This window comes from Mobula birostris, chromosome 11 (genome assembly GCF_030028105.1).
Source record: "Mobula birostris isolate sMobBir1 chromosome 11, sMobBir1.hap1, whole genome shotgun sequence".
Classification (NCBI taxonomy): Eukaryota; Metazoa; Chordata; class Chondrichthyes; order Myliobatiformes; family Myliobatidae; genus Mobula; species Mobula birostris.
The window spans coordinates 58,045,383-58,189,561 of NC_092380.1; the positions used below are offsets into that span (position 1 = coordinate 58,045,383).

Consider the following 144,179-nt stretch of genomic DNA (forward strand, 5'->3'; position numbering starts at 1 on the left):
CATAAAAAACACAAAAAGCACAAGTAACACAGTAAAAAAAACCATAAACAAAATGCAATACGTATAAATATAGAAACAATCCTTTTACACACACACTTAAAACTCAGGGGATTTCTAAGTTACACAAGATTTATAAACTACAAAGGATTCCCAAACACAGGTACAATTCTGACAAACTAAAAGAACCTATTAAAGCTTGCAGATGAAGGGGTTATACATTTCAGAAAATGAAAGTTGCAGAATTAATTTTAGTTCTTCTTTCTATCACCCCATCTTTCTGTAGTTCTTCTCATTCCCAGCAATTCCAACTGCTTTCATTTTTAATTATACTGTTTTGCTACTAGTTGACATTATCTGTCTGTAATACAAACATAGAAGAAACATAGAAACATAGAAAACCTACAGCACAATTCAGGCCCTTCAATAGACAATAGGTGCAGGAGTAGGCCATTCGGCCGTTCGAGCCAGCACTGCCATTCACTGTGATCATGGCTGATCATCTACAATCAGTACCCCGTTCCTGCCTTCTCCCCATATCCCTTGACTCCGCTATCTTTAAGAGCTCTATCTAACTCTTTGTTGAAAGCACCCGGAGAATTGGCCTCCACTGCCCTCTGAGGCAGAGCATTCCACAGATCCACAACTCTCCTGCGAAAAAGTTTTTCCTCAACTCCGTTCTAAATGGCCTACCCCTTATTCTAAAACTGTGGCCTCTGGTCCTGGACTCCCCCAAAATCGGGAACATGTTTCCTGCCTCTAGCGTGACCAATCCCTTAATAATCTTATGTTTCAAACAGATCCCCTCTCATTCTTCTAAATTCCAGTGTATACAAGCCCAATTGCTCCAATCTTTCAACATATGACAGTCCCGTCATCCCAGGAATTAACCTCGTGAACCTATGCTGCACTTGCTTAATAGCAAGAATGTCCTTCCTCAAATTTGGAGACCAAAACTGCACACAATATTCCAGGTGTGGTCTCACCAGGGCTCTGTACAAATGCAGAAGGACTTCTTTGCTCCTATACTCAACTCTCCTTGTTATGAAGGCCAACATGCCACTAGCTTTCTTCATTGCCTGCTGTACCTGTATGCTTACTTTCAGTGAGTGATGAGCAAGGACACCAAGATCTCATTGTACTTCCCCTTTTCCTAACTTGACACCATTCAGATAGTAATCTGCCTTCCTGTTCTTGCCACCGAAGTGGATAACCTTACATTTATCCACATTAAACTGCATCTGCCCACTCACCCAACCTGACCAAGTCACCCTGCATTCTCATAACATCCTCCTCACATTTCACACTGTCACCCAGCTTTGTGTCATCTGCAAATTTGCTAATGCTACTTTTAATCCCTTCATCTAAATCATTAATGTATATTGTAAATCGTTGTGGTCCCAGCACCGAGCCTTGCGGTACTCCACTAGTCACTGCCTGCCATTCTGAAAGGACCCGTTAATCCCTACTCTTTGTTTCCTGTCTGTCAACCAATTTTCTATCCATGTCCGTACCCTACTCCCAATACCATGTGCTTTAATTTTGCCCACTAATCTCCTGTGTTAACCTTATCAAAGGCTTTCTGAAAGTCCAGGTCCACTACATCAACTGGCTCTCCCTTGTCCATTTTCATAGTTACATCCTCAAAAAATTCCAGAAGATTAGTCAAGCATGATTTCCCCTTCATAAATCCATGCTGACTCAGACCGATCCTGTTCCTGCTATCCAAATGTTCCGCTATTTTATCCTTTATAATTGACTCCAGCATCTTCCGCTCCACTGATGTCAGGCTAACTGGTTTATAATTCCCTGCTTTCTCTCTCCATCCTTTCTTAAAAAGTGAGATAACATTAGCTACCCTCCAATCGGCAGAAACTGATCCTGAATCTATAGAACATTGGAAAATGATTACCAACGCGTCTACGATTTCTAGAGCCACCTCCTTAAGTACCCTGGGATGCAGACCATCAGGCCTTGGGGAATTATCAGCCTTCAGTCCCATCAGTCTAACCAACACCACTTTCTGCCTAATGTGAATTTCCTTCAGTTCCTCCGTTACCCTAGGTATTCAAAGTACCTGTTCAACTCATCTGCCATTTCCTTGTTCTCCATAATAATTTCACCTGTTTCTGTCTCCAAGGGCCCAACTTTGGTCTTAACTAAATTTTTCCTTTTCACATACCTAAAGAAGCTTTTACTATCCACCTTTATATTTTTGGCTAGTTTACCTTTGTACCTCATCTTTTCTCCTTGTATTGCCTTTTTAGTTAACTTCTGTTGCTCTTTAAGTTTCCCAATCCTCTGGCTTCCCACTCATCTTTGCTATGTTATACTTCTTCTCTTTTATTTTTATACTGTCCTTGACTTCCCTTGTCAGCCACGGTCGCACCTTACTCCCCTTAGAATCTTTCTTCCTCTTTGGAATGAACTGATCTTGCATCTTCTGTATTATTCCCAGAAATACCTGCCATTGTTGTTCTACTGTCATCCCTGCTGGGGTATCTTTCCAGTCAATTTTGGCCAGCTCCTCCCTCATGGCCCACAAAGCTGTGCCGAACATGTACTTACTTTAGAAATTACTGAGGGTTACCCATAGCCCTTTATTTTTCCAAGTTCCATGTAGCTATCCAAGAGTCTCTTAAAAGACTCTATTGTATCAGCAAATGTCTTTCAGTTACCTTTATCAGGCCAGGTGAATGCAATGTTTCAAAGGTTTCCGAGATTTCAAACGTACATTTAATGTCAGAGAAATGTATACAATATACATCCTGAAATGCTGTTTCTTTGCAACCATCCACAAAAAACAGAGGAGTTCCCCCAAAGAATGGATGACAATTAAATGTTAGAACCCCAAAGTTTCCCCCATCTCCTCCCTCCCACACATAAACGGCCGTAAGCAATGATCCTCCCCTTCCCACACCAGCAAAAAAAGCATCGGCACCCGCCACCAAGCACTCAAGCCTGCAGCAAAGCAACAGCAAAGATACAGACTTGCAGTACCCTAAAAACTACATCTTCACTCGGTATTCAACATACCACAGTCTCTCTCTCTCTCTCCCTAATAAAGGAGAAAGAGGTGCCCCCGTTTCACAGCTAGAGGGGAAACATAACAAATAACTCACTGGGTTACAATGTTAAAAGTCCATTGCATCACTTTTTCTGAGCTCTGTGCCTAAAGATCTCAGGTCTCGGGGCACACAGCCTTAGATCTTCCATCTCCCATGACCCATCAATCTCCTGCCCAGACACCGAACTCCAACACCAGAGCCACAAAATGTTGGACCTCCGAAGGCAAGTGATGCTCTTAGGCTGCGCCCTTGGCATGCCAAATAATGGCCAGTTGTGAGACCCCGAGAGCGGGTCCCATTCCCGTAAAGAACCGTAGTCGGCGTGCAAATCCAGGTCAGGTTCTTCAAAGAAACCCTGAAAGGGAAAAATAGAGATATTAAAGATAGAAATAGAGCTGTTTCCGAAGATGCAAACAAAGGAGTCACCGCTAGGCGCCATTGATTCTCCTAAACTCCTCTAATTTAATGTTTAATTAGATTAACGTGTACCTCATCATTTCTATGGACCAAATCATGGTACGGCAAGAAAATTATTGTTCACTTGTTTATAATAAGAGGCTGAGTAAAGAATATTGGCTGGAAGTTTAACTGTCAAAACAACTCTGACCCTGGTCACGTTGCCCTGCTAGAAAGATGATGTCAGCAACACGCCTCTTGGACCGTGGAACATGAATATCCATCACAGGACTGGCTTTCATGAATATCTTGGTTAGCATCGATCAAAGGGCCTGTTTTCATGCTGTATGACTGTGACTCTATGTGCAGTATTAAAGAGCTGTAAGTTCATTTGAAACCTTGGGATACTTTGGCAATGTCAAGGCTGAGCACTTGCTTTTGGAGCGTCTCTCGGTAGTGTTGGTGACAATAGACTGCTGATGTGGTGGGTTCCTGGATATTCTGCTGTAGGGAGGCAACTTCACCATCACTGAAATCAAAGAGGTGGTTGGCAACACATATAACGTACAAAAGAACTTTACTCCAGCCGTTCCACACTCTGGCCATGCAGGACAAATGGCTGTCTGTGCTGCAGCAGCTGTCTCTGCTGCTCGAGACATCCCAGTCTTTCAATCTGACCCACGACTTCAACTGCATCATCGATGCTGCTGGGCAAACCGGTAGGGTCAATGCAACTCGAATGCCACCTCCAGATGTTAGGATGTGTGATGCCCTCAACAGCCCCGCAGATGGAACACTGCAGTAGTTCACTAGGCTGAGTCAGGAAGGCTTCGTCCAGTCCCAGAGAGCCTTCTTTTTCACTTCAAGGGCACTGACGGTCACAACAGCAGTGTTCTCCTTCAAAGTGGATGTCACATACAGGAAGACCAGAGGGCTGGCAGGACGATACAGAATCTGAACATCACACTAATGACACCAGAAAGCATCGAGGAACTAAGGAGGGTTCATGCAGGTGGGAGAGCCATAAAGTCCCTAAAACAGTAACAGAAAAGTACAGCACGGGAATGGAGCCTTAACCCACCATGTCTGCACTAACCATGACGCAAAATGAAAGTAGTCCCATCTGCCTGCATAGGGCCTGTACCCCTCCATCCTCTACCTGTACATGTGTCTGTTTTACTTACTTACATCCCATTACACCGCTGGTGTTCAGGGCAGCAATGAAGGTCCTCCATCTCTGGCGACATTCAGGGTTTCCTTCGCCATGTCAGTAGCTTCCTTTCGGTTTTCACTACTGTCAGTCACACAGGTTCCCCGTGGAGAATCAGGAATACCATCGCATACAAATGTAGAAGGAGTCTTCATTGCTGTTTCTGTAACAATTTTGTTTTTAACCAGCCAGGGTTGTTAGGCCTAAGCTGAGCCCATGAACCTGGAGGGTTGGTGGACCACTCTTAGTCTGGCCTCTATCCTTTGACCTGCTTGGCACGGGTGACACTACAACGAACCAAAGCAAAATGCCCTGACTCCAGCCAACATAGGTCTCCAGGTCGTTGAGGTACACAAGCCTCCAAACCACAGCAAGGCTGCAGTCTTCTTGGATGATGTGTCTGTCTAAACGCCTCTTAATTGTTGTGATTGCATCAGCTTCTAGACCTTCATGTAAAAAGAATGCCTTTCATACCTCCTCTGAACTTTTTATATCTTCTAATCTTTGATGTATCATCCCAAGAAAATAACTCAAACCTTTCACCCTTTTTACACTTCTCAATTTCATATACTTCTATCAAGTTGCCTCCAGAGAAAACAACCCTAAGGATCCTACTATTAATTGTATTTCTAAGTTATTGTGAAATCAAGAGGAGGAAAGAAGGGATTGTGGGGTGGGTGAGAGAAAAGAGGCTGGGGATGTACAGTTGCTGAAAAGAAAGCTTTGTATATATATAGATCCTTTCTGGATGTTCGATGGTATTCTGCAATTACAAAGTACTTCTGAATTGGTGGCTGTGAATAATATATGAAAAGCAGCAGCCAATTGTGTACCTGGAAAGGATCACAACATTGTGTTGATGTTGGCCGAGGAATTAATATTGGCCATTGGAGAATACCTCAGCATTTCTATAAAATAAGTGGTTAGATTTCTTCTCTGCAGCTGGAAGATAGGCAGACTAACAGTTTGATATTTTGCCCAGAAGTATCTCTGACAGCACAGTATCCACTTAGTACTGCACCAAAATGTCAGTCTAGGTACAGTGTTCAGGTACCTGGAGTGGAACTTGAATATACAACCTGCTGGCAAAAGTAATGATTAAGCCTGGCACCCCATTTTGTGCCATCCTGTATGTACTTATGAGCAATTTTACTGATGTTACATGTAGGTTTATGCAGATGTGAAGATGTGCATCATGTTTTTTAATGAATTTCCACACATACCAGCATTAATAATTTCAGCTGGTGGTGTAGTGGTGTCAGCACCCGACTTTAAGCTGAGTGACCCTGGGTTCAAATCCGGCCGGCTCCTTGCACGCTGTCCATCTGTGCTGGGTTGAGCTTTGAGCTAGCAACTCAGCCTCGAGAAAACAACAAACAAAATGCAAAAGAAATGGAAAGGTTGCCTCCTGATGGTCCACTAGGCACAGAGAGGAATAATATAACAGCATTAGTAAAATGGAATAACCCACACAAAATGTTGAAGGAACTCAGCAGGTCAGGCAGTGTCTATGGAAAGGAATAATCAGTTGACATTTAAACTCAATGCCCTTCTAGAAAAGGAAGGGAAAAGAAGGTAGGGGGAGGGAAAGGAGTACAAGGTAGCAGCTGATATGTGAAGCCAGATGACGGAGAAGGCAGGTGGGTGGAGGAGGGGGATGATGTGAGAAGCAGGGAGGAGAAGGTAAAGGGCTGAGGAAGAAGGAATCTGATAGGAGAGGAGGGGGGGGGACCATGGGAGAAAGGGAAGGAGGAGGGGCACCAGAAGGAAGTGTTAGGCAGGTGAGGAGAAACGAAGGAGTCAAAGGGGAGGCAGAATGAAGAATGGAAAAGAGAGAAGGGGGAGGGGAAGAAATTACTGGGTTAGAAAAATAATTTCCCCGGCCTGATCGTTCCACTTTCACAATGCATGTCCAGTCCTTTACATGTTTGCCCCTATCTGGAAGGACTTAAAGCTCTCCACTCTTTTCTGGACAACAGACCTAACCAGTTCCCAGGCACCATTACCCTCCTCACACTCAACAATTTCTCTTTCAGCTCCTGCCCTGCCATTTTCTTCAAAGCCAGGGTGTAGCCAGGGGCACTAGCATGGGCCCATTATGTCTCCCTTTTCTTTGGCTACATGGAATAACTTATGTTCCAAGCCTTCACTGGTAATGCGCCCCAACTCTTACTGTGCTGCATTGACAAATGCATTGATGCTGCTTCCTGCACACATGCTGAGCTCATCAATTTCATCTGCTTTGCCTACAATTTCCACCCAGCCCTCAAATTCATTTAGTCCATCTCTACACCTCTCTCGCCATTCTCAATCTCTCTTTCTCTATCCCTGGAGACAGGCTGTCTAGCAATATTTTTTATTAACCTCCCAGGTACCTTGGCTCTTCCTCTTCCCACCCAACCACTTGTAAAAGTGACATTCCCTTTTCTCGGTTCTATAGTTATCTACCACCCTCTAAGCCATCACACTGAGCACATTATTCTCCATAACTTCCACCATTTTTCAACAAGATTCTGCCATTAAACACATTTTTACCTTCCCCCCCACTCTCCACTTTCCACAGGGATCGCTCGCTCCGTGACTCCCCTCTGATTTCCATCCTGGAAATTATTCCTACAAGAGACACAAGTACGACACCTGCTCCTCCACCACCATTCAGGCCCCAGATGAGGTAACACATCACCTGCAAGTTTGTCAGGGGCATCTACTGTACCCAGTGCTCCTAGTGCGGCCTCTTCTGCATTGGTGAAACCTGATGTAAATTGGGGTTTGTTGAGCACGTTTTCTCATTCTGCAACAGGCAGCATACCCCAGTAGCCACCCATTTTAATTCCACTTCCCATTCCCGTTCTGACATGTCTATCCATGATGAGGCCACTCTCACTCTGGAGGAGTAACACCTCATATTCTGTCTGGATAGCCTCCAACCTGATGCGATTAACATTGATTTTGCTAACTTCCAGTAATTTCTCCTCCTCCCCATATTCTCTTTTCCCATTTCCCATTCTGGCTCCCCTCTTACCCCTTCTCTTCTCCTCATCTGCCTATCAGCCCCCCCCCCCTTTGGTGCCCTTCCTCTTTTCCTTTCTCCCATGGTCCACTCTCCTCTACTATCAGATTCCCTCTTCTTCAGCCCTTTACTTTTCCATCTATTACCTCCCAGCTTTTCATTGGGAGCTGATAGGAGGAAACGTATTATTCCCCCTCCCTCGCTCACCAACTTTCACCTATCACCTAACAGTTTGTAATCCTCCCCCTCCCCTGCTTCATTTCCAGTCTCAGTCCAAAACATTGACTGTTTATTCCTCTCCATAGATGCTGCCCGATCTGCAGAGTTCCTCCAGCATTTTGAGTCTGATACTCTGGATTTTCCAGCATCTGCAGAATTTCTCAGACATCCCACCTCTCCTGGAAGTTCCGGGAGTCTACTGCATTATGATAGCGACTCCCTGATGCCTGGAAATTATATACAATATCCCGGAAATTGATTTTTTTTGAGAGGGAGAGGGAGATCGAGCATCCTGATTGGTCTCTCTTCGTGCTAAGTAGACTTATCAGTTTTCTCTGTGGGCTGGCTTTACATTCAACCTCAAAAACAATGACAGTGTTGCTCGCTGCACTGTTTGCAACAGTGACTTTTCTATTGCCCATGGTGGGTTAAAATGTAAAAGACATGTTGAGGTGAGTTTAACAGGTGTCATTCGTTCATTAGCATAGCTAATGTTATTTAAACTAGCTGGCTAGCTGCTAAGGAGCTACTCTACTGATGTCCTACGTGATGAGGCCAAACTCTCTGTAGACTTGCTTAACGTTGTTATAGAATAAACATGATAATATAAGATATAATCATATAAGTACATATTTTGATGTCACATTTTCTGCATATACCCAACTTGGTTTACAGATGAGACAAAATCACGAAAGAGAGTATTACATTCACCCTTGGAGGTCGATGGGGGGGGGTGTAGTTGCGGGGGGCAGGGGTGCTACCTCCCTAAAATGAGTTTTTGCAGGGTAGGATGTCTGATTTCTGATGCTTATGATTTGTAAAATGGAAAATGTTGGTGTACCGTTTGCACCAGGCTCTTCCCTCTGTGTAAGCAATTTACATTAATGGTTATCTCCAACAGACACTGGCAGTGGTGGAGACCTCCTGAATCCAAATCCTGTTTTGGATAGGACACTTGTCACTATTCTGTATTCTGTCAAAGGTTTTCCACAGGTTCAAGTTCATGAGATAAACATCTAACCATGATGCCAAGTGTGGATCACTTGGCCCAGAGAACTCTTGGATCAATTTGCCATGTCCTTGAAGAGAATCTTGTAATCTACATTTAACAATGAGATGGTTTTCTGATTCCTGAAATTCTCTCTTTATTAGTGCATGAGGATGATGAATCTGACATTATGGACTGGAAGATCCTTTAGGGAGGACTCTGAGGCAAAAACAAAGACTATCGGCTCATTACATCTTGGAGTTCCTGCTCTGACTGTACCTTCATTGACTAGGGCAGGAGCAGATTCCAGGATCTGACAAACTTCCCTCTGACTCCGTCTTTGTTTCTGATTGCCTTTGAAGATGAGGAGCCTCTTGATGTTCTCCTTCATTGCTTCACACCGGTGCATAAAGAAATCAAGGGCTGACAAGAGATATTCTAAGTTTAGTCAAAAAGAAATAAAAGCTGCATATACAGCATAAGGATTTGGAAAGTGAAATCAAGCAATGTCCTTGAAGAATACAAACCAAGCAGGAAAGAACTTGAACAAAAAAAAATAATGAAAGAGTGAAAAGGGGCAATAAAATGTACCTGGGAAGTAGGATTAATGAGAATTCCAAGGCACTATATATGTATATTAGGAACAAGAGGGTAACTAGAGAAAGGGTGGGTCTACTTAAGGACAAAAAAGGGCATTTATGCGTGGAGCCAGTGCAAGTGTGTGAGGTCCTTAATGAGTACTTCAGATTGGTATTCATCAAGGAGAAGGACAAGGATGGTAGTGAGATTAAGTTCAAATTCAAGATTAATTGTTATGCAAACATACATGAATATAGCCAAACGAAACAGCGTTCCTTTGGAGCCAAGGTACAAAACACATTACCAACAGCACACAGCACACTGCACATAGGACATAAAAGATAGCTCAACTAACACATATGGCTATGATTTCAGAAAAACATGCAATTACAAAGAGAAAAGATAATAATGTAGCCCAAGTTCCTGAGAAGCATGACTGGTATGGCATGATAAGTTGTCCTGGTCCAAATTGTTCTTCCACCTCGTGAACACTAGAGGGCAGCACTGACAGGAGCAGCCAGCCACAAACCCAGAAATAGATTCCAGTTCACCCACAGCCTCTCTCACACTATCTTGGATTCTCCTCCCCTGGGTGCCTGAAACAGGCAACCTTGTGGCCTAGGACTAGTCCTCACCACAACTGCAGCAATGTAGCTCCCCTGCTGTCAGTCTTACTAATAAATCAATGAACCAGACGTTGGTCTCACCAATGAACCAGTGAACTGGACTACAGTATTCTACATTACCAATGTCTAACAGGGTCCTGTGATCACAATAAGAACATACAGGACAATCAATCACACCATAATTTGGACTGCGCAACATCCAACAATATGCTACAAGTCCAGACGACAACACAACAGTACACAATAAATCCAGCTCCATCACTGTCGAGCAACTTGCTGATGGGATAGTCCTGCAGTACTTGACATTCTTAGTGTCCAGCAATGACTTGCAATTGTAAGAAAGACATACAAGACAAACAAATACATCTTCCATTGGACCCAGAGTGGTTACTGCGATGAAGAGTGCCGCCACCTTACCACCACAAGGTTGTAGTAAGGTATGGTGATACTAATGAGGAAGAGTTGGATGTCCTGAAAAACATTAAGGTGAATAGGTCCTCAGGGCCTGATGGAATCTAACTCAGATATTGATGCCTGGAACGCACTGCCAGGACAGGTGGTAAAAGGAGATAGAACAGCAACGTTTAAGAGGGATCTAGACACATGAAGAGATAGACAGTGGAGAGATATTGACCATATGCAGACAGGTGGGCCGAGGAGCCAGCTCCTGAGCTGTACTGATTTATGTCCCATGTTCACAGGGAAACAGTCCCTGGTGTCTCACGTCCTTCAACAAGATATCTGCTTCTTCTTGTTTCTGCTTGTAGTTTCTTCTCTCTGTTCAGACATAGGAATAAGTTACACACGTTCTCTTATCAACTCTGTTAATTATGCTTTCAAACAATGTGTTACTTACAATGAGAGCTTCCAATGTATTTAAGAAGATCTCCTTCATGATAGCATGTTTTTGGCATTTAGGACCATGTTGTCCTTGAACTCTATGCTCAAAAATTACTTCGCTTTGGCAAGCAGAGCCTCGTCCTTTAGCAAATAATTAGATCTGGATCACTTTTGTTTCTGTTTGTTAAATATATCTCACTGTCTTCTATGACAATTTAAAAAGTGATAATCATAGATTCTTTGGCTGCCAACTTGTTAGTCTGTGTCCCAGGAATGTGTGGGCATCGATTTTATTCCTTGTCGTTAGTGGAATTGATCTAACCACTAACAGATTCATCAAGTTCAGTACAGGTGGTCTCCAAGTTGTCATGTGAATGTCAGCCTGACCCAAAACTTAGTTGTTGGTTCCCATTTCTCTATTTTAAACCCTGCCCTGAATTCAATTATATTACAATTTTATCATGACTCACCAAACTATTAACTAGTCTGGTTCATTATTCACCACTGACTGTAATATGATGCTCTCCTTTCTTAGACGATCTTGTTCCGGAAAATCACCCTGAACATGCTGAAATAGTTTACTACTTTCTAGGAATGAGCTTTTCCAATGAAGCAGTGGAGGCTTCCTCAGTAAATATATTTAAGACAAGGTTGGATAGATTTTTGCATAGTAGGGGAATTAGGGCTTAAGGGAAAAAGGCGGGTAGGTGGAGATGAGTCCATAGTCAGATCAGCCATGATCTTATCGAATGGTGGAGCAATCTCAAAGTTAAAATCTCTCATTAAAGCCACTTGTCTGTTCATTTGTACATTTTGTGCTTCAGAGGTGTTACAAGGCTGTGTGCTACTCCTCCTGAAGTCTTACTTCCATTTTTCCTTTTTTAACTCGGCCCTAGGGCTAAGACATTGTAGGATTGAAATGAGATGAAAACCTAATTGAGGTACAATCTGGACATCCTACTTCACTCGGCACATAATGTGATCATTTCTACATCCATGATGTATGTACACATGAAGGTTGCTGGGCTAGTCTCGATTATGTCATACATGACTTTGCTGCAATAATGTCCTGTACATACAATGAAACTTGATACTCAATCTACTGAGTCCAATTTTTGGTTCATTCCGACCAACCAGGCATTTCTTCCATGTCCCATTATTGGTGCCAGTGTCCTAAAAGTCAAGCTAGTTTTGGGAGCTGTGGTCCTTCAGCCAAGTCCTTACATCTGACCAGCAATCAGAATCCTTGAAGCCCTAGAGTTACACAGCACAGAGGAAAGGCCTTCAGTCCAATTTGTCCATGCTGATATTTCCTGTGCCTGACCCATTTACAGTTCCTGGTCTGTGATCTTTGTTTAGATTTCCAACATCTGCAGTTGTTCTTCTATTTATTTTTACTGAGAAAACAAATAATACGTGACCTCACATATCCCCACCTGTGCCCCAAATCATTAATGTCTCTGTGGAAAATCAAATTATCAATCTCAGATGCCAAGTTAACAACCAAGCAGAGGTTGCTGTAGATGTGCTTACTAAACTCTGATTTGCAAATCTTCCAACCAATGAGACTTTGCTCTAAGTTTTAACTCTGTCTTTTACTTGACCCCTATTACATCTGATAACAGCAGGAACAGGTTCTTTCCACTCATCCTATAGCTGTTCTTAACATTGTGGACCAGTGCATGATGTGGGCATAGATGACACAGCAGTGTGTTCAAATGGCTGCCATCTGCCCACTTTATGCAATGGTAGGTACCTAGGTGGAGAACAGTAAAAGGTTGGTTGATGCCTTGTAGCTAGTTGGTGGAGAAGAATTCTTATCCCAAATTCAGATCCTAGTTCTTGCTAAAAGAGGTTGATAAATTTTCCATGCACACTTTCAATATATTTCCTCTTTAATGGCTATATGACCATAAGACATTGTAGCAGGATCAGGATGTTCCATCTTGGCTGATACATTATCCCTCTCAACTCCATTAAAAAAAAACTTCTCCTATAACTTCTGATGTCCTTTCTAAGCAAGAAGCTATCAATCTCTGTTACAAAGGGATATCCTTGTATTCTGAGGTTTTGCACTCTGGCCCTAGACTCCCCCATATAGGAAACATTTTCTCCATGTCTACTCTATCTAGGTCTTTCGATATTGAATAGATTTCAAAGAGATGCCTCCTCATTTTTCTAAACTTATGTATTAACGGCATAACTCTTGTGAACCTCTTCTGGATCCTCACCAATGCCAGCACATCTTTCTTTAGATAAGGGACCCAAAACTGCTCACAATATGGTCTTCAATGTCTAATAAAGCCTCAGCATTCCATCCTTGCTCTTATATTCTAGTCTTTTCAAAATGAATGCTAATATTGTATTTGCTTTCCTTACTAATGACTCAACCTGCAAGTTAACCTTTAGAGAATCCTGCACGAGAACTCCCAAGTACCTTTGTATATCTGATTTTTGAATGCCCACCCCATTTAGGAAATAATCTATACCTTTATTCTTCCTACCAAGGGGCATTACCACACACTTCTCTGCACTGTATTCCATCTGCCACTCTTTGTCCATTATCCAAATCCGTTTCAGTTCTTCTGCACACTTCCTACTTCCTCAACCCTACCTTGCCCTTCAACTATCTTTGTATTGTCTGCAGACTTGGTCACAAAGTCATCAATTCCATCATCCAATTCATCGACATATACTTGAATAGAAGCAGTGGCAACACCGACCCCTGCTGAACATCACTTGTCAATATAGGCTCTTACCTTCTTTAGCAGCCTCTTGAGCAGCATCTCGTCAAAGGCCTTCTGAAATCCCAAGAAAACAACATCCAGCGACTCTCCTTTCTCTATCATGCCTGTTGTTTCCTCTAAGAATTAACTTAAGGAAACCATGCTGACTTCGACTTATTTTATCACGGGCCTCCAAGTACCTGGAAACCTCTTTCATAATAATGGACTCCAACATTTTATCAAGCACTGAGTCATGCTAACTTGCCTATAATTTCCTGCCTTTTCCTTCCTTCTCTTTTTAAAGAATGGAGTGAGATTTGTCATTTTCCAGTCCTCCAGAGCCATTCCAGAATCTTGTGATTCTTGAAGGATCATTACTAATGCCTCCATAATCCCTTCAGCTTTGACTTTTTGAATGCTGGGATGTAAGTCCATCTGGTCCAGGTGACTTATCTACCTCCAGATCTTTCAGCTTCCCAAACACCATCCCCTCAGTAATAACAATTACATTCACTTCTAGTATTTCTGGCATACTGCTGGTGCCTTCCACAATGATGTAAAATACTTAGTGAATTGGTCCACTGTTTCTTTGTCCTACGTTACTCCCTGCCCAGTGCCATCTTCCAGTTGTCTATTATCCACTCTCACCTCTTTTTTACCCTTTAGATATCCGGAAAAAACTGTTAATATCAGTAATTTCCTACTAACATTTTTGTTTATACAATCATTTCAACAAAGTATCTTCTACTGATTTTTGGAATCCGAATAAGGCCAGCATTTACTGTCAAGAGGTGATGGACAATCAAATCTTGACTACTGAAGTCTTCTTGAGAACATGCCTCTACATGAAGTCCTGTTCCTTAATTGAGCTCCTATCAACTGAGGATTTGCAAACAGAACCTTTTACCTCAACCTGGACCACAATGACTGAATCGTCTCTATCTCTTTCAAATATCCATCTAAGTCAGTATGAGATACTCCTTATCTTAACATCATGCAGGCAACATGCCATTGGATCTCTCATAACTTTTCCATAATTATTGAATACTCCACAACTACATATAAATCTCAGCCTGAAATGTCGACTGTTTACTCTTTTCCATAGATGCTACGTGGCCTGCTGAGTTCCTCCAGCATTGTGTGTGTATTACTATATAACTTTTTCCCATTTTCTTCTTCCCTTTCTCAGCCCAAAGCATTGACTGTTTATTCCCCTCCATAGATTCTCTAGCATTTTGCATGCACTAACGTAAGAACATAAGGCCATAAGCAATTGGAGGATGCCCCGCCATTCAATAAGATCATGGTTGACCCAACCATGGACTCATTTCCACCTACCTACCTTATCCCCATAATGCTTAATTCCCCTACTGTGCAAAAATCTATCCATCCTTGTCTTAAATATGTTTACTGACGTAGCCCCCATTGTTCTTATGTCCGAGCTTAGTCAGGTCACCATAAGCCAAGAAACTATTGGCCATACGGGGATCTCTAACACAGGGTCTTGGATGAAAGAATCTGGATACCCTTTCCCATAGTCTTGTATTAAAGTGTTTCCAAATCTCATTGCTTCTTATTAACTCTAAGCTTCAACCATCAAACACTGTGGAACTCTTTCAGTCAATCATTCATTCTCTAAAGCAAGCCTCAAAAGTTGTGAGCATGCTTCTTGATTGTGTTTTCCCTTTTTTTGGTATCTATACCACAGGCTTTTTTCCATTATTTACAAATCCTAACAAAACAAATTAAATTCATCTTATATTTGTGGCTCCGTCAATTCCACTGAATAGAGGAACAATACCAATAAGGAATAAAATGACTACTCACTCATAGCTGGTGGAGTACAAGTTGGCAGCTAAATAGCCCGGAGCTAGCATTTCAAAAATAGTCCTGCAAAGAGTGCTTTTTAAGCTCATTTATCTGGTTGATTGCTTGGTTTCATTGACAGTGGTTAAGGACAGGAAGAGAGCAGTAAGTCTTACTTACAAATGTACAATTTTCTAAATCAGAATGAGCCATATGCATTTGTTGATGGAGAGTAAATAGAGTTGTTGGAGATTTGTTCTGAGTGAATCCTGGAAACAAAATCACAGGTTTGCAGCAATTATTTTGCATTGCCATGTATTTCTACAAAATTATTCTGCTTTTATGAGAACAGTCATCTCTTTTATTCTGTTATGCTACAGTTGCCAACAACCAAAGTAAACACATGCCTCAGGCGACCAAGCTATTTAAGGTATTTTTAAAAAATTACATGTCTTAAATCTAAGAAGGATTTTTCCAATAGCTGCTTACCGCTTACTCCTTTTGAATTTAATATATTTTTTCTCAGCTTGTTAATGGAGAAGCAGAAAACTTTCATGCCTACCAGCATTACATATTAAGTAAAGAATAACACCGGCTTGATTTCCAAGGGGAGTAAAGAGAGAAAAAGGGTGAATCCCGGAAGTTAAATTCACAATACAAGCAACACAGAGGAAACAAAAATGAAGTAAATCATTTTACTTTCACGAAGAACACATGAGTTTTTATTTACATTCTCTATATCTTCTTGAAGACACTGACTCTTTCCTCAGATGCATGTATTTCTTCACTGAATCTAATGACTGTTAGAGTGTGCACTGGAGAGAAATCACAATTAAGTCAAAGCTTGGCTCCATTCAGTGCCCACTTGTGAACTTACCTAAGTGTCATTCAGGCCACTCGTAGAGGAATATGCTGGTTACTTGCTACACTATTAGATTAGATTAGATTATGAGGACACACAGTCCTCTTTTATTGTCATTTAGTAATGCATGCATTAAGAAATGATACAATATTCCTCTGGTGTGATATCACAGAAACACAGGACAGACCAAGACTGAAAAGCTAACAAAAAACACATAATTATAACATATAGTTACAACAGTGCAACAATACCATAACTTGATGAAGAACAGGCCATGGGCACAGTAAAAAAATTCAGAGTCTCTCGAGAGACCCACAGTGCACTATATTAGGGCAGTAGTGATAGGGGACTGTATAGTTAGGGGGTCAGATGGGCGATTCAGTGGACGCAGGAAAGAAACTTGGATGGTAGTTTGCCTCCCAGGTGCCAGGGTCTGGGATGTTTCAAATTGCGTCCATGATATCCTGCAGTGGGAGGGAGAACAGCCAGAGGTCGTGGTACATATAGGTACCAATGACATCGGTAGGAAAAGGGAAGAGGTCCTGAAAACAGAGTACAGGGAGTTAGGAAGGAAGATAAGAAGCAGGACTGCAAAGGTAGTAATCGTGGGATTGCTGCCTGTGCCATGTGACAGTGAGTATAGGAATAGAATGAGGTGGATAATAAATGCGTGGCTGAGGGATTGGAGCGGGTGGCAGGGATTCAGATTTCTGGATCATTCAGACCTCTTTTGGGGCACATGTGACCTGTATAAGAAGGATGGGTTGCACTTGAATCCCAGGGGGACCAACATCCTGGTGAGGAGGTTTGCTAAGTCTACTGGGGAGAGTTAAAAAAACTAGAATTGTTGGGAGGTGAGAACCAAACTGAAGAAACTGGGGAAGAGGTGGTTGGCTCACAAATAGAGAAAGCTTGCAGACAATGTGTGAGGGAGGATAGGCAGGTGATAGAGAAGGGACGCGCAGAACCCAACGGTTTGAAATGCGTCTATCTTAATGCAAGGAGTATTGTGAACAAAGCAGATGAGCTTAGAGTGTGGATCAGTACTTGGAGCTATGATGTGGTGGCCATTACAGAGATTTAGGTGGCTCAGGGACAGGAATGGATTAACTGGAGTAAGGGGAATTATGAGGCTATCAGGCAGGAACTTGGAAGCTTAAATTGGGAACAGATGTTCTCAGGGAAAGGTACGGAACATTTGTGTGCAGTTCTGCATAGGTACGTTCCAATGAGACAGGGAAGTTATGGTAGGGTACAGGAACCGTGGTGTACAAAGGCTGTAGTAAATCTAGTCAAGAAGAAAAGAAAAGCTTACAAAAGATTCAGAGAGCTAGGTAATATTAGAGATCTAGAAGATTATAAGGCTAACAGGAAGGAGCTGAAGAAGGAAATTAGGAAAGCCAGAAGGGGCCATGAGAAGGCCTTGGAGGGCAGGATTAAGGAAAACCCTAAGGCATTCTACAAGTATGTGAAGAGCAAGAGGATAAGACATGAAAGAATAGGACCTATCAAGTGTGACAGTGGGAAAGTGTGTATGGAACTGGAGGAAATAGCAGAGGTACTTAATGAATACATTTCTTCAGTATTCACTATGGAAAAGGATCTTGGTGATTGTAGTGATGACTTGCAGCGGACTGAAAAGCTTAGGCATGTAGATATTAAGAAAAAGAATGTGCTGGAGCTTTTGGAAAGCATCAGGTTGGATAAGTTTCCAGGACCGGATGAGATGTACCCCAGGCTACTGTGGGAGGCAAGAGAGAAGATTGCTGAGCCTCTGGCGATGATCTTTGCATCATCAATGGGGACAGGAGAAGTTCCAGAGGATTGGAGGGTTGCGGATGTTGTTCCCTTAATCAAGAAAGGGAGTAGAGATAGCCCAGGAAATTATAGATCAGTGAGTCTTACTTCAGTGGTTGGTAAGTTGATAGAGAAGATCCTGAGAGGCAGGGTTTATGAACATTTGGAAAGGTATGATATGATTAGAAATAGTCAGCATGGCTTTGTCAAGGGCAGGTCGTGTCTTATGAGCCTGACCGAATTTTTTGAGGATGTGACTAAACACATTGATGAAGGAAGAGCAGTAGATGTAGTGTATATGGATTTCAGCAAGGCATCTGATAAGATACTCCATGCAAGGCTTATTGAGAAAGTAAGGAGGTATGGATCCAAGGGGACATTGCTTTGTGAATCCAGAACTGGCTTGCCCACAGAAGACAAAGAGTGGCTGTAGATGGGTCATTTTCTGCATGGCGTCGGTGACCAGTGGTGTGCCTCAGGGATCTGTTCTGGGACCCTTACTCTTTGTGATTTTTATAAATGACCTGGATGAGGACATGGAGGGATGGGTTAGTAAGTTTGCTGATGACACAAAGGTTGGGGGTGTTGTGGATAGTGTGGAGGGCTGTCAGAGGTGACAGCGGGACATTGATAGGATGCAAAACTGGGCTGAGAAGTGGCAGATGGAGTTCAACCCAGATAAGTGTGAAGTGGTTCATTTTGGTAGGTCAAATACGATGGCAGACTATAGTATTAATGGTAAGACTCTTGCAGTGTGGAGGATCAGAGGGATCTTGGGGTCCGAGTCCATAGGACGCTCAAAGCAGCTGCGCAGGTTGACTCTGTGGTTAAGAAGGCATACGGTGTATTGGCCTTCATCAATTGTGAAATTGAATTTAGGAGCTGAGAGGTAATATTTCGGCTATATAGGACCCTGGTCAGACCTCACTTGGAGTATTGTGCTCGGTTCTGGTCACCTCACTACAGGAGGGACGTGGAAACCACAGAAAGACTTCAGAAGAGATTTACAAGGATGTTGCCTGGATTGATGAGCATGCCTTATGAGAATAGGTTGAGTGAACTTGGCCTTTTCTCCTTTGAGTAATGGAGGATGAGAGGTGACCTGATGGAGGTGTATAAGATGATGAGAGGCATTGATCGTGAGGATAGTCATTGGTTATCTTTTCCCAGAGCTGAAATGGCTGACACAAGAGAGAACAGGTTTAAGGTGCTGGAGAGTAAGTACAGAGGAGATGTCAGGGGTAGGTTTTTTACGCAGAGAGTGGTGAGTGCATGGAATTCACTGCTGACAACGGTGGTGGAGGTGGACACGATAGGGTCTTTTAAGAGGCTTCTGGATAGGTACATGGTGCTTAGAAAAATAGAGGGCTGTGGGTAAACCTAGTAAGTTCTAAGGTAGGGACATGTTCAGCACAACTTTGTGGGCTGCAGGGCCTGTATTGTGCTGTAGGTTTTCTATGTTTCTATTAGGGATTTAGGCATGATCTGGAATCGAGCTGTGGCAGAGATAGATATCCATTCCTTTTGTAACCTCAGACCTCATCAAACCATGTCTGGTGCTGTTGTAGGCACTTGCCTGCAGATCATAGCCATTTATTTCCCTTCCCCTTCTTTTATCCTGATTCTCTGCAGTTCCCTGTTCCTTTGTCTTTGATGGCATCACTAATGGTTTGAGGTAATTGCCCCTTATATTTTACATTTAGATTTATTTATCGCTCTACAGTGAAATGCAGCTGTTTGCGTTAACGACCAATAGAATCACAGGATGTACTCAGGGTAGCCCACAAGTGTTGCAACACATTCCGCCTCCAACATAGCATACCCACAATGTTCAGATAAACGCCACGCAGCCAACATATACCAAGCAACAACTGCAAAACAAACCATTCCCACCTCCCAACCACACACACATAGACCTCCCGTATCTCCTTCCTGATGAGAGGAGTGAGAAGGAGCATGTCCTTGGTGGTAGGGGTCCTTGATGATGGAACAGGAGGCATCCTGTCACAATGCCAGGAGCACTCTCAGATAACTGGTCAAAAGATTGTGGGGTAGAACAATCAAGGGCAGATGTTTTGTGTTTCAGACTTCAAAAATTGTAAGTTTGAAATGATAAGGTAACTACTAAGAGTACACAAATATAAAACAAATCTGTAATTTTCCACAGAGTAACGGACGGAATAGAGAAGAGTACAACACAGGATTCAAGATTCAAGTACATTAATTATCAAAGAACCCATAAATTATACAACCTTGGGACATGCTTGCTCACAGGTAGACACAAAACAGGAAACCCGAAAGAACCTAATTTAAGGGCAAAAATAAAAATAAAAATAGAAGACCAACACCCGCTGTGCAAGAGAAAAACAAGTACAAATCACGCAAACAATTGAAGCACACAACAGCATTTTGAACCACAACCGAGTCCTCAGATCTGAACTCTGGAGCAGCCTGGAGTAGATCCTGGCTTATCAGTTCATCATATTAGTGAGCATGGAACACAGCAGCCGGGGCAGTCTTCATAGTCTCAGCGCCATGGAGGTGACCGTCACGGAGAATGAGCGAAATCGGCTCTTATCTCGACCAACACCCTATCTCCTTAGTCTATGTGGGCCGGTGTTTAAACCAACCAAACAATGGAGCAGCAAAAGGTTATGGCACCCTGGTGAGAGGAGTGAAGATTGCGGAGAGCAAGCGACATTGGCTTTCGCCTTTGATGTGGGCAGCATTTAAATTGTCTAAGCAGCGAATTATACCTCGTACTAGGAACAGGAGTAGGCTCTTTAGCCATGATACCTGTGCCGAACATGACGTCAAATTAAACTAATCACATCACCCTGCATGAGATTCATGTGCTTCCATTCCAGGTGTAACTGTGGACCAATCTAAACCTTTCTGAAATGCTGCTGTCATATTTGCTCACACCGTTGTCCGTGGCAGTGCATTCTCGCCAGCTACCACTCTGTGTAAATGTACTTGCCTCTCAAACTTCCTTTACTTTCCTCTTCTCACCTTAAACCTACAACCTCTGGCATTTGACATTTTTACTTTGATAAAAAGAAAGATTCTGCCTGTTTATTTATACTCTTATAATTTTATAAACTTCTATCAGGTTGCTCCTCAGCTTCCCAATCTCCAGAGAAAGTGACAAACCTGATTTTGATTCTGACAGGTACGTCCATCCTTTCCTGATAGCTCAAACCCTCGAATCCAGGCAGCTTTCTGGTAGAGCTCTTCTGCAGCTCATTTTCCTAAAATTGAATGAAACAATTTTCAACCTAACTTACTAGGTGGGATATTGATGGACACATTGACTGTCTAGTTCATACATCTACCATAATTAGCATTCTAATAAATTTGTGGTTAAAATATCCGCATAGAATTTGCTCCTGAAAGCACCATTAAATTTTCCAAATCATTAATTCATATGAAACTTTGTCTTCTTGGCTCACAGTAAAATAGTAATCCTGATGTTATCACCTAGGCGACTTAAGCACATCTGTAATGTAAAATTGTTAAATTAGTCTTTAATTCAAATGCAAAGGAACAGAAGAAGAGATGGGTTGTAAATTTTGCTGAGAGAAGTCGGATGCCCCCTGGATCTCTATTATTGATGCTGTAGGAATTCAATTGCTTATTGTTACCAGGATCACACCCTAATTTTCCTTGAGGAGGTGTAGCAGCATTTCTTAAGGGCTGCTGACAGAATGAAGAAATAAACACTTGCATTCCCTAAACATTGATTCATGAAGATTGGAGGAGTTTGAAGCAGGACGAAATATCAAATGGAACACACAAAAATATTTAAAATGGAGCAAAAAGTAAATGTTAATGCTGGCAGCACAATACTAAGATGAGAAAAAATATTTTTACTGCAAATTCAATTTTCAGAGTCTTTTTCTTGCGTATTTCTGTGTGAGCAACACCAATGTAAATCAATACATTCTGAGCTTGCTCAGTTAATGGCATTGGTCTTATTATTGAAATTTAAGGGCCTTGAAATGGTTAGCCTGTTATTCAATTAATCAGTCATTACAGCACTGCGTGCTGCATCTGCTGTTCCCGATGTGGTTTGCCTACAGGGATAGTGGAAGTGCTTCTGATAATTACAGTCCTACGAGTGATGAATATCAGAATGAAACCCTGACATTTCCACCTTCAAATGCTTACTGCCTCTACAGCCAAACAATTTTATTTATCAGTGTTTTTGAAAAGGGATGGCAGAAGCTATCTGATTATCTGCCTATAAGTTGTGTGCGAGAGATCTGCTTCACTTAATGAGATTTGTTTAAATGTCTCCCTTTATCTCTGTTGCTCTTTCTGTTTTCAACCAACCCCTCCTCGCTCTACTTAAGGTGTTGGTTTCTGGAGAAATGTTGGTATCTGAACCACTCAGTAAGGACCAGTCTCACAGCCCCTACCCTATACATTGTGTACCATTACGTACATGGACGTGCAGTCCCAGCAGATAGGACAGGTTCAAGCGTGGGCAGCTCACCACTCCCTAGTAGTTCTAGGCTATTTAGTGACATTAGAAATTCTAGGTAGCATCAGTAAGACAAAGGAGATGGTGATGGACTTTAGGAAGACTAAGCCTGCACTGCTTCCTGTTACTATTGATGGCAAGAATGTGGATTTGGTGAGGACCTACAAGTACCTGGGGGTGCACCTGGATGACAGACTTGAGTGAAGCACCAACACAGAGACTGTGGTACAAGAAGGGCCAAAGTCACCTCTACATCATGAGGAGACTGAGGTCCTTTGGAGTATGCAGGTCTCTCCTCCACGTTTTCTACCAGTTTGTTGTCACCAGTACAATCTTCTATGCGGTGGTGTGCTGAGGCAATGGCATCAACACAGGGGATGCCAAACTGATTAGAAAGGCTGGCTCTGTTATAGGAGTAAAACTGGACACACTGGAGGCTGTGGTAGAACAAAGGACCCTACGGAAACTCCTGGGAATTCAGGACATTATTTCTCACTCTCTGCAGGCCACCTTGGCTGAACAGAGGAGCACTTTTAGTAATAGACTAAAACAATTGCGCTGCTCCAAAGAGCGCTATATGAGGTCATTCTTACCCTCAGCCATTAAGCTCTGTAATGAGTCAACTTATAGCCGGGGAAGTGATGACTCCCTCCTGTTAGACTGTTTGAGGTAACTTATTTTTTATTCTTTCTACTTCTTTTCTAATATTTATATCTGTGTACTTACATTACTACTGTGATACTGTAATTATCAATCTATCTATCTATACTATTAGAATAAACTGATTCTTTCAGCAACACTACCAGAAACCTAGTTATACACGACTTATGAGGAAAGGTTGAGTGAGCTAGGGCTTTGTTCTTCGGAGTGACGGAGGATGAAAAGTAATGTGATAGAAGTGTGTAAGATTATGGCAGGCATAGATAGAGTGAACAACCAACACCATTTTCCCAAGGTGTCAATGGCCATTACTAGAGGTCATGCTTTTTGGTGAGGGGAGGAAAGATTATGGGAGATTTCAGAGGTAGGTTTTTTTTTCACAGAGAGTGGTGGGTGCCTAGAATGTACTGCTGGAGCTGGTAGTTGTTAGGGGACATGTAGTAAGGTGCCAACTTCAGCAACTATCTTCAGATATGAATATGAAGTGTAGCTTAAATTTAAGAAGCTGCTCTGGATGATGGGTTCCGAAGAGCAGTGAACCACAGCCAACTGGAAGACCAGACAATGCTGATTTAACATTCATTTTGTGCCTGTAGTGTGGGTATGAAGAGGGGGTGTGAAAGTTACATATACGTAATTTAAAGGAAGCATTGTAGATACATTGTAAATATAGAATTGTCCTTTGGTTTCTAGCCATAAAAAATGTCACATAACGTTTGGTCGAGCAAGTCTTTTTACCTGAAAGGGTCGCAACATGATACTTGCTGTGTCTCATTTCGTTGAATAAAAGACTACTTCATATCTACCAGCTACATCTCTCCGGTGACTTAGTTCATGTGACAACATTTGGGGGCTCATCCAGGATACCATCTTGTGACCCATCATGTGGCCAGTCACCTCCCCAGTCAAAGCGGGTGAATATTTTTAAAATTAGCACCCCTATTTGAACCAGTTTGGCTTGGTCACTACGGGATCACGGGGTATCACGAAAATGGCGGAAAGCTGAAGTGGTAGGCATAAAAGTAGGGTGAGTTGTGAGTGTATGCATGTGTGTTTATGTAAGAGACTAAAGTTTCTGTGTTTATTTTCTGAACTGGGGCCACCAGATGCAAAGGGTGGTTATTGAAGGTTTGGGACGCCAGTGGTGGCATGTACACTCATTCCAGGAACTGTATTTAGACAGATGAGTTTGTGAGTGTGTGTGTACCTTGGATGTAAGGAATACTGAAGGCATCATGAGTTCATATGCTTCCTCAGTAACAGATTGCAGAGTACATACTCTGTGGTTTTAAGGCCAATCCAATAAGGACATTGAGGCTCTTAGGTAGGCATATAAATGTAAGAAAAATGGATGGTTATGGGATGTGTAGAAGGGAGGGGTTAGATGGAATGTGGAGTAGGTTTTCTTTAGAGGTCGAGCATGGAACAGGCCTTCCAGCCTAACAAGCCACATCGCCCAGCTAACCCCCTATTTAAATTAAATTAAAATTAAAGGCGTCCGTTAGTCTTGCGAGACCATGGATCTGTGCCTGGAAAGTCTTCACTCTTCAGGGCGCAGGCCTGGGTAAGGTTGTATGGAAGACCAGCAGTTACCCATGCTGCAAGTCTCCCCTCTCCACCCCACCAATGTTGTCCAAGAGAAGGGCATTAGGACCCATACAACTTGGCACTGGTGTCGTCGCAGAGGAATGTGTGGTTAAGTGCCTTGTTCAAGGACACAACATGCTACCTCGGCTGGGGCTCGAACTCACGACCTTCAGATCACTAGTCGAGTGCCTTAACCACTTGGCCACATGCCCACACTATTTAATGCTGGTCTAATCACAGGACAATTTACAATGACCAATTAACCTACTAACTGGTACGTCTTTGGACTATGTGTGGGAACCGGAGCACCCAGAGGAAACCTACGCCATTCACGGGGAGAACGTACAAACTCCTGATATACTGTAATTGTCCCGTATCAGACTGCAAAACACTCCAGCATGTGGTGAAAACTGCCCAGTGGATTATCGGCACCCAATTGCCCATCATTGAGAACATCTACCTTAAACACTGCCTGGACAGGGAGAAAAGCATTATCAAGGATGCATCTCACCCTAACCATGGACTTTTTACTCTCCTCCCATCCGATAGGCACTCCCAGCACCAGCAGGCACAGGAAGAGCTTCTTCCCTGAGGCTGTGACCTTGCTGAACCTCACATCACAGTGCTAAGCAGTATTGCATCCATATTGTACTGTCTCAGTACTTTTACATTTGTATGCTGTAGCACTTAATTTTTATTCACAGTTATTTTGTAAATAACACTATTCCTTGCATTTCTGGTCAGATGCTAACCGCATTTCATTGGCTTTGTATCTGTACTCAGCACATTGACAATAAAGATGAATCTAATCTAATCTAATCTAACTCAAATCCACATCGTGGGCTGAAGGTCTGTACTCTGCTGCACAGTTTTATGTTCCATTTTAATGTATAGGATATATATATAGTTCTGTTTAAAGCATCTATGAAGCACAATTCAAATATTTATTGTATCCAATGCAATATATAATTGCCTGATGTCATCTGATTTGTAATTTAAACCCCGAGTGAGGATCGAGGATATTACACGTTACTGCAAATGCAAAATAGAATTTAGAAATTAAAGTTAGAAAATCATTTGGAATCTAATGTTTAGAATTGAACTCAGATTGAAACTCATGAAGGTCTAAAGCTGTGCAGATCTTGGTCAGCACAAAATCGATGCTGAGGATGCCAGGTTAAGCAGGAATCACTACCCATGACACCCACTCACACTTACATTTTGTGGGTATGGGGGCCAAGCAAGCTCCCTCTCTCTACTAGCAAGGAATAGCAGAGCAACCTACAAGTCTCTGCTGGGGTATTGATGCAGGCTTAGAAATCACCACTGTTATCAGCTATGCAAATAAAAATGATCTCAATAAAAAGTGTCAGGAAATGTAGAGGAGGCTTGAACCAAACACAGAGCAGCAGAGATGATTTAGCGGTGAGTCACCACTTTAATAATAACTATAAACTAACAAGCCACGAGGGGCCACAAAACAAGAGAGAATTTTTTTTTATAGGCATCCGTTAGTCTCATGAGACCATGGATTTGCGCCTTGGAAGGTTTCCAGGGTACAAGCCTAGGCAAGGTTACATGGAAGACCAGCAGTTGCCCATGCTGCAAGTCTCCCCTCTCCACGCCACTGATGTTGTCCAAGGGAAGGGCATTAAGACCCATACAGCTTGGCACCGGTGTCGTCGCAGAGCAATGTCTGGTTAAGTGCCTTGCTCAAGGACACACACGCTGCCTCAGCCAAGGCTCGAACTAGCGACCTTCACATCACTAGATGAATGCCTTAACCACTTGGCCATGCGCCAAGAGAGAATGGACACCTAACAAATCAAAATATACAACTCTGAAATTCTCCTTCTCCAGGTAGTCACAAAAGCAAGAAAGAAAAGAATGACAGCACAATCATCAACCCCCAAATCCCTCCTCCCTGCATAAAAAAAAACAAACAAAAATGGAACAAGCTCATCGATCTCCAAATCTTGATCCCCCACACACAAAAAACAAGAAAGATTGGGCGAAAAACACAGAATATAAAAAACTATAAGACTAAAAAAAAATCTGTAGTCCATGTCCTTATCCAAAATGCAGAAAATCTGGGTATCATTCTCCAGGCACAGTGGCAGACTCTTCCCATCTGGTTGCAGAGCAGTCCCCCAGCGATCAAAAGGCAGTCTCCCACCTTCGGCAGCAGAGTGAGAAAGACAGGCTGCCAGTGCTCTCCTTCCGCAATTGCCCTGATGTTTCAATCTCCTTTGTCACTTTAATCGGCAAACAATGGAAGCTTTAATTGGCAAAATGGATTTGAACATCGTCTAGTTCCCTATCCTGTAGTCTACTTGCCATGAGGTTTGCGCATGTTGTCTCTGCCTCCTGGAGTCATCTTGGAGACGGTAGAGCACAGAAATACCCGATCTCCAAATTGCAAATCACAGGTTCCAATAGTTCCATAACCACGTTCAGGACAAAAAGCAAATGTAAAAGACGTAAAAGAAGTGAAATATATAGTTTCATGATCTATCCAGAAGATATTGAATGAAGGAACATTTTAGGCAGCTGCCATCTTGACTAATATAAATGAAAGAGTTATTAAAGAATGTATAAATTATACAACCTTGAGATTTGTTTCCTCACAGGAAGTACAAAGCAAAAAACCTGAAAGGACCCAATTAAAGAAAAAAATGAATAAAAATTAAAAAAAAGACCAACACCTGATGAGGAAGACAAAAAAAACACATATCACACAATCAATTGAAGTGAACAACAACATTCTGAACCAAAACTGAGTCCTCAGATCCAAAACCCGGGGCTGCCCAGAGTAGTCCCAAAGCCTCGCTTATCAGTTCATTATATTAGAGGGCACAGAGCACAGCAAGCGGGGCAGCCTTTGAAGCCTCAGCACCATGGAGAGAGGAGTGAATATCTTGGAGAACAAGAGCAATTAGTTCTCACCTCAGATTCTGACACCCCGTCTTTTCAGTCCATTTGGGCCAGTGTTTAAATTGACCAAACAACAGAATAGCAAAAGGCTCTGGCGCCCTGGAGAGAGGAGTGAACATTGTGGAGAATGAAGTCAGCTCTCACTTCTATTCTAGGCCGGCATTTAAATTGTCTAAACAGTGAGTCGTACCTCGCACTAGGATGGGGCAGCAGTGAAAGGATTCGGGCCTAGAACATGCTGCCCAGCGACTTGCTCTGGGCTCAGATTTCACTGCTCAGCCCAAAGGCGCTCTCATGCTCTTCACATCAGCTCGGCGCCCAGAGCAATCCAACCTCATACTCATCCAGTTGTAGGGGCATCGGAACTCCATCTGCAAAGATTCTGCAACACACCATCTCGGCCTGTCCCCGAACTTGCCTCACCATCGCTTGTCCCTTCACTATTTGCGGTGATAATTTAACACAATTTTCCTCAGAAAAGGTATGATGTGTTCAGTCAGATTTCTTAACTTTTCAACTACTGGAGAGTTGTTGCACCCATTCCGTAGCATCATCTTAACCCGAAGGGGAAACAGGCAAGTCATATCCAGTAAATCCTAAATCAGGTGAAAAATGAGAGCTTTCAAAATATCCATGAAGTTCTTCTGTTCTTCTGATGCCCACTTTACTTCATCTGGAGAGGGGTTCCCTCCTTTGACTAAAGCCAATATTGGGGCCACCAGTGATATAAATCCCGGTCTGAAGCTGTGGTAATCCCATTATCTTCCTCATCCCCCTCACATTGGCTGGATGGGGCATGGAGTTTATTGCTGTCCTTCTGTCACCAGACATGTCTTTTCTACGCCTTGTGATCTCTGTCTTGGAGGCCGATGTTAAGCTGTCTTGAAAGAGGTTGAACCTGCACAAGATGGCAGGCCCCTATGGAGTACCTGGTAAGGCTCTGAAAACTTGTGCCAGCCATCTGGCGGGAGTATTCAAGGGCATTTACAAACTCTCACTGCTATGGTCGGAAGTTCCCACTTCCTTCAAGAAGGCAACAATTACATTAGTGCCTAAGAAGAGTAGTAGTGTGAGCTGCCTTAGTGACTATGGCCCAGTAGCACTCACATCTATGATGACTAAATGCTTTGAGAGTTTGGTCGTGGCTAGATTGAACTCCTGCCTCAGCAAGGACCTGGACCCACTGCAATTTGCCTATCACCTCAATAGGTCAATGGCAAATACAATATCGACGGCCCTTCACACAGCCTGAGACCACCTGGACAAAACAAACACCTATGTCAGGATGCTGTTCATTGACTACGACTCAGTGATTAACACCATCAATCCCACAGTCCTGATTGATCAGTTATAGGACCCGTGCCTCCATACTTTCCTCTGTAATTTGATTCTCGACTTCCTAAAGAAGACCACAATCGCGTGAGTTGGAGAAAATACCTCTTCCTTGATGACAATCAACACAATATGCCAACTAGTGGTGTGGTGTCACAGCAACAACTTTAGCTCAATGTCAGTAAGACAAAAGAGCTGATTGTGGACTTCAGGAAGGGTAAGATGAGGGAACACAAACTAATCCTCTGAGAGGGATCAGAAGTGGAGAGTGAGCAATTTCAAATTCCTCGGTGTCAAGATCTCTGAGGATCTAACCTGGTCCCAACATATTGATACAGCTATAAAGAAGGCAAGATAGTGGCTATAAATATTTAGGAGTTTGAAGAGATTTGGTTTGTCAACTATGAAAACTCCTATAGATGCACCATGGAGTGCACTCTGACAGGCTGCATCTCTGTCTGCTATGGGGGTGCTACTGCACAGGACTGAAAGAAGCTACAGAAAGTTATAATAATAGTCAACTCTACCTTGGGTACTAGCCTACATAGTATCCAAGACATCTTCAGGGTGCAATGCCTCAGAAAGGTGACAACCATTATTAAGGACCTTCATCACCCAAGGCATGCCCTCTTCTCATGGTTACCATCAGGAAGGAGGTACAGAAGCCTGAAGGCACACACTCGGTGATTCAGGAAAAGATTCTTCAACTCAGCCATATGATTCTTAAATGGACATTGAACCCGTAAACACTACATCTGTTGTTGCACTGTTTTTAATCTATTGAATATACATATAAATATACTTACTGCAATTGATTAACATATTTATTTTTTCTTCTGTATCATGTATTGCATTGAACTGCTGCTGCTAAGTTAACAAATTTCACGATACATGCTGGTGATAATAAACCTGATTCTGATTAACCAACATGTGTATGTCTTTGGGTGCCTCAGGTGGATTTGATTATTTCTTTATGTTATGCCAAAAGTCTGCATTGCTACATACAACTCTAAGTGATGGCAGTTCAGCTGGAAAGCTCTGCTTTTCCCCTGGGGTGAAGGGGTTGTGGATGGTGACGCTGAGTGTGAGAGGCTGGCTAGGATCATTAGGGTTCTGAGCTCTGTTATTGCCTGGTCACTATAGGTACCATTCCAACAGGCAGTACTGGTATAACCTCTCCTGTGTGTGGCTACTTTCACACTTACCAAATCCCTGGTCCAGTGCTTCCCAATTTACCTGATCATGTTCCTCCGCAGTTATTCCCATGGCTGCTGCCCAGAAAGCACCCACCTGCTGGGCCTTATCCCATTTGCGTCTCAGTCTGCCCAGATCCCTGACTAATTCATTCTTGTATTGGTCTTATTGTTCTGCCTATTTTTCACCCTCATCTCTCTCTCTCTCTCTCTCTCTCTCTCTCTCTCTCTCTCTCCTCTCTGTAAGTGTTCTAACTGTTCCTTCAATCTGTCCTACTCTACTTGTACACTGTCTTGTGGTTCCCTGTATTCACTCCTTCCCTTCTGTAGCTATAATAATTGTACACTCTTTGATTCCTGACCCTTTGTTCCCTCTCGCAAATACACATGCTATATAACGGCTGCTACTTTATCTCCCTTCCTCTTTGACCATAAGACATAAGATATAGGAGCAGAATTAGGCCATTTGGCCCATTTAGTCGGCTCTGCCATTTCATCATGGCTGATCCAATTTTCCTCTCAGCCCCAATTTACTTCCTTCTCGCCGTATCCCTCATGCCCTGACCAATCAAGAGTCAATCAACCTCTGCTTTAAATATACGTAAAGACTTGATCTCCACAGATGCCAGTGGCAAAGAATTCCACAGAGTTACCACTCTCTGGCGAAAGAAATTCCTTCTTATCTCCGTTCTAAATGGACACTCCTCCATTTGAGGCTGTGACTGTCACAATGGTGGGGCATTGGGAGCAAGGGTGGACCCAAATGCAAGACACATCTTGTGAGGTTACTTAGATTTAGTTTATTGTTCGATACCAAGAGAGCAAGGCAGGAGCAGGAAATAGCGAACTGGACAAGGACTCAGGGCTATGACTAGGCTGGGACCAAGGGTCTGGGCTTGGACTCGGAATCGGCTCCCAGAACTAGAGGAGACATGAAGAGGCTAGGGAATGGACTCCGAGCCAGAGACTGGGCAAGGACCCAGTACCTGGGTCTTGCCTCGGGCTCGGACCCCAGAACCAGGCAAGGACATGACATGGGCTAGGGAGAGGAGGAACATGGGAACACAGAGCCTCGGTCTCAGGGAGCAGGTACATGGAACCATAGACACATACACAGAACAGAGAGCCGGGACCCCTCCTTGGGTACAGGACATAGGGCCGGGACTCATGATCCTCCGCGGGGCAACGGCAAGACGGCCTGACTTACCCCATGGAGGCGAGGACAAGACAAGACAGAACATGACTCCCCACGGAGCAATGGAAAGACGGCTTGATTTACCCCATGGAGGCGAGGACAAGACAAGACAAGACCAACAGGAATGAACACCAGATAGTACCTATCTAGCTCCGGTGATGGAACTAGACCAAAGTGCAGGCAGGGGCTGCAGATGAGGACTAGAGGCGAGAGGGGCAGAGAAGGGATTCAGACAAGGGGGTAGGACAGGAATCACAGACCGCCAGAGCCAGGACTTGACTCAGAACTGGGAAGCTGCCAGGGGCAGGATTTGATTTGGCGCTTGAATGCCGCCAGGGCCAGGGCTTGACTTGGAGCCTCTGAGTAGTGGCGAGCTCTCGACTCGGCCCGGAAACAGTAGACAGCAGTTCTTGATTCCCTCCGGCGGGTTTACTGACAGACCCACCTCGGTGAGGAAACTTTGCAGATTCGCTTTGGTGAGGTAACTGGACAGGGTTGCTCTGGTGAGGAAGGGCGAATTACCGGTACTCGCTTCAGCAGAGACTAGGCTTGCTCCGGCCAGATGACATCGGCACACCGTACCTTAGATGACTTTGCAGACGCTCCCGCGCCGAACGGCTGAAAGCCAGAGACTATAAACTACCGGTTCAGTCGAGTGTTAATTGCCTCTAATCATCAAAGTCGAGGGACACGGGAAAACAGGGAATCAATGGTCCGGATCGTAACATAAACAAGGTAAATTTAAAGGGACCCCGATCCGGACCATGACAGTGACCTCTGGTCTTAGACTCTCCCACCATGGAAACATCGTCTGCATATCCATTCTATTAAGGCCTTACACTACTCAATACGTTTCAATGAGGTCACCCCTCATTCTTCTGAATTCTAGTGAATACAGGCCCAGAATCATCAAATGCTCTTCACATGACAAGCCTTTCAATCCTGGAATCATTTTCGTGAATTTCCTTTGAACCCTCTCCAGTGTCAGCACATCCTTTCTAAGATAAGGGGCCTAAACTTGCTCACAACAGTCCAGGTGAGGCCTAACCAGTGCTTCATAAAGTTTCAATATTATATCCCTGCTTTTATATTTCAGTCCTCTTGAAATGAATGCTGATATCGCATTTTCCTTCCTCACCACTGACTCAACCTGCAAATTAACCTTTAGGGAAAACTGCACAAGGACTTCCAAGCTCCTTTGTGTCCCAGTTTTTTGTATTTTTGCTTCATTTAGAAAATAGTCAACCCTTTCATTTCTCCACCAAAGTGCATGACCATACACCTTCCCAACATTGTATTCCATCTGCCATTTCTTTGTCCATTTTCCTAATTTGTCTAAGTCCTTCTGTAGCCTCTGTACTTCATCAAAACTACCTGTTCTTCCATCTATCTTTATATTGTCTGCAAACTTTGCAACAATGCCATAATTTCCATCATCCAAATCATTGACATATAAAGTGATGTAGCATATATGGATTTCAGCAAGGCATTTGATAAAGTGCCCCATGCAAAGCTTATTGAGAAAATAAAGAGGCATGGGATCCAAGGGGACCTTGCTTTGTGGATCCAGAATTGGCTTGCCCAAAGAAGGCAAAGGGTGGTTGTAGATGGGTCATATTCTGCATGGAGGTTGGTCATTAGTGGTGTGCCTCAGGGATCTGTTCTGTGACCCCCTTCTCTTCGTGATTTTTATAAATGACCTGGATGAAGAAGTGGAGGGATGAGTTAGTAAATTTGCTGATGACAAAGTTTGGGGGTGCTGTGGATAGTATGGAGGGCTGTCAGCGGTTACAGCGGGACATTGATAGGATGCAAAACTGGGCTGAGAAGTGGCAGATGGAGTTCAACCCAGATAGGTGTGAGGTGGTTCATTTTGGTAGGTCAAATATGACGGCAGAATATAGTATTAATGGTAAGCCTCTTGGCAGTGTGGAGGATCAGAGGGATCATGGGGTCCGAGTCCATAGGACGCTCAAAGCAGCTGCGCAGATTGACGCTGTGGTTAAGAAGGTATACTGTGCATTGGCCTTCATTAGTCGTGGGATTGAGTTTAGGAGCTGAGAGGTAATGTTGCAGCTATATAGGACCCTGGTCAGACCCCACTTGGAGTACTATGCTCAGTTCTGTTCGCTTCACTACAGGAAGGATGTGGAAACCATATAAAGGGGGCAGAGAAGAGTAACAAGGATGTTGCCTGGATTGGGGAGCATGCCTTAAGAAAACAGGTTGAGTGAACTCGGCCTTTTCTCCTTGGAGTGACAGAGGATGAGAGGTGACCTGATAGAGGTGTATAAGATGATGAGAGGCATTGATCATGTGGATAGTCAGAGGCTTTTTCCCAGAGCTGAAATGGTTGCCACAAGAGGACACAGGTTTAAGGTGCTGGGGAGTAGGTATAGAGGAGATGTCAGGGGTAAGTTTTTTATGCAGAGAGTGGTGAGTGCGTGGAATGGGCTACCGGCAACGGTGGTGGAGGTGGATACGATAGGGTCTTTTAAGGGACTTCTGGATAGGTACATGGAGCTTAGAAAAATAGAGGGCTATGGGTAAGCCTAGTAATTTCTAAGGTAGGGACATGTTCGGCACAACATTGTGGGCCAAAAGGCCTGTATTGTGCTGTAGGTTTTCTATGTTTCTATGTTTAATTACTTTTTTAGTTGTCTTCTGTCCATTTTTAAAAGATCCCAATCCTATAACTTCCCACGAATTTTTTCGCTTCATTATATGTCCTCAGTTTGGCTTTGGCTTCCCTTGTTAGCTACGTCGTGTCATCTTTCCTTTAGAATACTTCTTTCCCTTTGGGATGTATGTATCCTGTGCCTTCTGAATTGCTTCCAGGAATTCCAGCCATTGCTGCTCTGGCGTCATCCCTGCCAGTGTTCTTTTCCAATCAACTCTGGCCAACTCCACTCTCATTCCTCTGTAATTCCCTTTACTCCACTGTAATACTGATACATCTGACTTTAGCTTCTCCTTCTCAAATTTCTGGGTGAATTTGATCATATTATAATCACTTTCCCCAAAGGTTCTTTTACCTTAAGCTCGCTAATCAATTCTGGTTATTGCACCACAGCCAGTCCAAAATAACTGATCCTCTAGTGGGCTCAACTATGAACTGCTGTAAAAAGCCGTCTACTTCAGAAATTCCCCTTCCTGTAATCCAGCACCAACCTGATTTTCTCAATCTACCTGCATATTGGAAGCCCTGCATGACTATTGCAGCATTGCCCCATTGTCATGCATTTTCTTTCTCCTGTTGTAATTTGTAGACCACATCCTTACTATTGTTTTTGGGTTCTGTATACAGTTCCTATCAGGATCTTTTCCCCTTGCAGTTCCTTACATCTCTCCATAATGATTCAACACCTTTGGACCTATATCACCTCTTTCTAACAATTTGATTTTGTTTTTTACCAACAGAGCAATGCCTTCCTTCCTGCCCATCCTTTTGATACAATGTGTATCCTTGGGCATTAAGCTCCCAGCTATAACCTTTCAGCCATGATTCAGTGATGCCTGCAAAATCATACCTGCCAATCTGTAACTGTGTTACAAGTTCACCTACTTTATTCCACATACTGCATGCATTGAAATACAACACCTTCAGTCCTGCATTCACCCTTTTCGATTTTGTCTGCTTTTTACGTTGCAACTCATCCTGTTGACAGAAGAATGCGGGAGGAGTGGCTTTGAGTGGCTCTTCCACCATTTGCAATGTTCCTATGAGCTCCAGGTTTTCACACATCCAGCTTTGTCCATTCCCTGTTCAACTTTCTCAAGTTTATGAATTATATGTTGAGGTTTTCCCTCGTTTTAAGTGAGGCATGATGTTGCTGTACCCCTTTTGTGTAGTAAGTTAAATATTATAAGAGCATAAGACAAGAGTCTGTTCCGCCATTCCATCATGACTGATATATTATCCCTCTCAACCCCATTCGCTTACCTTCTCCTGAAGCCTTTGATGCCCGGACTAAGTAAGAGGCTATCAGCTCCACTTTAAATATGCTAGGTGACTTGCCTTCCACAGCTGTCTGTGACAATGAGTTCCACAGATTCACCACCTTCTGGCTAAAGAAATTCCTCCTCACCTCTGTTCTGAATGGACATCCCTCTATTCTGAATCTCTGCCCTCTGGTTCTAGACTCAGCCATTATAGGAAACATCCTTTCCACATCCACAGGCCTTTCAATATTCAATAGATTTCAATGAAATGCTCTATCATTCTTCTAACCTCCAGTGAATACAGGCCTAGAACAATCAAACACTCTTCAAGCATTAACTCTTTCATTCCTGGAATCATTTTCATGAACCTCCCCTAGAATCACTCCAGTGCCAGCATATTCTTTTCTCAGGGTCCCAAAACTACTGACAAAAGCCTCAGCATCACATCCTTGCTCTTGTATTCTAGTCCTCTCGAAGTGAATCCTGACATTGCATTTGCCTTCCTTACCGCTGACTCAACCGGCACGTTAGGCTTTCGGGAATCCTGCACAAGGACTCCCAAGTCACTTTGCACAAGTGATCTTCGAATCACCCCGCCCCATTTAGAAAATAGTCTGCAACTTTATTCTTTCTACCAAAGTGCACGATGTAAGAAGACCTAGAAATGGAATTCAATTCTAAACAAGGTGGAAAATAGAAAATTAATTGGTTGAGGACTAACCAATCAGGAGGGACGGATGACAGGGGTACATATACTATCGGACTAGACATGCCTAGACATCCTCCCTGATGAAGGTGGCAGAGTTTGTCAGAGAAACATCGTTTAGAATCGATACGGGTATCCAGCTGGAAGCCCGAGAAAAGATTATTCATTCAAAGTGCATGACCATACACTTTCCTATACTTCATTCCATCTGACACTTCTTTGCACATTCATCCAATCTATCCAAGTCTTTCTGCAGATTCCCTGCATCATCAATACTACCTACCCCTCCAACTATCTTTGTATCGTCCGCAAACTTGGCCACAAACCATCAATTCCATCATACAAATCATTGACATATAACATGAAGTAAACAATCCCAACATCAGTCCCTGCAGAGCACCACTAGTTACAGGCAGCCAATCAAAAAAAGGCCAACCTTCCATCCATGCTAGTATTTTTCCTGTAATACCATGGCCTGTTATCTTGTTAAGCAGCCTCATGTGTGACACCTTGTCAAAGGCCTTCTGAAATTCTAAATAAACAACATCCACTGACTCTCCTTTGTCTATGCTGCTTGGAATTTTGTCAGAGAATTGCAACAGATTTGTCAGGCAAGATTTCCTTTAAGGAAACCATGTCTACTTCGGTCTATTTTCTCACGTGCCTCTGAGTATCCCAAAACCTCATCCATAATAACAGATGAGGATAATAACATAATAACGGATAATAACATAATATCTTCCCAACCACTGAAGTCAAACTAACTGGCTTACAATTTTCTTTCTTCTGCCTCCCTCCCTTCTTAAAAAGTAGAGTGCCATTTGCAATTTTCCAGTCCTCTGGAACCATTGTAGAATCTGGTGATTCTTGAAAGGTCATTAATAATGCCTCTGCAATCTCTTCAGCCACCTCTTTCAGAGTGCTGGGGTGTAGTCCATCTGGTCCAGATGGCTTATTTAACTTCACACCATTCAGCTTTCCAAGCACCTTCTTGTTAGGAATAACAACTACAGTCACTTCTGCTCCTTGACATTCTCAAATTACTGGCACACTGCTGGTGCCTTCCACAGTGAAGTCTGACACAAAATACCAAAATGCTTGTTAAGTTTATTCTCTATTGCAACCTCTCTGGTGTCATTTTCTCATGGTCTGATATCCACTCTCACCTCTCTTTTAATCATTGTATATATGAATAAAAATTTGGTATCCTCTTTTATATTATTGCTTAGTTTTTTTTAATTACCTTCTCTTAGTTTTTAAATGCTTCCCAATCCTCTTACTACACACTATTTTTTGCTAGATTATATGCCCTCCCTTTTGCATTTATTCTACCTTTGACTTCCCTTATCAGCTATGGTTGCCTCATCCTCACTTTAGAATACTTCTGTGGATGTATCTATCCTGCACATCTGAATTACTCACAGAAACTCCAGCCATTGCTGTTCTGCCATAATTGCTGCTAGTGTTCCCTTCCATTTCCATAGATGCTGCCTGGCCTGCTGAGTTCCTCCAGCATGTTGTGTGTATTGCTCATGTAAGAGGTTTCTTCTTTCATGTTACTTGCTAAGGCTAATAAAATGGCTTCTCTGTAGTGTTATAATAAAATGGCTTCTCTGTAATTTTAACTGATGAGGTAATGTTCTCTGTCGCAGCATGTTTGGGTTATAGTTAGTGATAACGGGACTTGTATTTGTTTGCTAACCAATTGGGATAGATGTTATTCTTTCTTGTGTATCTGAAAGCTGTTGCTTGAGTGGGATTTGGGGGAGAAGGCATGAGGAGGATGAAGAGAGAAGATGGGGCTTGAGGAGACGGTGGCCAGACCCGCTGGGCCTGGGCTTGGGGCGAGAGCCCAGGGTCGACGATGAGTGGAGGAGGATCAGCGAAAGGGAATCCGTGAGCTCCAACGTTTGTGCACTGGACATGTTTGTGAGATTATTGGCGCCTTTTATTTGTTTTCCTTTATTTTGTTTCTCTACTAACCCCATGCTTAAATATAAAATCTTAATCGTTTAACCCCATGTTGTGGACTGAATGTTATTTTGGGGTACTGGTGTTACACAGGGGACACAACACACAGCATCCACCCAAACAAGAGTGCTAAAGTTTGGCCGGGTAGGGAGTGCCACCCCCGAGATCATGTCACTAGGCAAAGTGAGTTTTACACTCAGATTTCCAGCATCAGCAGATTTTCTCTTGTTAGTATCTCCTTCCAATCAACTTTGCCAGTTTCTTTCTCATGCTTCTCTAATTCCCTTTACTGCCTTGTAACACCGATACATCTGATTTTAGCTTCTCATTCTCAAAGGGTGAATTATATTATATTATGATCACGGGCTCCTAATGGTTCCTTTATACTTAAGCTCCCTAATCATTTCTGTTTTATTACATGGCACCCAATCCAAAATTGCCTTTTTCCCAATGGGCTCAACCACAAGCTGCTCTAAAAAGCCATCTCATAGGGATTTGACAGATTCCTTCTCTTGGGATCCAGCACCAACCTGATTTTCCCAATCTACCTGCATACTGAGATCCCCCATGACTATAGTATCATTGTCCTTTTGTCATGCCTTTTTTTTTATCTCCCTTTGTAATTTGTACCCCACATCATGGCTGCTGTTTGGAGCTGCTTAAGTCCCATAAGGATCTTTTTGTCCTTGCAGTTTCTTAATTCTACCCATAAGGATCCTACATCTTCCAATCCTGTCACCTCTTTCTAGCAATTTGATTTCATTGTTTACCAACAGAGCCATCTCACTTCTGCCTACCCGTCTGTCCTTTCGATACAAATGTGTATGCTTGGATGTTAAGCTCCCAATTATGATCTTCTTTTACCCATGACTCAGTGATGCCCACAACATTATACCTGCCAATTTCTAACAGTGCTACAAGATCATCTACCTTATACCGTATACTGTTGCATTCAAATATAACACCTTCAAGCCTGTATTCATTACCCTTTTTGATTTTGCACCCATTTTAGACTTTAACTCATCCCACTGGCTGTAATTTTGCCTGATCATCTACCTGTCCTTCCTCACAGTCCTATTACATACAGCTACTACTTACAATGCCTATAAAAAGTATTCATCTCCCTTGGAAGTTTTCATGTTTTATTGTTTTCCAATATTGAATCACAATGGATTTAATTTAACTTTTTGACACTGCTCGACAAAAAAGACTCCTTTGTGTCAAAGTGAAAACAGATTTCTACAAAGTGATCTAAATTAATTAGAAATATAAAACAAAATAATTGATTGCATAAGTGTTTCACCCCCCACCCCCTTAATATGACACACCACATCGTCACTGGTGTAGCCAATTGCTTCTAAAAGACAAACAAACACTCCAAGCAACTCTGCAAAAATGTAATTGAAAAGCACGAGTCAGGAGATGGATACAAGCTAATTTCCAAGTCACTGAAAATCCTTTGGAGTACAGTTAAGAAATGGGAAGAATATGGCACAGCTTTAAATCTGCCTTGTGCATGCTATCCGCAAGAACTGAGTGCAAGAAGGGAACTAGTGAGGGATGACACCAAGAGTCCCATGGCAACTCTGGAGGAGTTACAAGCTTCAGTAGCTGTGTTGAGAGAGACTGCGCATATGACAACTGTTGTCTGGGTGCTTCACCAGTCAGAACTTTATGGGAGAGTGGCAAAGCGAAAGCCACTGTTGAAAAAAAACTCACATGAAATCTCGGCTATAATTTGCCAGGGAGGCCTGAAGTAGGTTCTATGGTCTGATGAAACCAAAATTGAGCTTTTTAGCCATCAGACTAAATGTTACGTTTGGTGTAAGCCAAACATGACCTATCATCAAAAACACACCATCCTTGTCATGAAGCATGGTGGTGTCTGCATCATGCTGTGGGGATGCTTCACTGCAGCAGGCTCTGGAAGGCTTGTGAAGGTAGAGGGTAAGACAATTGTAGCAAAATACAGGGAAATCCTGGAGGAAACCTGATGCCATCTGCAAGAGAACTGTGGCTTGGGAGAAGATTTGTTTTCCAGCAAGACAATAACCCCGAACATAAGCGAAAGCTACACAGGAATGGCTTAAAAACAACAAAGTTAATGTCCTGGAGTAGCCAAATCAGAGTCTGGACCTCAATCCAATTGAGAATTTGTGGCTGGACTTGAAAAAGGCTGTTCACTCATGATCACCATGCAATCTAACGGAGCTTGATCAGTTTTGTAAAGAAGAATGGGGAAAAATTGCAGTGTCCAAGTGTGCAAAGCTTTTACACACACATACTCAAGGCTGTAATTGCTGCCAAAGCTGCATCTACTAAATACTGACTTGAACGAGGTGAGTAATTATGCAATCAATTATTTTGTGTTTTATATTTGTAATTAATTTAGATCACTTTGCAGAGATCTGTTTTCACTTTGACAAAAAAGTCTTTTTCTGTCTTTAGTGTCGAAAAAGCCAAACTAAATCCATTGTGTTTTAATGTTGTATAATAATAAGACATGAAAACTTCCAAGGGGGTTGAATACTTTTTATAGGCACTGTATATTTCTATCACTCTGGTTCCGATCTCCCTCCAAATTAGCTTATACCCTTCTCAACAGCTCTAGGAAACCTGCTTGCAAGGATATTGGTCCCCTTTCTGTTCAAGTGTAATCTGCCTTTTTTGTGCCAGTCATACCTTCCCCAGAAGAGTTATTAATGATCCAGAAATCTGAATCTCTGCCTAGTACACAATTCCCCAGCCAAGCATCAATCTGCCAAATCATCCGATTCTTACCTTGACTGGCACGTGACACGGGCAGCACTCCAGAGATTACTATCCCTGAGGTCTTGCCTTTCAGCTTTCTACCTAACTCCCTATATTCTCTCCTCAGGACATAAACCCTTTTTCTCCCTATGTTATTGGTACCAATATGTACCATGACTTCCGGCTGCTCACCCTACCCCTTTTGATTACTGTGGGCCCAAACCGAGACATCTATGACCCTGCCAGTTGGGGAGGCAACGTACGACTCGAGTATCTATTTCGTGTCCACACAATATTCTGTAACCATGAAATCCACTATCACTACTGCTGTCCTGTTTTTCCTCTTCCTTTTTGAGCCACAGAGCCAGACTCCATTGTATGGCTTTCCCCTCATTCCCAATCCCACCAAAAGTAGTCAAAGCAGTATACTTATTATTGAGGGGAACAGCCATGGGAGTACTCTGCAGTGACTGCTTCTTCCCTTTCCTTCTCCTGACCGTCACCCAGTTCCCTGCTTCCAGCAACTTTGGGGTGACTAACTCCCTCTAGCTATGTACTAATAGACAAAGAAAGGAAGAAACTTACTAGAAACTTACCAGAATCTTAACCTCTTCTTGCCTGAACCTCTTGATTTAAAGTCTAAAGCTAACCACTCTAACATTATCCCACTCCAATGATGGCCACTCGACAATGGCAGTTCTGCTTAAATCTCATTTCTTTTTATTGGTTTTTGACAAGTGTCTAATAGACTGTGATGACAGAAGTCCACTGAAAAGGACTGCAAGGCTCCAAGCTCTTTTTAAACCTCACGCTGCCTTACCAACAAGCTACTGCTCACGATGATTGAAGCCCACCGAAATGTCCTGAAAGCCCCAAGCTCTTTATAAACCTCACGCCTCCTTACCAACAAGCAGCTGCTGGAGATGACTGAAGCCCACTGTCTCTGTTCACTGGTTCAGCAATTTAAGTGCCATGTTGCCATGCTATTTCCCACCTTGACCAAATGATGTAATTTCTTTCATAAATATTGGAAATATTTTGCTGCCAAGTTGCATTGCCTGCAGATCAACTTTGAGAACATACCAGAACATTGTCTGGAATTATTCAATACCCCAGGCAGTGTAGACTTTGGAAAACTTGGCCACCTGTTTCACAATAGAAGCAAGCACACTATATGGTCTACTGTAAACAGTATTTCTGGGGTGAAGTGAAAGTCAGGGTACATGTAATAACTTGAATAGTAGTCAATAACTGCAGCAGATGGCTCATAATGTTTATAGAAAACAAAATGCAGACAATGTCATCTGTCACAAGTGGCAGAGTAATTCCTGAAATGGTGGTCTGGCAGAGACATCCTAATGTAATCCCAGGTAACCTGAGGAGCTGTAATGAATCAAAAGACATCTCAGATTGCCTCAGGTTCAAGTGGCTCTGGGAGGCATCACCCATGTCAATACAGCAATCAAAAAAAGCACCATTTCAGTCAACAAGGAATGAAAGTATCAATTGTTAAATTAACATATAATGACTGATCCAGTTGAGAATCCTGACAATACCTATGCTTCTCTGTACATTCAATATCTTTGCCTGTGGCTTAGTTTATATGTATCAAAGATATCTGCTTGAGCTTTTTCTTAGCATGATTCATAAATCTTTTAGCTGTCAAGTATTTTCCTCTCTCATTTTTAGTAGGATCACAGTTGTTTCCCAGTTACACGTTTGAGCTGAGACAGGCACTGTAGATTCTCACCTCAGAATAATATTACCCCAGCTAATGCCCTGTGCATTGAATAATGTTTCTTTGTACTTTCCCATTTACAAACCACAAATTTAATGCCACCTTTGTTGTAGTGAAATGCAGGAGAAAATAAGAAAAACTGAAGTCATCCAATCAAGCAGAAGATATTGGACACTCTGCCTGTTGTCCAGGAACATCCTAAAATGTGTGACACAAGTAAGTCATAAACTTGACCCACGCAATTTTTAAAAGGTAGTGCAAACATTGATAATGTTTATTGAAGTGTAAAGGAAACTTTATTAGGATCGATTATATGTTGTATTTACAGGCTTTTGAATTGGTAAGAACTCTTTACTTGGAAGGAATGTCTTTTTTTTGGAACTTAGTATGTTAAATCACCTTTTGAAGTGAACCACCATTCCTTTATGAAGATGTCAACTATATTAATATAGGAGTGACATTGTAAATTTATTTTCAGAAAAGAATTATTTCTACCTTGAAGTAAGTTTTGATTCATCCACTGTAGGCTCTATCACAAAGCTGACTACATCTGAGTTATGAGATTCTGGTAACTGATTACCTTCCACTCACTATGAATATCAACTACTATTGTTGAATTCTCTTTGACTTTACCATGATGTTGAATTTCAAAACAGGTAAAAGAAATTAACAGCAAAATGAGATCAAAACATTATTCATAATTCTTTAAATCATCAATACAGTTGCTAATCCTATAGTAATGCCAGTCAATTTTGTGTAGAGGTTTGATGGTGATGCTGGCTGTTATTATTACTGTTATATTTTGTAACTCCAAATATTACAACTAATTGGAAGGAAAACAAAGGAGCTGGGAATGCATTTCTGATTTCATTTTCACTTTTAGCTCAACATGTATGTATGTCATGGTGGCATGATGACGTATGTCATTTACATACTTTTACAAATAACCCATAATGAATTGTTTAAGATCAAAGAATGCTTAATAAAACAATATATTTACAATATTACTGAAATGTTAAATGTACAGCACTCCTCCCTGCTTAGCTATAAACTCCAACTCAATATAGAATGCATCTCAATTTATATACACCCAGACATATGTAAGTGTGAATGCAAGGGACGGCCCAGGAACAGTTTAGCTGGTGAGTTATTCATTTTGGAATGTGCTGCATTGTGATATACGAGAAGGAAATGGGTGATCTTCTGATTCAGTGTCTGTGTAGCGTGTTCTTCTGACTTTGTTGGCAGTGCATAGTCTAGACTCTGAACAAAGCTTTCTGCTAAGGCATTTGTATCTGAGTGGTATGGTGCAGATGTAATATGTCTTATTCCATTCATTTTCAGGAATGACTGAAACTGTTCCACTACAAACTGTGATCCATTGTCACTGTCACACCAATCCTTGAGAAGAGGCTTTTCAACATGTCAACAGTGTGCAAGGCTGTAGCTGAGGCTGTTGCGAACACTTCTGGCCGCTTTGCAGCTGCATTCACAAGAAATTTCTGCTTATGAATGGTTCAGCAAAATCTACACAAAACATCTTCCAGGATAATGCAGGACATTCTCAGGGATGAAGAGGTGCTGCACTTGCCATCTTCTAGATGAGTTAGCATCCCAAAGAGTGCATGTCAAGCTGTTCGACCCACTGATCTTTCCCAGGCTACCAGACAAAACTTTGACATAATGCTTTCATTTGACTCTCATGCAGGGATGTGGCATGCAATTGGTGAATGAATCTCCAATTAAGTTGTAGTTGTATCAGACTTTTCTATCCACTTAGAAGCCCAATATGGCTTGTTGGTTGTTGTACCTCACTGTTACAAATGTCATTCCCACAAGAGTTAAATTCTCTGCAGTATAAATTCTTTGTTGTGTATCTGCAGGCTACTGTTCAGTGTCTTTGAAATGCCATTCAAACTCATTTTGTGGAATGACTGAAACAGCTGAGCTAGTGTCCAATTCAAGTTCAAAGAATATGCCGTTTACTTCAGGTGTAAGCCATAATGCTTATCTATGATTAGTTTTCACATTGTAAACCTTAAGGCTACTTAGTCCTGTGTCACTCTCATCATTAACAGATTTTTCATCAACAGCATACAGATTAGTGCTCTTTTTGAAACTGCAACTTGACTTTTTTTTATCATTTCCTCTTGCCTGTGAAGTCCATCTGTTTTGTCTGCCTGACATACTATTTGTATGTGTCCTAATTTGTTACATTTTCTGCATTTGGCCTTCAAATCTGCATTGATATAAGCCACTGCCACAATGGTAACACAATTTGTTTGGCTAGATTGTTTTCTGTTTAGACATAGCAATTTCATTCATACTCACTTTCATTCCTGACTGCAACTCAATTGTGTCTCTGTCTGCTGTTTCCATTGATACAGTTATTTCAAGTGCTCTCTTAAATGTAAATTGTGCTTCAGTTAGTGGCTATTTTTGAATATTTTATTGTAAAATTCCACAAACTAAATGATCTTTCAGTGCATCATTAAGCTCATCGCTAAATGTTCCTGCATTACTTTCAATATCAACAAAGCTAATTCCAGTTGGTTTGGTTGGAGCAGTCAGACATCTAAGCAAACTGTATGCCTTTAACTCCAAGGCACCCAGCAAAATTGGTGCTCATTTCTCACTGGCTATTTAATTTGCTTCAAAATACTACTCAACTTGCTCAGTATACAATATCCAGTTATCTCTTGTGCAAATCAAATGTGTCAATCTTTCCAACATAGCTAGCTATTTTTGCTTTGTTTTTATTTATGATTATCATCATCCAGTACTCATTGTTTTTGAACCCATGAATTTGTCTCTTTTCTGCCTTCTTTTAAACTTGACCATGTTTGTCCTTTCAAAAGAAGCCTGTGCTACACTGTTTTTCTTTTTGCTAGACCATTTCTTGCTGCGCCTTTATTAAACTCAAATGTCTTGCGGTGCTTCAACACATAAGTAGTCATCTCATGTTCTTTTAAAACTTCCTTATCACCAGTGTTATGTTTTATAACTCAAAAAGACAAAAACTAATTGAAAGGAAAACAAAGAAGCTAGGAATATGTGCCTAACTTTGCCTTTACTTTAAGCAAGGTATGTAATTATGTTGTGGTGACGCGATGATGTATACCTTCACGTTCCTTCACATTTAACCCATAATGAATTATTTAAACAACAACAATTTTTTAAATCAAACAATATATTTAACAATATATTTACAATATTACTCAAATATTACTGAAATATGAAATACATATCAGTTCCCATTTTAAAGCTGCAGTTGTTAAATTCTTACTCTACCCAACCCTCGCAGTATACTGCAATACACACATCAAAAAGATATAATTTTCTTTGGCTAAATATGAGAATAATTAGCATAAAATATTGAAGTCTGGCCTCTGTCTAGTTCACCAGTGTCATAGTTCTGGTGATATTCTGGACTATAAAACATGCGTTATAAAGCAAAAAAAAAATGCCAACTGTCTTGCTTTAACTTTTGATTAACTCTTCACCGCCAACTTCCTTCAACAGAAAGCTTCTAATTGACTGATAAATACCTCATTTGTGATCACCTTAGCACAGACAGAGGAGACTGGACTAAACATACAGTAGCTCGACTTCAGGAGCTAGAATTGGCATCAGTGTACCAGATACAAGACTACTTATTGACAATCACAAGCAAAATACAGAAAATTAAGAAATAATATTGGATGGCCTACTGACATATATAATGAGACATTGGCCAGATGAAATGTCAACCTGAAAGTGCTGGTTGAATGTTGCTATATTGAAATCTATATTCATTCTACATCTTTGTTGATGCAGAAGTAATATAGATTTCAATTTGGTAATGAAACTGTGTGGTTTTATACATTGCTATATGTTCAATATATCCAGATATAAAAACATACATTTTTATTACCATATCTACAAAACCATTCTGAGTATGCATTCCCCAACTAGAAACCAAGGGATTCGTAATCTGTTGGGGGATAGATCCATGGTGTTCAGGCAACCAGAGTCATATGCGAAAACCTGGTATAACCTCTGGAAGGCCATGGTATTCTGAGCTCAACTAGAATGAAGTATGGATGCTCAACAGTATTACTTTCTACAAGGAAAGATCCTTCAGATAAAGTGGCAACAGCCCATCTCTCCCTGATGAGCTCAATGCCTTTTATACACACTTCGCTAGGGAAGGCTATAATGTACCCACACAAACCCCTAGATCTCCAAATGACCCCTAGGTCTCATTCTCTGAGGCTGGCATCAGAGTATCCTTCAAGAGGGTGAACAAACAGAAAGTGTCCAGTCCAGACTCTACGCCTGGCTGCGTCTGAAAGATCTGTGTGGATCATCTGGTTGGAGCATTTATCAACATATTCAATCTCTCCTGCTGAGGTCTGAAGTTCCCACCTCATCACTCTTACATCAACCTTAATGAGCTTCTTCAAAAGGTTGGCTTTTGACACACATAAATTCCTGCCTCTGGGCTGACCTGGATGAACTACAGTTTGCCTTCCACTGCAAAAGATCAACAACAGATGTGATATTTCTGGCTCCTCTGGACCATTTAGACAACAGAAATACACACATCCGCTTACTGACCATCAACTACAGCTGGGCACTCAACATAATCATCTCATCCAGACACTTCATTAAGCTTTAAAGCCTGCCCCTCTGCAACTGGTTCCTCAACTTCCTTATCTGAAGACCACAGTGATAACATCTCCTTCTCACTGATTGTCAACACAGGTACACCTCAAGGGTGTGTGGTTAGCCCACTGCTCTACTCTCCCTACACTTAACACTGTATAAATAGGAACAGTTAAGATACCATCTATAAATTACAGATATTCTCACGAAAGAGAGGTTATATTGTAATAACATACTCTTCAAAGGCTAGTTTACTCCCCGGTTTACCCTCAATGGCAAGATTAGCTTCAACTTGCACTACTTGAGCAGCGGGTCCCCCTTTTCTACAAAAAAGGGGAAACTTCCTGCTAACAAAGTTGTTTATTTATTTTTTTCATTTATTTTTGGTGAAACATGCTTAAGTCCAAATAAGATTCTTAAAATACATTTAAAACTCACAGAGATTTTCTATTTTATAAAATATTTCCAATATGCAGACAGTTTCTAAAACACTAAGGATTTCCAAAACACAGGTATAATTCCTATAAGCTAGGAAGACATATCAATGGGTTGCAGAGGAACAAGTCGTCCACTGCAGAAGTTAAAGGAAGAGGAATGGAATCTCATTCACCCCATCTTTCTGTCATTCTTCTTGATGTTCCTTGACCATTCCTAATAAGTCTGACTGCTCTCTTATGTCTATACTGTTTTTTTTGCTACTTGTGCAAATTAACACACATGTGATATTTTTCCAGATATCTTTTTACACTGAAGGACTAAAAGTGTCTTGTGAAAGAGTTCCCAAGCATCCAAAATTAATGCTGTGAAGGTGACTCTGACTACACAAATCTTCCAACAATTAATAGATCAGGTATTAGATATGCCAATTGATAGTATCAATCTGGTCTGCAAGCTTCTTTTGAACTAAATAAATTAGCCAATGCTGACTGGTTTGATACAAGCCAATTAACTGTATTACATTATTACATCGTTTATACTGCAGCCAGTACCTGTGCTGTGGGCCAGCAGTCTGTGCTCTACAGACAGTGCTGTTTGTTTGTAAAGCTATCATTACAACTATGCTGATTATTGTTTGCCATTTAGATTAAGAACTGGAGACTGGGAATCAGAATTAATATGTTTGGCCACTGCAAAGTTCTGCTTTTGGGTGGATGGAGTGGAGGTGCTTGATGAAACAGCCCTCCCCAATTTACAAGGTCTCAACAATGTAAAAGAGGCCACATCGGGAGCATGGGACATAATAGATGATCGCAACAGATTCACAGGTGAAGTGTTGCCTCACCTGAAAGGACTGTTTGGGACGCTGAAGGGAGTTGAGGGAGGAGCTAGTTTGGCAGGAGTAGCACTTAGACCACTTGCGGGGTTAAGTACCGGGAATGAGGTTAGTGGGGAGGAATGAATGCTCAAGGTAATCATGGAGGGTGTGATCCCTGCAGAAAATGGAGAGAAGGGGAAGAAGGAAAGATACGTTTAGTGGTAGGATCCATTTGGAGATGGAGGAAATTGCGGAAGATGGTGTGTTGAATATGTAGGCTGATCGGGTGGTATGTAAGTACAAGAGGAACAAAACCTGGCTGTTCTGCTGGCATATCTTTTTTTTCAGGCTATTGATAAAATCTCATTGTAGACAAGTATTGGATTTTGATTTGCTGTTCTTGTCATTTAGGGGAGATTTCCACCAGGAATAAAACTGCTGGGAAGAATATGCATTCCTTCTGCAGGCAAAGTCAAGTGTGCACATCATTGTCTGTACTGATTTCAACAGCACAGAACCACTTTTTCTTTGGAATTGTGTAATTGTATTTCTAGTTCACAATATCCACCAATAACATTTAAGTGGATGTGGTGCTATCTCTTATGACCAACGTTATCTTTCATTCTTAAAATCAATGCCATTCCAAACTGTTTAAAATTTTCTCTGCAATCCTACTAGCAGGCTAGAATGCAATGTTTGCCTCATCATGTTAACTTCATCGTCTCTGTCTTTGCTGGCAGAGATGATGGAGTACTTTTTTTTGGTGCGCCATCGAATGCGATTTTAAAAATGAAATCACTTTATATATTGCTTTTCTCTTTTATTCGTTTCTTTATTGTGGCATGTAGCAGAAAGCTTTGGAATAATGGAACTTTAAGCATCAGTTTCTTCCAGTTCTTGAAACAAAAGCGAGTTCTGACAAGAGAGGAGACAAGTACCAATCCCAGGACATTACCATTCTGATCCATTGTAAATAATTAACACAAAAATCAGACTGAGTTCATACTTAACTGAAAGTGCAAGAAATGATCTTTTATTAGTAAAACCCTGAACAGAAAAAAAATCAAGTGATTTCAATGAATCATTTCTCCTTTTCAGCTATAATTATCTGTTTAATGAATGATGCCTGCAACTGAATAGAGAACTTATAACTCTGGGTCTGTGCTGAGCTTTAGTCAAACTTGGAATAAGTGTGCAAAGTTTGTGCTGGTTGCTCAGTGTTCTTTCCTGACCTTAGTTAATTGCCTGCAAGTTTCAGATGTCTTAAATTTTAATATTCCATTATTTGTATTATATTGAGTAGCATTTATTCCTTAATTGCATTTTTAAAACATTTTCTGCCTCTTCGATAATGAATTTTGCCAGTGTGTACTCTGTGCTATTCTTTCGGGGCACCATGATACCTCAAGGGTAATAAGCTTAAATCTGATGCTCCTCAACACTGAACTTCTGATATATATTTTTTTCATTTTGCCTTTGAATATAATCTTTAATTTTCCATCAATGAATTTAAAGACAAATTACTGTGGTAGTAGCAGATTATTAAGAGTTTATTTGACAGCATTGAAACTGCTCCCTTCCCCAAAATGGACTCAGCAGTTAATTTGATGTAATCTAACATAAGGCTCTATGCTAGTACTAATGCAAGTGGTTTGCAGTTCCTTACACCTTTAATGGTGAAAGACACAATGCCATGAGATTCTGTGTCGTCTTTTTTTTCAAGGCGACCATAGGGACATCATCAACCCCATTGTAATTACTGTATGTAAATAATGCATGTAATTGACAAAACAAAAATATCCAATCTTACTTCATTTTGAATGTTTTTTATTCTGATTCATATTCATTAATTTATCACATGTACATTGAAACATATAGTGAAATGTGCTGCTTGCATTAGCATCCAACACAACCTTAGGGCATGCTGGGGCGGACCACAAGTGTCGCTACACAATTTGGCACCAGCATAGCATACTGAAATGCTCAGCAGAACCATGCAGAACTCAACAAGTGACAAAACAATGCCCCCCCCCACACACACACACAGACATACACAGACACACACACACACTCACTCACGCACACACGCACACACACACTCACTCACGCACACACACGCACACACTCACTCTCACACACACACACAGGCACTCGCTCGCACTCGCTCACACACACACACACACACACACACACACACACACTCACATACACACACGCACACACACTCACTCTCACACACACACGCACTCGCTCACACACAGACACACAGGCACACACACACACACACACACACACACACACACACACAGACACACTCACACACACACACGCACACACACACACGCACACACACACACACACACACACACACACAGCCCTCCATGACTCCAGTCTCTGGTAGACTCAGACACAGAGACAAGAGTTCCACTGTAGGATTTTTCAAATAATTCTGTGGAAGTTTCTTATGTTTCAGAAAAGTTGTAGCAACTCATTTATCGGACAACAAAAAAAATTAACACAAAGCCCTTTACGTAATTACGTAATCATCACGTCAGACCAGCCTCTTAAAGGTTGTGAATTATGTACATTTCCACCAGCAATGTTACCCTACAAAGTCCCCAACCCCCCCCCCCCGCCACAAAAATCACTAAAACAAGGCTGTCCAGAGCTTGGGATGAGCTGCTCGGCTCAGGTTCCAGGGGTGAAGGAACAGCAGGTGCCTCTGACTCGTCCAGAGGTGTGATGACACGCTCATGGCCATGTCGCGATGGCAGGGGCATGGTAGCGGAATCCTCCAAATCCTGGTGGGCCTGTTTAAGGTGATCTACCATAATATGTTCAGGTTTACCCCTCTTAGCTATGATGATAGTCTTTTCTCCCCATTCCAAAACACGTAACGTGCAATCAGAAGGGGGCCTGAGGGGATGTGGGTGTGCATCATGGTGGACGGAAACAAACGAAGCACAATGTAGGTCAATGGGAACCCAAGAGTGCTGTAGGCCATGATGAGAGGTAGGAATGAGAGCAAGGGAATTGAATTTACTGAGCAGAGTGGAATGCTGTTGAGAGGCCGGCCAGGCAGACATGATGTCAGGAATGAAATCGCCTGGCACTTCTAAAGGCTGCCTGTATACCAACTCAGCCACGGATGACAGGTCCTCTTTTGGAGCTGTTCTGAGCACCAGCAGGTCATCACTCATCAGTCAGGAAAGCCCTCAGAGCAGCCTTTGAGGAGCAGTGAAACTGCTCACATAAGCCATTGGACTGCAGGTGAATCACCGTGGTGTGACGTAACCTAAAGCTGAGGTTCTGGGTCATCACAGCCCAGACGTTTGATATGGATTGAGGACTGCACTCAGAGATAACATCAGATGGGGTGCCAAACCGAGTAAACCAGGTGCTTATGAATGCCTTAACCATGCCTGTGGACAACGTCAATGCTAGAGAGATGATCTCTGGCCACCTGATGATATGGTCCACCATGGTAAGGAGGTGTGTGAAACTGAAGAGGTCCCACGAGGTCCACATTGACACGGTCAAACCATCGCTCAGGGAGCTCAAAAGGTGCTTATGGTGCTTGAAAATGACGGTTAATTTTTGCCAGCCGGCACTCCACACAGGCTGCAGTTCAACCACGCAAGTCCCTTCTGAGACCATGCCAGACAAATTTTAGTGCAACCAGTTTCTGTGAGGCCTTCTGGCCCAGATGCGAGAAGCCTTGCATGGAGTTGAAAACAGTCCATCTTCAGTTTGTGGGCACAATGGAGCGGAGGCCAACGGTTGAGACGTCGCACAGGAGAGATGTCCCAGCTTCCCTGAATTTAACCTCAGCCAACCACAGGCCAGTGGCTGCTGTTCAGTAAGCCTGGACCTCAGGGTCAGTAACTTGGTTGGCTGTCATGCCGGCATGGTCAACCCTTATACGTATGACCTCAATGGCTGGCTATGAGAGGCAACCAGCCACAGTATTATTTTTCCTCTTGACATGTTGTATATCAGTTGTGAACTCTGATATGTAGGCCAGATGGCATTGCTGCTGTGCAGACCAAGGGTTCAATGCCTTGGCCACCACATGCACGAAGGGTTTGTGGTCAACGAATACTGTGAAATGTCAACCCTCTGGAAGAAAGTGAAAATGGCCGACAGACAGATCGAGACCAAGAAGCTCATGGTCAAATGTGCTGTACTTCCTTCTGGGCGGTGGGGGGATGGAGCTGCTGGCTGAAGAAGGCGAGTGACTGATACTCACATCCAAGCAAGTGTCTGTGCACAGCGTCCACAGCATAGTCTGGGGAATCAGTAGTAATGGCTATAGATGCATTGGGGAACGGGTCAGCCAATAGGGTCATGTTTGAAAGAGCTCACTTAGCACATCAAATGCTCTGGTCATGTCCGCTGACCAGTCAAGCACTTGATTAGGGGTATTTCCTTTAAACGCACTATACAGGAGAAGTGTCATAAGGGGGTGGCTGGGAACGGACCCAAGTGCAAGACACAGACACTGAAGTACTAGGGGCAGGACTAGGATATAGGGCGATGGCAAGAACATGGACAGGAAAACCAGGAACCTGGAACAGGACTGGACAAGAAAGCTAGGAGCCTGGGCTTGGACTCCGAGCCAGAGACTGGACAAGGATCCAGTACCTGGGTCTTGCCTCTGGCTCAGACCCCAGAACTAGGCAAGGATGAGGCTTGGCAGGCAGGCAGGATGAGGATGGAATCTTCATCCTTGAGGCTAGAGACTACAGACTTGGCTTGGCAGGAGGCAGGAGGCTGGAGTCTTCAGGTTTGAGGCTTCAGGCTAGAGGCGAGAGACTTGGCTTGGCTTCACAAGAGGCTAGAGGCTAGAGACTTGGCTTGGCTTGGCAAGAGGCTAGAGGCTAGAGTCTGGAGTCTTCAGACTCGAGGCTAGGCAGGAGGCTGGAGACCTCAGGCTCGAGGCTAGGCAGGAGGCTGGAGTCCTCGAGGCTAGGCAGGAGGCTGGAGTCCTCAGGCTCGAGGCTAGGCAGGAGGCTGGAGTCTTCAGGCTCGAGGCTAGGCAGGAGGCTGGAGTCTTCAGGCTCGAGGCTAGGCAGGAGGCTGGAGTCCTCAGGCTCGAGGTTAGGCAGGAGACGACGCAAGGCTTGGAAGGAGGCTGGAGACTGGAGGCTTGAGACTTGAGGCGAGGCGAGGCTGGAGACTGGAGACTGGAGACTGGAGACTGGAGGCTGGAGGCTGGAGGCTGGAGGCTGGAGGCGAGGTGAGGCTGGAGGCTGGAGGCAGGAGATTTGAGGCAAGGCGAGGCTGGAGGCTGGAGGCAGGGGACTTCAGGCGAGGCGAGGTGAGGCTGGAGGCTGGAGGCAGGAGATTTGAGGCAAGGCGAGGCTGGAGGCTGGAGGCAGGGGACTTCAGGCGAGGCGAGGTGAGGCTGGAGGCAGGAGATGAGGCGAGGCGAGGCTGGAGGCTGGAGATGAGGCGAAGTGAGGCTGGAGGGTGGAGGCAAGAGACTTGAGGCGAGGTGAGGCTGGAGGCTGGAGGAAGGAGATGAGGCGAGGCGAGGCTGGAGTCTGGAGACTTGAGGTGAGGCAAGGCTGGAGGCTGGAGGCAGGAGACGAGGTGAGGTGAGGCTGGAGGCAGGAGACGAGGCGAGGCTGGAGGCTGGAGGCAGGAGACTTGAGGCAAGGTGAGGCGAGACTGGAGGCTGGAGACTTGAGGCGAGGCTTGGCAGGCTCGTCCTGGGTAGGGCGCGGATCAGCTGGGCAGGGCGCGGATCTCCTGGACAGGACGTGGATCACCACCTGACAGAGGCAAGGGACAGGAAAGGACAGAACCAACCCCAGGTAACGGCAAGATGGCCTGGCTTACCGGGGCGGAAGCAAGGGACAGGAAGAGAGCTAGGTACAGGGTGGCTCCAAGACAAGACTGCAGGCGAGACGAGGCGAGAGTTACCAGCAAGACAAGGCAAGGCAAGGCTTCTGGCAAAGCAAGGCGAGGCAAGAACTTCAGGTGAGACGAGAGTTACCTGCAAGACATGGCAGGGCTTCAGGCGAGGAAACAGAAGGCAGAGGAAGGGATACAAGGAGTAAGGACAAGAACAATCCAGCAGCCACGCCTGGGTCTCTGAAAGTATTTATGCAGCCAGCCCCAATGAGTATCAGCTGCCTCAATTAGCTCAACAAGAACAGAAATAGGGTAGATAGGAAAACCTGGAGCAAGGCTCGATGGACCGGACCGTGAACCGGAATATGGACGTCACAGACTGGACCATGACAGGAAGCATAAGTTTAGCACTCATGGAATGAAGAGGTGGTTCTTCCAGCAAGATAGTAGCATGACTGGTCATAGAGGCTTCTCCAGGATCAACAAAAGGTTCTACCATTCTACTTAAACATACATTTAATGATTGCAGGATCCTGCTAGATGTTAAGATCTCAAAGGGCTGCTGCTCTACAGCATCTGTAAGTTGATCACTGGCAGAGATAATGAAGGAACTGAGCAAAATGTTGCTGCCCAAGTCGTTGGAGGCTTACAGTCAAATGGCAGGAGGTTGTCATGGTCGCTTCTCTTGTGATCGCAAGACCCCTTTGGAGATAATTAATTTGGTATGCCACAAGTTCGATTTGCTGATTTGTTGGATGTGAGCAGGGGCAGGTGAAGGGTGTCCTAGTCCTCGGTTGTAGCGTGGACTTGGCCCGAAGCCACGGTGTTGCCTGTTTGCAGCCGCCTGGAGTGAGGGGACAAGGACACTGCACTTCACCGGGGGCGGTGCGACGTGATGACCAGAATGGAGTTGGAGCTGCCCTCCCAGGGTTTCGCTCAGTAGAAGACAAGCTCTGTTGCGGCTGATAGCAGATTTTTAGTGGCACTCGTTGGACTCAGGCCTGAAGATGCAGGGTTGATTGCTTTTCAGCCACTGAAGGTGAGGCATCCGAGTCTTCGTGTTCTGCTGGGGGTGGTATAGCGCAGCTGTGGTGACTGAAGATTTGAAATGGATATATGCATATTCACTGTTGCTGTATTTTCACTGATATTCTATGTGGGTTTCTTGACTCGTATGTATCAAGCCACAGTGTCGCGGGGTGGTGAGGTGGGCCTTATTATCTGATTGTGATCTTGTGCATGTTTACTGTGTGTGACCATTGGTAATGTGTTTTTGCACCTTGACCCCATAGTAACACTGTCTCGTTTGGCTGTATTCATGAGTGTTCATATATGATTAAATTGCAATTAAATTTGAATTGAAATTCACCATTCCTAAAAGCTCCTGTTGTTTTTTAATAGTACATGGTGGTGGGAAATCCATACTAGCGGCTACTTTTGATGGGAGAGGCATCACACCTTCTGTGAAAATGTGATTACCAAGAAAGTCAATGGTTGATAATCTAAACTCGCATTTAGCAGGGTTAATAATCAACCCATGTTGGCTGAAGCACTTGAAAAGAGTGAAGAGATAGGATAAGTGTTCGGAATTGAATGCACTGGTGACAGGTATGCCATCCAAGTAAAAAATCTTAAGTTGTTTTATACAGAGTCCATCAGCTGTTGGAAAGTCTGTGCTGCATTTTTCAGTCTAATGGGATGCACAGAAACTCAAAAAGGCAAATCGGGTTATCACAGCTGTTTTAGGAATGTCCTCCAAGCATACACACACCTGATTGTAGCCTCTAACTAAACTGACTTTGGAAAAATTGACTTTCCAGCTAAACATGCTGAAAAGTTTTGGATTTGTGGGACCGATATCCATCAGGGAAGGGGGTGGGGTGGTGGTAACGTTGATAAGGTGTTGGTAATCGCCACATGGGTGACAGCCACCATCGGAGTCAAGGACCAAATGGAGGGGCAAAGCCCAGAGGCTATTCAACCGACGTATGATGCCAAATCTTTCTATGTTGGCACGCTCAGCCTTTGCCAGCTTTTCTGGGTCCTTTCTACATGTAAGGGCATGGACAAGTGGGCCAGTTGTGGAAAAGTAGTGCTTGACCCCATGTTTTGTTACTGTCATAGATAATGTGGGTTTGGTGAGGTTTGGGAGTTCACCCAGCAGTCAAGTAATCTCACATGTGGTGGTGCATGCACCTGACAGAGTCGTGGGAAACTTACTGGACGAGCAGGGTAACGATCCAAAGTCTTTGATATCCACAATCCGGCAGTTCTTAAGATCGACCAACAGTCCTTGGGCATACAGGAAATCTGCATCGAGCAGAGGTCTAGCCATTTTAGCCAGGACGAAATCCCATGTGTAACATCGCCCACTGAGGATGTGTCCCTCGTCGTGCCCCGTAAGTCTGGATCTTGCTGCTGCTGGCACCGGCCAGTGAGGTTTCGTTGCTCTTTGCCTTCTCATCAGTAGGTGACGCTGGCAGTACACTCAGTTGAGCACCCACATCACACAAGAAGTGTTTCTCTGAAAGGGTGCCCGTAATGAACAGTAGACAACCCTGGCAGCTGAAACCCACGGTGTTCACAGACCTCTGGGATCCAGATGTGTTGGCACTGTCAAAGCTGCAAGGCGGTCGGTACTTCCCAGCATTCCTACCAAAGCGATCATGGTAAAAACACAGGCCCAGTATTGTCTGTTTGGTAGCTGTGGGCCTTGTATTAGGGGCCTTGCTGACCGGGCTTATTGGGGTAGATAAAGGAGGAGGAATGATGCATTGCTGCCTGGTTGAGTGTAGACTATCAGCCATTTTAGCCATCTCCCTATAGTCCTTCACGGATGCGTTAGCGAGGGCTATGCAAACTTGATCACATTTGCTGCATGAAGAATTCTTTAAAAATAAAACCAAGATACCCTTTGGTGTGCTCAGACACTGATAGGCCAAAAGTCAGTAAAAGATGAATTTTCAGTGATTGGTATTTATTGTGTTCAGTCGGGTGTACTAGTAGACTCACCACTCTCGCAGCTGTGGAGTTGCTGAGCGACACTATTACATAGAAATATTTGGTGTTGTCGGTGGAGATTTCTTGAAGCATGAATTGAACCTCTGCCTGTACGAACCAAGTGACGGCATTTCGCTCCGAAAAGTCTGGCAGTTTCAAAGCGACTGCATTGGGCAGTATGTTGAATAATTTTGGAATTGTCCAAGAGCATCGGGGTCACTAATGTAGGTTTTCGCAAATAAAACGGCGGAGGCATTTTATTTCTCAGAAAAACTGTAGCATCTCATTTATTGAACACCAAAATACTCAACCCAAAGCACACTAAAAACCCTTTATATAATTACGTGATCACGTCAGACAAGCCTCTTAAAGTGAAACCCCAGCTCAATGTTGTGAATTATATGCATTTCCACCGATTACGTTAACCTACACTGGACTTCAGACTGATAGACCCAGTGCTTTTACCATCAGGCTTTGACTTCCAGACATCCAAACAGTCTTTGGGTTTTGATCTTCAGTATCAACCTCAGGACTGAATGATGATAGGACCCTAAGCTCCAGGCCTTGAACTGTGGACTCACCAACTCATATACCGAGGGGTCACTAGCCCTCATGCCTCTTGTCTGCATGGACATCCAATCCCAGGACCAACTGACCTCGGCGACTCACTGACCCAGTGAGTCACTAGCCCACAGCCTCGCTGGTCCATCATACACAGCACATGCCAGCCCAAAAGCCATGGATGTTCTCTGTCACATGGCCACATCTCTGTCCTTCGAGCATGGAACAGAGGCCTAGAATCCAAATGTCCTTCATTGCATGTCACACCAATGGCCTTCAAGCGTGGATTGTGGAGCAAATGTCTGGACTCTGCCTTGACTTCCAACTCCTTCACATCCCTGTCCCTAAACCCGAATCTGACTTCTAACTTGCACACATTGCCATCTCTGAAAGCTATCCTGATCCCTACTCCTCCCTCTGTTCCCTAACCCATCCCTATGATCTTACTGTAAGTCTGAACCATGACCTTGTGGAGACCACAGACTACAGTGATACTGATGCTATTTTGGACAGTTTCATTTTTATTGAGCATGCTATTTTTTCATGCTGAATCCTACTCTGTACTGTGTGATATGGATCGTTAATAGGAAAACAAAATGTACAATTTTCTTTTGCAGATAATATAGATTTCCTTTGGCTTCAATACAAAGTGAATGTAAAAGCTAATAATAGCAGAGTTTACGAAATGTTCTAAATGCTAAGCATGGCACTATCAGACAAGAGCACTTGTGTTGTGCAAACAATTATTAACATAAAGGATGTAATTTCAATGCTTGATGTTTTCTTTTGATAATTGACAGGGCAAGATAGAAATGAAGCTGCCCTTTTACTGGCCTCACTGACGCATTCTGTTTCATTATCAAGCTAATATTTAAACTGAATCTCTGTTATTATCATTGCATTAACCAAGGCAGATTGAAAAGGCTTTGCATGCCACCAGATGAAATACTGGGCAGCTGCAAACGTCACAGAAGTTCTGTATGTGGTCTGCCAGCCCAAGTGATGGACTTTTATCAAGCAAATTAGAATGTTCCTCAATGGTTTCAATTGCCTATCATTAATATTCCATATCCATTCCATTTACTGAACTAATTAATGGTGTTGTGATATTTACAAAAATGCAGTCATCTCAACATATTGCACAGTACAAATTGACTAATAGACTAACATAAGTATCTTTATTAATTTGTTTTTCTTTGTGTATATGATCAAAAAATTATTACAGCCAATTGTCTAGAAGTCATGGCTTCTGCTTGATGTGGTGTCTTTTTAGTAAAAGGTATTGGAAATACCTTTTTTTTAAAAAAAGGGTTTTGAATACAACCTTGAAGCAATGCTGGCTGATACTACAATGATTTGTGTTAGAAGTTCTCTCAGCAAAGCACTTAGTCCGATTGCAAGATGCTCTTCAGTAAACTTTGTTGTGTGATCTCTCAAACTCAATGTAACAGCTATAATCTCCATATAAGCCATTTGGAAAGTTAACTTCCTACTGATGCTGTGGTCAGCATATACTCTTGGTAAAATCCATTAACATTCTATTCTAACATGTAGTAAGTGAAAAATGGTTGAAATACGTTGGCTCACTTGAAAGGTGGGATTGGTTTATTTTGCTGAGTTCTTGAGGAGCACAATAGCTCTTCTCTATCATCTGGACACAGATTCTGGTGACCCATTTTCTATTCCTGTCCATAATACCTCCAGGGAAATGACCAGCAGAGGGAATGCTGTCCCTTTGAATTGAACATCTCAAGATGGTTAGAGATCATATTAAAGCCCCTTTAGAAATGTGCTTGTACATGGTGGAAAACGATTCATTTTTTTCACTTTTTTCCTCCTGCCATCAAATTTCTGAACATACGTCATTATTTTGCTCTTATTTGGACTATTTTATTTTTATATGTTTTTATTGTAATTTATTGTAACTTTTGTGTATTGTACTGTACTGTTGTGAAAACACAAATTTCACAATATAATATGATTCTGATTCTTACTCTTTTTGTTTGTGAGTTATACGTAATTTTAAATAATGAAACAACACCATCTGCCTTTCTACAAGTTGTATCAGATATTTTATCTCATCGAATGCTTTAATCAAAAGCAGAACATCAAAATTCTTTGTTGGCTGAACACATTGTCAAGAAAGAGACAGATTGAGAAAGTCTCAGGTCTGTGCTGAGTTACCAAGTTTATAATCATCAAACTTAGAAAACCACCCCTGTTGTAGTAAAGTCTCTGGGACAACGATCAGGTGAGGTGATTATTTGTTCAAAGTGGAATGCTCTCTCCCTCAAGGACACAGATGAAATATCAGAAGTAGATAGATGCAGATTAACAGGGGCAAACAGTGCTTTCCTTTTTCCTTTACAGATAATACCATATAATTTGCAATCGACTGGAATGGAAAGAAAACCAGGTTCTGTTTTCAGATCTATCATTTTAGGCTGTTATCAGCACTGATCTGGTAATATATATTTCACTTAGTCTGGCACGGGTGAAGTAAAGACAGTAAATATTGGAAGTACTAGCATATCAGGCAGCATCTACGGAGCAAGAAGTACGATTAGTTTTCCAGCCCTTTTGTTGGAAACATGAAATGTAGACAATTATTGCTGCCTCAAGATTCACCATGTTGGAGAAGCTCTCAAGAATTACTTATTATGATGCGGTTATTAATCCTTATAGTCTTTGGGGACTCTTGTCACGTTCCTGATTAAAAAAAACTGTGGGAAAAAGGATCCTGAGTGCATGTAGGAAAATGAGCTGTTATAATCAGAAAAACAGCTGTGTTTGATGAAGGAAAATATCTGGTGCTTAAGAAGAACTAGATGCTACAACAAGGAGGTATTGGGCTGGGTCCTGACAACAACCTGAAACCAAAAGGACAACAGGTATTAATATGTCCTGTTCTTGGAGTCAGCTCTTACAATTCCCAGACTCAACACCATCGAGGACAAACCGATACTTAAGAGGCACCTCTATAGTCACATCAATAGACAAGGCATACATGGATATGGTCCTAAAGTGAGCAAATGGAATTAATTTGCGTAGTCGGACAACAGAAAGGGAAGCAATCATGCAGTGAGTTGAAAGGCCGTTGATGACTCTATGATTCTTAAGCAGCTCATTTAACCAAGATGCCAAACATACACTCTTTCCTTTCCCACTGCACACCATGGCTACACTGTCACTACTACAAAAGGCACTGCAGTTTTTAACAAGACTACTCCAAAAGCATCTCATACTCTCAGAACTTCTGCTACTAAGAGCAGCAGATACATGTGATCACAATCACCTCTGCTTCCCCTCTAAGCCACCTACTATCTTGATTTGGAAATATATTCCTTTATCCTCACTGTAACACAATCCAACAGCACTGCAGGAGAACTTGACCAGAAAGGCTGCAGTGGTCCAAAATAGTAGTCCGCTACTGCCAAGAGCAATTAGAGATGGACCATCAGTGCTGGCTTTATCAGTGATGAGCAAGTCTTGAATAATATGCATAAAATTTTGGTTATTTTCTATAAAGTTAAGGACAGATCCATCTCAAGGTAGTTGATAGTGAATCATTTAAATTGAACATGTGGGAGAAGGAGCTGTGAAACTTGGAATAAGCCATGGAGCTGGAAGGTGTGATGGAGACTTCAGTAAATTTTAGAAATCTGTTTATTTTAATTTACCTGTAGTTATCATAGAGTGGATCACATTCATCTATAGTCCTGTCTAATTTCTCAAGAGGATCCTTCAGCAGATGCTTGTTTATATAACTCTGTTGTACACATTGGCCCAATATATCTAATTGAAGTGTGCAATAATTTAGGAATGGAGATTGGCCCCACTGCAACAGTAAAACTATATGCCTAGCATTTGGATTATATGTACATCACATTAACTATTTCTACCCCATGAGATTACGAAGACAACTTTTGTTAAATGATTCACTGTCTACTTGTTAAGACCTGTAATAATAAATTTATATTGACTTGCTTCTTTTTACTAACGTTCCTGATGCAGTTAGATTGGGCTGGGAAATGTCACATAAAAATATTCACCCCGAATAATAAAGATTAGCTTGGACGCATACACATTTGCCTGAGGGTTGCAAATTCAAGTTGAAACCATGGGCAACGGCTGCCATCTGACAGGCCAGAGATCAGCTCCAGTTAATGATATTGCATGATGAATAAATCCAAAGCATAATGACAGTGGTGCCTTTATCAAAGTGCCCTTTCACATGTGCTTCTCGCTGCCTTTCTGGACCCCAGCATTCGATGCCCTTTTAACATTTCACATCTTTTGCAAGCAGCCTCTGATGTGGCAAAAAGTGCTTTGATGTATGCTTGCTCTTCAGTGCTTGAACCAGCAGGCCTGCCTGAGGATCACATGGAAAATAAAAACTAGGACACCCTGTAGATTAGTGTTCTTAGCAATCACATCTACCTTTACTTGCACGTGAGCTCTTCAGTGCTTTGGAATGCTACTTTCAAGACAATTGGATAATAATTATAATCTTTTACCTTATTTGACATTGTAAATGAAGAACAATAGATAATTAGGAACTTAAATGACTGTTGTAATTATGTGGTAGTCACAGCTCAGAAACAGGCCTTCATTCAGAACATCTGGTCTTTGTGCTGAATGCTAACCTCTTCCTATTCTACTATAGGCTGCGTTAGGAAAACAGTTTGCTCTTTGTCTGCTAGTTTGCACCTCCACTTCCCACTAGACCAGTCAGAGTCAACAGTTATCCATGGGAAGGAGGTGTTAGTTATGCTGCTTTCTGTGGTGACTTTGTTATTAGTATGAAATGCTTCATGTTCTGACATTCGTCATGTAAAGAAGTTGTTCCAAAGCTCTTTACAGATTTTGATCAACTGGGTAGTTTAACATTTAGAGTGAAGAACTGGACTGTGACTGCCACTTGGACAATTACCTGCTGCTTTCATATAATCACAGCTTTAGTGCAATTGTCTCCAATTTTCCACTGCTATGACCATAAGACCATGAGATCATGTTTTGCTTCTTCCAATTTTTGGCTACTGATTGAAAGCATGGAAAGGAAAGCCAAGATTTGTGAATTCATCACCTGGTCAAACCACCCCACAAGCTCTTCTTATTTACAAGGTTTGAAACTTGATTTCTGTATATCTGATCTCCTATGAAGGGATGGACATTGAAAGACATCTTGAACAAAATGAAGAAGGTAACCTGATTGCTAATGTTTCACCTGCATGTCATAAGATCATGATGTAGGAGAAGAATTAGGCAATTTTCCCCATCGAGTCGGCTCCACGGTTCAATCATGGGTGATGTTTATGCGCATGTGCTGGTCGTGCATGCAGCCTGGTACAGCCGTTCCAATCTATTCTTACTTTCTTCTTCTTACTTTTTAACTTACGCTATTTCTTGTATTTTTTTTCTCATGGTAACACGTCGAAGCTGCACCCTCTCTAACATGCTGGTAGAGAGAGTTTTATTTGGGTTTTTTTTTAGCACTGGAAATGGTTACGTCCTGACATGTGGGACAGAAGCAAGGTCACATTGTGTATTCAAGGGACCAGCAAATACCAGCCAGTTTAGCGAGCAGAGCGGCGGACACCCCTGCTGAAATCCGGAGGAAAACACACAGAGGGGGATCACAAAGTCGAGGAAAGAGGACCAGGTCGAGACAACAGAGACTTATGGAGAAGAGGAGTTCAGTGGGTAATACCGTTCCGGCTGACCGGAAGTGCACTGAGAGCAGTAAGCGTAAAGGAATTGGGTGCTTATTGATCTGGTCAACAACAGATGGTGCAATCCGGGTCATATTACGATCGAGGAACATGTTTGTAGACCGGATATTGAACTTTTTACTGTTAGACTTTGGCCACATTCCACCGTGATACAACACTTGGCGGCATGGGAGGTCATTCCTGCCTGTGGCCATTGAACGTGAAGCTCCTCACGTGGAGGGTCAGACAATAGACTGGTCCTGGACTTATTTTCCATCTGGCATAGCTTGCATTTTGTTGTTTGATTGTTTGTGGTTTTTGTATTGCTATATTTACGCTCTATTCTTGGTTGGTGCGGCTGTAACAAAACCAAATTTCCCTCGGGATTAATAAAGTATGTCTATCTATCTATCTATCTATCTATCTATCTATTTTGTATCCCTCAATACCATTCTCCTGCCTTCTCTGCATAATCTTTGATGCCTTTACTAATCAGGAGCCTATCAACCTCTGCTTTAAATGTACTCAAAGACTTGGCCTCTATGGCTGTTGATGGCAATGAATTCCAGAGGTTCACCACTCTCTGGCTAAAGGAATGCCTCCTCATCCCTGTTCTAAATGGACCTCCTTCTATTCTGAGGCTGTGCTCTCTGGCCCTAGACTCTCCTGCTATTGGAAACATCCACTCTATCTATGTCAATATCTCACACACACACACACACACACACACACACACACACACACACACACACACACACACACACACACATACACACACACACACATCAGTCCATGTTGCATCACTGCATCCAAGCTGCTGAGCAGCCTCATGTTACAGGTTGGAAGGTACCCGGTACCCTACTTGGTACTTAGTAACTGTTCAATCTCTAACCTCTCCAAAGCCCCATAGTTTTGATCAAACTGGCCCCTCACTATGTAGCTAGCTTCCAACATAGCTCAGCATGACATGACCATTTGCAATGATCCTGGATTTCAAATAGCCTTCTTCCCACAAATCTTATCAGCTCCAATACAATGGGAATGTGTGTTTTATAGGATACTCTGTTAATTCTGGATGCATTGGACGCTATGTCCGATCTTGATTACTCTTCCTGTATCATGTTTAGCACCTTCTGAAAGCTGTAAATGAATTTTTGAATAGGGAACATTTTTATTTCCTTCGTAATTTACAAAACTAATTGAAGAATAAAGTTTTATTATGAACTATGTTGGATCTGCCTGCTTCCATTTTCATTTGCAATAAGATGGAATGATGTCTGTCATGACAAGTGCTGTTTATGACTGTGTAAATTGCTGAAAATTGTTATGTCTTGATGAGTGACTTCAGCCAATACACCAGCGTGACATGCAGCTCAATAACACATTGATGCCTATGTACCATTTAATCTCTTGTGCCTATTCCAGCACTCAGTGAGGTTACGACTGCTGTGTGAACTTAGTCAATATATTTTCTTTTGCCCACATTCTTTGGTTAACAGATACTGTTTTTTGATTTGAAAGTAATGACCTACGTAGCAACAAATGGCATTCGTAGAGACAAAGAGGAATACAGCATGGAAACAGATCATCCTGTCCATTGAGTCTGCACCAACCACGAACCACACATTTACACAATCCTTAAGGCCAATTTATACTTCTGTGTCAAATCTACACCATAGGTACGGCATAGCCGTGTACCCTACGCCGTAGCCTGACGCGCACCTCCCCAAAAATGTAACTACGTGTCGCAGCGATGTAAACCGCAACAACTGTGATTGGTCCGCTTGGTAGCATCGCATTTCCTCCTATGCATTTTCGGTTGCTTCTTCTTGTCAAATCGTCAAATCTACCTGCCAATATCTGAAAATATTTGAAACGTATTTTGTCGTCCATGTCTCTCAGTGGCTCGACAAGCACAGAAAATTCACCCTCCTTCTGCCTCAATCCGTTCAATGGTCGTACACACCATCCCCTCTGATGTCTTCTCTCTTTTCTGCATTGCAGTAATTTCAATAAAAGTAACTCTTGTTCAACATTTATTAGCTCCAACTCCAACATGATGCGCTCAGTTTCAGTCAGCATTGTTTGAAGTACACAAAGAAACTCAACGTGAAGAAACTCAACACAGTGGCATAGAAACCCCACCACCAACTAGCATTTTGGCGGTGAATTGCAGAGCGACGCAGACACACCAACTCACAAGTATAAATGTTTCACAACGGCGTAGGCCACTTGCATAGGCTACGGCGTAGAGCCTACGCAGAAGTGTAAATCAGCCTTTACATCAATTACACAGCTCCTCCAGATTCTAACATTGGCTCATAACTTCTCACTCAATGTCAGCAAGACCAAGGAACTGACTATAGACTCCAGAAGAGGGAAACCTAATGTCTATGAGGTAGTTCTCAAAGGATCAGAAACTAAGTTCTGGGTGTTACTATTTCCGAGGGCCTGTCCTTGACCCAGCATGCAAGTGCAATTGTGAAGAAAGCACAGCAAAGCCTTTACTTCCTTAGCAGCCTGTGGAGATTTGGCATGACATCTAAAACTTTGACAAACATTTCTTGATGTGTAGTGGAGAGTGTATTGACTGGCTGCAACACAGCCTGGTATGGAAACACCAATGCCTTTGAAAGGAAAATTCTGCAACAAGTTCTGGATTCTGCCCAGTACATCATGGGTATGTGAAACTAATTGAAATAGGGGCAGGGGAAACGTATCTACTTAATGAGGCACTCACATATGATGTGGCGATGTAATGGCATATGCAATTCACATACGTCTTACATATAACCTATAACGAAATATGTAAAGAATGCTTAATCAAATTATATATTTACAATATTACTGAAATATTGAATACACAACCGAAAGTACTTGCTGATCCCCCCAACCACCATGGAGCACATCTAGATAAATGCCGTTGGAGGAAAGCAGCATGCATCATCCGAAATCCCATCCACCCAAGTCATACTCTCTTCTTGCTGCTGCCATCAGGTAGAAGGTACAAGAGCCTCAGGACTCACGCTACCAGATTCAAGAGCCGTTACTATCTCCCAACCATCAGGTTCTTGAATAAAAACAGATAATTACACTCACTTGCCCCATCATTGCAATGTTCTCACAACCAATTATCTCACTTCAGGGATTCTTTATCTCATGTTCTCATTACTATTTATTTATATTTGCACAGTTAATTGTCTTCTGCACTCTGGTTGATCTTTCATTAATCCTGTTATAGTTACTATTTTAAAGATTTGCTGAGTATTCCCATTGGAAAATGAATCTCAAGGTTGTATATGGTGACATATCAATCAAATCGAGTTTAATTGTCATTCAAACGATACATGGACACAGTCAAATGAGACAGTGTTCCTCTGTGACCGACGTGCAAAAACATACATCTGCATTCAAAATATCAAGAAAGGAAAAAACAAATTTTTAGACCAAGTTCCCGAGCAGCAAGTCCCACAAATTGATGGTTCCCGGCAGTCTTACATGTAATTCCACTGATCCAGCACTGGATGGCAGCACAGATGGGAGAGGCCACTCCCAACCGAACCCAGATTCCATGCTGCAACACAATCCCGAGGACTGAGGACTAGTCCTAGCTACAACAAGGTGACACTGCTGCCTTGCTGCCTGTCACATCACCAAAGAAGGGAAGCTGGCCTGTGGCAATCAACGTCCAACAGGGCCTTATGATTGCAAAAAAACACGTCCAAGACAGTCCCTTGCGGTTCCTTTGCATGCCGCCTTTGCACCAACTCCAAGGCCCCAACTCCTGTGCCTCTGAGTAGCACGCAGCAACATGGTCTCCACTCAGGTCAGTTTTTCCAAACCCAATCTGGCTTCTCCTGCAACCCGACGGTCTGGCTCAAATCCCCTGGCTGTCTCCTCTGAACAATGAGCAGCTCACTGATGCTGTGGGCCTGCGGTATAGGTAGTTACTGTAGTAAGGAATAGTCTTACAATGTATAAAAACACATTTAACAAGGAAACAAAAGCACCTTTGGTTGGCTCCTGAGAGGCTACTGTGTGCATACATGCCACCATCTTACTGGAAGAAGCCTGTCCAATTTCTCTCTATACCCTTCCTCTAGCACCCATCCAATCTCTTTCATGTGTGTACTTCAATAATAAAATTTATTTTGGACTCTGGACTTTGGTCATAACTCAGGGCAAATTGTAGTGGCCAATTAGCTGACCAAGCTGGATATCTTTAGGAGATAGGAGGAAACAAAAGCCGCCAGAGGAAACACTTGTGGTCACATGAAGAATGTGCATACTCCATGCAGATAGCATCTAAGGTCAGGAGCAGTGTTTCTACTAGCTGTACCATTGTTTTGCCCATTCTCCTTTATGAGGAAGTTCCAAATTCCTATCCGACTCTGCGTGTGGAGGTTTCATCCAACTTCAATCCTAAAAGCATGGGCTCCAACTTTTGGTCTATCCCCCTGTCAACCAGCAAGAACTTTCGGTTATGTATTCTATATTTCAGTAATATTGTAAATATATCATTTGATTAAGCATCCTTTACATATTTTGTTATAGGTTATATGTAAGACATATGTGAAAAGCATATGCCATTACATCACCACATCATAAGTGAGTGCCTCATTAAATAGACACGTTTCCCCTGCCCCTATGCTTTTCTTTCGATTAGTTTCTAGAGTTACAGAACATAGCAGTGGTGAACAGAAAGATTTAAAATGAACCCAAGATGACTATCTTCATGTTGAAGCACTACATGTCTTTCTTCGGAAGTGGAGAGCGAGACGTTTGAGTTTGAGCACATTTTTTTTGGAAGGGAAGAGAGACATACAAGTTTTAAAAAAAAGGCAGATATGGATGAAATTAACAGGCAATGAGAATGGCAACAGGATCATAAACAGTGAGTATCGTGTGATAATAATAGCTCCAATCAAAGATAGACATGTTTGATTGCACAAAAGATAACTGGGGGGTGTATACTGAATGGATTGAGCAGTATTTTGAAGCAAATGAAAAAACTATGCGAAATGAGTGCCAGTTTTGCTGAGTGCCATTGGTGGAAAAGCAGACAGTTTGCTTAAAAGTTTAACTGCTCCAACCAAACCAGATGAAATTAGCTTTGCTGATGTCATGACTGAAAAGTAGCAACATTTAGAACGGAAACAGTTGTTGATTGTAGAATGCTTTAGGTTTCATAAGGGGAATACAAAAGAAGGGACTTCTATTTCAGAACATGTGGCTGAACTGAAGAAATTGTGCAAGCATTGACAGTTTGGTGATGTGCTTAATCTTGTACTGAGAGATCATTTAGTTTGTGGAATCTTGCAAGATAGCATTCAAAAATGGCTCCTAACTGAAGAACAACTCACATTTAAAAGAGTAGCTGAAATCGCTGTGTGAATGGAAACAGTGGATACAGATGGAACTGAGTTACACCCAGGGATGAAAGTAAACATGAACAAAATTGCACATCTAAAGAGAAAACGGCCTGACCAAATAAATGGTGTTACCATTGTAGTAGGGGCTCACATAAATCTGAGCAATGCAGATTTAAAGTAAAACTTGCAGAAAATGCAAACAATTAGGACACAGAGCATGTCAGGCAGACAGAAATAAACTGCACAGGGAAAAGATAAAGATTAAAAGTCAAGTTGTAGTTTCCAACAGAGCACTAATCTGCATGCTGTTGATGTAAAATCTGACAATGATGAGAGTGACACAGGGCTGAGTCACACTGAGATTTACAATGTGAAAACTAACAGGAGACAAGCAATACGGCTTACACCAGAAGTTAATGGCAAATGAATTAAAGTGGAATTTGATACTGGCTTGGCTGTTTCAGTCTTTCCACAAAATGAGTGAGTGACATTTCACAGATACTGAAATGAAGCCTGCAGCTATCCAACTAAGAACTGATACTGGAGAACAGGTAACTCCTGTGGGAATGATATTCATAAAAGTGAAATCCAACAACCAACAAATCACATTGGGCTTGTATGTAGTGAAAACAGGAGGGCCAGCATTGTGGGGCTGTAATTTCCTTGAGACAACTACAACTTGATTGGAGATCCATCCACCATTTGCATGCCACATCCCCTGCAAAAGAGTCAGCTGAAAGCGAATTGAGAAACCTACTGGATGATGCCACAGCAGTGTTCAGGGATGGCCCTGAAAAATTCAAGTATGTCAATGGTGAAATAGAGTTAAATGAAAAGCCACTCCCAAGTTTTACAAAGCCCGTCCGTTTCCTTATAATATCTGAGATAAAGTAGCCAGTCAGCTTGATCACATGGAGGCTGAAGGCATTCTTTCCAAGATTGACTGAATCTTGGTCCTAGGAGCCAAGAAGAATGAATCTGTCAGGATCTGTAGTGATTTTAAAGTCACCGTCAACCCAGTACAGAAAGTAGATCAATATCCTATGCCCAAGATCGAGGATATCTTTGCAAATTGTTCTGAAGGGAAACACATCAGCAAAGTGGAGTTGGCTGAGGCCTACCCACAGGTGGAGATGGAAGAAGAGTCCAAACAATGCTGGTTAACAATTATTTGGGGTGTCTGGAGTGTGGATGCGAAGAAGGAGTTGTGTAAGTTCAAAGGAAGCTTTGCAGATACACTGTAAATATAGAATTGTCCATTGATCTTCAGCAGCTAAAATGTCGTGCAATATTGGGTCGAACTTGTCTCTTCCTCCAGAGAGTGTCTCACTTTGTTGAATAAAAGACTGGTATTATACCTGCCAGCTGCATCTCTCTGGTGACTTTGTTCATGTTACAACAGGCACAATTACAAGGTTGAATTCAAGAGGACAACCAATCCTGGAAATGCTGATTTATAAGTAGATATCTGAAAAAATTTATTAAAGCGGATACTGCTCTTGATGTATTAGAATCATAGAGTTATAGAGAAGTACAGCTCAGAAGCAGGCACTTTGGCCCATCTATTCCATGCCAAAACCCTTTAAACTGCCTACTCCCATTGACCTGCACCAGGTCCATAGCCCTCCATACCCTTATTTTCCATGCATCTATCCAAACCGCTTAAATGTTGCAATTGATCTGACATGCACCGTTCGTGCTGGCAGCTCACTCCACACTCTCATGACCCTGAGTGAAGAAGTTTCCCTTCATGTTCGCCTTAAACTTTTCACCTTTAACCTATGACTTCTGGTTGTAATTTCACCTAACCTCAGTGGAAAAAACCTACTTGCATTTACCTTATCTATACCCCTTATAATTTTGTATCAAGTCTCCGCTCAATCTTCTATGTTCTAAGGAAAAAATCTATTCAAACTTTCGTTATAACTCAGGTCCTCCAGACCCAGCAACATCCATGTAAATCCCTGCAGACCAGATCTATCTTTTTCCATAATTACTTCAAATCTAATGACATTGACATTACTAAATGCAACATGCTTCCCTATTCAAATCTCTGTTACCAGTCCTGTCTCATTCCCTACCAACAGATTCAGTATTACACACCCTCTCATTGGGACTACTATGTTCTGATTTAGGAAACTTTCTTGAACACACTTGACAAACTCTATCCCATCTCATCATTTTACAGTATGGGAGTCCCAGTCAATATGTGGAAAGTTAAAATCACCTAACTACGTTTCTTGCAACAGTTTGTGATTTCTTTCTAAATCCCTCTGTCTGTTGGATGGTCTGTGAAACAGCCCCATTAACGTGGTCATACCTTTCTTATTTCTCAGTTCCACACACAAGGCCTCACTAGACAAGTTCTCCGGTCTATCCTGCCGTGACATTTTCCCTGACTAGAAACACCACCCCTCCTCCTTTAGTCCTCCCGCTCTGTCAGTCTAAAACAACAGGACCCCAGAATATTAAGCTGCCAGTCCAGTCCCTCCTGCAAGCATTTCTCACTAATGGCTATAATATCATAACTCCAGGTGTTGATCCATGCTCTGAGCTCATCTGCCTTTTCTACAATACTTATTGCATTGAAATATACGCAGCTCAGACACTAGTCGCACCATGCTCAACCTTTTGATACCTGATTTTGTCTGAGATCTTTCGAATACCTGTCCGCACAACCTCTCCACTGACTGTTCTGGCTTGTCGGTTCTTATTCTCCGGCATATCTAGTTTAAACCCCACTGTACAGCATGAACAAACTTTCCCACTAGGACATTAGTACACTTCCAGTTCAGGTACAAACCATCACTTCTATACAGGTCCCACCTTTCCTGGAAGAGAGCCCAATGACTCAAAAATCATATGCCCTCCCTCCTACACCGACTTCTTATCCACATATTATACTGTATAATCTTCCTAGTTCTGGCCTCACTAGTACGTGGCACAGGTAGCAATCCTGAGATCACAACCCTGGAGGTCCTGCCCTTTAATTTACACCTAACTTAGCCTTTAACTTAGTATCTTCTATACCAGAAATCCAGGTATAATTTGCAGAGGGCTATTTCAAGGGTGAAGACACAATTTTAAATGAGGTTGAAGATGACATTGGATGTACAACAACTCTGGCAGGGTTTGCAAGACATTACTTCCTACAAAGCGAAACCCAACAGCACAAATAGCAGCGATGCTTCACTACCAGATTAACTCAATGCCTTATAAGCTTGCTTTGAAAGGAAGAATATAACTGCAGCTGTGAAGATCCCGGCTACACCCGGTGACCCTGTGATCTCTGCCTCAGAGGACGATGATAGGCTGTCTTTAAAGAGGGTGAACCCTCACAAGGCGGAAAGTCCTAACGGAGTGCCTGGTAAGGCTCTGAAAATTTGTGCCAACCAACTGGCAGGAGTATTCAAGGACATTTTCAACTTCTCACTGCTATGGGCAGAGGATCCCACTTGCTTCAAAAAGGCAACAATTATACCTGTGCCTGAGAAGAATTATGTGAGCTACCTTAATGACTAACGCCCAGCAGCACTCATATATATAGTGATGAAATGCTTTGAGAGGTTGGCCGTGACTAGACTGAACTCCTGCCTCAGCAATGACCTGGACCCACTGCAGTTTGCCTATAGGTCAATGTCAGACGCCATCTCAATAGCTGTTTACATGGCCTTAGACCACCTGGACAACACAAACACCTGTGTCTGGATGCTGTTCATCAACTATAGCTCAGCATTTAACACCATCATTCCAACAATACTGGTTGATAGGTTACAGAACCTGGGCCTCTGTACTTCCCAATGCAATTGGAAGACCACAATCTGTGCGAATTGGTGATAATATCTCTTCCTTGCCGACAATCAACACTGGGGCACTTCTTTCTATACCCATAACTTTGTGGCTAGGCATAGCTCAAATATCATCTATAAATTTGCTGATGATACAACCATTGTTGGTAGCATCTCAGATGGAGACGACAGGGCGTACAGGAGCGAGATATACCAACCAGTGGAGTGGTGTTGTAGCAACAACCTTGCACTCAATGTCAGTATGAAAGAGCTGATTGTGAACTTCAGGAAGGATAAGACAACGGAACGCATATCAATCCTCATAGAGGGATCAGAATTGGAGGAGGTGAGCAGTTTCAAGATCTCTGTGGACCTAAGCTGGTCCCAACATATTGATGCAGCTATAAAGAAGCAAGACAGTGACTATACTTCATTAGGAGTTTGAAGAGATTTGGTATGTCAACAAAAATACTCAAAAACCTCTATAGATGTACTGTGGAGAGTTTCTGATAGGCTGCATCACTGTCTGGTTTGGGGAAGGGGAGCTACTGCACTGGAACGAAAGAAGCTGCGGAAGGTGTAAATTTAGTCAGCTCCATCTTGGGTACTAGCCTCCAAAGTACCCAGGACATCTTCAAAGATCGGTGTCTCAGAAGGGCAGCATCCATTATTGAGGATCCCCAGCACCCAGAGAATGCCCTTTTCTCACTGTTACCATCAGGAAGGAGGTACAGAAGCTTGAAGGCACACACTCAGAGATTCAGGAACAGCTCCTTCCCCTCTGCCACCTGATTCCGAAATGGCCATTAAACCGATGAACACTACCTCACTTTTTTAATATATATCATTTTTGTTTTTTGCATAATTTTTATCTATTCAATATACATATATTGTAATTGATTTAGTTATTTACTTATTTTTAGTTTTTTTCTATATTATGTACTGGATTGAACTGTTGCTGCTAAGTTAACAAATTTCACGACACATGCCAGTGATAATAAACCTGATTCTGATTCTAACTCACTGAACTGTCTTTGCAAAACTTCATCATTTGTCCTATTAGGTATCCATAGAACAATAGAACCATAGAACACTACAGCACAGAAAACAGGCCATGTGGCCCTTCTAGTCTGTGCTGAAATTTTATTCCAGTAGTCCCATTGACATGCACCCAGTCTATAACCCTCCAGAGTTCTCCCATCCATGTATCTATCCAATTTATTCTGAAAACTTAAGAGTGAGCCTGCATTTACCACATCAAATGGCAACTTGTTCCACACTCCCACCACTTTCTGAGTGAAGAATTTCCCCCTAATGTTCCCCCTAAACCTTTGCCCTTTCACACTAAAGCCATGTCCTCTCGTATTTATCTCTCCTAATATAAGTGGAAAGAGCCTACTTGCACTTATTCTGTCTATACCCCTCATAATTTTGTAAACCTCTATCAAATCCCCCCTCATTCTTCTACGCTCCAAGTAATAAAGTCCTAACCTGTTCAATCTTTCCCTGTAACTCAACTCCTAAAGACCCGGCAACATCCTAGTAAGTTTTAATTGCACTCTTTCAATCTTACTGATATCCTTCCTAGAGTTAGGTGACCACAACTGCACACGATACTCCAAATTTGGCCTCACCAATGTCTTATACAACTTCCCAATAACATCCCAACTCCTACACTCAAAGCTTTGATTTATGAATGCCAGGATGTCAAAAGCCTTCTTTACAACCCTGTCTACCTGTGACGCCACTTTCAGAGAATTATGTATCTGAACTCCCAGATCCCTTTGTTCCTCCACACTCCTCAGTTCCCTACCATTTACTATGGATGTCCTACCTTGATTTGTCCTTCCAAAATGCAACTCCTCACACTTGTCTGCATTAAAATCCATCTGCCATTTTCTGACCCATTTTTCCAGTTGGTCCAGATCCCTCTGCAAGCTTTGAAAGCCTTCCTCGCTGTCCACAACACCTCCAATCTTAGTGTCATCAGCAAACTTGCTGATCCAATTTACCACATTATCATCTAGATCATTGATATGGACAACAAATAACAATGATCCCAGCACAGATCCCTGACGCACACCACTAGTCATAGGCCTCCAGTCTGAGAAGTAATCATCCACTATCACTCTGTCTTCTTCCACACAGCCAATTTTGAATCCAGATTACAACCTCTCCATGGATACCTAGTGTCTGAACCTTCTGAACCAACCTCCCATGTGGGACCTTATCAAGGGCCTTACTGAAGTCCATGTAGACAACATCCACAGCCTTTCCTTCATCTACTTTCTTGGTAACCTGCTCAAAAAACTCTACAAGATTCGTTAAACACAATCTACCACGCACAAAACCATGCTGACAATCCTTAATCAGCCCTTAGCTGCCCAAATACTTGTATATCCGATCTCTCAGAACACCTTACAATAATTTACCTACTACTGATGTCAGGCTCACCGGCCTGTAATTACCTGGTTTACTTTTGGAGCCTTTTTTAAACAACGCAACAACATGGGCTGCCCTCCAATCCTCCGGCACTGCACCCGTGGCTAAGGGCATTTTAAATATTTCTGCCAAGGCCCCTGCAATATCTACACTAGTGTCTCTCAATGTCCGAGGAAATATCATGTCAGGCCCAGGGGATTTATCTACCTTTATTCGCTGTAAGGCAGCAGGCACCTTCTCCTCTTAATATCTATATATTCCATGACACTACTGCTTGTTTCCCTTCCTTTTATATACGCTATGCTGGTTTCCTGAGTAAAGACTGACGCAAAAAAACTGTTTAAGATCTCCTCCATCTCGTGAAGCTCCACACATAGACGACCACTCTGATCTTCTAGGGGACCAATTTTGTCCCTTAGGATCCTTTTACTCTTAATATACTTGAACAAACCCTTCGGGTTTACCTTCACATTATCTGCCAAAGCAACCTCATGTCTTCTTTTTGCCTTCCTGATTTCCTTCTTTAGTATTTTCTTACATTTTCTATACTCTTCAAGTACCTCATTTGTTCCTTGTTGTCTATACCTGCTATACACTTCTCTCTTTTCCTTAACCAGATCGCCAATATCCCTTGAAAACCAAGGTTCCCTATGCCTGTTAACTTTGCCTTTAATCCTGGCAGGAACATGCAAACTCTGCACTCTCAAAATTTCACCTTTGAAGGCCTTCCACTTACTGAACACATCCTTCCCAGAAAATAACTTATCCCAATCCACTATTCCTAGATCCTTTCTCATTTCCACAAAATTGGCCCTTCTCCAATTTAGAACCTCAGCTCGAGGACCAGACTTATTCTTATCCATAATTAACTTGAAACTAATGACATTATGGTCACTGGACACAAAAATGTCCGCCTACACATACTTCTGTCACCTGCCTAATGCAAATCAAAAGTCTCCCTATTTTGGTAGAGATGATCCAAAGGGAAACCAGACAATACCTCATAATGTCTCAGGTCTAACATGGCAACCAAAATGGCTGGAATGTGGAAAGCACTGGGATGAACATGCCATTGATTGCAGGAGGTGGGGGGTTTGCCTTATGTGGGGATTGAGAGAAGTTCATCCAAGCTGAGAGCTAAAGTGTTGGAGGAGCTACATGCTGGCCATTAATCATTGGCTCAAAGTTTTGTCCGGTGTCCTGGGGTAGATCACCAGAGTGAGCAGCTTGCCATGCACCGTTTGGGATGCAAACACGTCCAGAAGGTGCCAAGAGGAGAGCTTCTCCATCCCTGGGAATGTCCTGCATTGCCCTGGAAGAGGATTTATGTGGATTTTACTGGACCATTCATTGGCACAAATTTCTTTGTAGCAGTGGATGTATCTACAAAACATTCAGAATTGTTCCCAATGATATACCTGCTGATTGCTATTTGAAATTCTGCTAACTGTGGTGGCATGAGCAAATTTATAGATGGTGTTTGAGCCGAGTTCATAGTTGCCCTCAAATTGCTTGGAGCATACACAAGCGTCCACTCATTGTATCTGCAAAATAGTCACTGCAAATCTCATCCAAGGGATATATGTGGAGTACAACAGCAAAAGTATTTTGTAAAATGGCATCCATTATTGTTGGTTCATCATAGATATTTCATCTTTATGCTTGGGGTTGTGCTGCTGCTCTCAAATTTGCACGTTTTGGGTAAGAAGTGCTGTTCCTTTAAAGCTGTTGTCACCAGCACATGTGAAACTGCACATGTTTGTAGTATGCACCCCATTGAAATCTGCTAACCTTTACCGAGGGGAAGGGGCAGGGAGAAGAAAGGAATTTTGTCCACTGCAGCCATTATCATTCATAAAATAATTCAAACAATTAAATCTGAAGAACATTTCACTATCACGAGGAATTCTGCAGGTGCTGGAAATTCAAGCAACACTCATAAAAGTTCTGGTGAACGCAGCAGGTCAGGCAGCATCTGTAGGAAAAGGTACAGTCGACGTTTCAGGCCGAGACCCTTCCTCAGGACTAACTGAAGGAAGAGCTAGTAAGAGATTTAAAAATTGGAGGGGGAGGGGGAGATCCAAAATGATAGGAGAAGACAGGAGGGGGAGGGATGGAGCCAAGAGCTGGACAGTTGATTGGCAAAAGGGATATGAGAGGATCATGTGACAGGAGGCCCAGGGAGAAGGAAAAGGGAGAGGGGGGGAAAAACCCAGAGGATGGGCAAGGGGTATAGTCAGAGGGACAGAGGGAGAAAAAGGAGAGAGAGAGAGAAAGAATGTGTGTATATAAATAAATAACAAATGGGGTATGAGGGGGAGGTGGGGCATTAGCGGAAGTTAGAGAAGTCAATGTTCATGCTATCAGGCTGGAGGCTACCCAGACGGAATATAAGGTATTGTTCCTCCAACCTGAGTGTGGCTTCATCTTTACAGAGGAGGCTGTGGATAGACATATCAGAATGGGAATGGGATGTGGAATTAAAATGTGTGGCCATTGGGAGATCCTGCTTTCTCTGGCGGACAGAGCGTAGGTGTTCAGCAAAACGATCTCCCAGTCTGCGTTGGGTCTCGTCAAGAAATAAAAGGCCACATCGGGGGCACCGGAAGCAGTATATCACCCCAGCCGACTCACAGGTGAAGTGTTGCCTCACCTGGAAGGACTGTCTGGGGCCCTGAATGATGGTAAGGGAGGAAGTGTAAGGGCATGTGTAGCACTTGTTCCGCTTAGAAGCATAAGTGCCAGGAGGGAGATCAGTGGGGAGGGATGGGGGGAACGAATGGACAAGGGAGTCACGTAGGGAGTGATCCCTGCTGAAAGCAGAGCTGGGGGGAGGGAAAGATGTGCTTAGTGCTGGGATCCCGTTGGAGGTGGCGGAAGTTACGGAGAATAATATGTTGGACCCGGAGGCTGGTGGGGTGGTAGGTGAGGACCAGGGGAACCCTATTCCTAGTGGGGTGGCGGGAGGATGGAGTGAGAGCAGATGTGCGTGAAATGGGGGAGATGCGTTTGAGAGCAGAGTTGATGGTGGAGGAGGGGAAGCCCCTTTCTTTAAAAAAGGAGGACATCTCCCTCGTCCTGGAATGAAAAGCCTCATCCTGAGAGCAGATGCGGTGGAGACGGAGGAATTGCGAGAAGGGGATGGCATTTTTGCAAGCGACAAGGTGAAAAGAGGAATAGTCCAGATAGCTGTGAGAGTCAGTAGGCTTATAGTGGACATCAGTAGATAAGCTGTCTCCAGAGATAGAGACAGAAAGATCTAGAAAGGGGAAGGATGTGTCGGAAATGGACCAGGTAAACTTGAGGACAGGGTGAAAGTTGGAGGCAAAGTTAATGAAGTCAACGAGCTCAGCATGCGTGCAGGAAGCAGTGCCAATGCAGTCGCTGATGTAGGGAAAGAAATGTGGGGGACAGATACCAGAATAGGTTTGGAGCATAGATTGTTCCACAAAGCCAACAAAAAGCAGGCATAGCTTGGACCCATACGGGTGCCCATAGCCACACCTTTAGTTTGGAGGAAGTGGGAGGAGCCAAAGGAGAAATTAACAAAAAGGCAGGCATAGCTAAGACCCATACGGGTAAACAAAAAACATTTCACTATAATATCTTACAAGCTGCTTAGGGCCTTTGTTCACTTTCCAAGAGAGAAAACTATGTTGAAATCAAGACAGGAGGGAATGGTTTTGGCTCTTTTGTAGGATTTCAAGGCTTAGTTTCTAGTGACTGAAACAAAGAAAAGATGCAGGATATGGAAATATGAATCAAAAGCAGAAAATATGGGAGATGCTCATCATGTCAGGCAGCATCTGTGGGGAAAGAAAAAAGTCAACATTTCAGGTCATTGATTCACCAAGCTTCAGTCTGTTCTTCTTTATTTTCATTTACTTTCAATTGCAGAAGTTGGCAGTAGTTATATGGAGGCTACTTAAACTGGAAGACAAATGTCAGGAAAGGCTGATGATAGGACAAAATTGAAGTCAACTGGATGACTTACAATGTAAAAGGCAGACAAAATCAAAAAGTGTGAATACAGTACTGAAGGTGTTATATTTGCATGTGCGCATATATGGAATAAAGTAGATGAACTTGTAGCACAGTTAGAGATTGGCATGCATGACATTGTGGACATCCCTGATTCATGGCTGAAAGAAGATTATAAGCTGGAAACTTAATGTTAAAGGATACACATTGTATCAAAATGACAGGCAGGTAGACAGAGGGAGTGGGGTGCTTATGTTGGTAAAAATGAAATCAAATCATTAGAAAGATGTGACTAGGATCAGAAGATACAGAATCATTTGGGGTAGAGTTAAGGAACTGCGAGGATAAAAAGACCCTGATGGGAGTGAAATACAGACCAACAAACAGTAGTAAATGTGTGGTCTACAAATTACAATGGGAGATCAGAAATCCATGTCAAAAGGGCAAAGTTACGATAGTCATGGGGGGGGGGGCGCGGATTTCAATATGCAAGTAGATTGGGAAAATCAGGTTGGTGTCAAATCACAAGAGGGGGAGTATCTAGAACATCTACAAGACGCTTTTTTAGAGCAGCTCATGATTGAGCCCACTAGGGGATCAGCTATTCTGGATTGGGTGTTGTGCAATGAACTGGGATTGATTAAAGAGCTTAAGGTAAAGGAACTCTGAGAGGACAGTGATCATAATATGAGAGAATCCACTCTGCAATTTGCAAAGGAGAAGCTGAAGTCAGATGTATCAGTATTACAGTGGAGTAAAAGGAATTACAGACCCATGGAAGAGGAGCTGGCCAAAATTGATTAGAAAGGAACATTAGTAGGGATGATGGCAGAGCAGAAATGGCTGGAGTGTTTGGGAGCAATTTTGTAAGGTGCAGGACATATACATTCTAAAGAAGAAGAACTGTTCTAAAGGCAACATGATAGAACCATGGCTGACAAGAGAAATCAAAGCCAACATAAAAGCCAAAGAGAGGGCATATAATAAAGCAAAAGTTAGTGGGAAATTAGAGGATTGGGAACTTTTTAAAAACCAACAAAAGGCAACTAAAAAGCTCATTAAGAAGGGAAGGATGGAGTACGAAGGTAAGCTGGCCAATAATATCAAAAAGGATACTAAAAGTTTCCTCAGATATATAAAGTGTAAAAGAGAGGTGAAAAAAGAGATATTGGATTACTGGAAAAAGAGGCTGAAGAGGAAGGGGGGACAAAGGAATGGTGGAAAAACTGAATATTTTGCATCACTGTGGAAGACACTAGCAGTATGCCAAATGCTTGAGATTGTCAGGGGGCAGCAGTGTATGAAGTTGCCATTACTAGGGAGAAGGTTCTTGGGGAAACTGAAATGTCTGAGGTAGATAAGTCACCTGTACCAGTTGATATATACCCCAGAGATCTGAAAGGGGTGGTTGAAGAGATTGTGAAGGCATTAGTAATGATCTTTCAAGAATCAATTGATTCTGATATGCTTCTGGAGGTCTGGAGAATTGCAAACGGCACTCTACTCTTTAAGAAGGGAAGGAGGCAGAAGAAAGAAAATTATAGGTTAGTTAGCTTGTCCTCAGTGGTTGGGAAGATGTTGGCATCAATTGTTAAGGATGTGGTTTTGGGGTACTTGGAGGCACATTATAAAATTGGCATGATTTTCTTAAAGGAAAATCTTGTCTGACAAAGCTTTTGGAATTCTTTGAAGAAATAATAGGAAGGATAGACAAAGGAGAATCGGTTGATATTGTGTGCTCGGATTTTCAGAAGGCCTTTGATAAGGTGCCACACATGAAGCTACTTAACAAGTTAAGACTTCATGATATTACTGGAAAGATAAAAGCATGCATAGAAGATCAGCTGATTGGCAGGAGGCAAAGAGCGGGAGCCTTTTCTGGTTGGCTGTTGGAGACTACTGGTGTTCCACAGGGGTCAGTGATGGAATGATTTCTTTGTACATTATATGTCCATGATTTGGATGATGGAATTGATGGACCCCTGTGTTTGCAGACAATATGAAGATAGGTGGAGGGGCAGGTAGTTCTGAGAAAGCAGGGAGGCTACAGAAAGTTTAGAGAGATTAGGAGATTGGGCAATGGAGTGGCAGATGTCAGGAAGTGCATGGTCCTGCACTTTGGGTGAAGAAATAAAAGTGCTGATCATTTTCTAAATGGGGAGAAAGCTCAAAATTCTGAGTTGCAAAGGGTTTTGGGTGTCTTCATGCAGAATTCTCTAAAGGTTAATTTTCAATTTGAGTCAGTGGTGAGGAAGGCAAATGCAATGTTAGTATTCATTTTAAGAGGATTAGAATATAAAAGCAAAGATGTAATGTTGAGGTTTTTTATGCACTCTTGATGCCTTACATGGAGTATTATGAGCAGTGTTGGCCCCTTATCGAAGAAAGGATGTGTTGTCATTGGAGGGGTTTCAAAGGAGATTCACAAAAATGATTATGGGATTGAAAGGCTTGTCATATGAGGAGCGTTTGATGGCTCTGGGCCTCTACTGACTGGAATTCAGAAGAATGAGGGGTGCTTCATTGAAACTTATCAAATGTTCAAGGCTTTGATAGAATGTATGTGGAGAGGATGTTTCCTCTGGTGGGGAGACCAAGTCTAGAGGACACAGCTTCAGAATAGATTAGCATCCTTTTGGAATGAAGATGAGGAGGAATTTCTTTAGCCAGAGAATGGTGAATTTGTGGAATTTGTTGCCACAGATGGCTATGGAGGCCAAACTATTGGGTATATGTAAGGCAGAAGTTGATAATTCTTTGATTTATCAGGGAATGAAAGGATAGGGGGAGAAGGCACAAGATTGGGGCTGAGAGCAAAAATGGATCAGCCATTATGAAATCGTGGAGCAGACTCGATGGGCCAAATGGCCTAATTTGGCTCCTATATCTTATGGTCTTATGAACTAAGGCCAACAAATTTCCCACAGCCTACATTACAAAATGAGCTAGAACACAGCATTGAAGATACTCATAGCATTGTCTGATCTGAGAATCAGGATTACCAAGTTTGTTCAGCAAGAGACACCTAAGCTAAAATACTGGTCATTATCATTGTTTATGGGTGAGTACTAGATGTTACCTTTCTTATATTATGTAGCAACACTTCAAAACATTCCATCAGTGGTAAGAGATGTCCTGAAAGGGGTAGCAAAGGCACTACGCAAATGTCTATTCAAGCAAATTTCTTTTTCATCTTCTCAAGTATTTCTATATTATCTCGATTATGAAACAAAAAATGAGAACTGCAAAAAATACAATAAGTACAATCTGAAGATTGGGATGACCTCATTTGTGTCTTTGCAATATATTTGAGACTGTGCTCTTTAAATCACGTGAAATTTTTAATAAAATTGTTTCCTATTCTGTTCAGTAACAGCTGTTCAGTGAGAGAATGGTAATGACTTCAAATCACCACATGGTGGAACCAGAGGCTTACACACACTACACTATATCTTACACTAAATCTCTTACTAACTCTTCCTTCATTTAGCCCTGACGAAGGGTCTCGGCCTGAAACGTCTACTGTACCTCTTCCTAGAGATGCTGCCTGGCCTGCTGCGTTCACCAGCAACTTTGATGTGTGTTGCTTGCACACATACCCAGCTCTGCCTCTGAAAAAAAATGTGACACCTTCTCCACCCCAACTTTCTGTGTTTCACAAGGACCACTCTCTTTATGACTTTTTGGTCCACCCAGCCCTCCCCACTCACCCAGTCCAGAGCCCAGGCACCTTCCTCTACAACCCTAGGAAGTTGAACAAGTGTCTCTTTACCACCTCCCTCACCGCCATGTAGGTACCTAACCAATCCTCCGGGGTGAGGCGGAGGTCCATCTGCAACTGGTCCAACCTGGTCTTCTCACAACGTGGTCTTCTCTATACCCATGAGTCCAAATGTAGACTAGCTGACTAGTAGACTGGTTTTATGGAACAACTGTATCCTGTCCACATCAGCCTTCTCCAGCTTCCAGTTTCATGTCATTTTAACTGTCCTTCCCACTCCTACACCAACCTGTCTCAGCTGTTTCCATTGCCATAGAGAGGCTAAATGCAAACTGGGAGAACAAAATCTCATATACCATGTGGGTAGCTTAAACACTGAAGTTTCTAATTCCAGGTAACCCACATCCCAGTGCTTTCCTCCCACACAACTCACCTGTTCACTTAGTTTTCCTCCCCTTTTGTTCATCCCTCCCATCACCTCCCTCAACCTTGTTCTATTTCTCCATCTAATTCCACCTATCAACTACTAGTCTCTATTCATCCTGATCTTTCCATTTCTCCCTCAGTCCTGGTTCAGGGACTCAGTCTCTAACACTGATTTACACCCACGTGCTGCTTGAACCACTGAGTTCTTCCAGCATTTTGTTTTTTTATAGGTTTCTGAACAATTAAGAACATTGGGGCAGGTTGTACTAATTGTAGTTACAGTGCATTGGCTAGCTACTGTATGGGTAAACAGCCCCACTGCCTCGTGGGCAGCCTCAGGAGAGGCAAAGGCTACCGGAGTAAACCCAGACAACAAATCCAGAGTAGATCCCCTAAGGCGGTTGGACGGCATTGAACATCCTTCCAGCATTTCCTGCAGCCAAGCTGGTGCCAAACGTATTGCTTCATAAGTTTTCCTTTGCACCACACTGGTAAGGCTGAGAGGGGGATCTTGACAGGTGGGCATCTCAGGGTCTTCATATCTTTCACCCAGGCTTGTGATGATCATCACCACCCATTGCCCTTCGAGACAGATGGATGCCAACAACAACAATAGTGGGTCTCTGACTTCCACACCTCTGCAATTTAGATATGGGCTTGACAACCTGGATTAAACAGATTGTTGCAGTTAACTTACTTTTTATTTTACTCAATATTAATACTTTGAAAAATATCATGTTTCTAATTTATGTTTTTAATTGTTTTATTTTCATTTTAATCCAGTTCAACAGTTTATAAATGACTACAATCTAAAAAGAAAGTCTTTGAGTTGGTAAAGAGTGTGGAGGCAGGGCCTGGGATCTGCCTGCTGAGACTGAGCCCATCATGGTCTGCTCCATATCATTGGACAGGTACAGCTACAAGGCTTGGAGGCCAATTTGATCATCAAGAAGTAAACATGGCCTGCTGGAGAAGCGCAGGGGCAGACTCGACAAAGCATGATCTTGCTGCTGCAGTAAGTCTGATAGATCTCTAACTAAAAATCCCACAATCCTACGGTATTCATCTGAGCTGTAGGTGGCTGACTTCTCCACTCTCATGATTTAGCAGCGATGCACCTGAACCTCTGTTACACTCACAATAAAAATTCTGTAAAAACCTGCACGCCAGTGGTAGGAAGTTCGCAAAGTAGAGCAGGAACTTCCAGCACAGCTGCAGTTTAGTGCAGTGTTGTTCATAGCAAATGGCAAAGCTTAAGCTTCATTTCCACCTAGAGATTGGAATGCACTGCCAGGAAGAAGAGCCACTGCCATCATTTAAGATGTACTCTGTCGAGAATGTAAATCACCCGGGTGCTGGAACAGAGGATTAATATGGATGCCCACTGGTTAGTGTGGACATGGTGGCCTCATTCCAGGCTGTCTTATTCTGTGACTTTATTTCACTAATAGCCAGTGGAATTGTAAACCAGGATCAGTCAACATCTTAATCATTGTTTGGAAAGCAGGATGGAAGGAAAATAAACCACTTAAAAAGAAAACAAAGAGAGGCCACAAAGTCTGTACTTGTACAGAACTCTTTCATACACTTGGTAGAGGAAACGGTTAAACAATATTTAAATATTTGCGTATATATGATAAGGATTGCCAAACCACTCATGTAAGTGCTCTGCAGCCAAGTTGATTGTAACAGTTTGTATTTACATAAATGCCTACTGGAGCAGGTGGCTTGCTTTGTCTTTTCTTGCTGGAGTTTTCCTTGGCTCAACTCCAGCCACAAGCCTCAAAGAAATTAAGAGTGATTCTCCATTCTTTAGGTAAGCTGCACACTTTACATTCAGTTACCTTTTCCATGTCAGGAGTGGCTCCACTCTTTTAAAAGCCACGAAAATTGCTATTAGAACAGGGTTTATTTGAACATGTCTTCAATAACTTACGAACGCAGGTACAATTTAGACGAGGAGCAGATGTTTCTTTTCCTCAGTTCTTAAGTGAGAATGGTGTAGTAAATCACAGAATAATAAAAGTGGGGAATCAGGGTTCAGTAAAATCCACGCTGAAAGTAGTCAAATGGGTTGCTCAGTTTATTTCCTTACTCATGCTGACAATAATGACGATTCAGTATGTTTTGTGTTAGGTTAAGGGTTGTGAACTGATTAAATCTGGAGCTCTCGTTGAGTGTATCAAAGACATGGTATCAGTGATGTGGAATGCTTCAATACGACACAAGACCTGCCCTGGTGTTGTCTGTTTGATACAATCGGTAGATAACACAAAGGCCTTTCTTTCAACATGTCTGCCTGCCTGAACTGGGCCTGTATCGGAGACATTGTTGCTTCCGTTTACCTCAATGAAAATGGAAGGCAAATAGTCTTGCTGGAATGGGTTAGCTGGTGCAGAGTGCCAGATTTATTCTAGTGTGTCATCCTGAAAGCCCATTGTAGAGTTTCATCCCACAAGACAATTGAAATAAATCCTGTAGATGTAGGATTTGTGTCAGGAGTCACTGGCAGAAGCAAGGGTCCTGTGCAGTACAAAAATATAACAAGGCCACCTGGTCCTTTGAACCTGCTCTGCCATTCATTGAGATCATGGCTAATCTTCTACTCCATTTGCCTTTGATTCCCTTTATGGGCAGAAATCTATCCATAAACATGAGAAAGTCTGCAGATGCTGAAAACCCAGAGCAACACACACACACACACACACACACATATACACGATGCTGGAGGAACTCAGTAGATCAGGGAGCATCAATGGAAATGCTGGACATTTTGAGCTGAGACCCTTCTTCAAGACTGAGAAGGAAGGGGGAATATGCCAGAACAAAAAGGTGGGAGGAGGGGAAGGAGGATAGCTGGAAGGTGATAGGTGAAGCCAGGTGGGTAGGAAAGGTCAAGAGCAGGGGAAGAAGGAATCTGATAGAAGAGGAGAGTGGGCCATAAGAGAAAGGAAAGGAGGAGGGGACCCAGGGAGAAGTAATAGGCAGGAAGAGGTAAAAGAGAGGGAATGAAAAAAAAAAAATCGATATTCGTGGCTTCAAATTCCTTGGTGTCCACATTTCCAAGGATCTCACCTGGTCCCTGAACTCCTCCATCCTGATCAAAAAGGTGCAACAGCGCCTTTATTTCCTGCGGAGCATCAAGAAAGCTCACCTCTGTCCCAGGATACTGACGGACTTTTACTACTGTACCATTGAGAGCATACTCACCAACTGCATCTCAGTGTGGTATGGCAATTGTCCCATATCAGACCGCAAAGCACTCCAGTGTGTGGTGAAAACTGCCCAGTGGATTATCGGCACCTAATTGCCCATCATTGAGAACATCTACCATAAACGCTGCCTGGGCAGGGCGAAAAGCATTATCAAGGATGCATCTCACCCTAACCATGGACTTCTTATTCTTCTCCCATCCGGTAGGCGCTAAAGGAGACTCCACACCCACACCAGCAGGCACAGGAAGAGCTTCTTCCCTGAGGCTATGACACTGCTGAACCTCTCATCACAGCATTAAGCAGTATTGCACCCATATTGTACTGTCTCAGTACTTTTATATTTGTGTGCTGTAGCACTTTTTTTATTTCACAGTTATTTTGTAAGTAACACTATTCTTTGCATTTCTGGTCAGATGCTAAATGCATTTCATTTGCTTTGTATCTGTACTCGGCACAATGACAATAAAGTTAATCTAATTTAAATCTAATCAGACTGAAGGCCACCCAGTCGGGATACAAGGTGTGCTCCTCCACCATGATGGTGGCCTCATCTTGGCACAAGAGGAGGCCATGGACTGATATGTCGGAATGGGAATCGGAATTAAAATGCTTGGCCACTGGGAAGTTTCCCTTTTGGTGGATGGAGCAGAGGTGCTCAATGAAGCAGTCACCCATTTTATTTCAGGTCTCACCAGTGTAGGGGAGGTTGCATCGGGAGTACCGGATACAATAGATGGCCCCAGCAGATTTGCAGGTGAAGTGTTGCCTCACCTGGAAAGACTGCCTGGGGCCCTGAATGGAGGTGAGGGAGGGGAGTGAGGTGAATGGGCAGGTGTAGCACTTCAGTGCTTGCAGGGATAAGTGCCAGGAGTTAGATTCATGTGAAAAGACAGGTGGATAAGGGCATCTTGGAGGGAGAAATCCTTGCGGCAAGTGGGAGGAGGTGGGGATGTAAAGATTTGTTTAGTGGTGGGATCTCATTGGAGATGACGGAAGTTGTGGAGGATGATGTGTTGGATGTGGAGGCTGATAGGAATGTAGGTAAGGACAAGAGGAACTGCAACTGTTAGGGTGGTGGGAAGGAAATCTATCCATTTGTCTTTGGATGAACTCAAGAGTTGATCTTCCCCAACTCCCAGCCCTGGAGAGAGAAATTTACAGATTCACCACTCTCTGCATGAGAAAATATCTCCTCATTTCAGTTAAAAATTAAATGTCTTTTTTCTGAGACTCTGACTGTGTGTTCTAGACTTCTGAACAAAGGGCAACATCCTCTCTGCTAAGCCTGTTAAGCCCTGGAGAACTTTATAGGTTTCAATGAGATATGCATTTATTCTTTGAAACTTTAGAGAATATAGACCTGTTCTACTCAGTTGTATACCACAAATGTCATCTCTGTAAAAAATCTAGGGATTCCTCATTGCAATAATATCTTTTCTTTTGTAACTTTTCAGTGAGCTGCAATTACCTCAAGAAGTTGATCGTTGGTGAGGTTTAAAGAGAGCTTGGTGCCTTTTGGGACTCTTCGGTGGGCTGGAATCATAACGATCTCCAAGGCTCTCAGCAGGGGCCAATAAAAAGAAGTGAGGTGTAATCAGAACAAGCATTGTTGGAGAAGACAGCATTAGAGTGGCCGAGCTTTGGCCCAACAGCTTGGGCGAGAACGGTCTCCCTCATGACTACATCTGCAAGAAGTGCAGAAACTTCAGCTCCTGGCTGACAAGGTCAAGGTACAGGAGCTGGAGCTAGATATACTCTCGATTATCCAGAAGGCTGAAAACCTCACAGACATCACCTTTACTGAGGTGGTCACACCCAAAAGTGCAGCTTTCAAATACAGATCAATGACCGCCAGGAAAAATAAGGGGAGAAAGCAGTCAGTGCAATGTTTCCCTGTGGCCATTTCCCTCAGCAACAAGTATACTCCTTTGGATACTGCTGGACAGATGGCCTACTAGGGCACAGCAGCAGGAGCCAGGCCAGTGGCACAGTGGCCAGCTCTGAGGCTCAATAGGGAAGGGTAAAGTCAGGTAGAGCGACAGTGATAGGAGACTTGATAATTAGGGGGATGGACAGGAGATTCCGTGGCTGTGAAAGAGATTCCAGGATGGGGTGTTGCCTCCCAGGTGCTAAGGGTCCTGGATGTCTCAGAGTAACTGCAGAAGATTCTTAAGAGGGAGAGTCATGGTGGACATTATAGCAATGACATAGATAGAAAGGGGTAAGAGGTCATGCACAGTGAGTACAGGGCGTTAGGGAAGAGGCTGAAGAGCAGGACCTCCTAGGTAGTAACTTTTGGATTACTGTCTGTATCATGTGCTGATCAGGGCAGGAAATGGATGATAGTTCAGATGAATGAGTGGATGAGGGAGTGGTGCAGGGGTCATGGTTTCAGATTTCTGGATCATTGGGATCTCTTCTAGGGAAGATATGACCTTTAAACCTGAACCTGAGGGGAACAAGTATCCTTGCTCTTAGGTTTACTAGAGCTGCTGGGGAGCAGTTAAACTAATTGGCAGGGGAATGTGCACTGAGGTGGTAGGACAGAGGATGGGGCTGCTGGTATACAAGGTGATGCATTGTGTAGTGAGACTGAGGATGGACAGGAAGATGAAAGGGCACAATTACAGTCAGTGGGATGAGTTGAAGTTTTACATGGGAGCAACTCAAAAAGAGTGAGGGTGTTAATATTTGAATGCACACAGTATACAGACTAAGGTAGATGATCTTGTAGCGCAGCTAGAGATTGGCAGATATGATGTTGTGGGCATTACTGAGTCATGGCTGAAGGAAGATCAGAGTTGGGAGCTTAACATCCAAAGATACACAGTGTATCGAAAGGACAGGCTGGTAGGTAGAGGGGGTGGTGTGGAATGAAATGAAATGAAATTCTTAGAAAGAGCTGACATAGGATTGGAAGATGTAGAATCATTGTGGGTAGAGTTAAGAAACTGCAAGGGTAAAATGACCTTGATGGGAGTTATATTCAGGCCTCCAAGCAGTAGCCAGGAGGTGGGCTACAAATAGAAAATGCACGTTAAAAAGGCAATGTTATGATAGCCATGGCAAAATTTCAATATATAGGTAGATTAGGAAAATCAGGTTGGTGCTGTTTATGGATCCCAAGAGAGAGAATTTGTAGAAATCCTACAAGATGGTATTTTGAGCAGCTTGTGTTTGAACCTATTAGGAGAAAGGGAATTCTGGATGGGGTGTTGTGTAAAAAATAAGATTTAATTAGGGAGCTTAAGGTAAAGGAGGCTTCAGGAGGCAGTGATCATAATACGATAAAAATCACTCTTCAGCTCAGGACAGAGAGGATAAAGTCACCTCACTATCAGGTAGGGGTAAGCGGGCCTGATGAGGGTCATCAGCTGAAGATAAACAGATGGTAAGCTGCAACAGCACGTTACTGCCAGGTGAAAAAAAATGCAAAAGCTGCCCAAAAGTTGTGACAAAAGAAGCATTACAAATACACAAATTAAAACAAACATGTATGCACAAAAATTACAAATATATAGAAGCTTTCTCCACAATACACTTTGTGGTTAACTTACCAATATAACTATTCACCAACCGTCAAATCCAACCTCCACACCTCTCTAACAAAGCCAGAATGAGGGTTTAAATCTGCCTCCACCTGACCTAGAAGGACCAAGAAATTCTACTGTTGGTCTGGGGGAGGGAGGGTTAATCACATGACCAGGCCATAATAATTATTTCAGATGCAGAAATGGAACATTTTAAACACAGATTCTAACACTCTACAGTTTTATTCCACAACAAATGCCTTAATTAAACTCATAGATTAGTGTCAACATGCTAAAATTAGTATAAAAGAACAATGCCTCCCCCCTCCCCCATGTTGTTGTTTGTGTAGGGTGTAGTGTGCCTGCTCCCACTAACCCAGGCATTATTTTAGGACACTCCAAACTGTCCCTAGGTCTTTTGAGGCTGTTCTGCAGTCTACAAACTGATATAACGGTGTGAGTGAAAATAAATGAAACTGTTTGAAAAGCCTGTGTCGAGAATCCTTATTCTTATGAGTTACACCAGCAGAGAATGTTAACCAAAGGGATTGTTTTGATTAGCCAAAATAGTGATTGTTTTACTGTTGGGGTGTGTAAATGGTGAATTCCCAAGAACTGCAGAACGTGAGGGAGTGTGAACTATTGGGGAAACTAGACCAGGGACAGAACAAGGAGGAATGACTAATCAGGCAAAGTGGGAGAATTAGCATTGCCCACTTGTTCTATCACATCACCACCCCACACCCCCCCACCTCACCTCCTCTGGATTGCACAAGGTGGACAGTCTGGAGAGTTAGTATGCCATGACGTTGTGCTGCCCTGCCTTATGACAGATGTTGAAATAGAAGGTTTGTAGAGCCCGGTACCGCCTCATGGTCCGGGCATTGTGGTCTTTCACGGAGTGAACCCAGATGAGTGCTTTGTGGTCAGTCTCCAGAATGAATTCTCTGTCTAGCAGGTAATACTGGAGGCTCTCCAAGACCCATTTTATGACAAGAGCTTCTTTCTCATCAATGGAATACTGAGTCCCCATGGTAGCAGCTTATGACAAAGGTATAATACCAGCTGTTCTTCTCCCTTTTTCCCCTGGACCTGGACTGCTCCAATCCCAACTGCTGAGGCATCAACTTCAATGGTGAAGTCTGGACTGATGAGGACCGGCCGGGAACGCAAGGCTTCCTTCAGCATCACAAAGGCTTCCTCACATTCTTTAGTCAACAGAACTAGATTCTTTGCAGACTTCAATGTCAGTTCTGTTAGTGGGACTGCAAAGGTGGCAAACTGAGGGACAAAATGGTGATACCACCCGATTATCTCCAGGAAGGACCGGACCTGTTTGTTCGTGTGGGTTTAGGGACTATTTCTAATGGCCTCAACCAGTGGCTGAACTAGTCCTCACCCTAACAGGTAGCCCAGGTACCATGTCTCAGCGCAGGTCCACTCACAGTTCTGGATGTTCAGCGTCAGTGCCAGCAGCTCAATCTTCTTCAGGACATCCCCAGTATGCTCCAGGTGGTCCTCCCAGCTGGTGCTGAAGAGGACCACATCATCCAGGTGGGCCACACAATGCTCCTAGCATCCCCTCAGCACACGGTCAATCAGCCGTTGGAAGGGCCTTGGGGCTCTATGCAGTCTGAATGACATGACAGTGAAATGAAAGAGACCAAAGGGAGTGCTGAATGCAGTGTATTCATGAGCGTCCTTTGCCAGCAAGATCTGCCAATAACTCTCGCAAAGGTCGAGGATGGTTATAAACTTGGCATGGCCCAACCTTTCCAGCAGCTCATCAATCTGTGGCATGGGGTAGGCACTGAACTGGGAGACGGTGTTGGTTTTTCAGAAGTCAATGCAAACCCTCAGGGACCCAATTGGCACACTCACTACCAAGCTGCACCATTCACCCTCCGAGGGCTCGTTCACCCCCAGGTCCAACTTGGTGAGGATCTCAGCCTTGAGGTGTTCCACCAACTCTCTGAGGCTCGATACGGTCACTGCCCGATGGAAGTGTTGCCCTTCAAGTGAGTAGTGTCCACTGCCATTGTTTTTCGGCCAGGGTGAGACTGGAAGAGAGAGGGGTACTGCAGGAAGACATGGTTCAACTGTTGTGGAGGGGTCAGATGGCCCAGGTTGGTCTTTGGAGGAGCACTCCAAGACTGCAGGTCTTTAGTCATCTCTCCCCCATCTTCCTCCAGCTCAAGTACAGCACCCCAGTGGTGGCTTCTCCTCCTCTGGCAGCAGCCACAAGGCAGTGCAGACTCCAGGAGGATTCCTGGTTCCAGCAACAGTGCAGTATGGAGCATGATCTGTACCTGGCAGTGGAGCTGGGCAAGGCCCTGCTGGATCATAATACGGAGCAGGAGGAGGGTCTGCAGCACCAACCAGGGGCAGATGCAGGAGATCGAGTACCCCACCAGGCAGATGGAGTTCCTCCGGCAGAGGAGTGAGCAACACACCAAGGTCTACGAGCAACTCGATCTGACAGCCCACGAGTTGGAAGTGACCAATCAGAAACAAGTTTTGGAAAGCAAGGCATTAGAGAACAAGGTAACGAACCTGACAGAGATGGCAGAGAGTCTCCAGTCCCACGTGGATGAGCTGTACAGCAGGTGAAGGATTTGAGGAGCAGGTCCTGGCAGTAGTCAGGGCAGAGGAGGACGGCGCAGAGCTCCCCCAGTCTTAAGGAGCTGTGCAACTTCCCAGGGTTACTGGAGGAAGACCAGGTGCGAGCTGAGGAGCGGGAGCGGCTGCGATGGACCGTGTCAGTGCTGCGGAGCCAGCTAACAGCCGAGAGCCAGCACACTGTGCAGCTGGAGCAGGAACGATGTCTAGTGCTGAGTGTGAGCATGACCTGGTTGCTCTGCACGACTACACATGGTGGCTGGCCGAGCTGCAGCGCTGGAGCACCGATCCCAAGACCAGGTCAGTCTGCTGCTCTATCCAGAGCTGGAAGCAATGCCTGGCCCAATAGCCCAGGCCCAGACATCGGCCCCACTGACGACCCAGCGCGTGGACACCAACTGACATGCATCAGGCAAGTGAAGGTGGTGTGGTGCTGTGGTGTCTCTCCGCTCAGTGTGGATGAGCAGTACAGCGTGCTCCTGCAAAGTACAATGAGCTCCTGAGACACTGCCAGTGTCCCAGTGGTGGCTTCTCTCTCTCCAACAGAAGCCACAGGACAGAGCAAACTCCGGGCCAATGAGGCCCAGAGCCAGCTGCCCGCCCAGAATGCTGCTGGGAATCAGACCTGCCACCATTTCCACCTCTGGTGACAGCCAGCCTGAGTACAAGGGCCTCTTCCAGGAGATCTTCAGCTGTATCCAGAGGACAAAGGGGGAGATCGAGGAGAGCCGTTCCAAGTGCAGACAGGGCTAAGTAGCAGAGTGGCTCCAGTTAGAGGAGTAAGCAGGAGGGGGCTGGAAAAGAAAACTACCATTACGGAGGCAATAAATCTCAGACTGGAAACTGCCCTCATCTAATTTATTCAACAAAAATGATTTATTGCTTTCTTTTTTCATGAGGGTGGGGGAGAAGCCATTTTGACTTGAGCCAGGTGATTCACTTGGATGTAAATACCTCTAGTCTGTGACTGGGAATAATTTTTCCTCACTCAGAGAAAATAGATCTGGTGTTTTTTGTTACTACAAGATACATTTCCAAAACATAGGAATAAGAGCAGAAATTCTACTGTTTGCGTGAGGGGATGGGGAGAAAATAATCACATGACCAGGGCATAATATTTAATTCAAATGCAGAACGGGAACATTTTAAACAGAGATTCTAATACCCTACAGTTTTATTCCACAACAAATGCCTCAGTTAAACCCACAGATCACTGTCCACATGCTCAGATGAATATAACAGAATAATGCCTCCCCACCACTGGTGTTGTCTGAGTAGGGTGTAGTGTGCCTGTTCCCACTAACCCAGGCATTATTTTAGGATGTCCCAAACTGTCCCTCAGGTGTTTTGGGGCCATTCTGCTGTCTACAAACCGATGTAACTGTGTGAGTGAAAATAAATGAAACTGTTTGGAATGACTGTGTCTAGAGTTCTTATTTTTATGAGTAACAAGCCAATAGAGCATGTTAACTGAAAGGATTGTTCAAAACTAATATGTTCCAAACTGTCTGACTAATCTAGTGTGTGTAACTTCATCAAAAGCCTTCCAAAAATCCAAATATACCACATACTGTACATTTATTCCTCCTTATCTATTCTACAAGTAACATCCTTGAGGAATTTCAACCAGAGGAACAATCTCAGAATCTATCAAATTGTGTATTCACTGCTCCTATACCCAGCTCTTTAAAATCTTGAGGATGAGATTCATCAAATGCTATTTAATTGCATCATTTTATGTTTAGAAAGGAGACAGATGTATCTCTAACAATTAATTTAAATAATCTAAGGAAACAGTCAGAAAATGTAATTAATTCAGTTGGCTTCTCTCCTATGCTGGTCTGCATGGATGGCAATATTGTAAAACAGATATTTATTTGCAAAGTACATTCCTCGTCCTCAAAATGTCCCAGAAGAATTTCTTGCCAATCCCTGGCCACTGCTGTGGCACAGGTGAATGTAGCTGTTAAGTGATGAGCAGGAAGATTCCAGCAAGGCCAACTTCTGACTCATGAGAGCAGTCAGTTCAAGCGTTTAAAAAGCATGGACGATGGTGGAGAAGGTAGTGCTGCTGCCCAACATTTCAAACAGCTTTGGTTTGATCCTCACCTCAGGAGCTTGTTTTCAACAAAATAAACTTCATTCATTATAGAAAAAATATTCACATGAATAACCCGTGAAATGCCTTTTCATTCTTTATATTCATAGTCAACGCTTTCCATATTGTTCTTTTACTTTCCAACACATTAATAGCACTGACAACATGCGTATGGACACCCTGGGTAGTATACAACTCCATTAATTGAGAGGCTACTTCACCCAATCTGGCCCCTCGCTTCCGTAGCAGAAGAGCCCTGTGTTGTGGTCCTTCCCTACTGAGACCTTGCATGGGCTGTACCCAGGCTTGTACCTCAGCACGTATTCCTGCAGCCTGGAATGTGCCAGTCATCAGCATTCCTCCCTGGACATCTTGATGTGCTGGCAGACCAAAGCCCATCAACCGCAACACAGGCCCCTGCGTCTTCCTCTGCACTTTCTTCACAACCCACCATCCGCAAAGAGGTGGGCTACTGTCTCTTCCCAGCGGCAGTCATCCCACGGGCAGTGTGCAGTGGGAGTGACACTCTGGGCATGCAGGAAGGACCTGACTGGGAGCACCTCATTCTCTGTCAGCCAGCCGAGCTCCTGGTGCCTTTTGGTGAAGTCTGGTAAGGAGGCATTCTGCCAGATGTTCTGGGCGGTCTGTTCTGGGAACCACGCCACAGTGTCCATAGAGTCCTTCTCCTGCAGTGTCTGAAGGATGTTCTGTGCTGACCACTGCCTGACGGACTTCTGGTTAAAGGTGTTGGTTTAGAAGAACTTCCTACAAGGAACAGGTGGTACGGCACTGTGCAGCCGACTTGGACGTTGTGCAGCAACGAGGCCAGACCCATCGTTCTACTTCAGGAGCTGTCTGGCTGTCTGTGTGGTGCTTGCACATTCTTGTTGTGCCACAATAGTTTTCCTGACTGCACGGGTTTCCTCGCACACCTCAAAAATTACCGGTCCATGGGTGAATTGTCAGTTCGATAGGCTTGTGCAGGAAGCTCATAAGTTTGTGGGCATATGAGAGAGAGGTCTTTCCAGAGAAATAAATGGGAATGTATTGCTCTCTGAGCTGACAGTGACTCAATGGGCTGTAAGGCCTCTTTCCCTATCATGAAAGATATATGAGGATATATCAATAGAATGAAAAAAATGCAATTAACAAAATATATAAAAAGCCTAAGAGAAAGTTTTCATTGTCCAAGAAGACATAATGAGCAGTTCCATTCAAAGCTGGGCTTTTGGCCACACTCAGTGAGGTGACTCCAGTTGTGAGCCTCGAGCTATGATAGTGCAGCTAAGTATGAGAGTGTAAATCGGTTTGCTTCCACTAAGAGATGCTCATCTACCATTGTTCCCATCTGAGCTGTCTGCTGCTGCTTCCTGCATGTCTCTTTCAGCCATTGTTTGCCCATTTGTAGGATCGGAAAGTCCGAACTGTTTACACAACACACAGCACTGCCAGCATTTGTATTTGGTGCAATAGCACAGACGTCAGAGCGCTGAAAGGGTGGTAGGCTGCAACCACCACTTGGCAATGGATACCCGCTCGACACTATTTACTCCACCAGGATCTACAGTTGCAAAGTGCTGTGCACAGCACCTGTTGTTACTGATTTTTTTTTATCTCAGTCATTCCTTGTTGAAGTGGTCGCTCAACTAAACTGACCTTATATGAGCCTCTTAAAATCGCTACGGCTCTAAATCCTACTCAAGATGCTTCCATGTTGCCATTACGTAATTCCAGTGCAGCCAAAGGTCACAGAGAACTGGATCCCTTATAGTCCACATCATCATCAATTTGCAGAAGAAAAGCTTCTCTGGCTTTGATAATTTATTAACGATATCATTAATCATGCTCACTTCAGTCTGCCATTCACAAAGGGAAAAATATATCAATTGCTACTCTATGGGGGTTACTAGTCCAAGTCACCTAATTTGTAATCCAGATCATGAATGTAAAACCCAGTGACTAGAGTTAAAATCCCACCATGGCAGTTGTGAAATTTAGATTCATGATTCAAGAATCTAGATTGTTTAATGTAATTTCCAGTACACAAGTGAAAGGAGAATGAAATAATTGTTACTCCAGATCCATTGCAACAGCACAAGAACACAATAAAATAAAGAACACTATAATAAAAACACAATAAATATAAATACATGAGATGGCTTATACATATTGATTGATTGTATGTCTATAAAGTGACTGTACGTACTGTAAGGTGACTGATAAAAATGATAAAATGGTGTTGTGGAGTGTATGGGGTTGGGTTCGTGGGTGGAGGTGCTTATAGACTAACTGCTTGAGGAAAGTAACTGTTTTTGAGTCTGGAGGTCCTGTCGTGGATGCCATGTAGCCTCCTCCTTGATAGGAGAGGGGCAAACAGTCCATGAGCAGGGTGTTTGGGATCCTTCGTAACATTGTTGGCCTTTTCCCAGCACCTTTCTGTGTATACCTCCTCAATGGCAGCAAGGCTAGTGCTGGTGATGCATTGGGCAGTTTTCGCTACACATTGTAGTCTTCCTGCCCACTGCAGCGCAGTTTCCATGCCATGCAATGAAGCAGAATGTTAGAATGCTCTCTGCAGTGCATTTATAAAATGGCATGAGTATGGATGTGCAAAGTCCAGCTCTCTTCAGCCTCCTCAGAAAGTAGAGGTGTAGAGGAGCTTTTTTACTTGTGTAGGATGTGTTCTGGGACAATGAACGTTTGTGCTAGATGTGCACTCCCAGGAGTTTGAAACTGCTTGGATTTCAATGACTGCCATATTGCCAATGTAAAGTGGGGTGTGATATTACATGTAATTGTCGGAAAAAGTATGTGAACCTTTATTCTCAGTAATTGGTGTGACCCCCTTGTACAGCAATAAGTTCAACTAAACGTTTCAGGTAGCTGTTGATCAGTCTTGCACATCAGCTTAGAGAAGTTTTAGTCCATTCCCCCTTACAACACTGCTTCAACTCTAGGATGTTGGTGGGCCTCCTTGCATGAACTGCTTGCTTCGGGTCCTTCTATAGCATTTCTATAGGATTAAGGTCAGGACCTCGCTCCAAAACACAAATTATCTTCTTTTTAAGCCATTCTATTGTAGATTTATTCTTGACTTTTGAATCACTGTCTTGTTGCATTATTCAACTCCTATTAAGCTTTAGGTGTTGGACTGCTACCCTGACATTCCTAAAATGTCTTGATACAACTTTGAACTCATTTTTCCCTCAACAATTGCAAGCTGTCCATGTCCTGAGGCAGCAAAGCAACCTCAAATCATTATGTTCCTTCCACGGTGCTTCACAGTTCGGATGAGGTTTTTGTTTTGGTATGCAGTGTCCTTTTTTCTCCAAACAAAGCAATGTACATTTCTGCACAGAAGTTCAACTTTGTCTCATCTGTCTATAGAACATTGGTCTAGAAGCATTGTAGAACATCCAGGTGGTCTTTTGCGAACTTGGGACTTGCAGCAATTTTTATTTTTGGAGAGCAGTGGTTTCTTCCATGGTGTCTTTCCAGGAACACCGTTCTTGTTCAGGGTTTTTCTTATAGTGGACACATGAACAGAGACTTTAGCAATTTCTAGGGATTTCTGCAGGTCTTTTGCTTTTACCCTTGGGTTCTTTTTCACCTTGTTCAGCATTGCACTTTGTGCTCTTGGTGTGATCTTTGCAGGGTGCCCATTCCTAGGGAGAGTAGCAACAGTACTGAGTTTCCTCCATTTGTAGACACCTTATCTTACTGTGGACAGATAATCTCCCAGGTCTTTAGAAATGTTTTTGTAGCCTTTTCTAACTTCCGTGAATCTCTACAATTCTTCTAAGGTCCTCTTAAAGGTTGTTCTGATCGAGGTATGGTGCACATTAACCGATCTTTCTTGATAAAAGCAAGCTCTGTCAGTAACCTGACTTGGTGTGTCTTTTTTATAGGGCAGGGTATCTCTGCAACCCACTTCTCCAAACTCCTCTCATTGATTGGAACACCTCAATCCAAATAAATTTTGTAGAAGGCATTACTCCAGAAGGTCATATACTTTTTCTAACAAATGCATGTAATAGAGGATATTTTTTGTCAATAACTAAATGAACAAGTATAATATTTTTTGTGTCATTTATTTAATTGGGTTCTCTTTATCTAGTTTTAGGACTTATGTGAAGATCTGATCACACTGTAGGTCATATTTATGTAGAAACAGAGAAAATTATACAGGGTTCACAAACTTTCTAGCACAAACTTTCTTTGTAAGTATCTTATTTTCTAGGTGTGTCAGGACCAGGTGAATGACAGGCGCTATGTCATAGAGCAGTTCGGTTGGTAATCATATTGCTGAGTCCCGGTAAGGCAGGAATGCAGCTTTTGATAGCTGCCATTACCAGCCATTCAAAGCACCTCATGGTGTTTGGTGTCAGTGGTACTGGGCAGAAGTCATTTAGTTCTGAAGGTGTAGAGTTCTTTGGTGCACAGATGGTGGTGGTTGACTTGAAGCATGTGGGTACAGCAGCCTGGATGAGTGAACTACTGAAGCTGTCCATGAAGACATCAGTGAGCTGGTGTGAACACTACCTGAGTACTCGGCATGGGATGTTGCCTGGCCCGATGGCCTTATGGGGGTAGAATCTCTGCCAAGACCTTCTCATGCCTGCTGCTGTTTCAGACATTGGTTGTTCACCCGCGGGGTGGTAGCATTCATGGCTGGTGTGGTGTTACATGCCTCAAAGTGTGCATAAAAGTTGTCTAAAGCATTGGGGAGCAAGGCGTCACTGGTGTAGTTGACACTAATTTTCCTTGCCTGGTCTGGTATGCCCTTGATGCCCAGCATACAGGATATTCCGGGTGTCGTATCTGGCAGGTGCTCCTGTATTTTTTGTGTGTAGGTGGCCTTTACCCTCTTGATGTCTAAGATTAGATTTCTCTTGGCTGCTCTGAGAGCTATTCTATTTCCAGATTTGAAGGCAGTATCCTGAGCTTTTAGTAGGGTGCACACCTTTGCGTTCTGCCGCAGCTTTTGGTGGGGCCATGAAAAGACTGTTCTTGAGGTATTGAAGGCATCTATACACTTATAGATGTAACCGGTGACAGGTGATGCATATTCCTTAAGGTCTGTGTCTTCCCCATCTGTGGCAACCTCCTTAAACATCTGCCAGTTAGTCCATTCAAGACAGTTCAGAAGCAGAGGAATTGACTCATTAGGCCATACAGTGATTGTCCTCTTGACTGGTTTCTCCATTTTTATTAGCAGTCAATATGCTGGAATTAACATTATTGAGATTAGGTCAGAGAGGCCAAGATGAGGCCATGGGATGGCTTTGTAAGTACTGAATATGTTTGTGTAAAAATAGTCGAATCTGTTTGTTCCCCGAGTGGTCATGGCGACATGTTGATGGAATTTGAGAAACATGTCCTGCAGGTTAATATGATATAAGTCTCCTGCAATTATGAAGAGGCTGTCCGGGTGCTTGACTTGTAGAGAGCTCATGATGCTGTAAAACTTCTGTGATGATCACAATGGTAAACTCCCTGAGTGGTAATGTGGCTGGCAATTAATTGTAAGATGCTCCCTTGCCGCAGAACAATGACTGCTAACTACAGATGAGTTTGTGCATCAGCCTTTGTTAATCTACTCGCAGAGCCCACCTGCTTTGGAATTCCCTGACAGGGAACCTCAATCAATGCAGAACAGAGTTATCCCGCACAGATGAAATGCCGAGTTGGGCATGTTGTCATTTAGCCATGTTTTGCTTAAACCAGAATGTAACGGCTTCTCATCTCTTTCTGAATGTTCAGCTCATAATCAAATTAATCATACTAATAAGGATCACAAAAATACAAAATTACATGGTAGGGTAGCATTTCACACAATGCTATTATATCGGAGTTTGGAGTTCCATTCCAAAGTCAACTGTAAGGAATTTGTGCATTCTCCCCATGAACATATGGGTTTTCTCTGGGAGCTCTGATTCCTCCCACAATCCAAAGGTTCAAAGGTTTAAAGTTCAAAGCTCAAAGTAAACTTATTCTCAAAGTATATATATTTGTTATCATATACAACCTTGAGATTAATTCTCTTGCAGGCATTCACAGTAAATACAAAGAAACAGAAAAAATCAATGAAAGATTGCACACAAGAACATGGACAAATAACCAATATGAAAAAGAAATTGAACTGTGCAAGTACAAAAAGAAAAAAAACAATAAATATCGAGAACATGACATTAAGAGTCCTTGAAATGGAGTCCATATGTTCAGTGTAAAGGTGAGTGAAGTTATCACCTCTGGTTCAAGAGCGTTAAGGGCTGAGGGGTAATAACTGCTCCTGAGCCTCCTGAACCTTCTGGACTGCTCCTGATCCTGAGGCTCGTGTAGCTCCATCCTGTTAGCACCAATGAGAAGAGAGAATGGTCTGGATGGTGGGGGTTCTTGATGTCTGATGCTGCTTTGCTGCGACTGCACTCCATGTAGATGTGCTCAATGCTGGAGAGGGCTTTAGCCGTGATGGACTGGGCTGTATCTACTACTTTTCAGAGGCCTTAGCATTCAAAGCATTAGTGTTTACATAGCAGGCTGTGATGCAACCAGTGGATATGCTCACCAATGCACACAGCAATTTTGTTAAAGTTTTAGATGACATGCTGAATCTATACGAACTTCTAAGAAAGTAGAAGCACTGTGATGTTTTCCTGCTAATGGAACTTACGTGGTGGACTCAGGACACCCCGCAAAATCCTGATTCATCACCGCCTTTGATTCAGCCATTGACAGTGATGTCATCAGTAAATATGGCATCCGAGCTGTTCTTAGCCTCACAGTCCTAAGTATAAAGAGAGTAAAGCAGGAGGTTAAGCACTTAGCCTTGCGATGAACTTCGGAGATTGTAGAGGAAATGTTGTTGCCAATCCAAAATGACTGGGGTTTGCAAGTGAGGAAACCAAAGATTCAGTTGCCAAGGAGATATTAAGGCTTAGGTCAGAGCTTATTAATTAGCTTTGAGTGGGTGATAGTATTAAGTGCCAAGCTGTAGTCAAAGAAGAGTATCCTAATGTATACATCTTCACTATCCAGATGTTTTAGGGTTGAGTGAAAAGCCAATGAAATAGCATCTGCTGTCAACATGTTGTGACAGTAGGCAAATTGGAGCGGATCCAAGTCGCTTCTCAGGCAGGAGTTGATATATTTTATCACCAGCCTCTCAAAGCATTACATTACAATGGATATAAGTGCTACTGGACAATAGTCAATGAGGCAGGTCACCACTTTTTTTCTGGGCACCGGTATAATTGAAAGTGGCTTGAAGCAGCTGGGTACCTCAGATTGCCGAAGTGACTGGTTAAAGATCTCAGTGAAACTCCAGCCAGTTGACCAGCACAGGTCTTAGTACTCCCATCTGAGCAGAATGCTTTCTGTGGGTTTATCCTCCTGAAGGATGCTCTCACTAAATCCCAAGGTCATCAGGACCTTGTCTTGACAATCATATAGAACATTAAAGGCATTGAGCTCATCTGGGGACAAAACCTTGTTGCCACATATGTCATTTAGTTTCACTTTGTCGGAGCTCATAGCATTCGAACCCTGCCCAGATGTCAAGCATCCTTCACTGATTTAAGCTTGGTCTGAAACTGCTACTTTGCACGTGAGGTGGCTTTCCAGAGGTTGTACTTGTACCTCTTGTATTTTACCTGGTCACCAGACCTGAATGCCACTGATCTGGCCCTCAGCTAATTATAGATCTCATGGTTCATCCAGGGCTTCTGGTTAGGGAAGACCCGGAATGGTTTTGTGGTAATACACTCATCTGCGACTGTTTTTATAAAGTCTGTTTAATGGAGTCAGTGGTGATTTACTTTCATTTTGGGTGTCTGGAGTGTTCATGTGAAGATCTAGGCCACCATCTTAAAGTCAGTTAATTGGTTATTGTAAATTGTCTTGCGATTAGGCTAAGGTTAAATCAGTGGTTTGCTGGTGGCACAGGGAAAAAAGGGGGCTTAAGGGCCTATTCTGCACTGTATCTCTAAAATAAATAAATAGATAGATAGATAACAGAAAATAGATAGTTTACAATTCCTTCCGGGGATTACACAGTCTATACAGCTGACTCAAATGTTCTCTGAAATGATCACTCATTGCACCGTTACTGCAAAGTTCATACAGTGAAAAAAATAAGACATGAAGAACTGCTCACATTTACTCACTGCACCTAGCATATGCTCAGAAAAAATGAAAGCCCTTTAGAACTGAGGTGAGTGAGAATTTCTTTTACCAGTTCTGTGCTACTCTTTGGTTATGGAGGTTGGACTCCCAGCAACGGCTTCTACAAAATATTGTTGGACATGATTCTTCAGCTGGGTGGTGAAACTATGGAATTTGTTGTCACAGAGAACTGTGTGGGTCAAATTGATAGGTCCATGATTGGTAAAGGGGTTAAAGGTTACAGAGAAAAGTGAGGGGGAGGGGGTTAAAACAGGGGTCCCCAACCTTTTTTGCATTGTGGACCAGTTTAATATTGACAATATTCTTGCGGACCAGCCGACCCGGGGTAGGGGGGAGGGGTAGGGTTGCCAACGGACAAGAGTAGCAGTCAAGTACGTTGTTTATCCCGAGAAAGACTACAATGACCATGAAGCCTTGCACGGGCACCAGCGCACATGCATGACTTGCGAATGTACCTGCTGATTTCTCTCTACAAATCGTTTTTGGCGATTCTGTTCGGGGGAGGGGCGCGGGAGTGTTAGTCGCGACCGGTATATAAGTGATTAAGTGGCTAATACACTCAATTTCATTTCTAAAAGGGTTTATCTAACGAATTTAATATTAAACTCACAGCACGTATTTTCCTCGCATGAGTATAGTGATAAGTCAATTATCAGGGGAGCTTGAAGTAAGTGTTGAATGAACCTCCAGTAGAAGTGGTAGAGGCAGGTTCGATATTATCATTTAAAGAAAAATTGGATAGGTATATGGACAGGAAAGGAATGGAGGGTTATGGGCTGAGTGCAGGTCGGTGGGACTAGGTGAGAGTAGCGTTCGGCACGGACTAGAAGGGGCGAGATCGCCTGTTTCCGTGTTGTAATTGTTATATGGTTATATAAGTAAGTCAATAGCATCATAGCATTTAAGTAACGTTTGGATATTAAACACACAGCACGTATTTTCCCTGTATGAACATATAAAATCCTTGCAACACACCAACATCGCTGAATCAGTGGAAGCCCTGGGCTTGTTTCCCTGCAACAACACAGTCCTATTAAGGGGTGATGGGAGACAGCGATACTCGAAGGGGGTTCTTTATGTCCAGTCTATTCCGCAATTTAATTTTCGTTGCATTCATCGCAGAGATATGTTGGAAATGGAAGAAACGTTTTCAGTGCTTTCGTAGCTATCTCAGGATACTCAGCCTTGACTTTGGTCCAGAATGCCGGCAGAGATGTTATGTCAAACATACTTTTCAGCCCGCCGTCATTTGCAAGCTGGAGGAGTTGATCTCCTTCCCGCGCTGACATGGATGGTGCGCGGGTAATGACCTCGTGTGCGTTCAAGTTCAGGGAATGAGGAAATGTGCAGCTGACTCATATCACCAAATCATATCATTTCCTCGCGGCCCGGTTCATGCTCTACGGCCCAGTATCGGTCCGCGACCCGGTGGTTGGGGATCACTGGGTTAAAAGATGGAACAGATTTGATGGGCTGAAATCCCTATTTTTGTACTTATATCTTATGGTCTCATGAATTTGTACAGGGCCAAATCATTTCCAGCTCAGTCCCTTTGGCAATGTCCTCCTCACAAAGTTTTTGAGAACTAACATTGATATGGGAGTTCTATTCTACAGACAAGTCAAATGACAGCCTGAAGTGGTCAAACTCAGTCCATGTGCCATGTTAGGGCATGTTCTGGAGTTATGGTCTGCAGCAAGTATTAATTTAAAGGGCCATCAGTCTTCAGATCTGAATGTGGGTTATAGATTAAGTTTAAAGTGCAGCTCAGAACAATAGTGTCTTTGGAGCTGCAGACTGCAGTCAATTGCAAACCAATGAATGCACTCCAGAGTCAATGGTGATTAACATTCAGTTTGGTGTCTGGAGTGTTGGTGTGAAGATCTGGGTGTTTGAAAATTATATATAATTCAAAGGAAGCATTGTGGATACATTATAACTATAGAATTAGCCATTGATCTTTAGCATATCAAACTGTCATATAATATTGGATCAGGCAGGCCTCTACCAAAAGTGTCTCCAATGATGCCTGCTTGCTGTGCTGAATAAAGACTTTTCTGTCTCCAGCTTCAGTGCCTCCTGGTGATATTGATCACAGTCGCAACTTGCCATACTCCTCCACCATGATTCCTGGGTGCATCCTGTCCTGCCAACAGGTCAACTCATAGAAGATAATACTTAGAGTCTTCAACATCGATTCCAGACCCCATGAAGTCTTGTGGCAATAGGAGACATGGGGGAAAAAAGCTCCTGGTATCTACCTACTATCCTATTCAGGTGAAGAATTATGTCCAACAATACTTAGAAGAAGCCAGAGCTGGAAGCCCAAATTCCTTTTTTTTTAATTTTATTTTTATTTGGATAAGGAATTCACAAATATCATGTACTTTTTTCACACATATAACCTTTTCCATTTTTTTATATGTATAAAACTACAATTATTTATACATTCTTAAGTACACATTGAGATGATATAAAAGGAAAATAAACATTTAAATAGATAATTATGTACTGTGGTAAATCTAACCTATTAGGCTAAGTAACGGAATTAGTTGTTAAGAAAAATGGTAATAATAGTTTCCATATAACCCTTCTGGACCATTTCCACTGGTCCAAAATGTTGTATATAAGCCTATGTATCAACCATTGTAGGTGTTTATATCCTAATTTGTTCATGCTTGCTCCTGCCCACAGACATAATTATCCAATCCCTTTGTACTTATTTACTTAATTTTTTCATTTTTTTATCCCTTTCCCAAATCTTTCCCTTTACTTGTGTTAATTCTCTATTTTCCAAAAGAAAACAAAAAAAACAAACATTTAGACTAGGGGTGCTTACGTTAGCAATATTACTGTGTTGATGAGAAGAGCAGTATAAATCATTAGGAGAGTCATCTAAAGTTATATATTCAATCCATTTATTCCAGATTTGATAAAATTTTTCTTTTTGAGTTCTCAGGGAGTAAGTCAACTTTTCCATTTTAAATATTTCCAAGATAATTTTGTACCAATCTTCTAATGTAGGTGGTATTGGATTTAGCCATTTTCTAGTGATTGATTTCTTACTTGCCGCTAAGAGGGCCTGCAGCAACTTTATATCTTTCTTCTGTTCAAGAAACAATACATGCCCCAAATAGAGCTTCTCAAAGTTCAGAGGTATCTGGGACCAAAGTACCTTAACTAATGTTCTATGAATACCTTCCCAAAATAGACTTAATTTAGGGCAATCCCAAAAAATATGAAAATGATTTGCCTCCTTGGAGCCGCACCTTCTCCAACACATCACATTTGTACCTTTATATTTTTCCTGATATGGGGTCTTGAAGTATCTTATAATGTTTTTCCAACAATGTTCTCTCCAAGTCAAAGAATTAGTCGAGGACCATTGAAAGCTGCAGATTTTCCCCCAAGCCTCCCCTGAAAGTACCAACCCCGCTTCTTTCTCCCACTTCTCTTTAATATACAGTGTATTTACATTTTTAGCATGGGAGAGTGCATTATATAATCGAGAAACTGATTTACTAGGTATTGAACTGCAAGCCGAATTCAGAATCTTGAAAAATTCTAATTCTACTGTTGATAGGTCTGTATATCTACAACTCTGGTTAACATAGTTCCGTACTTGAAGGTACCTAAAAAAGTCATTATGTTCTAGGCCATGTTTGTCCTGCAGGATTTGGAAACTTTGTAATACTCTTTTATCTATAAATGAGAGGTAGGTTGTAAGACCTTTCTTTATCCATAGCTCAAATCTTTTATCTCCTCTGTTGGGAAGGAATTCGGTATCATATGCACACCATCTAAAGAGTTTTAACATGTTATTAATTCCACATGAATTAACCACCTTCTGCCATACTTTTAATGTAAGATTTATCCAAGCGTTTTTAAACTTTTCCAACTGGGCCATCAATCCTTTGTCAGCTATTGAGGCCTGAAGAGGAAAACTGTCGACTAATCCAAATTCTATTTCCTTCCACCTAGCCTTGTATTCCCTATTACACCAATATAACAGAGGGGTTATCTGTGAGGCATAAAAATAATTTCTCAGGCAAGGAAGAACCATACCTCCTCCTTCCTTCTCTAACTGTAAGGTGTTATATCGAATTCTAGGTTTCTTTCCTTGCCAAATGAAGCAGGAAATCCATTTGTCCCATTCCCTGAATTGACTATCATCCACCTCCACCGGTAAAGTACGGAAAAGATACAATAACCGAGGAAGAATATTCATTTTTATAGTATTTATCTTTGAATTTAAACTTAAAAAGGGGATAAGATTCCATCTATGCATATCTGCTTTTATCTCTGAGATTAATGGCCCATAATTTACCTGTGACAGTGTTGAAAGATCCTTCGGCAGTGTTATTCCTAAATATTTTAATGATTTAGCTTCCCACTTAAGATCATATGTATCCTGCAACTTTTTGGATGGTGTATAATTTAGGGACATAACCTGCGTTTTCTTTACATTTATTGTATAACCTGATATTTTCCCAAAGTCATCCAACAGTGTAAACAATCCTATAAATGATTTTTATGGTTCACTCAGATAGACCAAAACATCATCTGCGAGTAATGCCACTTTCTGTTCAATCCCTGCCACCACCTTGATACCTTTTATGATTTCGCTTTGTCTTATTAGTTGGGCAAGCGGTTCAATATATAGCGCAAAAAGGAGAGGAGAAATTGGGCATCCCTGTCTTGTGCCTCTCTCTAAGATGAGGGAGTCAGAGAGGTCCCCATTTATCTTAATTCGGGCTGTAGGGCTGTCATATAGAGTCTGAATTACTTTAATAAACTTTTCTTGAAAGCCGAATCTTCCTAACACTCTGTATAGGAATGCCCAACTAACCGAATCAAAAGCTTTCTCAGCATCCAATCCTACTACCATTGTCTCTGTCTCGTTCTTATTAACCTGTTCTAATATGTGCAGAGTTCTCCTTATGTTGTCCTGTGTTTGTCTTTGTTGAATAAATCCAGTCTGGTCTAAGTGGATTAGGCCAGGTAAAAGCTTTTCCAATCTGCGCGCTAATATAGATGTAAATAGTTTGTAATCTAAATTAAGAACACTAATTGGCCGATAATTGCCACATTCTAGTTTATCTTTACCCTCTTTAGGAATAACTGAAATAATCGCTTCTCTCCAGGAAGGTGGAGTTTCTCCTCTCTGCAAGATCCAATTAAAGCTGTTAAGTAGTAATGGGGCTAACTGTGTCTTCAGGGACTTGTACCACTCTGAGGTAAACCCATCAGAACCCGGGGACTTTCCAACCTTTAACCTAGAGATGGTCACGTTCAGTTCTTTGACAGTTACTGGTTCTAATAAACTTTCATTTTGTAAATCTGTAAGTTTAGGTAGATCTAAAAAATTCAAGACACTGTCTATATAGGGCTCATTGGGGGCCCGGGGTTGGGAGTACAGCTCTCGATAATATGTTTCAAAACTCTCTTGAATTTTCCCTATTGTACTCTCCACAAGCTTTGTCTTTGGATTCTTTATTTTATGAATTGTATTGTCTGCTTGTTGTTTTCGTAATTTATATGCCTCCTACTTCATAATTCTTTTGTCTCAGGTTAAGGAAATTTCTTTGAGTTTCCAACGTATAAATATCGTCAATTTCACTTTGCAATTTCCTAATTTCCTGTTTTCGATTTGAATTACTTTTGTTGCTATCTACAACTTGAAGTTGTTTTAATTTTCCTTGAAGGTCTGCTAATTTTTGTGCATTGATTTTTTTCATGTGAGTGGTGATGGAAATAATTTTCCCTCTCAGTACAGCTTTCAATGTATCCCATAAGATCACTGGTGATGTTTCTCCCGTGTCATTAAGGTCTAGATATTCTTTGATTTCTCCCCTTAATCTCTCCATTACTTTCGGGTTATTGAGTATATGTGAGTTTAGCCTCCATAGTGTTTTCCTCATTTTCCTTTCCAGGATTAGAGACATAGAGACTGGGCTATGATCCGACAGATCAATTGTTGCAATATTACAGTTTTTTATCCTGAGTCTATCTGTATTAAAGATAAAGAAATAGTCTATCCTTGAATAGGCTGAATGAGGGAAAGAGTAATATGTATAATCTTTACTAGTAGGGTGTAATTCCCTCCAGACATCTATAATTCCCAACTCCTCCATCAATGAATTCACTTTCCGAGTCAGGGGTTTATTCTGAGTAACTATTCTTGAAGAATCTAATATAGGATTTAATCTAATATTAAAATCCCCTCCACAAATTACTACCCCTTGAGAACTGACCATTAGGTCAAAAATGTGTCTATAAAATGACCATTCACAACCTGGAGGAGCATAAACATTCAGCAATGTTATTTCTGTACCTTCTATTCTTCCTGTGATTTTTACGAACCGTCCTTCTTTGTCTCTAGTCTCTGAAATATGTTCATGATTAAGAGTACTTGATATTAAAGTAGCTACCCCTCTTTTGTGACTCAATTTATATGATGAATAAAATACATGCTTAAAGCCCATTCTTTTTAATTTTCCATGTTCAGATTGGCTCATATGTGTTTCCTGGAGGAAAGCTATTTGTGCCCTCTCTTTTTTCAATTTAGACATAATCTTATTTCTTTTAATTGGATTCAAAACCCCATTAACATTATAGGAAATTATTTTTACCAATTCAGTTTGCATTTTTCTCTAGTAGAAAAAAAAACCACTCTCCTTTTCTAACCAAACAGTAAGCAATCCCTTCTCAACAGTAAACCAAGACATATAACCACACCCTAGACATTTTTGAACGTGCAACATTTGAAAATTTTTCCCGACTTCCCACAGTGAGGCCTGAGCACCAACCTGCCTCAGTTCAGAGGGATAACCTCTATCTTCACCCTGTGTTAGAGGGCCCTCAGCAGTTTGAATAATCATAGAGAATTTTCTCCTATTTATGTCTCGACCATATTGCTATCATTCAAGTTATTCCGTCTAGTTTATTTTCAGTTACCAGTTTTCATTTTATCTTTAAGTCCGATTTACTCTTTTCAGTCATTTCTCTTAATTAATCTGTGTTCTCTGTACATTCGCGTCTGAATATTTGCAGCTTTTTCTTGTAGTTTGACACTCCGGTTCGTGTGGAGCGTCCTCGCCGCACTAACTGCCACGACTTCTGCCGAATCCTCTCCAGTAGCGACTCCAGTTGGGTGATAACTTTAATAGGTAGTCCCCGGTCCGCCAGGTCCAACGTTGCCTCCTCCACCGTAACGTAAGTTTTTGTCCCTTCGTCGTAAAAGACTCTCAGCCGAGCTGGATACAGGGTCTGGAATTGGATGTTGTTTTCCTTCAGGACTCTCCGTGTTTCCGTATATTCCTTCCGTCTGGCAAAAATCCCCGGTGCGTAGTCGTGGTCTAAACTGATTTTACAGCTGTTCCACATGAAACCTTTCTTTTGCCATGCCCTTTTAAGCACCTCTTCCTTCGTTCTGTAACTGAGAAATCTGACCAGAATCGATCTGGGCTGGGCGCCTGCTGGAGGCTCTGGTGCCAACGCGCGGTGAGCTCTTTCTATCTGTAGGCCTTTTGCAGCCGGTATATCAAGGTTCTCTCTAAGTAGCTTCTCCATGAAGAGAATCATCAATCCGGGTTTACCTTCAGTTCCTTCGGGAACTCCGTAAATCCTCACATTTTCCCTTCTCGAGCGGCCTTCTTGATATATTAGTTTCCACTGGAGCTGGTCTTGCAGCTTCAGCATTTCTGCTATCACCTCCTCTGCGTTTTGTAGCTTCTCTTCAATTCCAACAATCCTCGCTTCGGCTTCATCTATCCGCGAGTTAGTTTTTACTATTTCTCCTTTAATATCTTCCAGCTGTTTGCTGTTATCTTGTCGGAACTCGCGAATCTCTCCGAGAATCAAGGACAGAGTCACCGATTCCCCCTCATTATCTCCGTCCTGGCTTGCCGTGGGGAGCTAGGCCCATCGCCTTGCTGCGTCTCTTTACGTTTATCAGCCTTCGGAGCGGACTTTTTAATCTTGTTCTTAGACATCATCCTTGCCCCTTTTATTAATATAGTTATGCAATATTAAGTATTTGTCTAAATTCGACTATGGGGCAGTTTACCTTCTTTTTTGTCGAGAGACCTTTTCCTTACGCCGCCATTCCCTTGATGACCCGGAAGTCCGATGTGGAAGTCCAAATTCCATTACTAAAGAACGGCTTAGTGGCACAGAACTGGTTGAGTCCCAACAGGCATAGCCACCAATCTGGTCTGGGGTAGGTACAGACAGAAGCAGCAGAGAGATAAACCTAATTGACCATGTCCTCACTGATCTAACTGCGGCAAGCAGTAACAGGCATGACAATCTAAACTCCCTGTTCATCAGCATTGTGCGAGGACCTTCACCAGAAGACTGAAGCAATTTAAGGATCTAGTTCACCACTACCAATCCAGAACATAAAACATAGAACAGAACAGTGCTGGACAGGCCATTCAACCCTCAAATGTTGTGCCAATCTTGATGCCAATTTATACTAAATGTCCTACTCCTGTATATCATCCATATTTGGGAGTGGATCTTAGGAGACAATGGCGTCTAACGGCAACTCTTTTGCCTGCATCTTCGGAAACAGCTCTATTTCTATCTTTATTATCTCTATTTTTCCCTTTCAGGCTTCTTTTGAAGACCCTGACCTGGAGTTACACACTGACTTCGGTTCTTTGCTGGAATGGGACCTGCTCTCGGGGTCTCACGACCGGCCGCTATTCAATATGCCAAGGACGCAGCCTAGAAGACTAGTGCACCTTCGGGGTTCTGGGATTTTGTGGCTCTGGAGGTCAGCGGACTCAAGGTTGGTGCCTCCGCTGGAAGCTGGTGTGTCGTGGGATTACACAGAAGATCAAAAGCACCAAGCTGGCTGCTGGCTGTGTGCCCAGAGAGCTGAGTTCTCAGCACAGAGCTTGGAAAAAGCGATGCAACAGACTTTTAACATCATAAATCAGTGAGTTGTTTGTTATGTCTCCCCTCTTGCTGTGAAACAGGGACACCTCTTTTTCCCTTATTAGGGAGAGAGAGAGCCTGTGGTATGTTGAATTACCGGGTGAACGAGTAATCTTTGGGGTACTGCATGTCTGCGTCTTTATTGATGCTTTGCTGCACGCTTGAGTGCTCGGTGGGGAATGCTGATGCTTCTTTTGCTGGTGGGAGAGGGGGGAATCGTTGCTTTGCTGCTGCTGACATGTGAGAGACAGTTGGGCTTAGGGGTTCTAACATTTAACTCTCATTCATTCATTGGGGCACTCCTCTGTTTTCGTGGATGTTGCGAAGAAAAAGAATTTCAGGATGTATATTGTATACATTTCTCTGACATTAAATGTACCTTTGAAACATCTCCCTCTTTTCTTCATTTTCATGTGTCGATCTAAATGCCTCTTATACTCCACTAAACTGCCTGCTTCCACTACTACCCCGGTAACCAATGCTTCCCCCATGTTGGATTTAAACTCCCCTCCACAACTGAAAAATCATTTCCTCTGCTCTTTGACATTCCTATCCAGGGCAAAAGATTCTGACTGTCTACCCTATCCATGCCTCTCATAATTTAAATAAAAACAACTTCTGATGCTGTATGGAAAACAAACAAAGTTTTCCTAACTTTTCCTTATATTTCATACCCAGTAATCCAGGCAGCATCCTGGAAAACATCTTCTGCACCCTTTCCTCAGTCTCCACATTCTTCTATAAAGGGGCGATCAGAACTATACACAATACTTTAGGTGCAGTTGACTAAAGGTTTATATAACTGCAGGATGATTTCCTTACTCTCGTACTCAACACCCATACCAATGAAGGCCTTATGCCTTATGCCTTCCTTGCCAATTTATCCTGTTATGTATCCGCTTTCAATGAACTGTGGACATGTACATTATGATCCCTCTGTAACTCAATTTTATTAAGGGCTTGACCATTAACTGTATACTTTCCATTTTCATTTATCTTCTCAGTTGCCTGGACTAAACTCTTTCAGCCACTAGTCTGCCTATCCCTGTAACTGATGGTTATTCCATTGTATTTTTTGATAGTCCATTACATCGTTGATAACTCCACCGGTCTTAGAGTCATTCACAAACTTGCTCATCCACACATCTACATTTTCATCCAAATCATTGATATGTATCATTAAATACCAAGGTTACAGCACAGATCCTCGTGGAACAGAATAGGTCATGGAGCCCTAGCCAGGTTGTGGCCTTCCACTCTCATTCTCTGCCTTCTGTGGGGAAGCCAGTTCTGAATCCAAACTTGCAATTCACTCTGCATCCAATATTCTGTCTTCTGAATCAACCTATCATGAGGGACGTTATGAAATGCTTTACTGAAGTCTATGTAAATTAAATCCCCACCTTCCCCTCATCAAGCTCCTTTGTCATCTTCTCAAAAAACTCAATCAAATTTGTAAGACATGACTGGCCCTGCACAAAGCCATACTGATAGTTCCTAAGCAGGCCATGCCTTTCCAAATATGCATAAATCTTATCCCTCAGTATCCTCTCCAGTGGCTTCCCTACCACTGCCATGATGCTCATTGGCCCATAGTTATCTCAATTATCTCTATTCTTTAACAGAGGCAGAATATTCAATACTTTCCAGTCAACTGGGACCGCGCCTGCTACCAGTGAGGATACAAAGATCTCTATCAAAGCTCCAGCAATTTCTTGGATATATGCCATTAGGTTCCTAGGGACTTACCACCTTAATGCTTATCAGAAGAACCGGCACTACTTCCTCCATAACCTTAAAATGTCCTCATTAGTATGCAGTATTCTGCCTCCACTATATTCCAAGTCCTTCTCCTTCATAAATGCCATCACAAAGTACTCATTTAGTACCTCAGCCATTTGCTCAGACTCAAAGCACTACATTTTTCCTTTATCCCCAAGTGGAGATTTCTTCTTCTTTGTTATCCTCATGGACAACTAGAAATGATAAATAGATATGGCTTCGCCGCTAATACCCAGAATTCAAATAATAAATTTAAAATTGTCTTCCAAAACCATGGTCTAAAAACACTACAGTCTCCAAGCTCCTTTTAGATCTCCAACAACATACATTTCTAATATAACAGTCCACCAGCTTTGTAGTGGCTTTACTCCATGGATTTCAATTGAGTACAATTTTCAAACGCTGACAGGTTATACATTATGGAAGAGAGAATGGGGAAGTTACCTATTCATTGTAAGAAATGAACCTTGGTGAGGGAGAACATTTCATTATACAGAAATGCCATTAACTAAAATTGCAGCACAAGTTGACTAGGCCATAACAAAATATAAATACCAGTGATCATTTCTCGAGGTCTGGAACTGAAAATTAGAAAAGTTAGGTTAAACTTACGTTGAAATTGGAATATTGCATACAGTTTATTTTTTTAATTCAGAGATAGAGCCCTTCTGGCCTAATGAGCCTTTTGTACCTTGCCGCACAATTACACCAATGTGACCAATTAACCTACTAATCTGTATGTTTTTGGAACGTGGGAATAAACCGGAGCACCCACAGAAAACCTATGTGGCCACGGGGAGCACGTACAAACTCCTGAGTGGAATTGAACTTGGATCGCTGGCACTGTAATGGCATTAAGCATACCGCTACACCACCATCTTATTTCAATACAGAGGCCGTTGAGAGGGTGCAGAGATTTTAAATGATGATGAGACAACAGACCAGGAAAAGATAAACATAACAGGACTCCTTTGTCTTGAGATGGGAAGGATGAGGTGTAACCTAATATAGGTCTTCAAAATAATGAAAGGTTTTGATGGAGTGAATGCAGAGGAAATTTTCCTCTTGTGAGAAATGTATAATTAAAGGCTGTCACAGTAAGATAGTTGGGAAGTCTCCTTATCCAGAATGGTGAACTCAGTGATACAGAGGGTGGATCAAGCAAATATCATTACACTTAACAGCAGGCTGTGCAGGTAAATCAGACAGAAGGGAGTAGGGAACTATACTGCTAGATTTTGATGACAGAAAATGAATAGAGGCTCCAGTAGAGCATAAACACCGAACTAACCGGCCTGAGTGGTCTGTTTAATTTTATATATCCTGTGTATCCTCTGTGATAATTACGACAATCAATTATGCTGCACCAAATGTTCTAATTTGATGCTGAGAGTCGGGTTTAATTTTAAGAAGAAAATTAAACCTGGAGTATGTTTTAGCTGAGCATAGGAATTTAATAGAGACTTGATAAAAACGTTCCACAACAAGGGAAGGTAGGCAAAGAAAGGCCACAAGTTAGTGAAGTAACACAATTTTATACATTTAGTCATGTTAAATTAAGACATGGCTCTAAGTACAGTGAAGTACAGTGCAATGAACAACTGCTTGCAACACTATCACAGGCAGATAGTTACAGACAATAGAAAGAATTTAAGTTATACATAAAATTTATACCATACTGAAAACAAAACTCTGCAAAAACATGCTTAGTTTCAATACGAAAAACAGGAGGGAGATGCCGAGAAATATTTTTCTCCATTTTCTACCGCCATTTTCTCCATTTTCTGGGGCACAATCTCAAGAATAGTGTTTGGTGATGTGGTTAAAGCTCTCTTCTCACTGTAATTCCCTGCTCCAGAGTGCCGCAGGGACAGCTAGTTCCAGGATCAAGTAAATAGATTATTGGACTTGACAGATAGATTATTGAGGATTATAAAGATTAATAAAATGGAGTTAAAAATTCAGATTATTCAGCAATTCAGACTCAGATTGGCCTCACCGAATGGCAGACCAGACTATATGGACTATCTGATGAACCTTCTGGTCTTCAAGTTCTTAAGTTGTTACCAAATTCAGGAAGCTCCACACATACAATCATAGTGACAGCCAGTACAAATTAACCACCATTTGAATTGTAATTTCTGACCCCTTTAAATCGTGCTGGTACAGTGGTGATACATTCTCGTTGCAGATCACATGGCTCAGATGTGACTTCAAGAGCAAATAGCAGAAGGACAACAACTGCAAGGTAAAAGGAGAAGCCCACTCCAAATCTAAAGCCATAGTCCAGCATGGAGTAAAGGAAATAAAGAATCAGTGGTGGATTGAGAGGGTCCTAGAAATACAGCTGCTTGCTGACTCTGGTGATCTCAGGGATTTCTTTATTGTCATTAAGGCAGTGTATGGCCTAACCCCCCTTCACTCCAAAGAGGGACAAAGGCTACTAAAGACAATGATGCAATCAATCCTTGATGGAAGGCTCCTTTCAGCAGCTACTTAATCATAACATCTCTGTTGACACTGAAGTCATCAACCAGCTCCAACAACGGCCCATGAAGGAGAACATGAGAAAGCCTCCTAGTATCAAAGAGGTGCAGGCGGTTTGCAAAAAATTGAGGAATAACAAGGCCACTGGGCCTGATGGAATTCCAGCAGAAATCCTCAAGAAGGTGGCACAGAACCTTTAAATCATATTCATGACCTGCTTGTCAAGATCTGGGACCTGGTGAAGATTCCATCTGAACTCAGGGATTGTCACATTCTTCAAAAGGGTGACAAAGCTAACTGCAGAAACTATAGAGGCACCTCCCTCCTCTGTACAACAGGATAGGTATTCACCCAAATTTTATGTGACCGCCTTTCACCTCTGGCAGAAGATCTTCTGCCTGACTCTCAGCGTGGATTCCGTCCAGCCAGAAGAACATCTGACATGATTTTTACAGCACATCTGTTACAGGAGAGAGCCTGGGAAAAAAAAAACTCCCTCTTTATATGGCCTTCATAGACCTTGCAAAAACATTTGATTTTTGTAAATCGTCCTGCCCTGGAGGAACTCAGCAGGCCAGGCAGCATCTGTGGAAAAGATTGGTCGATGTTTCGGGCCGGAACCCTTCGTCAGGACTGAAGAGGGAAGGGGCAGAGGCCCTATAAAGAAGGTGAGGGGAGGGTGGGAAGGAGAAGGCTGGTAAGTTCCAGGTGAAAAGCCAGTAAGGGAAAAGATAAAGGGGTGGGGGAGGGGAGGCAGGGAGGTGATAGGCAGGAAAGGTGAAGAAAGAATAGGGGAAAACACAATGGGTAGTAGAAGGAGGCAGAACCATGAGGGAGGTGATGGGCAGCTGGGGGAGGAGGTAGAGTGACATAGGGATAGGGGAAGGGAGGGGGAGGGAATTACTGGAATTTGGAGAATTCTATGTTTATATCAAGGGGCTGGAGACTACTTAGATGGTATATGAGGTGTTGCTCCTCCAACCTGAGTTTAGACTCATCATGGCAGTAGAGGAGGCCATTATGGACATATCTGAATGGGAGTGGGAAGCAGAGTTGAAGTGGGTGGCTACTGGGAGATCCTGTCTGTTTTGGCGGACGGAGCGGAGGTGTTCGACGAAGCGGTCCCCCAATCTGCGTTGGGTTTCACCGATGTAGAGGAGGCCGCACTGGGAGCACTGGATGCAATAGATGACCCCAACAGACTCACAAGTGAAGTGTTGCCTCACTTGGAATGACTGTTTGGGGTCCTGAATGGTGGCAAGAGATGAGGTGTCGGGACAGGTGTAGCACTTACGCTTACAGGGATAAGTGCCAGGTGGGAGATCCGTGGGGAGGGACGTGTGGACCAGGGAGTTGCAGAGGGACCGATCCCTGCAGAAAGCAGAGAGGAGTGGAAAAGGAAAGATGTGCTTAGTGGTGGGGTCCTGTTGAAGGTGGCAGAAGTTGCGGAGGATAATGTGCTGGATCCAGATGCTGGTGGGGTGGTGGGTGAGGACAAGGGGAACTCTGTTCCTGTTGTGGTGGCGGGAGGATGGGGTGAGGGCCGAAGTGTGGGAAATGGAGGAGATGTGTGTGAGGGCATCATTGATGACAGCAGAAGGGAAACCACGATCCTTAAAGAAAGAGGACATTTGAGATGTCCTGGAATGGAAAACCTCATCCTCGGAGCAGATGCGGCGGACACGGAGGAACTGGGAATAGTGAATGGCATTTTTGCATGTGGCAGGGTGGGAAGAGGTATAGTTGAGGTAGTTATGAGAGTCAGTGGGCTGGTAGAAGATGTCAGTGGACAGTGACCACATCACTAAGCAGATATTTCCCTCTCCACCCCTCTCTGCTTTCCGCAGGGATCATTCCCTCCGCGACTCCCCGGTCTACACGTCCCTCCTCACAGATCTTCCAACTGACACTTATCCCTGTAAGTGCAAGTGCTACACCTGTCCCTACACCTCCTCTCTTGCCACCATTCAGGGCCCCAAACAGTCATTCCAAGTGAGGCAACACTTCACTTATGAGTCTGTTGGGGTCATCTGTTGCATCCGGTGCTCCCGGTGCGGCCTCCTCTACATCGGTGAAACCCGACACAGATTGGGGGACCGCTTCGTCGAGCACCTCCGCTCCGTCCGCCAAAACAGACAGGATCTCCCAGTAGCCACCCACTTCAACTCTGCTTCCCACTTCCATTCAGATATGTCCATACAAGGCCTCCTCTACTGCCATGATGAGTCTAAACTCAGGTTGGAGGAGCAACACCTCATATACCGTCTAGGTAGTCTCCAACCCCTTGGTATGATCATTAAATTCTCCAAATTCCAGTAATTCTCTCCCCCTCCCTTCCCCAATCCCTATGTCACTCAGCCCCCTCCCCCAGCTGCCTATCACCTCCATCATGGTTCCGCCTCCTTCTACTACCCATTGTGTTTTCCCCTATTCTTTTTTCACCTTTCCTGCCTATCACCTCCCTGCCTCCCCTCCCCCACCCCTTTATCTTTTCCCTTACTGGCTTTTCACCTGGAACCTACCAGCCTTCTCCTTCCCACCCTCCCCCCACCTTCTTTATAGGGCCTCTGCCCCTTCCCTCTACAGTCCTGACGAAGGGTTCCGGTCCGAAACGTCGACCACGGATGCTGCCCTACCTGCTGAGTTCCTCCAGCATGTTGTGAGTGTTGCTTTGACCCCAGCATCTGCAGATTATTTTGTGTTTACTCCATGGGACAGATAGGGAGCTCCTTCACCTTAACAGGTTCAAGGCAAAGAGCAAGGTGTCAACTACTTCCATCATGGAGCTCCAATATGCAGACGACAACTGTTTCACAGCTCACTCTGAGGAGGATCTGAAGTGCGTAATGGATGCTTTTGTCAGAACATACAAGCTCCTTGGATTTAATCTGAACAGTAAGAAAACTCAAGTCCTGCACCAGCTTGCTCAGATCAAGCTCCTAAACCACTCGCCATCCAAGTTGACAACACCCCTCTGGAGAAGACTGGTCATTTCCCCAATTCTGGCAGCCTTCTTTCTTCAAGAGCAAACATTGACTTTGAAATGAATCACAGAATAGGCTGTGCGAATGGTGCTTTTGTGAAGCTGAGAAAGAGAGTTTTTGAAGATTGGAATATCAAGACCAACACTAAGCTTCTGGTTTATAAAGCTTTAGTCTTCCCCTCCTTGCGATATGGAGCGGAGTCATGGACTACATAGAGTAGGTACACAACATCCCTGGAAACTCACCATCGAAGGTGCCTCCGGAGGAGTCTGACAGCTAGCTGGAAGAACAAGCATACTACCCCCAGCGCCCTGGAAGAAGCTGGCACCAAATGCAGTGAGTCAGCCACATGATCCGTATGCCGAACTCCTGCCTCCCTAAACAGCTCCTTTTCGGCCACCTCAAGGGTGCAAAAGCACACTCCTGGAGGGCAGAAAAAAATGGATGAAGGATAATATCAAGACCCACCTGAGGAAGTGCCACATCAGCATGAATAGATGGGAGAAATTAAAACAGGATAGGAAAAGCTGGAGAAGGACTGTCTATGAGGGGACTGCACTGTTCGAAGAATACCTCCACCGTGCCTCCGAGACTAAGCGGCTTCAATGTAAGGAGAGAATGGGAAAGGCCCACTCCTGCTCATCTTCTTCAGTCATCTCAAGACCCACAAGTAACTAGATCAACCACCAGGAGAAGAACGATACTCAACTACAAGTGATCACTGCTGATGATGATTTATTAGATTTATCCGATACATAGCAAGATTCTACAAAGAGCTATGTGATAACATCTAGATATGCTATTTTGTTGGGTTATCTTCTAAAAATGCAACACTTCATCAGCTGGGATTTTAGCATTCAACTGGGAATGATCTTAACTTTCTGATTCAAAGCTTATAGTGTCTCGAAATGACCCATTGCTGAGAATAAGTAAGCAATGAAATAAAACGGTTTTGTAAAATGAAAAAAAAATATGCAGCAACTTAAAATCTTATGGTTTCTTCAGTGGGAATGTAAGATGCTTCACATTAATTAGGGTGATTTTCCTGTAAGCCTGGAATTACATCAGTACCTGTCAATGCGAAAACACAGTTGAAGAAAATACAAAACTATAGGTATCTTAGGGTCTTCCTTTTAATCATGGTGCTTAACTCTGATTTTATACAACTAACATTTCATTTGGATTGAGAATTGAAGAGCTCTATTGTCCCTTAATTTGGTTACCCATTATCAGTGCAAATTCTCAGGAAATTTCCACAGCAGACTGTTAACAGAGGCTTTAAATGTGATATAAAATAGAAAATATTGAGGCTGTCCTAAAGGAAAAGTACTTAGTAAACATTAGAGCACCTGCATACATCACTCCTTTGGTCAACGTCTTCTGGATAGATCATGATACCAAATATTTCACTTTTTAAATGTTTTTTATGTTTGTTTTATCTTGGATGTGATCATGGAACTGTTGGAGCCAGTGATTTGCAGTTTGGAGATTGCTTGGCCGTTTCAGTGCTCTGCAGTCTCTGAGAGGCAGAGGCAGCATGCGCAAATCTCGTGGCGAGAGGGCTGTGGGGCAACAGCCATGTTTGACTCCATTTTGCCAATTAAAGCTTCCATTGTTCACCAATTATTTTGACGAGGGAAACGGAAACAAGGAGATGATGTGGAAGGTGAGTGCTGGCTGCCTGCCTTTTGATTGCTGGGGAGATCACTCTGCTGCCAGAGAGGGGAGGTTGCCTTTTAATCGCAGGTGGGATCGCTCTGCTGCTGCAGAAGCAAAGGCCTGCCACTCTGCCTGGAGGTCTTTGCATTTTGGATATGTACTTGGACTATGGGCTTCTTTTTCAGTCTGATAGTTTTTTATATTCTACGTTTTTCACCCGACCTTTCTCGTTGTTTTTGTGTGCGCGGGTGGGGGATTTGGGAGTCGAAGTGCCTGTTCCATTTTTGTTCATTTTTTTTGTACGGGGAGCATGGATTTGGAAGTTGATCATGCTGTCGTTCTTGTCTTTCTTGGTTTCATGTCTATCTGGAGAAGAAGAATTTCAAGAGTTGTATACTATGATGATAAATGAATGTTTGAACCTTTGAACCTTCGGTGTATCACAATTGGCAACCATATCAGTACAACAAAGGAACTCTGATCTCAGAAACTTCTGCTCTGCAACCAAGAGCTCCCCCGACTAACAGCTCTTTGCTGTTAAAGGTTTGAGCAAAAAGTTAAACAGTAAGATGTATGCACTAAAAGCTGTTCCCCAGGTTACAAACACCAGACTTATGGACAACTTGCATACAAATTACCTGAAATAAAATTATTAAATTCTACAGTCCAACATACAAGGGGTGATTGATAAGTTCATGGCCTAAGGTAAAGGAGAGGAGTTATTAACTTCAAACTTCCCGCACAATCACGCAAAGCGCTGAACTGCACGTGCGTGTAACGAGAGCTGTATAACTCATCTCCTTCTATCTTAGGCTACGAACCTATCAATCACCCCTGCTGTGGACACTTTCTGGAGGTCCAAGATCTGTATGCTCCACGACTGCTGGACTAAATGTGTAAATGTAGAAGGGGGCTATGTTGAAAAATAAATGTGCTAGGTTTTCTAAAATTGACTCCTTCTACTTTAGGCCACAAACTTATCAATCACCCCTCATATGTACATATGTTCATTCTTACAAATGGCAGAATAAGTTTTATCTCTCTCTCTATTGTTCTTTCTTATCAATTTTATGTGCTTGTTATGCTATCCATTACAAAGTTCAAAGTTCAAAGTTAATTTATTATCGAAGTATGTATATGTCACCATATACTACCCAGAGATTCATTTTCTTGTGGGCATTCACAGCAGATACAAAGAAATACAATAGAACCAATGAGAAACTGCACATAAAACACAATCTGTGCAAATACAAAAGAAAAAGAAATAATAATAATAATGGCAACACAGATTAATTAATTGATTGATTAATTAATTAATTTTGAGAACATGCGTTGTGGAGTCCTTGAACGTGAGTGCATAGATTGGGGAATCAGTTCATTTTAGAGGTGAGTGAAGTTATCCACATTGGTTCCAGGAGCCTGATGGTTTAAGGGAACAATATTGTGGACAATATTGGTTCAGGAGCCTGATGGTTTAAGGGTATAATATGGCTAATATATTGAGTAATTTTTGTTCATTTTCTGACTTACGGACAAAATCAGTTTTTAGACATCTGTAAAAATTGAATCTATTTATAAGCTGAGAGCCTGTACTTCACTAAATCTGAGCAGAGCTTTCGTTTTCAACATGATCAGTAAGCATATCAGGATGAGCAGAGCTTAAGTAAAGATCAGTTTTCCAATTGCAACTCAAGATTGTTTAATATCATTTCCCGTACACAAGTGTAAAGGAGACCAAAATAATTGTTACTCCCGATCCAATACAGGCATAAAAAGTACTAAAGGTAAAGAACACAATAATAATAATAATAATAATAAAACCCAATAAATCGATATACATAAGATGGCTTATATACATAAATTGATTGTAAGAATTTGATATGATTTATGTTGACCCTTCACAACTACCGTTGAGCCTGGTACAGACCTCAAGTCACCCACAAAACTTCTATTTGTGTTTTAATCTACACATTGGGAAAGGGAAAAGATCCTGGGGGGATATTGGTGTTGTGTGTTCAGTTTTGGCATTTATTCAATAATGTTGTGGCAGGGCCCCATGTTTGAATAGGCAATGGTCTTTTACAGCTTTACCTTCATGGAAAGGGAGTGCCTGTTTACACTTCTTTCTAGCTTATGCATAAGTTCCACTGTACATCCTTGAAGCTGCTAAAACTGCATTGCACCTCATCACCAGGTGCAATCAACCTTCTCTTCAAAGCACTCTGTTTGTAAATAGACTCAAAGCCAAAGACAATAGAAAGCAGATAACCCACAATATTTTATAAACACCTGTGATGTCTAATATTGGCAAACAAGATTTCATAAAAGGTACATCATGTGTTTGTGTTCATCTTTGTCTCAGCTTTCCAGTTACCTTGTAACTAAGTTTAAGGTTTGGTCCCCAGAGATTTAAGGGTTCACTGTGCTCTTAATATGTTCTTTATAACCTGGGCGACTGTAAGATAAGTAGATTATCCTTTGGTGGGTTATTAGAACACAACATTTTTAATTGCATGTTTTTCTCAGGATCAAGTGGTCCCAGGACAGCAGATGCGCTGCTAGAAATTCAGGCCTATTTCATTAAGCCTTCTGTGGGAAACTATAACATTTAGTTCCTTACTTCATGTTTGCCAATACCTTGTTTCTAAGAGGCACGACACTGTAGTGCAGACAGTGGAACTGCTACCTCACAGCACAGACACCCAACTTCAAACCTGACCTGGGGTGCTGTTGTGTCAAGTTTGCACCATCTTCCTGCTACCACATGGGTTTCCAAAGCATCCTCCCATGTCATTCCACGACCAAAGATGTGGGAGTTGGTCGGCTAACCGGTCACTGTAAACTGCTCGTAGTGTGTGAATGAGTGGTAGAACCTGAGAGCGTTGATGAGAATGTGGTGAGAATGAAATGGAATTAATGTAAATGGATGGTTGATGGTCAGTATCGACCCAATGGGCTGAAGAGCATATTTCTGCGCCGTGTGTGTCTTATAAATGTATGATTAACATGCATATCCAAAAGTCATAGGTGCTTCCATATCTCCATATGACATAGCAGGTGGCTATTCCAGCCTATCAAATCTGAGACTCTAATAAATGAAGGTTGGTTAATCAGCATTATGATGTATTGCATTCAGTAAACACATTAGTCTGTCTAGGAAGTTTTGATCTCGGGAACTTCTGCTTTACAGCAACAAGGTTCTCCTACTAACAGCTCTTTGTCTTGGCATTTTAAGGTTTTGGCTTAATTCTAGTTAAATTGGTAGGGTGTGCAGACCAGCCTTCCATTGACTCAAAGTCAATTCACTGGATTGTGATTCAATATATTGTTCCTGGAAAGAGGAGATCATTCTACGAAGAGGGATTTGATAAAGCAATGCATGATTCTGAAAGCAAAGGTGGTTTCCAGAAGTTGGAAATTCCAGAACTAGGGAGCTCAGTTTCAAGATATGGCTTTGGTCAATTATCACTGAGAACAGGGGAAATTTCTTCTCTCAGATAACCGTAAGTCTCTGTTTTTTGCTATTTGGAGGAATTATGGATGTTCAGTCATTGAATGTTGGGATCCAAGTGGACATTGCTTTGTGGATCCAGAACTGGCTTGCCCACAGAAGGCAAAGAGTGGTTGTAGACGGGTCATATTCTGCATGGAGGTTGGTGACCAGTGGTGTGCCTCAGGGATCTGTTCTGGGACCCCTACTCTTTGTGCTGTTTATAAATAACCTGGATGAGGAAGTGGAAGGATGGGTTAGTAAATTTACTGATGACTTAAAGGTTGGGGGTGTTCTGCATTGTGTGGAGGGCTGTCAGAGGTTACAAGGGGACATTGATGGGATGCAAAACTGGGCTGAGAAGTGGCAGATGGAGTTCATCCCAGATAAGTGTGAGGTGGTTCATTTTGGTAGGTCAAATATGATGGCAGAATATAGTATTAATGGTAAGAGTCTTGGCAGTGTGGAGGATCAGAGGGATCTTGGGGTCCGAGTCCATAGGACACTCAAAGATGCTACGCAGGTTGACTCTGTGGTTAAGAAAGCATATGGTACATTGGCCTTCATCAATCGTGGGATTGAGTGTAAGAGCCGAGAGGTAATGTCTTAGCTATATAGGACCCTGGTCGGACCTCACTTGGAGTACTGTGCTCAGTTCAGGTCGCCTCACTATAGGAAGGACTTGGAAACTATAGAAAGGGTGCAGAGGAGATTTACAAGGATGTTGCCTGGATTGGGGAGCATGCCTTATGATAATAGGTTGAGTGAACTCGGCCTTTTCTCCTTGGAGTGACAGAGATCTTCTTCTTCTTCTTATCGTGTCGATGGACAGTCTAGCCAGAACTGGACACATTTTTATGCGTTGTTGCTGAACTTGGCAAGATCTGCCACAGAACAGCTTTCCTCTAGCATTGGGCATTGCAGGAGATGTTGCATAGTTTGTGGCTCAGTTCCACATTCACAAGTTGTTAGGCTGGTTGTATATCCCCATTTGCTTAGTGGCACCTTTGAACGACCTACACCAGTCCTAGGTCTGTTAGGGCACTTCCAGGTTGCCCAGTTGCAATTAGCTCCTGGGGGCAGGCTTTCCTCGGGTGGAATTTCCATCGTTGGGGGTTGTTTAAGACTGGCGAGCCGGTCTTTCCACAAGGCGATGCGGGCTTCAGGTGGGGTTAATTGTAATGGAACAACACTGTTCATGAAGCTCTTCCTTGACTTTAGGCGGCTGGGTGTAGGTGTATGACCATGTAGAGGGTGCCTCTCATCTGATGTTTGACAGAGTCATTCTTTCCTGCTGGCTACTGTTCTTCTTATATCGGGGGAGCGATACCCACCGGGATATATAGGCTGTTGGTATTTGTTGGTTTTAAACAACCTGTGATAAGTTGGCAGCTTGCATTCAGAATGGCATCCATCTTCTTAGCATGAGTAGATCTTTCCCATGCAGACCAGACGTATTCGGCAGTGGAGTAGCAAAGAGCAAGTGAACTGGTTTGCAATGTTTTCGAACTTGCTCCCCATTTTGCGTTAGTGATCTTATTCAAGATGTTGTTTGGTGCGCTCACTTTTGCCTTTGTCTTATTGATGTGGTTCTTGAAAGTGAGGCATCTGCCAAGGGTGACTCCTAAGTAGATCGGGTGCTCGCAATGTGTCAGTGGTGCTCCACACCAGGTTACTTTAAGCTGTCGCTTGGCTTCACGGTTCCTGAGGTGGAATGCACAAACCTGTGTCTTTGATAGGTTTACGCAGAGGTGGTTTTCTTCATGGTAGTATGTTAGTCCCTTCAAGGCCTCAGAAAGCGTTTTCTGCATGGTGTTAAGATCAGTGCTTCGGGCAGTGATGCATAAGTCATCAGCATTTATAAAACGGTGTGCGACATCATCTATAGGTTGGTCATTTGTGTAGATGTTGTCCAGCAGTGGTGCAAGCACACTTCCCTGAGGAAGACCATTCTTCTGAATACATCACCTGCTGCGCTTTCCACCTCGTTCAACATAGAACTGGCGATTCTGAAGCACGTTTTCTCACGGCTCTGTTAAGTGAATATCTTCTGTCATCTCTAGGATCTTGCAGAGGAGGTGTCTATAGTTCCCTGTATCGTAAGCTGCTGACAAGTCTACAAAAACAACACCTGTTACCCTCCCTTGCATATAACCATCTTCGATATATTGTGTGAGGTTGAGCAGTTGGCTTGTTGTTGATTTGCCGGGGCGGAAACCTGCTTGCTCTGGAATGATCTTCTCATCTACAGTTGGTGCTTGTTGTAGCATGGACGAAATTACCGGACAGACAGAGTCACTGGTAGATACAAAGCAGCTTCTTTATTCGACACAACAAGGTATAGTAGGCATCTTACAGATGGAGACGCTTTCTGCAGAGAGGTCTGTTAGCTCAATATGGGCTTGATATTTATATGCTAAACACAAAGGCAATCGCTACTTAAAAAGTTATAGACAATGCATAGACAATGCTTCCTCTTGAAGCTACATACAAAATATCACACCATCCTTTCCTTCCGACGCCAACATGTCTGGGTTGGTATCCACAGCCTTTAGGAATGTAAGTTAAGTCTACGATACATTTATTTGGCATTTTACCTGCTAACATAGAAGACAATTAATATTTATAAAGTATAGATAATACTGTCTTCGAAGCTACAGCATTAGGTAAAACTACGGTGCCAGAAGCATCTGGTATTCACACCTTTTAGGAAGCCCTTGGTGGTGGACTCAATCCACAGTCCTTTGTCAAATAGTTAAGATGGAAGTCTGGTGGCCAAAGTCATTTAAGTGTAAACAAATCATCTACCCAAAAAATTCACTCTAACAGTCCCTCCTCTTGGCCCTCCTGGACAAATTAAATTTGTATCAGGAAAGGCTAACCTTGGAGGATCTGCTCAAATTGGGCAGCAAAAATGCCCTGTATCAAAACTCCCCCCAATTTTATGTACTTCGATATCTATCCTAGCATTACCTAATTGCTACCTACCAAATGTTAAGCAGAGAGGCTGTTCCAAGTCTTTAGGAATGCAGCTCCTTTGGTGTGCCTGCTCTTTCCCTGCAGGCTGACTGCAGCTTAATCACATTCCTTTGTCTTCAGCCCTTTATCCTCTGGTCGCTGAAACTCTCCTTCCAGGAGCACCCACAGGTTCTCTCATTGATGTACAGGAAGGGGTTGGGGTGGCCTCTACGTAAATGTCTGCAAGGACCTCTCCCCAGAGGTAACACCCTTCTGAACTGTTCCGTTGATCATTGGCTCAACTGCTGAAAAGGGCCCAGCTCCTCAGACTCGGGTTGACTGTTTTCAGATGCCGTGTGCAGTCTGAAATGCCATCGAAGTGGTGGAGCTTACCGTTTCTGCTTTAACTCAAAAATCCCTCCCCGTCTATTTCCCAAATAATTTTCTATACTATGCTATAAAGTAAATCATCTACCTTCAGCAAGCAGCCTTCTTTACAGAGTACCATCATCATCACACTTTAGCAGGCTATTCATGGTTTTCCAACACGTTCTCAGTGTCTTCTGCCACGCTCTCAGCTTTTTCTGCCTTTACGTTTTCTCCGGGTATGTTTTCATCAGCTGTGCTCAGGTCTGGCATGGCCGATTGGTGTTCCTCTCTTAGGTTCTCTGTAATTACATGGTTACTGGGTGCACTTGGTTCCCCACTCTGTCTGTGGGAGCAACAAGAGGGTGAGTTGTATGCTTTAACCTGAGTCCAGTGTTTCCACAGGCTGCCTCGCTGAGTCTGTACACAGAAACACGTATCTTTCGTTAAGAGTACCGTCTGTGGCCCTATCCACCTGGGGGCAAACCCTGGCCTTTCTGGCAGCACCCTCACCATAACTTGGTCGTCAGGCTGTGGAAGGACTATCCCCTTTCCCTCTGGCTCTTTCTGACCAGCGATTCGCTGTTGCTGTTTCGCTCGATCCTTTAATACTTTAAGTTGGTTACAAAGGTATTTCACATATTGGGTCATTCTATCCCTGTAAGCCCCAGGCTCCCCGCAACCCATAATTACCCCATAAGGGAGTTGCATTGCTCGCCCCATCAATAATTCGTAGGGGCTGAGACCCAAAGTGCGGTTCGGGGTTGCGCGCAATCTCATCAAGATTCCTGGTAATACTTCCACCCATGTCTTTCCTGTCTCAACTATAGCTTCGGCTAACGCATTCTTGATTGTTCAGTTCATCCTTTCTACCATCCCTGAACTCTGGGGGTGGTAGGGTACGTGGAACCGTTGTCGAATCCCTAGCAGTTGGCACATTTCCTTCATCACTTTCCCCATGAAATGTACTCCCTGACCTGAATCCACCTGCACTGGGGTTCCCCACCTTGGGAGGATTTCCTGAACTAGGATCCATGCAGCGGTGCGGGCGGTGCAGTCCCTTGTTGGGAAATCCTCTACCCACTGGGTGAAGTGATCCATAATTACTAGACAGTAACTTTTCCCCCTGCTTTTTGGCAGGGGCCCTGTGAAGTCTGTCTGGATGTTTTCCGAGGGTCCCCTCGGCTGAGGCTGATTTACCAGCTGTAGCTTTCTGCCCTTACCAGGGTTATGCTGGGCACAAATGATACAACGGTGGCAGAATTTCTCAATATCCCAGCCCATCCCTGGCCACCACCAGACTGCCAGAGGATTGTGATCATGCTCTGCCTTCCCTGATGCATCGCCCCATGATATAACTTTAGTAGTATCTGTCTAATACAGGGTAGGGCCCCCGTGACTCTTTCCTCCCCATGTGTCCAGCACCCATCTGATCCCTCCTTTGCTCCTTTCCTCCTCTATTTTTCCTTCTCTTCTGCCTCGACCTCTTTATATAATTTTACTAAGCTGGCTTCTGTCATTTCCTCCTGCACACTTGCAATTTCAATTGCCTCTTGTTCCCCTGCTGCCTTATTGGCAGTAATGTCTGCTCTCGGAGTATCTGGGAAAACTTTATGTTCTGGAATGGCCGCAGTCTCTCTGAGTATCCCCTGGTGTTTTTTTTCCTTCGCTATACCCTGAATGGCGGTCAGTGTGTCAGTTTGTAAAGGGTCCTGCTTAGGGGGTTTATACAGACCCTCCTCTATTTTAACTGGGTCTATCTCTACCTGCTCACAATCTTGCTTGTGTGTAGCCCATACTGCTGGGAACTGCTGACAAGGTGACCCATAGACCCCATCTGGGCTGCAGTCTCTAATGATTGGGGCAGCTGCGCCTACGCTAGCCAAGCCGTGTATTCTGTTGGTTGTATGCATTCGCTGCCCCTGATTTGTCCATATTATTTCTCCCTTTCCCGAATCTATAACAGCTCCTGCTTCCCTTAGGATGTCTATTCCAAGGATCGTGCCCTCATTATTTGGACATACCCAGAAATACACTGGAAGCTGCACTCCCCCGATTTCTATTATTTGCTTCTCGCTTCTTTCTGCTTTTACTGTTTTTTCTCCTACACCCCTGATATAACTGGCCTGTCCAGTTGTTGGTAAGGGTAAGTCTGTTATCGATACAGAAGCCCCTGTGTCCACTAACATATTGCAATGCCGTCCCCCTAACAATGCCGTAATGTACATCCTGAGTCAACAGAGCTGGCCATGGAGTCTGCTGCCACATCTTTTTCTGCCTTAAGATGCGCCATTACTAACTCTTTGATCTGATCAACCGTCAGACTGGTTGCTGATGGGGTGAGTGACTGGGTGTCTGCCATGAGTTTTGCCTGGGGCTTCACCCTCCCTTTTGGACATTGTCTCCAGCCATGTCCCGATAGGCCACAGCTATAGCATATCAACTCTTTCACTGTTTTATACTTGGTCCGGCAGTCCTTTGCTACGTACCCTGGCTGCCGGCAAGCAAAACAAACTCTCTGGGACATCACAGCAGCTGTATCCACTATACCCACTTTACAATTTCTCTTGCCTTTTCTTTGGTCTATCTCACTGGCCCACGAAGCTATCGCAGAGTAGGTGGACCCTACCGTTATGCCTAAATCTAAAACTTTCTGATGGGCTGAGCTCAGGCCTTCCTTCAGCATTTTTAGGAAGACTGGGTCGTCCCTCCCTGGATTATCCAACCCCGAATACTCCTCATATGCTCGATATTTACACTCTGCATAATCCATGGCTATCTTGTCAGCTTTTTGAATCACTGCCATTATCATTCCCCAGCTACTCTGGCCTCCCCCCAGCCGCTGCCTCACTTCCCCTTTAAAAGAGCGATATCTTTCTTCATTACTGGTGCTCCCAGTAGTTGCCCATGTACCATCCCGCACCCCCTGGGCCATCCTGTCCCACATATTCCTCAGGCACTTGCCTTTCACTAACACATGTAAATCTTTAGGGTGCATCTGGTGAATTTCAACCATTTCCTCAAGTTTGTGCCAGAATTCTGAATTCCCACGGGCGACTTTAAGTGAGGGCAACTCGGACAAAATGCTCTGTTTCTCCCCAGGGGTGAAGGGCTTATGAATAGTCATAATCAAGGTCAAGGACTGGCTCAGATCATCAGGGTTCTCAACCTGACGTTGCCTGACTTCAATAGGTGCCACTCTGGTAGAATTAATTGGGTAAAACCTCTCCGAGATATCTCCATTCTAATTCCCACACTACGCAAAATATCATAGGCGGGTAGCAGTTAAGCAGTACCTAGTTAAAACCGCACAGTATGTGTTCCACAATCTGCCAATTTTGGGTTCTTGAACTCATGATGCCTGCTGTATTCTCTTGCATCACACTAGCACACACATACACTAAAACGCAGCTCCCCGAACGAGTATACACGCCCCTACTGTGGCATCTCGAATCGTACCGTTGGTTACCACCTTTCGCAACTGGTGGTCCAAGTTAACACTTAAAGTTTCTTCACTTACATAAACACACATGCACACGCACACACTACTTTTGTATCTACCAGTTCAGCTCTCCACGTTCGTGATACCTCATGTTCCCGTGTGTCCACCAACCGAACAGATCCAAGTGTGAGTGTTATTTTAGAAAAATACTCACCAACTTAAGACCGCTAGGAACGCTGGCCACACGACGGGTCATGAAGGTACCTCACTCCTGACACCAAATGTTGTAGCGTGGATGAAATTACCGGAGAGACAGAGTCACTGGTAGATACAAAGCAGCTTCTTTATTCGACACAACAAGGTACAGCAGGCATCATACGGACGGAGACGCTTTCAGTAGAAAGATCTGCTAGTCCAATGTGGGCTCGATATTTATATGCTAAACACAAAGGCAATCGCTACTTAAAAAGTTATAGACAATGCATAGACAATGCTTCCTCTTGAAGCTACATACAAAATATCACACCATCCTTTCCTTCCGGTGCCAACATGTCTGGGTTGGTATCCACAGCCTTTAGGAATGTAAGTTAAGTCTACGATATATTTATTTGGCATTTCCCGTGCTAACATAGAAGACAATTAATATTTATAATGTATAGATAATACTGTCTTCAAAACTACAGCATCAGGTCAAACTACGGCGCCAGAAGCATCTGGTATTCACACCTTTTAGGAAGCCCATTGTGGTGGACTCAATCCACAGTCCTTTGTCAAACAGTTAAAATAGAAGTCTGGTGGCCAAAGTCATTAAAGTGTTAACAAATCATCTACCCAAAAACAACTCACTCTAACAGTGCTATCCTATTGAGTATCAGGCGTTCAAACAGCTTATTGATGTGGCAAAGCAATGAGATTGCCGGAAAACTCTTAGGATCTGAGGGATCTTTTTCGGGCTTTAATAGTGCTATTACATGCGGCTTCTGCCAAATATTAGGTAGTTTGTGTGTTGCCAGACTAGTGGTTGAACAATTGTAGGAGCCATTTCTTTGCTTGCTGCTCAGAATGCTTCATCTGTTCCGATGCTGTGTTGTCAAGACAGAGGATGAGAGGTGACTTGATAGAGGTGTACAAGATAACGAGAGGCATTGATCGTGTGGATAGTCAGAGGCTTTTTCCCAGGGCTGAAATGGCTAGAATGAGAGGGCACAGTTTTAAGGTACTTGGAAGTAGGTAGAGAGGAGATGTCAGGGGTAATTTTTTTACGCAGAGAGTGGTGAGTGCGTGGAATGGGCTGCCAGTGGCGGTGGTGGAGGTGGAAACGATAGGGTCTTTTAAGAGACTCCTGGATGGCTACATAGAACTTAGAAAAGTAGAGTGCTATGGGTAAAGCCTGGGTAGTTCTAAGGTAGGGACATGTTCAGCACAGTTTTGTGGGTCGAAGGTCCTGTATTGTGCTGTATGTTTTCATTGTTTCGATGTTAAAGGTCAAAGCCATTAGATGATTGTAAATCAAGGAATTTGGGAATCATGGGAAAGTGAACTTGTGGTACAGGTTCAGATGGTCTTACTGAATGACTGATCAACTTTAAACGTTCTTCCAGACTCTGAAATGTTTCTAAAGTGTAAACATAGTTGCAGCAAAGGAAGCAGAACATCTGAACATAGAAACATCCCTCAAACAGCAATGTGACAATTTAGTGAAGGTTGGTCAGAAATAACTTAGGTTGGAAACAAATGTGAATTCCACTGATCATGGAAACCTTTTCAAGGAATCATTTTACTCCCTTTTGAAAGAGTAAATGGGAGCAAATTTATCATCCCATCTCAAAAGTAGAATTTCTGACAGTTCAGTACATTAGGTTTTACCAGTCTGAAAAGTTTCATTATCTTCTAAGTCAAAGGCTTGAGGACAACTCCTGAACCAATGGTGATACTGTTAGAAGGTTTATTCTCTGCAAATGCGGCCATTTAAAAAAATGATTTCCCACCAGTTGACTCTTTTAATATTTTTCCTCTCTAAGTCATCTACCAAAAATTACATTCATAAAGAAAAGATATGCAAACTTTAACCATGTGAATGCCAAAACCTTGTGACTGTTCCAAGTTGATGAAGGTACTAAATCTTGGCTGAATGAACGGATACTTGACAACATCTCTTAGACCTTTCAAACACAGTTTGAAAAGTATCCTCTGAATTAGAACTCACAGTTTATGAAGAACACTATCTAGTAGCATTAGTATCAGATAGTATTAGAAAAGCCAAAGTGTTCCCTTTGCCTTGTAATGACCTGGTCCCCAATATTCATATATTTATGGAGTTCATGCCTGTTAAAAAGGGCATTTGCTACACTCACTCTTTCTATTGATTTGTCACCTTTGAAGTCTGAAATGGTTAATCCAGACACATGAAAGACTGCAGATGTTAGAAATCTAGAACAACACACACAGAATGCTAGAGGAATCCAATAGGTCAGGTAGCAACAATGAAGAGAAATGAACAGTCAACATTTTGGGCCAAAACTCTTGATCAGGACAGGAAAGAAAGTGGGCTGAAGCCAGAATGCGAAGATCTACACCCTTTTATTCTGGCTTCAGTGCTCTTTCTTTCCAATCCTGATAAAGGGCTTTAGCCCAGAGTGTCAGCAGTTCATTTCCCTCCATAGATGCTGCCTGACATGCTAAGATCCTCCAGCATTTTGTGTGCATTTTTATGATTAATACAACCTGGGGATGTTCCTAGGGATTCGAGTGAGGGAACATGTGGAATAGCTGGATGGCCACAAGAGAGCAAAACTCCAATGAAGCCAAATGACTCATTCAAATAACATTACTTGCCAAGCCAAAACTGCATGTACATTATATTATCTGAGGATTCCCACAAACGTGCAGTGGCACATCCCTGTGGATTGAGCACTGGCTAAGGAAACAATTCCCAGCTTATTCATGTTGGGACTACACCTATAAAAGGTGAATCCAGCTGCAGCTCCTGACAAACCGAGTTAGGGAACTGGAGCTGGAGTTGGATGAACTTCGGATCATTCGGGAGGCAGAGGCAGAAATAGACAAGAGTTTCAGGGAGACAGTCACCCCTAAAAGTCAGGAGGTGGGTAGCTGGGTGACTGTCAGGAGAGGGAAAGGGAATAGACAGAAAGAGCAGAGCACCCCGTGGCCATTCCCATCAACAATATGTATACCATTTTGGATACTGTTGGTGGGGATGACCTACCAGGGGCAAGTTGTGGTGGTCGCATCTCTGGCACCGAAACTGGACCCTCAGCTCAGAAGGGAAGGAGGGAAAAGAGGAGAGCAGTAGTGATAGGGGATTCGATAGTTAGGGGGACAGATAAGAGGTTCTGTTGGAGAGATTGAGAAACCCGGATGGTCTGTTGCCTCCCTGGTGCCAGGGTCTGTGATATCTTGGATCAAGTTCTCAGTATTCTCAGGTGGGAGGATGAGCAGCCAGATGTCATGGTCCATGTAGGGACCAATGACGTGTGTAGGAAGGAGGAGGAGGTCCTGCAAAGAGAGTTTAGGGAGTTAGGTGCAAAGTTGAAGGACAGGACCTCCAGGGTTGCAATCTCAGGATTGCTACCTGTGCCACGTGCTAGCGAGGCTAGAAATAGGAAAATAATGCAGCTAAATATGTGGCTAAGGAGATAGTTCAGGAGGGAGGGCTTCATGTTTCTGGACAATTGGGCCTTGTTCCAGGGAAGGCGGGACCTGTTCCGACGGGCCGGTTTGCCCCTGAACTGGAGAGGGACCAACATCCTTGCGGGTAGATTTGCTAGTGTTGCTCTGGGGGCGTTTAAACTAGATTTGCAGGGGAAGGAGAACCAGAGTGTTAGAGCAGATAGTGAGGTGGAAGATGACAAAGATCATGCGAGGACTGCATGTATAGACAGAAATTAAAGGTTTGTACGTGATAGAAATGTTCTCAGGTGCATCTATTTCAATGCAAGGAGTATTGTAGGTAAGGCAGATGAGTTTAGGGTGTGGATTGGCATGTGAGATTACGACATTATTGCTATTAGTAAGACTTGGTTGCAGGAGGGGCAGGACTGGCAGCTTAATGTTCCGGGCTTCCGTTGTTTCAGACGTGATAGAGGGGGAGGGATGAGAGGGGGAGGGATGAAAGGGGGAGGAGTGGCATTACTAATCAGGGAAAATATCACAGCTGTGCATAGACAGGACAGCCCGGAGGGCTTGTCTACAGAGGCCATATGGGTGGAGCTGAGGAACAGGAAAGGTGCGACCACACTAATAGGGTTGTATTATAGACGGCCCAATAGTCAGAGAGAATTGGAGGAGCAAATCTGTAGAGAGATAGCAGACTGATTCAGAAACAGAAAGTTGTAATGGTTGGGGATTTTAACTTTTCCACATATTGACTGGGACTCCCACACTGTGAAAGGGCTAGATGGCTTGGGTTTGTCAAATGTGTTCAGGAAAGATTTCTAAATCAATATATAGAGGTACCTATGAGAAAGGATGCAATACTTGATCTCCTTTTAGAGAACCAGACAGGTCAGGTGACAGAAGTATGTGTAGGCAAACATTTTGGGTCCAGTGACCATAATGTCATTAGTTTCAAGTTAATTATGGATAAGGATAGGTCAGGTCTTGGAGTTGAGGTTCTAAATTGGAGAAGGGCCAATTTTGTGGAAATGAGAAATGATTTAGGAAGAGTGGATTGGAATAAGTTGTTTTCTGGCAAGGATGTGTTCAGAAAGTAGAAAGCCTTCAAAGGCAAAATTTTGAGAGTACAGAGTTTGCATGTTCCTGCCAGGATTAAAGGCAAAGTTAACAGGCATAGGGAACCTTGGTTTTCAAGGGATATTGGCAATCTAGTTAAGAAAAAGAGAGAGGTGTATAGCAGGTATAGGCAACAAGGAACAAATGAGGTACTTGAAGAGTAGAGAAAATGTAAGAAAATACTAAAGAAGGAAATCAGGAAGGCAAAAAGGAGACATGAGGTTGCTTTGGCAGATAATGTGAAGGTAAACCCGAAGGGTTTCTACAAGTATATTAAGAGTAAAAAGATAGTAAGGGACAAAATTGGTCCCCAAGAAGATCAGAGTGGTCGTCTATGTGTGGAGCCTCACGAGATTGAGGAGATCTTAAACAGTTTTTTTGCATCAGTATTTACTCAGGAAACTGGCATAACATGTGTAGAAGGAAGGGAAACAAGCAATAGTGTCATGGACCATGTAGATATTAAAGAGGAGGAGGTGCTTGCTGCCTTACAGCGAATAAAGGTAGATAAATCCCCCGGGCCTGACATGATATTTCCTCGAACATTGAGAGACACTAGTGTAGAAATTGCAGGGGCCCTGGCAGAAATATTTAAAATGTCCTTAGCTAGGGATGCAGTGCCGGAGGATTGGAGGGTAGCTCATGTTGTTCCATTGTTTAAAAAAGGCTCCAAAAGTAAACCAGGTAATTACAGGCCGGTGAGCCTGACACCAGTAACAGGTAAATTATTGTAAGGTGTTCTGAGAGATCAGATATACAAGTATCTGGACAGCCAAGGGCTGATTAAGGATAGTCAGCATGGCTTTGTGCGTGTTAGGTTGTGTTTAATGAACCTTGTAGAGTTTTTCGAGAAGGTTACCAAGAAAGTAGATGAAGAAAAGGCGGTGGATGTTGTCTACATGGACTTTAGTAAGGCCTTTGACAAGGTCCCACATAGGAGGTTAGTTCAGAAGGTTCAGACACTAGGTATCCATGGAGAGGTTGTAAACTGTATTCGAAATTGGCTGTGTGGGAGAAGACAGAGAGTGGTAGTGGATGATTACTTCTCAGACTTGAGGCCTGTGACTAGTGGCGTGTTTCAGGGATCTGTGCTGGGACCATTGTTGTTTGTTGTCTATATCAATGATCCAGATGATAATGTGTTAAATTGGATCAGCAAGTTTGCTGATGACACTAAGATTGGAGGCATTGTGGACAGCGAGGAAGGCTTTCAAAGCTTGCAGAGGGATCTAGACCCACTGGAAAAATGGGCCAGAAAATGGCAGATGGAATTTAATGCAGACAAGTGTGAGGTGTTGCATTTTGGAAGGACAAATCAAGGTAGGACATACATAGTAAATGGTAGGGAACTGAGGAATGTGGAGGAACAAAGGGATCTGGGAGTTCAGATACATAGTTCCCTGAAAGTGGCGTCACAGGTAGACAGGGTCGTAAAGAAGGCTTTTAGCATCCTGGCATTCAAAAATCAAAGTATTGAGTATAGGAGTTGGGACGTTATGGTGAGGTTGTATTAAGACATTAGTGAGGCCAAATTTGGAGTATTGTGTACAGTGCTGGTCACCTAACTATAGGAAAGATATCAGAAAGATTGAAAGAGTGCAGAGAAGATTTACTAGGATGTTGCCGGGTCTTCAGGAGTTGAGTTACAGGGAAAGATTGAACAAGTTAGGACTTTATTCCTTGGACCGTAGAAGAATGAGGGGGGATTTGATAGAGGTTTACAAAATTATGAGGGGTATATACACAGTAAATGCGAGTAGGCATTTTCCACTTAAATTGGGAGAGATAAATACAAGAGGACATGGCTTTAGGATGAAAGGGGAAAGGTTTAGGGGGAACTTCTTCACTCAGAGAGTGGTGGGAGTGTGGAATGAGCTGCCATCTGACGTAGTAAATGCGGGCTTACTCTTAGGTCTTAAGAATAAATTGGATAGATACAAGGATGAGAGAGGTCTGGAGGGTTATGGACTAGGTGCAGGTCAATGGGACTAGCGGAATAAAGTTTTGGCACAGACTAGAAGGGCCGAATGGCCTGTTTTCTGTGCTGTAGTGTTCTATGGTTCTATGGTTCTCTGACTAGGCTTGCTTACATTCTGCAAATGGGAAATGAGGGCCCAAACTTTTGCTTGCAACCTAAAACCGAAGAGTAAATGGTAGATTGGGATTCCTTCCTCTTCTTTGATGCAAAGGTTATGTATAACCACAATATTTCCATTTGCATTGCCTTGCATGCTTTGGAGGCCTAACAGATATAAAAGCTCTGATCCTCTCTAATTGTCTTGCCCTTTTCCCCAGGAAAGTGGCAACGGAGATCTTCAACAAACACAGCTGCTTTACATGACACGGAACTGTAGGCTGGCATGTATGGTACCTCTCCTCTTCAGTAGTTACAGACATCTTGTTGCAGAGAAGCTGAGTGCCCTAGAGGCTGACAATAAAACTGTTCAAATCTCTGATGTTGCCTCTAAACCAGACTGCAGCAGACTTCATAACTCAGCTGATGGACTTTCAATATTTTGCTGAGAATTCCAGGCCAGGAGGTGGAGTGGCAAGAAATCAGGAGGGAATTCTGAAGCTTGGAGCCTTGGCACTTGAGGGTATTCATGTAGCAGTTCGAATTGGAGATGTCAGGAAGGTATAAGCACAAGCATTTTAGACAGCTGAAATGTTTTCATATATAATGTGGATCATGGTCGTGGAGGGTTTGGGAAACAAGGTTTTGTTAGTCTGGAAGCCAGTATAGGTCAAAGATAAACAGTGAGCATTAAAGTGAAAGTTAGGAACATGTGAGTTTTGAGGCTCACCCCTATTGACATCAATGGATCTGGGGTTGAGAAAGTGAACAGCTTTAAATTCCTCAGTATACATATCACTGATGACCTCACTTGAACTGTATGTACTGGCTGTCTGGTGAAAAAAGCACAAATGCATCTCTTTCACCTTAGAAGGTTGAAGAAGTTCGGCATGAGTCTCCAAATCCCAAGGACTTTCTACAGGGGCCCAATTGATAGCATCCTGATGGGCTGAATCACTGCCTGGTATGGGAACTGTACTTCCCTCAATTGCAGGACTCTGCAGAGTGGTGTGGACAACCCAGCACATCTGTGGATGTGAACTTCCCACTGTTCAGGACATTTACCGAGGTGCGTAAAAAGGGCCTGAAGGATCATTGGGGACCTGAGTCACCGCAACCACAAACTGTTCCAGCTGCTACCGTACTGCAGCATAAAAGCCAGGACCCACAGGCTCTGGGACAGCTTCTTCCACCAGGCCATCAGTCTGATTAATTCATGCTGACACAATTGTATTTCTAAGCTATATTGACTGTTCTGTTCTATATCTCACTGTACATACTATTTATTACAAATTACTTTAATTTGCACATTGCACATTCAGAAGGAGATGTAATGTAAAGATTTTTACTCCTCGAGTATGTGAAGGATGTAAGGAATAAAGTCAATTCATTTCAATTCATAAACCCTTAGAAGAGCAATACAAAGGTATCATGGACACTCACAATAATGGCATTGGGAGGGACAGTGTTACTGAGATGGGAATAAATGGAGAGGATTTGGTCAGGAGTTAACTCACCATCAAATAGATTGAGCAAAACCGAATTCTGTTTAACACCTGGTTGCTAAGTGCAGTGTACCTGTCCTGAGGTGCAACATCGGAACCTGAATGCAGTCCTACAGTTGAGGTCTGAGCAAACCTCTGATCAAACACTTTTTAATCCCTTTTTTAAAATATTTCTACTAGTTTTGCATCAAAATATATAATGAAATGAGTCATTTATATTAACAACCAATAAAGCCAAGGATATGCTGAGGGCAGCCTGCAAGTGTTGGCGCACATTTCAATGACAACATACCATGCCCACAATGTTCAGCAGAACACCACAAGTTAAATTGCTTTAAATGGTGCCCCCCCCACTCAAATACGGCAATGGTTTGCGACTTGACACATTAACTCTGCTTCTTTTACTACTGACCTGATAAGTGTTTCCAATGTTCAGTTCTTGTTTTTACATAATGCAATTAATATGAAAAAAAATCAATTTGTTACAAAGGAGAAGTCATAACAAAAGGCTTCATGAACAGGCAAACTTTAATGAAAAGCACAAGAAATTCACCTTTGCAAAAAAAAAAGTTTCCCTCACCCTCCCCTCTTCTTCTATTCTCCACTTTGGCTGTTTGCTTCCTCTCACCTGCCTATCACCTCCCCCTGGTGTCCCTCCTCCTTCCCTTTCTCCTATGGTCCACTCTCCTCTCCTCTTGGATTCCTTCCTCTCCAGCCCTCTACCTTTCCCACTCACCTGGAAGGGGGAAGATGACAAGAATAAAAAGGAGGGGGAGAGGAAGGAGGATTTCTAGAAGGTGATAGATGAAATGGTTGGGAATACTACAGGGCTGGAGAGGAAGGAATCTGATGGGAGAGAGGAGTGGACCATGGGGAGGGGGGAGGGAGGCGGGAACCCGGCAGGGGGTGGTGGGCAGGTGAGAGGAGGTGAGGGGTCAGAGTGGGGAGTGGAGGAAGAGGAGAGGGGGAGGGAAAAGGGCAAAGAGTTAAAGAGCAAAAGTTTAGGGGTAACATGAGGAGGAACTTCTTTACTCAGAGAGTGGTAGCTGTGTGGAACAAGCTTCCAGCAGAAGTGGTTGAGGCAGGTTCGATGTTGTCGTTTAAAGTTAAATTGGACAGCTATATGGGCAGGAGAGGAATGGAGGGTTATGGGCTGAGTGCAGGTCGGTGGGACTAGGTGAGAGTAAGAGTTCGGCATGGACTAGAAGGGCCAAGATGGCCTGTTTCCGTGCTGTAATTGTTATATGGTTATATGATTATGGTTTTTAATGTTTTTTTTTTAAGTTTTGTCCTTTAACAGGAACCTGTGGTGAAAGGTTGTTTTTCAGACTGGTGGGAAGGGTACAAGTGTGTTCCCAAGGGTTAGTGATACAACAAAAGTTCTTCTGTATGTCTTTGGCCTGTGATGCAGGGCACATTTTCCAAAGCAGCAAGCGTCACAAACCCTGGAGCTGTAGTGAAGTGTGACAAGGCTCGTAAGAAGACGGTAAAGACAGACTGCTGGAGTGGGAAATTTAATGAGAAATTGAATGTGTCATATTTTGATAGGAAGAATGACAAGATGCAATATAAATCAGAGTGCACAATTTCAGAAATGGCACAAGAACAATCAAACAGTTCTGCTGACAGTGAGAGGGCAGGATGAGAACGTGGTTCAAACAACAGACAGGATCTTGGGTTTTATTAACAGTTTAAGAGCAAGAAAAATATTCTGAAGTTTTACAAATCAATGAGGCATTGTACTCGGTTTTGGGCAATGTACTTTAGGGTCAAGTATGAAGGCTTTAAGAAGATGCTGAAAAGTTATTAGAGTGTTGCCAGTGAAGAGAGATTTCAGTTATGTGGGTGTAATGAAGCTGGGGATTTTTTCATTGGAACAGATGCAGCTGCAAATAGATCTGTTGAAGAATTTAAACTCAAGAAGGGTACGGTAAGTGTGGTGGAGGGGCCAAGAAGTAGGGGATATAGAGTGAAGGTGATCGCTGAATGAAACATACTGTAAGTGATGTGAGATAAAGCTTTCAAAAATTGGTGTCTGGAGTTCATTGCCAGGCCGCATACTGGCGACAGGGCCAAAGGCAGCCTTTGAAAGGGGCTGGATAGGTTCCCAAAGGAAAGAATTTACATGGCTATGAGAGAGAGCAGGCGAGAGAGTCCAGCTGAATTGTTCTCACACAGACCTCCAAGGGGCAAAATGGCCTCCTCCCATTCTTGCAACTAATCTGTGACTCTGAGAAATAGTTGTTACAAGATTGGTACCTGGCAGTCTTGACTACTGAGTCACAGTTATAAGTTCAAAGCATAATGTTTAAAATATCAGAATTAAATAAACCTGGAATATAAAATATAATATGTAAGTAAAGCTACTACCCTTTAGAGAAGAACTCTGCCAACATCAGCTGGTCAGGCTGGTAGATGACTCTAGGCCATTCAGTGAGACTGATGCCTAACTGCCTTCTCAGAGATCAAGGTGCAACGTAGGGATGGATGATAAACGTTGTCCATACCTGTGATGTTTATTTACACAATATATGATATGAAAGTACTCTGGAAGACTGTGACAGAGCAGTCTTCCACAAGTAATTTCTTCCTTCCTCGCCCCCATAGCTCTGTATCATCGAGAGCATCCTGACTGGCTGTGTCACTGCCTGGTATGGGAACTGTGCTTCCCTCGATAACAGGGCACTGCAGAGAGTGGTGCGGGCAGTCCGGTGTATCTGTGGATGTGAACTTTCTGCTATTCAGGACATTTACAGCAGCAGGTGTGTAAAAAAGGCCCAGCCCAGAGGATCATCAGGGACTCCAGCCACGCAAACCACAAACTGCTTCAGCTGCTTCCATCTGGCAAACGGTATCGCAGCATTAAGGCCAGAACCAACAGGCCACAGGACAGCTTCTTTCACCAGACCATCAGATTTATCAATACACGTTGATCAGATCGTGCATTATATCTGACTGTACATACATGTATACAAACCAATTACGTATACAATCTGGGCAACATCCTCGCACAGAGTCTGGCCCTGTAGCTCAGAAGGGTAGGGCAAGGAAGAGGAGGGCAGTTGTGATAGGGGACTCGATAGTAAGGGGGTCAGATAGGCGATTCTGTGGACACAGTCCAGAGACCCGGATGGTAGTTTGCCTCCCTGGTGCCAGGGTCCGGGATATTTCTGATCGTGTCCAAGAGATCCTGAAGTGGGAGGGTGAGGAGCCAGAGGTTGTGGTACATATAGGTACCAATGACATAGGTAGGAAAAGGGATGAGGTCCTGAAAGGAGAATATAGGGAGCTAGGAAGGGAGTTGAGAAAAAGGACCGCAAAGGTAGTAATCTCGGGATTACTGCCTGTGCCACGTGACAGTGAGAGTAGGAATGCGATGAGGTGGAGGATAAATGCGTGGCTGAGGGATTGGAGCAGGGGGCAGGGATTTAAGTTTTTGGATCATTAGGACCTCTTTTGGCGCAGGCGTGACCTGTACAAAAAGGACGGGTTACACTTGAATCCTAGGGGGACCAATATCCTGGCAGGGAGATTAGCGAGGGCTACTGAGGTGACTTTAAACTAGAATGGTTGGGGGGTGGGAATCAAATTAAAGAGGCTAGGCGTGAGGAGGTTAGTTCACAACAGGGGGATGGGAACCAGTGCAGAGAAACAGCGGGGTGTAAAGTGAGGGTAGAAGCAAAAAGTACTAAGGAGAAAAGTGAAAGTGGCAGGCCGACAAATCCAGGGCAAGTATTAAAAAGGGCCACTTTTCAACATAATTGTATAAGGGCTAAGAGAGTTGTAAAAGAGTGCCTGAAGGCTTTGTGTGTCAATGCAAGGAGCATTCGTAATAAGGTGGATGAATTGAAAGTGCAGATTATTATTAATGATTATGATATAGTTGGGATCACAGAGACATGGCTCCAGGGTGACCAAAGATGGGAGCTCAACGTTCAGGATATTCAATATTCAGGAGCGATAGACATGAAGGAAGGGGAGGTGGGGTGGCGTTGCTGGTTAAAGAAGAGATTAAAGCAATAGAAAGGAAGGACATAAGCCGGGAAGATGTGGAATCGATATGGGTAGAGCTGCGTAACGCTAAGGGGCAGAAGACGCTGGTGGGAGTTGTGTACAGGCCACCTAACAGTAGTAGTGAGGTCGGAGATGGTATTAAACAGGAAATTAGAAATGTGTGCAATAAAGGAACAGCAGTTATAATGGGTGACTTCAATCTACATGTAGATTGGGTGAACCAAATTGGTAAAGGTGCTGAGGAAGAGGATTTCTTGGAATGTATGCTGGATGGTTTTTTGAACCAACATGTCGAGGAACCGACTAGAGAGCAGGCTATTCTGGACTGGGTTTTGAGCAATGAGGAAGGGTTAATTAGCAATCTTGTCGTGAGAGGCCCCTTGGGTAAGAGTGACCATAATATGGTGGAATTCTTCATTAGGATGGAGAGTGACATAGTTAATTCAGAAACAAAAGTTCTGAACTTAAAGAGGGGTAACTTTGAAGGTATGAGACGTTAATTAGCTGAGATAGACGGGCAAATGACACTTAAAGGATTGACGGTGGATATGCAATGGCAAGCATTTAAAGATTGCATGGATGAACTACAACAATTGTTCATCCCAGTTTGGCAAAAGAATAAATCAAGGAAGGTAGTGCACCCGTGGCTGACAAGAGAAATTAGGGATAGTATCAATTCCAAAGAAGAAGCA

The 144,179-nt window shown here is 43.0% G+C and overlaps 1 pseudogene; it reads left to right on the top strand.

The window, feature by feature from the left end:
* The first annotated feature begins 4,065 nt into the window (after nt 1–4,065).
* LOC140204674 (cerebellar degeneration-related protein 2-like) lies at nt 4,066–93,529 on the top strand (annotated as a pseudogene).
* Nucleotides 93,530–144,179: the final 50,650 nt, after the last annotated feature.